The sequence below is a fragment of the Aphidius gifuensis genome, linkage group LG3, assembly GCF_014905175.1.
Source record: "Aphidius gifuensis isolate YNYX2018 linkage group LG3, ASM1490517v1, whole genome shotgun sequence".
Classification (NCBI taxonomy): domain Eukaryota; kingdom Metazoa; phylum Arthropoda; class Insecta; order Hymenoptera; family Braconidae; genus Aphidius; species Aphidius gifuensis.
The window spans coordinates 9,762,001-9,906,179 of record NC_057790.1 but is presented as its reverse complement, the minus strand read 5'-3'; the positions used below and the strand labels follow the sequence as shown (position 1 = coordinate 9,906,179).

The 144,179-nt window shown below is 30.1% G+C and overlaps 9 protein-coding genes and 1 long non-coding RNA gene across 19 annotated transcripts; 6 read left to right on the top strand and 4 right to left on the bottom strand.

The window, feature by feature from the left end:
• The first annotated feature begins 1,657 nt into the window (after positions 1-1,657).
• LOC122851912 (FGFR1 oncogene partner 2 homolog) lies at positions 1,658-2,782 on the top strand. The gene is made up of 3 exons (XM_044151421.1): positions 1,658-1,783; positions 1,845-2,231; positions 2,314-2,782. Exons 2-3 carry the CDS (start codon positions 1,845-1,847, stop codon positions 2,536-2,538), a joined length of 612 nt encoding a protein of 203 aa, XP_044007356.1. The 5' UTR covers positions 1,658-1,783; the 3' UTR covers positions 2,539-2,782.
• Positions 2,783-3,055: 273 nt separating this feature from the next.
• LOC122851911 (glucosamine-6-phosphate isomerase-like) lies at positions 3,056-8,265 on the bottom strand. Of its 5 annotated transcripts, none has more exons than XM_044151418.1 (6): positions 8,069-8,265; positions 4,285-4,427; positions 3,938-4,222; positions 3,449-3,807; positions 3,281-3,354; positions 3,056-3,187 (listed from the first exon to the last, which is right to left on the bottom strand). In XM_044151418.1, exons 2-5 carry the CDS (start codon positions 4,406-4,408, stop codon positions 3,283-3,285), a joined length of 840 nt encoding a protein of 279 aa, XP_044007353.1. In that variant the 5' UTR covers positions 4,409-4,427; positions 8,069-8,265; the 3' UTR covers positions 3,056-3,187; positions 3,281-3,282. The 5 variants fall into 5 exon arrangements, 4 of the variants coding, with proteins under 4 accessions (XP_044007353.1, XP_044007352.1, XP_044007355.1 ...); XM_044151417.1 differs by lacking the exon at positions 8,069-8,265 and adding an exon at positions 4,557-4,938; XM_044151420.1 differs by lacking the exon at positions 8,069-8,265 and adding an exon at positions 4,662-4,938.
• Positions 8,266-8,417: 152 nt separating this feature from the next.
• On the top strand, positions 8,418-16,203 carry LOC122851913. Of its 2 annotated transcripts, none has more exons than XR_006373757.1 (3): positions 8,418-8,838; positions 15,115-15,268; positions 15,346-16,203. It is a non-coding gene; the product is annotated as an uncharacterized LOC122851913 (long non-coding RNA). The 2 variants fall into 2 exon arrangements; XR_006373756.1 differs by having other exon boundaries at positions 15,115-15,264; positions 15,346-16,201.
• A 19,297-nt stretch (positions 16,204-35,500) lies between these two features.
• Positions 35,501-37,108, top strand: LOC122851906 (exosome complex component RRP43-like). Its single transcript, XM_044151413.1, has 6 exons — positions 35,501-35,725; positions 35,790-35,826; positions 35,903-36,335; positions 36,416-36,536; positions 36,614-36,717; positions 36,794-37,108. The coding sequence occupies exons 1-6, from the start codon at positions 35,709-35,711 to the stop codon at positions 36,898-36,900; spliced, it is 819 nt and encodes a 272-aa protein (XP_044007348.1). The 5' UTR covers positions 35,501-35,708; the 3' UTR covers positions 36,901-37,108.
• Positions 37,069-58,511, bottom strand: LOC122850864 (caltractin-like). The gene is made up of 3 exons (XM_044149921.1): positions 58,464-58,511; positions 58,028-58,198; positions 37,069-37,606 (listed from the first exon to the last, which is right to left on the bottom strand). The coding sequence occupies exons 1-3, from the start codon at positions 58,509-58,511 to the stop codon at positions 37,103-37,105; spliced, it is 723 nt and encodes a 240-aa protein (XP_044005856.1). The 3' UTR covers positions 37,069-37,102.
• On the top strand, positions 53,652-55,018 carry LOC122851907 (signal peptidase complex subunit 3). The gene is made up of 4 exons (XM_044151414.1): positions 53,652-54,121; positions 54,221-54,383; positions 54,476-54,579; positions 54,709-55,018. Exons 1-4 carry the CDS (start codon positions 53,979-53,981, stop codon positions 54,839-54,841), a joined length of 543 nt encoding a protein of 180 aa, XP_044007349.1. The 5' UTR covers positions 53,652-53,978; the 3' UTR covers positions 54,842-55,018.
• A 6,843-nt stretch (positions 58,512-65,354) lies between the features above and the next one.
• LOC122850863 (serine/arginine-rich splicing factor 4-like) lies at positions 65,355-68,602 on the bottom strand. The gene is made up of 7 exons (XM_044149920.1): positions 68,411-68,602; positions 67,484-67,651; positions 66,629-66,878; positions 66,425-66,522; positions 66,109-66,328; positions 65,788-65,924; positions 65,355-65,702 (listed from the first exon to the last, which is right to left on the bottom strand). Exons 1-7 carry the CDS (start codon positions 68,600-68,602, stop codon positions 65,355-65,357), a joined length of 1,413 nt encoding a protein of 470 aa, XP_044005855.1.
• A 6,255-nt stretch (positions 68,603-74,857) lies between these two features.
• LOC122851902 (transcription factor IIIB 90 kDa subunit-like) lies at positions 74,858-78,708 on the top strand. 2 transcript variants are annotated; one of them, XM_044151402.1, is made up of 2 exons: positions 74,858-75,112; positions 75,238-78,708. In XM_044151402.1, the coding sequence occupies exon 2, from the start codon at positions 75,458-75,460 to the stop codon at positions 77,354-77,356; it is 1,899 nt and encodes a 632-aa protein (XP_044007337.1). In that variant the 5' UTR covers positions 74,858-75,112; positions 75,238-75,457; the 3' UTR covers positions 77,357-78,708. The 2 variants fall into 2 exon arrangements, with proteins under 2 accessions (XP_044007337.1, XP_044007338.1); XM_044151403.1 differs by lacking the exon at positions 74,858-75,112 and having other exon boundaries at positions 75,619-75,728; positions 75,799-78,708.
• A 13,576-nt stretch (positions 78,709-92,284) lies between these two features.
• On the top strand, positions 92,285-97,660 carry LOC122851901 (regulator of telomere elongation helicase 1 homolog). 4 transcript variants are annotated; one of them, XM_044151399.1, is made up of 4 exons: positions 92,285-92,886; positions 93,025-93,266; positions 93,328-93,763; positions 93,848-97,660. In XM_044151399.1, the coding sequence occupies exons 2-4, from the start codon at positions 93,134-93,136 to the stop codon at positions 96,237-96,239; spliced, it is 2,961 nt and encodes a 986-aa protein (XP_044007334.1). In that variant the 5' UTR covers positions 92,285-92,886; positions 93,025-93,133; the 3' UTR covers positions 96,240-97,660. The 4 variants fall into 4 exon arrangements, with proteins under 4 accessions (XP_044007334.1, XP_044007336.1, XP_044007335.1 ...); XM_044151401.1 differs by having other exon boundaries at positions 92,285-93,266; positions 93,848-95,664; positions 95,752-96,990; XM_044151400.1 differs by having other exon boundaries at positions 93,182-93,266; positions 93,848-96,989.
• A 20,565-nt stretch (positions 97,661-118,225) lies between these two features.
• LOC122850862 lies at positions 118,226-131,887 on the bottom strand. The gene is made up of 2 exons (XM_044149919.1): positions 130,937-131,887; positions 118,226-118,438 (listed from the first exon to the last, which is right to left on the bottom strand). The coding sequence occupies exons 1-2, from the start codon at positions 131,885-131,887 to the stop codon at positions 118,226-118,228; spliced, it is 1,164 nt and encodes a 387-aa protein (XP_044005854.1).
• Positions 131,888-144,179: the final 12,292 nt, after the last annotated feature.

Below are 144,179 nucleotides of genomic sequence, written 5' to 3'. Positions count from 1 at the left end.
ACATATACAAAAGCTTTACAAGCGCCGCCGGTGGAGGAAAAAAGCCCTAAATTGTAATGCTCTGTGAATTGGACTGCTGTGGGCTGTGAATTGGACTGCTGTGAACAGTGTTGCCAGATTAGTGGTTTTCCCACTAAATTTAGTGGTTTTTTTCAGATTTAGTGGGCAGTTTTTGTTTAGTGGCTTTTTTAGTGGGAAATTTTTTTTTTTGTTGGTTTTTTAGTGGGTAGATTTCATTGGTTAGATTTTTAAGTTGTTTGATTCTAAACTTCTGATTGGTTCAGATGGTGTCAAAGAACAATACAAAGAAGAAGAAGAAGGTCAAGACTTTATTTAAAGCATAAAAATATTATTTTTAATATTGTTTACGATTATATACATATTTATAAAATGAATATTAATATTTTATTTATAAGAAAAAAGGTCAAGACTATTTATTTATAAAATCTATAAAATTACTAACAATATTTGAAAATATATAGATGTATAAAACGCAGTATATCTGTAAAATAATAATGAAATTTAAGAAAAAGTTACAATTCATTTCCTTTTTTTTTTTTTTTTGCTTTTTCGAGTAAATTTTGAAGTTTTTAAAAGTTTAGTGGGTAAGTAGCTCAATCTAGTGGTTTTTCATAACATTTTTAGTGGAAAGATGGCTACCGAGTCTGGCAACACTGGCTGTGAATACCAGTGATGGGTAAATGGTCGATTTTTGAGGTTTCATACACTTACAGTAAGATACTGTAAGATACTGTAAGAAAGTGTAAGATACCTCTGACGCCATTTTGAACATTCTTATTGACTGTCGACTCGACAATTAGTTCTTATTGCTCGATATATATTGGTACATGTAATTTATTTGTTATATAAATATATATAATATCAAGGAAAACCAGTTTTAAGGAATTAATGTTGCTTGAAACATGATTTTTTGGCAACATTAATTTCTTAGCTCCATCCTTTCCTTAGCTACTGCTTTTCCTCGGACATTTTCTATTTATTAAATAAATAATATACATGTCATTTTATTTTTAAAAGATGGAAATGTCCAAGAAAAAGCAGTAGCTAAGGGAAAGATGTAGCTAAGGAATTAATGTTGCTTAAAAAAGAATTTGGCAACTGTAATTCTTAGTCTATTTTCCTTAGCTACTATTTTTCCTTGGGATTTTTATTTATTTAAAAAATAAAATGCATGTAATTTCATTTATTAAATAAATTAAAATGTCTAAGGAAAAGCAGTAGCTAAGAAAAAGATGTAGCTAAGAAATTAATGTTGCCAAAAAATTATATTTTAAGGAATTAATGTTGCTTTAATTTTAAATAACTAATTTTTTAAATAAATAAAAATCTAAGGAATTACAGTTGCCAGAGAAATTCTTTTTTAAGCAACATTAATTCCTTAGCTACATCTTTTTCTTAGCTACTGCTTGTTTTTGGAATTTTTATTTATTTAATAAATGAATTACATGTATTTATCGCATAAAAAAAATTGTAGCACGAAGGTTCCACTTTTATTCGTAGAAGGCGCTGGGAACGCAATGTAAGATACCTCGATGTATGAAACCGATGATGTAAGATACAGTATCTTACATGGTATCTTACACATGTAAGATACCAAGGTATCTTACCTACCCAACACTGGTGAATACGGGTCGGGTGCTGCATACCAATTGACAGTGTGACGTCAGAGATTACCCTCTTCATTAAACTCCAATCTCCATGTCAAATTGTAGTTTTACACTAAAACTGCTTGATTGCAGGAAAGGACCCTCCTAAAAAAAAAGTAAGTTGCCTAACCTAATAATTGAAATAATAATTCATAATAAATTATGTGTGATTAACAGATGTCTCTAACATTTCACCAAATAATTTGTGACGCAAAAAAACTTGTTGGTAAAATATCTGATCACGAAAACGCTGCTGATCATTTGATAACAGAAATTCAATCAGTATGTAGTCAAATTGATAACATGAAAGAATATCAAGAAGAAATCGATGTTTTAAATACCGAGGCTAAGCAGAGACCCCACACACAGCTGATTGCTGGCATTCAACAAGAAACACGACACTTACGAGAAATACAAGCCGAAAATAAAGAACTTAAAAATGCCTTGGAGGATCATCAAATTGCTTTAGAACTAATAATGTCAAAATACAGAATACAAACTTCAACGTTGATCAAGGACTGTAAAACGGATTTTTCGTCGCTTTACAATTTAAAATTAGCGAATGTTAGTACTATATTATCTATTTTTTTTTGATTAAATCTCTTCATAGTCTGTTTTGGTTGCTAAATTTTTATTTTTTCTGTAGATTATTACGAGTCAAGCGGAAAAAATTGACGAAATGGCTGCAGTTATGAGGGTAGCAGCAACGCTTGATGAAGAAAGTGATTTGAAATACAAAGAAAATCACTCAAGATTGCAAAAAGAAAATGATGATCTTCGGAAAATACTCAATCTTGCAAATAAATATGGTTCTTTAAGTCCAGCTGAAGCACTACAAGAAAACAAAATTGTACAAACTGAGCCAGAGTGATTCCTATTTTATAATAATGTCATTGTTAATTTTAACAACTGACTAATATTTAATATTTTACGGCAATCCTATGATTTTCGTGTCCACAAAATTTTATCGCTGATATAAGAAAGGCTTTTTTAAGATAATTTTTTTCTCGAGGAATATTATGATCTAAATAAAAATAGAATATCATAAATAGTTTTCGAGATATCGACTGTTGAATAAAAAATGTATCTCAAAACGACCTTTCGAAATCAGTCATAAAATTTTGACGCCATGGAAATCGTAGTCTTGTCTATTTTACTATCGGCATCGTATTATAATAATACTATTGATAATATTTTTTTACTATTAAAACGAAATTAAATTAAATTTTTTTTATGAAAACACATGTTTATTTTTCACCAACAGATATTGTGAATTTTTCGTCAATAAACGTACCAAAGTTCGCATAAAAAAAAATTATATTACGCAAAAGTAGTTAACATCTTAGTATTCATATGAAAATATCTTCAAAAAATTGCACTGAGTTTTCAACTGTTAAAAAGATGAAGTCAGCCTGTAAATAAGTCGTTTTTAATGAAGAAGATGAAAATTGTAAAATAGTTGAAGTTGATAAAATTTATTTCATGTAAAATCTTTCGAGATTGATGGAGATGAACAGTCTCTATAAAAATAAAATAAAACAAAAAAGAACCAGTTAATCAATAATTAGTTGATAAAGCGATATTCATGGTTTAATATTTAAATTGTAACTTACTATTATTCAATTACACTACGACGTGATATTGAGTGATCATCTTCGATGAGTTTCATGTGCACCTCACTAAGTGCCTGATAATATATATTTAAAAGTAATTAACTAAAAAATTGAAACCAATACTTAATTGATAAGATGATTCTTGAAACTAATATTTGATTGTCTCACCTTGAAATATTTAACAGTTTTAACACGTAACTCGAGTGTTGCATCTTCATCACAAATAAATAAAGTTTTTGGATGCTGTTGAAATGCAGAGACAGTCCACATATGGTTGATGCCTTCTTCAACAGCTTTATAGAGAGCAAATGCTTTGTGTGATCCAGTTATCAATATCATAACTTCTTTGGCATCCATAACAGTACCCACACCAACGGTCAATGCCTGTTTAGGTACTTTATCGATGTCATTGTTGAAGAATCTTGCGTTTGCTTCAAGTGTATCCTGAGCTAGGGTTTTAACACGAGTTCTAGAGGCAAGTGATGAACCGGGCTCATTAAATGCAATATGTCCATCTGGACCGATCCCTAGGATAAACAAAGGTTAGGAAAAAAAAAAATCTTTTTGACGTTTTTGAAAAAAATGATCAATCTTCGATCCTACTGAAAGGAATTAAAACATATCTACACCTTTTGGAGAGCATCGAAATTGTCATACCTCCAACAAATAGCTCAATTCCATCAGCTTCACTGATTTTTTTTTCATATTCTTCACATTCTTTGTTGAGGTCAGGTGCGTTTCCATCCAAGATATGAACATTCTGAGGATCAATGTCAATGTGCTTAAAAAAATTATTATACATGTAGTAATGGTATGATTCTGGATGATCCCTCGGAAGATCTACGTATTCATCCATGTTGAATGTTTTGACGTACTTGAAAGATACCTTTCCAGCGTTATAATACTCAATTAGTTTTTTGTACATTCCGAGAGGTGTTCCTCCTGCAATAAATGAATAAATATATATTAATTCTTATGTATTTATTTTAAAAGTTAAGAGTTACCAGTTGGAAGACCAAGAACGAAAAATTTATTTTCGTTGGGTTTGAAGTCCAGGATTTTTTTCATCACGTATTTAGCTGACCACTCAGATACGTAATCTACTTTATCGCAAATTACTAAACGCATTTTGAGATATTATGTGCAACTAAAAAAAAAAAATAGAAATATTTTTTTATATTATCTGTAGAACAAGTGTTGATTTTTTTTGTAAGACTGAAAGTTTTTTAGAGTTATTAATGTTCAAAATGATAGAGCACTGAGCTTGTATTAAAACCTTGGTAATAATGATAAAAAATAATAACGATGACCCACAAGTTATCAAATTTAATTTTTTTTTTTTTTTTATCAAGTATATACTATAGAGTTTAATAAATTGTACTGTGAAGTAATCAGTTGAATTGTTGTGGTAATCGTATATTTTTTTTTTCGGAGGTCAATTCATTTGAATTGTGAACAACGCCCATGATATTTTCGTTTTTAGTTATTGAATGACAAAAAAATGATACAATGGATAAACTAATATAAGATATCTATGAACAGAAATGATAGATTTTTCAAAAATATTTATAACAATGAAAAATTTATTGGAAATTTAAAAAATTCCAGAATAAAATTTTTTGTAGATGTTTTTGTAAATATGGCTACAAGGGAGCGTTCGATACTTCGGTATGTGGTGGTCAAGGTCTGCAGTCCAAGGGTGCGTTCCGTGGCTATCCAGTCCGTACGAACTTCAAAATGGCGGAGTTTGGAAATATTTTGATCCTTTGTTGTGGTAGACCTGATTTTTTTCATTTGAAAATAATCTGATCAAATTTGACGTTAGCCAATTTATTCGACGGATTTGAAATAATTAAATAGAAACTCTGTCAACTTAAACCTGAAAAAAATAGTAATACTTAATATTTTAAGTTTTTATAAATCTCTGGCCTTCTCTTTGGCTATAGTGATGTATCATAGTAACTTTTAACATTATTAGAATTTTCATTTTTTTCGTCGCCATTTTGAAGTTCGTACGGACTGGATAGCCACGGAACGCACCCCAATTCACGGGGCAAATTTTTTACAATTTAGGGCTTTTTTTTGCCGCTGATGGCGCTTGTAAAAATTTTTTTTATATAGATTTTACCACTGAAATATAATAAAACTGGAAGCCGAACTTAGCGTCGCCGAGAGATGTAATGAACCTTTCGTGAATTCGTGATACTTTATAATATTCACAATAGGTTCAATTACCAAAATGTTAAAACTTGTTGCCGGCTCAGTTCTGGTAGGTGGTTCAGGGTTCTCCAATTAATAAAATAATGCAAATCAATTAAAATTACAGTGTTTATTAGTGACAAACAATTACTCAAAATCTTCGTTGACGAAAAATAACTCGTCCAGCACGTTAAATTAGACAACTTTACAATTTCAATTATTCAATTATATTATTCAATTATCTCAATTACCCAATTTAATTATCAAATTATAATATTCAATTATCCAATTACAACATTCAATTATATCAAATTTTACTTGACTTTACTCGTAGTTTCGTGGTTTCTTGATATCGTGAATCTCCGCGATGTACGCGCCCAAGATCCCGTGGTTTCGTGGTTTTGTGAGTCGCCGCGGTGTACGCGCCCTGGATCTCACTTCTGGTCTAGCTAACTCTTTTTCCTTAATTACTCATACCCCGTTCCCAGTGGTAATCGCAATTAATTGTAGGCAGTCCGTTGCCGGTACTGCCGCTAAGTAGTCCGTTGCCGGTACTACCACCTGGTCTAATTGTAGTCCGTTGCTAGTACTACCACATTCTCTCTCATACACACACTTCAGAACAATATCGTGGGGGTAAGCGGGCTTACCACTGGGCATACCACGATTTGCCGCTCTGGGGGTCTCTGTACATGCCACCGTTTCCAGTTGGCAAAGAGCTAAAACCAGAGCATTTAATCTGTGCAAAAAATAGCCAACTTTTCCTTGCTACACGCTCCCGGTTAAGCAAAGCGTGTATACTGGGCGGCTGTGAAAAAGCCAAACGGTGCGTAGCCCTCTGGCGTCAGTCACCCGAACTCGTCATTTACAAATTTATTATTTTTTTTTACATTGTGACATCGTCACAGAGAGAGATTCAATGGATGGGCTTTTGTCCTTGTCGGTACAGTCACGTCAACTAAAGTTGGTTGAGACTGTACTGCACCCGTATTCACGGGGCAAAATTGTTCTCATTAGGGCTTTGTTTTTCCGCTGATGGCGCTTGACAAAATTTTTTTTATATAAATTTTACATAGAAAAGCTCCACAAACGCCACCATCGGAAAAAAAACGCCCTAATGAGAACATCCTCCTCTGAATACGGGTGCTGAAATATAATGTAACTTTTATATCGTGTAGTACTAGTTTGTTTTGACGTTGACTGTACAAGATTTAATGTGCGCATGCGTGAGTGAGAGGGAAAGCCATCCAATATATTGCTATCTCTAGCGACACTCCGTGCATTGGCTAGGCATAGGAGTTCACCTTCCAGTTTTATTATATTTCACTGTGCTTATATAGATTTTACATATAAAAGCTCCACAAGCGCCACCGGTGGATGAAACAAGCCCTAAATTGTAATGCCCTGTGAATACGGGTGCAGTTTTATTATATTTCAGTGGATTTTACATACAAAAGCTTCACAAGCGCTGTGAGTGGTGAAAAAAAGCCCTAAATTGTAATGCCCTGTGAATTGGACTGCTGTAGATTAATAGACGGCTGCACCCGTATTCACGGGGCAAAATTGTTCTCATTAGGGCTTTTTTTTCCGCTGATGGCGCTTGACAAAATTTTTTTTATATAGATTTCATATAGAAAGGCTTCACAAACGCCACCATCGGAAAAAAAACGCCCTAATGAGAACATCCTCTGAATACGGGTGCTGGGATTAGGTCGTCGCATGACTCAGTGCGCATGTGCGGTCAGCCATGTTTGATGCTATTCCCCACTCCTAATGTTCACCACACAATGTAAACAAACAGTGTATGGCATGTCAAAAAAATTTCAACATCAAAATTTAAGGTTGTATGTAAATGGATTTCCCTGAATTTAATTTTCGATTTTTTTTTTTTAATGTTTAAATGAAATAATTATCTATTTGGTGGAATTTTTTCGTAATTTTCCTCTTCGCGAAAATCCAGATAATTAGTGTCAAAGTTGGCAACTTTAACACGCAAGCATAGGGAGTATAGGTACGTTTGCGCTTGTATTTTTAAAACTCTTAATTTAAATTTTGATTTTTTTCCACAGATTTGTACTTTGTAGAATTCCAAAAGTTATGAAAAAAAAATTATTCATTTCCTCAACACCGTTTCAAAGATATTGGCTAATTACTTTTGAAATTTACGGGTTTCAGCCGGCTGAATTACATTGAAAATTTGGGGTACGTTCCAATACCACCGTTCGGTTTAAGGTACGGTCTCCAAGGAGCGTCTGCGTCGACTGTCCGACTGTCGCGTTCAGAGACGCTCGTCCCGAGAATACAAGTTTTATGTTATTGGTCTCCAAGGCGCGTTCGCGCTCGGAGCGCTGCAATCAGAAGTCGTGTCTGAACGCTCGACTGACCAAAGTCGGGTCAGGCTTCTGTAGACGCTGGGCAGTCACGCACATATATATAAGTTCTTTAACTGTATGTGTTTAGCTGGTAAAGTGTTAGTGCAGTATACTAATGTTTTTATGTTTATCATAGTTTTTTTTTAATTTAATTTAAAAAATAGTCAAACTGATGTATATTAAGGCAGAAAAATCGATGAAATTTTTTATCACTTACCATTTATTAATATTTAGAAATATCTCTCATTTTTTATTGTATGCAAATTGCTAACAGGTTTTCATTTCATTTTAATTTTTCTGTCATTTTCTCCTACAATATTCTTAAGTAACTTTATCAGCTATTATCAAAATTAATTTTTCTCTATTATCTATGATATTTATATTTTTATTTAAAACAAAAGTATATTCATCATACAGCTGCTCGACTGTTTGGAAGTTGTGAGCGCGCCTTGGAGACCACTTGGCTATGAGCGTTCCAAAGCGCTTCATCAGAACGCCCGAACGCGACAGTCGGACAGCCGGCGCAGACGCTCCTTGGAGACCGTACCTTTAATTCTTCTAGCTCTATCCTTCTCTCTATCTCTTCTGGCTCAATCTTCCATCTTTTCTTCTATCCTTCTCTTAGAAGAAATCTACGGTTTTGGAACTTCCCCCTGCATGTTTATCGCTGGAGTAGTATTAGTGTCTGTAAATATAAGCCGGCAACACTCACACTACTTATGACGCATCAGTAAAGTGAAAAGATTTTAGGCATGAGAGGGCGCTATAATTTTTTTTTTTTAATATGAGTTTATAAGCACCCTTGTGGACCCAAAAAGTCGCCCGATCATGCGATTTACATACAACCTTAATCATTTATTTATTGAATAAATATTGTACGTCAACGTTGTGCGATCGGTTGCTTCCCCCAGAGATTCAGATCATCGTCGAAAATGATCTACTGGTGCTGGTGTGAGCCAAATAAAACCAAGCTCAACGTTATGTGAGGTAAGATTATTTCTTCACATCCCTGGCGGAAATGGTGAGAGCTAAGCCAGAAGAAAACGATATCGCTTTTGTCGCCAAAGCCAGAGCAAAACCAGAGCAAAGCCAGAGATAATAAAAACAGAATATTAACGATATTAAACGTAAATTTGGGCTTTATATGGATATATTCTTTAAATTAAATTATTATTGAACTTATTTTTAGCAATAATATTGATGTAAAGAGATAAATATAAGTATAACAAGTAATGTAAAAGTTGACAGATTTTGACGTTTTGAGGTTGACTTGAATCGGCTAAACACAAAAATCCCTAGCGTAAAGCAATAGTAAATCCAGACCTTTTCCAAAGTAAAGCCAGACTTGTAAAAAAGACATTTATTAATAACGATAGCACAAACTATTAATAAACAATATTAAATTAATGAATTTTAATGACTTTTAGAGACTTTTTTATTGTTAGTGCTATTGTTATAAATAAATGTCTTTTTTACAAGTCTGGCTTTCCTCTGGCTTTTGTATTTCCAGAGATTGATTAGTTTTTTTTTTTTTTTCACGCGAAAAATTAATTATAATAATAAAAAAGTCTCTAAATATCATTAAAATTTATTAATTTGATATTGTTCATTAATAGTTAGTGCTATTGTTATAAATAAATGTCTTTTTTACAAGTCTGGCTTTACTCTGGCTTTGCTCTGGCTTTTGTCTGGTTTTACTCTGGCTTTACTCTGGCTTTCCTCTGGCTTTTGTATTGCTAGAGATTGATGTGTTTTTTTTTTTTTTCAAGCGAAAAATTAATTATAATAATAAAAAAGTCTCTAAAAATCATTAAAATTTATTAATTTAATATTGTTTATTGGGGATATTACGATATCCGAGACACCCCTTTTTTTTGTTGGTTTCTTATAGGAAATTTTCTCAGGATTACGGGAAAAATACGGAAAAAATTCCTACGAATGCGCAAAATGGTTAAAAATTGAGTTTAATATTAAAAATACGGCTATTTATCGATTATGTAAATATACTTTGTAAAATAATAATTATTTCTAGAATCTAGTAACGGCATTTGATAAAACTCGTCGAGTTGAAGAAAAAAGTCCGAATAAAAATTTCGATATCTCGAAAAGTTTTCAAGCCCCGATAATTTAAAAATTTCGATATATCGATTTTCTTGATTTTTTTAAATTTCAATAATGGAATTCGATAGAACTCGTCGAGGAGAAAAAAAAAGCCTATATAAAAACTTCGATATCTCGAATAGTTTTCGAGCCAGCGATATTTTTAAATAAAAAAATTTTAAAGATAAAAAAAACTTTTAATTACTGATTGTCACTTATTGTTAAGGTTGATTCTGGAAATCTGAAATCGCAACAGATTTTTTTTTTTTTATCTTACGTTTAAATGAAATAATTATCTACACTGTCAATTTTTTTCGATTTTTTTTTGTTCGGTTTTTTTGAGATATTTACTGTCAAAGTTGACAACTTTAACACGCAAGGTATAGGCGGTACATCATATTTTTATTAATAACTTTTTCAAAACGCAACAGAAAACGTTAAATTTCTATCTGGCTTGTAAAGAAAAGACAAATTTTTTGATATAAATTTTTAGTATTTCGTCTTCTGCGTTTAAAAAATAAATAACTTTGAAATTCAAAAACTTCGCGAGAAGCGCAGCACACAGACATGAACACAAGCATGGCTTCAGTGTACGATGTAATCTTTGCTCGCTAGTGTGTAGCCACGACACACATACTACTAAAGAATTTGTTTTTTTCATCAGTGGCGCCACAAAAAATTTTAGGACACGGGAATAAAAAATAGCGTTATTGATATACGGGCCCTTCGTGGCATAAATATTGGTTCGGTGATGCGACTGGGAATCAACCTTAAGCACGAATATGTGTTTTTTTGAAAAAAATAATGAAAATTTGAAGACACGCTATATTTTTTACTTAGCTAAATATTTTACTTAGCTATATTTTTCACTTAGTCACAATTATAGCCAAACACACAATATCTACATAATTTTACGTAGCTATATTTTTTACTTAGCTAAATGTTTTACGTAGCTAAAAATTTTACTTAGCTATATTTTTTACTTAGCTAAATATTTTACTTAGCTATATCTTTTCCTTAGCCACATCTTTTCCTTAGCTACATCTTTTCCTTAGCTATATTCTTTACTCAGTCACAATTATAGCCAAACACACAATATCTACATAATTTTACTTAGCTATATTTTTTACTCAGCTATATTTTTTATTTAGCTATATTTTTTACTTAGCTACATCTTTTCCTTAGCTACATCTTTTCCTTAGCTACATCTTTTCCTTAGCTACATCTTTTCCTTAGCTACATCTTTTCCTTAGCTATATTTTTTACTCAGCTATATTTTTTATTTAGCTATATTTTTTACTTAGCTACATCTTTTCCTTAGCTACATCTTTTCCTTAGCTACATCTTTTCCTTAGCTACATCTTTTCCTCAGCTAAATATTTAACTTAGCTATATTTTTTACTTAGCTACACCTTTCCTTAGTCTTAATTATAGATAAACAAACAATACCTATATATTTTTACAAGCCAAAACATTTTACTTAGTCAATAATCCAAAAACTATTCGAGATATCGAAATTTTCATATGGGCTTTTTTTTTTCCTCGACGAGTTCTATTGAATTCTATTATTGAAATTTAAAAAAAATCAAAAAACCCGATATATCGAATTTTTTAAATTATCGCGGCTCGAAAACTTTTCGAGATATCGAAATTTTTATTGAGACTTTTTTCTTCGACTTGACGAGTTCTATTAAACGCCGTTACTAGATTCTAGAAATAATTGTTATTTTAATAACTCAACGATATATAACCGATAAATAGCCGTTTTTTGATATTTCAACTCGATTTTTAACCACTTTGCGCATTCGTAGGAATTTTTTCCGTATTTTTCCCGTAATCCTGAGAAAATTTCCTATAAGAAACCAACAAAAAAAAGGGGTGTCTCGGATATCGTAATCTTGCCTGTTTATTAATAGTTAGTGCTATTGTTATAAATAAATGTCTTTTTTACAAGTCTGGCTTTACTCTGGAAAAGGTCTGGATCTACTATTGCTTCACTCTAGGGATTTTTGTGTTTACCCGGGAAAAACGGTTTGTATACAACCATATACAACCATATACAACCATATACAACCATATACAACCATATACAATCATATACAAACATATACAATCGTATATAGATGTATATGGAAAGTTAATTATTTTAGTGACTTTGTATACAACCATATACAGTTGTATATAAGTTTATACAACTATATAAACTTGTATATGAGGTATGAACTGTTTGTATACAACCATATACAACCATATACAACTATATACAACTATATACAACTATATACAACCATATACAACTATATACAACTATATACAACCATATACAACCATATACAACTATATACAACTATATACAACCATATACAACTATATACAATCATATACAACTATGTACAACTATATACAATCATATACAACCATATACAACCATATACAACTATATACAACCATATACAACTATATACAACCATATACAACTATATACAATCATATACAACTATGTACAACTATATACAACCATATACAACCATACAACTTGGTAGCTTAGTTTATTAATCTTGTATACAATCATATATGGTTATATACAAACATATATGGACATTAGACTGTGTCGATAAAAAAAAAATTTTTTTTTTTTTCAAAGTTACCCCCTATATCGCTTCTTTGGGAGCTCAAAAGTACCCAAAAAAAATTTGAGCTCGAAAAAAAATTTTTTGGAACTTGCTAACCGCATATTTAGTTTTCCCATTTGAATAACATAGGAAAATAACAGCATGTTCAATCAAATCTTATTTACTTGTCAAATTTTATAGCTACGAGGTTGTAAGTATATTTTTCTGAAAGATTATGAAAAAATACATAAAATTAAGTTGAGATTAAGTGAAAATTCACAAAAAAAAAAAAATTATACAATGAAATTCATAAAAATCAAGCTTTTTTTACTTTTGTTTTCTCATTGAGATGAATAACTCACTCATTTTTCAACTTAAAATTATCAAATATGGCTTATTTTATAGGTTTTTAAGAGATCTTTTTGTTTGTCACTAGCTATAAATACGATTTTTATACTGTAATAATTTTTAAGTTTATAATTAAAAAAAAAATCTGTAGAATTGATGAAAAAAAACGAAATCCATCTGAATAGTGAATGATTAATTCAAATTACATCCAGGGGGGCATTCATTTCATCAAAATCTGCTGAAGTAGATTAGTGTGTGTAAATACACTCATACTTTTAAAGACGCGGCAGTAAAGTATAAAAATTTTAAACATTAGGGGGCGCTTATTATTTTTTTTAACTATGGTTATAAGGGTGCCCTTTTGCACCCAAAGAGTCGTCCTACTTTGGGATTTACATTCAGCCTTAAAGGAATGCCCCCCTGGATGTAATTTGAATTAATCATTCACTATTCAGATGGATTTCGTTTTTTTTCATCAATTCTACAGATTTTTTTTTTAATTATAAACTTAAAAATTATTACAGTATAAAAATCGTATTTATAGCTAGTGACAAACAAAAAGATCTCTTAAAAACCTATAAAATAAGCCATATTTGATAATTTTAAGTTGAAAAATGAGTGAGTTATTCATCTCAATGAGAAACAAAAGTAAAAAGCTTGATTTTATGAATTTCATTGTATAATTTTTTTGTGAATTTTCTTAATCTCAACTTAATTTTATGTATTTTTCATAATCTTTCAGAAAAAATACTTACAACCTAAGCTATAAATTTGACAAGTAAGAGATTGAACATGCTGTTATGTTATTCAAAATGGGAAAACTAAATATGCGGTTAGCAAGTTCCAAAAAATTTTCGAGCTGGTACTTTTGAGCTCCCAAAGAAGCGATATAGGGGGTAACTTTGAAAAAAAAAAAAAATTTTTTTTTATCGACACAGTCTAATGGACATATACAACTGCATATATTTATATATGTTTATATATAAATTTATAAAATCATATACAACTATACAACTTGGTAGCTTACTTTATTTATCTTGTATACAATTATATATGGTTATATACAAACATATATGGACATTTTAAAAATTATATACAATTTTACAACTCAGTAGCACATTGAAGACTGACCAACCTATGACTTGCCATTCATCGATTTTTATTCGGGTCACTAAGACTGATTTTTTTTCATTCTTTCCATGTATATAAAAATATATTAAGAACCGCTATTATGTATTTAATATTGGAAGGGTGTTTTTTTAATTATATGTAACAGCTACTTATTTTTTTTACGAAACGAAAATTTCAGGGATAAAAAATTTTTTTCATAAATTATGACAATACATTCCGGGGTATACGAAACAAATGAAATGCATATATCGGCCGAGTGTTAGTTGATCCTTGGATTGCTATGATTATAATGAATATTTAAGTAGAACAAATTTTCCTAATTTTCAATTGTAGCTGCCGTGGTTAGGTAAGTAAAGCTCTGGAGTTTCAACTAGAAGATACCGTGTTCAAGTCCCGGTAAAGACAAGTATTTATGGTGTAATTTTTTCGGTCAAATAAATCATCAAATATATAAACAAAAAAATTAAATTGTTTAAATAATTATAAATTTTTTTTTTTTATGATATTAATAAATTTTTGGAAGTCACGGTATATAAACTTGTATACAATTATCTATGTTTGTATACAACTATCTATGTTTGTATACAACCATTCTTGAATTTGATCTATAAATTCCATATATGGTTATATACAACTGTATACAACTTTATAAATTTGTATACAGAAAATGGCGATATACAACTGTATGAGTTTGTATACAATCATATATGGTTGTATATGATTGTATATGGTTGTATACAAACCGTTTTTCCCGGGTAGCCGATTCAAGTCAACCTCAAAATGTCAAAATCTGTCAACTTTTACATTACTTGTTTTCCTTATATTCATCTCTCTACATCAATATTATTGCTAAATATAAGTCAAATAATAATTTAATTTAAATAATATATCTATATAAAGCCCAAATTCACGTTTGATATCGTTAATATTTTGTATTTATTATCTCTGGCTTTGCTCTGGTTTTGCTCTGGCTTTGGCGACAAAAGCGATCACGCCAGTTCTGCCAGGGATGATTTTCTTTTTCCTGATCAAAATTATTAGTTTACTAGTTAAAAAATATTGATATTTACAGATATATTTATAAAGATCCAACATAATGAATCTCAATATGAACAACATCGTCAGGATGGCTCAAAAAAAATTAAAACCAAATGCAGTACCACTTTTGTTTGGTGATGTTTTGATAGATTTTTTAAGTAAAATTCACCAAAATACAAGTGCCGTGAGTAAGAATAAACATTGAATTTTAACTTATATTAAAGTTGTCTTGATAAAAAAATATTAATAGTTATTTTTTTTTTAGAACATGATGTTAATTAGAGTTCATGTGAATCACTAAAGCAGTTGTCAACAACAAACTTAGGTGAATCTTTTTCCAGACCATTGCTTGATGTAATCATAGATAAATAAAAAGAGTTTATTCAAGTTACCAAAGTCTAATAATACCAAATGTTTACCAAGTGATGAGCAGCAGATTGAATTGCCACTAGTAAACTTGGATAAGGATCATATAGTATCAATTCTTGCTGATGAATTACAAGCAGAAATAATAAAAAAAAAATAATGAAGGAGTTATCAAATTTAATTTCATGCTTCAAAATCAACATTGTCTTTATCACCACGAAATTTCGAGTTTAAACTAGAAAGTAGAAAGCTTAAAAAAAATAAATATTAGTTTAGACTGCGAATTACGAGTTGAATAAGAAAAAAGGATACTGTCAGAAAGACAACGAGAAAAAATTAAAAAAAAAGTTTAACAAGCTTCTTAATGTATTCGGAAAATTGTCCATTTTTAAAAAACCTTTTGATTGAGTTATTTTATTCACTTATTTATAGTATGCGACAGGCAAAAGCCTACTAAAGCCAGAAAAATATATTTTGTTGTCAGATAAAAAATTGTATTCGACTATTTTATTTTTATATTGAAAAAGAAAAAATTATATTATTCGAGTAACTTTTGTTTCACTTTATTACAACTATTTATATTAAACTGTCTGATAACTTTGTCAATTTTTCAGAATATTTAATCAATTATTAATTGAAAAAAATTAAGTGTTAACTTCTTGTTGTATACTGTTTCTGTAATAGACCAGATGTAAGCTATAAAGATGGTTTAAATAATGCGCGCCTAAAAGTCGGCCATGTTTGATCCTTGTGCGACGACCTTGGGTGCATTCCTTTAATAAAAAATTTTTTTTCGTTTTGCGATTTCGCCCTGTAATACCGGCCAAAATTTTATAGGAAAAAGCTGTTTCTTGTAGTGGCAGTACTGGCACATGACATTATTTTTTTTGGCTTCCAATTATTAGATGGATAACTGTTCAATGTTTATATCAAACTGAAATATAGATAGAAAATTGACTTGTTGTGATTGTTTGTTATTGTCACATATAGGTCGTACCACACATTATCGTAAACTGTAAAGCCTGGAATATTGCATAGAGAAATTTATCACTTTTGTCGTTATTTCTGTTTCTAGTTTTTAGTCGGTATGACAGGGCGAAATTGCAAAACGAAAAAAAATTGTTTATTAAAGGAATGCACCCATTATCCCAGCCGTCTATTAATCTACAGACCTTGAAAGCAACTATAGAAAAGCTCCACAAACGCCACCATCGGAAAAAAAACGCCCTAATGAGAACATCCTCTGAATACGGGTCCGGCAATGTTAACCGCGATGGTATTGTCAACATTTGCATGGTTTTGTACAACTATCTGCTAACAGCGCCATTATATTTCTTTTGGACGAAAAGTGTCAGAATGAATTTCGGAATTTTACGTTGTGACATTTATTGAATTTGAAATTCATTTATATATTGTAACTGATTTTTCCACCGATAAAGTAGAAGCCTCAGTTACTATGGGATCAACGAGGATTTCTCACCATCCTCCTCTCTTACCGCCAGGAGGGAGCCAACTGGTATATAACGGCAACAAACGGACCGTGGAGTAGTTTCGGGAGCAATGGCCGCCGACGGCCATTTCGGTAGCGACTAGTTCAGTAAGAAATGGTCAAGAAGACTAGAAAGAGGTCTTTCTAGTCTTTTTGGAAATGGTAGAGGGGCGCGGTCCACCATATTAGTTCCAAGACGTCACTCTGGCACCATTACTAAAATGTATATGAATTTTAATATTGGCCGGGAGCGTAATAACCTCACCCCGCGGCGGCGGTTATTACCGTGATCATTAACTTTGGTCTAACTCACTCGCACAACCTAAGTCAATACGAGAACGAGGATATTCGTACCTCACAGGCTTTACCAAATATCTTCCTATTGCCTACTCACTCTAGTGCACCAAGTAGTCGAACATAAAGTCCATCCGCAGCCACGCTGGTCTTACGCCGGACCACTCTATGCATTTGGCTACTCGATTATAGGTTACCCTGACAGTAAGTAACCACACTAGAGCGAGAGAGCGAGTGATATACAACGTCCTACCTATACAGCGTGGCGACATCGTAAATCACCCCCGGGAGCATGCACCACGCATCGGGAGCTTGGTTGGACTCATCAGTGACATCAACTAGTTCCAACCTAGGACCCAGTCGACGTCATCGTCTAAGTCGGCTAACTCCACCAAGGAGTCATGCCAGCTTCACCAATGATATCAACTAGCTCCTCCATAGAAGCATGTCGACATCACCAAGTCACCAGCCAACTCCACCAAGGACTAAGGAGTCAGCTAGCTTCATCGGAAGCCAACCACGGACTGTCACCAGTCCCGGTGCCATCAGCCAGCTCCGAGAGCCGGCCGACGACTGACAGTGAGATGCAAGCGATCACCAGTTTTATGGGCTCTCTATCCCCACTCCCGTTTGACCCACTCCATACGACCATCTGTGCGCACACCTCGATGCGACTCTCCGGTGGGAGTGTCGAAGTAGGGGATACGAATCTGTCGTAGCCAGGGTAGGAATCCGGATTATCCACTCGAGGTGGATGTCTACCAAGTCAACACTGACATTCAGGCGAAAATGGATCTCACTACCGAGGCCACTCACAAACCGGTGGTATTAATTAGCGTCTTAGTCGATAAAACCCCTCAGACCAGACCTCTAATTATTTTTGGGAGCGCGAGATCTGCCAAATCTCGTTACAATATATAATACGTAATATATATAAAATAAATTGAAAAACGGTTCATGCGAGATTATTGTGGAATAAGTGTCAGAACAATAAAAGTGACCGAATCTACATAACCTTAAATTTTTTTCGTTTTATTATGTTTATTTTGAATTTTTGGGTAGTTTTTATATTGTTTAACTGTTAGAATAATTTATTGAATTCAGATTGAGTACGGTAATATTGTTTGTTAACTTTTCAATTCGTAATATTAGATATTTTAAAAATGAGTCGTACATGTGCTGTTAATGAATGTGAGTGCAAGAGGAGTTGCCCACACAAATATCGTTCCCTCACGTGGTTTCCTTCTTTTAGATTGCTTTGTCACGCTCACTCAGTCCTCTTTACCAGAGTGTGGGGGCTCCTGTATATACTATATCGTAATTCTATGGAGGTGTAGACCTCCCTGCGTAATTCCAAGAACTAGAGCCCCGACCACTACGATATATAGAGAGTTTCTCCTGTAATAACAGTCCATATATTTTATAGATACCAATTTTAACAATGGGTCGTTCTAAATCTGAAGTTTGAAAACATTTGAATGTCGTTGCAAATCCCCCTGGTGAAAATAATTTTGTCAAATTTTGTTAAATAATCATGAGAAATTTTGTCAAATTGTGAGAGGAAATTGGGACTCCTCAATTTACGACAATTACGGACAAACTAATTTTGTCAAAATTTGGCAAAACTTGACAAATTTTGTCAAATTAAAGGGAATTTCGTCAAATAATTTTGTTAATTTTGTCAAAATTTAACAAATTTTGTTAAAATTATTTGAATTAAAAAAAAAAAAAAAACCAAGTTATGATGTCTGCATAATTATATTATGTACGCAATTTCCGACAGTTATATATCATTTTCATAAGTTTAACACATCGTATACACATAGTATTAAAAATGCCATTATTTTAACTATTTTTTAATTGATTTATTCTTCTAGGTACATTGATTTTATACAATTTCCCTTAATACCACTTAAGATATATTTATTGTTGCACAGATAATTTCATGAATTTAATTTGCTAATTTTACTATTTATTATTAACTATTTATACAGTATTGAGATTCAACGAATCAATTTTTGACAGTATTCAACAAATAAAGTATTTAAAATCATATTACAATCCAATAATTGAGGGTCCGGATTCTATAACACGCTGAGCGCTCGGAGGCCTATATAACGTAACGTTGTTCAGGTTAAATTGACGAAAATTTTAAAATGATTTAAAAAAAAAAAAAAAAATACCTTCATGTGAAGAATCAAAAATGACATATTTTCTTTCAAATAAATTATATTCAATAACAATTATTTAATGAATTAAAAAATAATGTTTAATATTTTTTTTTTCGAAAAAAACGTTATTTTTCCAGGTCTAACTCGTCATAACTTTGTTAATAATTAATGAATCGACTTGAAACTTGGCATATAATTTTGTTATAGCCTAGCGATAATAAAAATAACTTAAAAAAATAATATTTACTTGTATTGTTTTTTTTTATTAATTTATTGAAAAATGCCAGTCGGAAAATACGTTTTTCAAACTTCAAGATAAGAAAGTGTCGAGAAAATTTTAGAATTGAAAAACTTGTCAGTGGCACGTTGTTCATCTATACACGGAGAAAAATTTTCACCAAATTTTACTATGCTGCCACATTACCAAAGAACTATCTTTTGAGTATTGAAATATTTAATATCATTTAAACGAAAAAAAACGATAGTAGTCTTGAAAAATTAAAATGTAGCATAGCAATTTCTCATGTTTTTTTTTTGGCTATTTCCCGATGAAAAAATTGCAACGCATAAAGAAATTTTTACAGAAACCAAATTTAAAATTTAAAATAATCCAGCCTCAAAATTACAATGTAGCATAGCAAAAAATATTTTTTTTTTTTTTGCTTTGTATATTTATAAAACTTACTCTGTTGTTGTGGACAAAATTAAAATGATCCTCTGAAAATTTACAATGTAGCATAGTAATTTTAATAACTTTCTTGGAATTCCTGTAGGTGTCACTAACAAATACAAAGCAACATATTTAAAATTACGATGGGGCATAGCAAAATTGATGACGGACTCAGAAATATCAACTGCCCCCAATTTTTTGTCAACTGCGCAGGCGTGACTTTGCTTATTTATCGATTGTTGATGTAAAACAAATAAATTTTTATTTTCACGTAAGTTATCGTGGCGCAACGGATGCCGTGTAGGGTTTGTAATCGAAAGGTACAGAGTTCAAGTCCTGAGCCTGGCCGATTTGTTAAGTCTACGTATTTATTGTAAACAAAAAAAAACAAAGAAAAATATTTATTTATAATATTTTTTTTGAGCGTTTATAAACAAAGCAAATTTTGCGTTTGACCATTTTAAAAATTACTATGTTACACCGTGGAAGGTCGCATGGCCAGTATAGGTGGCGTTCTTCAATAAAAATTGCTATGTTCCATCTCGATTTTTAATATGATGCTCTTATGGTACCAGCTTACTGTAACACAACGCAAAAATTGCTATGCTATTCTATTAAAAAAAAATGTAAATTTTTTTCCGTGTATATCAAGAAGTTTTTCTCAAATTTTTAAATTTTTTTAGCAATAATTAACTAAGTTATTAATTAATTAACAAATTGTGAGCTGCCGCTGCCACAATTTATATGTTTGCATGCGCAAGAAATTAGTATTTACAGTGACTGGAGAGTGCGCATACGTTCGCTACGGATCTACAATCGCAGCGGCAGCTCACAATTTGTTAATTAATTAATAACTTGGCTAATTATTGCTAAAAAAATTTGAAAATTTGAGAAAGACTTCTTGATATATAGATGAACAATGTTGCCACTGACAAGTTTTTCAATTCTAAAATTTTCTCGACACTTTTTTATCTTGAAGTTTGAAAAACGTATTTTCCGACCGGCATTACTCAATAAATTAATAAAAAAAAACAATACAAGTAAATATAATTTTTTTAAGTTATTTTTATTATCGCTAAGCTATAACAAAACTATATGCCAAGTTTCAAGTCGTTTCATTAATTATTAACAAAGTTATGACGAGTTAGACCTGGAATATATAAAAAAACTTGTAAAAAGTAAAACAAAAAAATTTTTTTTTGTTTATAATTTTTAAATTAATTGTTAATGATAATTGCATGTAAAAAACATAATGAAACAATATAATGAAGCATTTAAAAATTATACAATCGTAAAAATAGCTTTTTACAAGTTTTTTTTTATTTTCTATTTTATTTTTATAAAAAAAATACAAATTCATCATTAATAAAATCCATTATAATGTTTAAACAATTTAAAACAATAAAAAATGATTAAATTAGGCACCTCTTAATTCGGTGTCAAAAGCCTGTCGAAAGGCGGTCGAAATGCTGTCGAAATGCGATCGAAACGGTGTCGAGACAGAGTCAACTGGCATATAGTGATATAAAATTTAAAAAAAATTATTTTGGCGATTGTTTAATCTTTAAATGCATAATTATACTGTTTTATATTATTTTTTACATGCAATTGTTATTAACAATTAATTTGAAAACTATGAACAAAAAAAAAATTTTTTTTTATAAATATTTACAAGTTTTTTTCTATTTTTTATTTTTTTTTTATAAAAAGAATGCAAATTTAGCATTAATACAGTCCTTCATAATGTTTAAACAATTAAAAACAATAAAAAATGAATAAATTAGACACCTCTCAATTCGGTGTCGAAAGCCTGTCGAAAGCCGGTCGAAATGCTGTCGAAACGAGATCAAAACGGTGTCGAGACAGAGTCAATAGATATATAGCGTGAAAAAATTGAAAAAAAGCTAATTTTACGATTGTATAATTTTTAAATGCATAATTATACTGTTTTATATTATTTTTTACATGCAATTGTTATTAACAATTAATTTAAAAATTATAAACAAAAAAAAAATTTTTTTTTATAAATTTTCACAAGTTTTTTTTTATTTTCTATTTTTTGTTTATAAAAAAAATGCAAATTTATCATTAATACAGTCCTTCATAATGTTTAAACAATTGGAAACAATAAAAAAAGAATAAATTAGACATCTCTCAATTCGGTGTCGAAAGCCTGTCGAAAGGCGGTCGAAATGCTGTCGAAACGGTGTCGAGACAGAGTCAATAGATATATAGCGTGAAAAAATTGAAAAAAAGCTAATTTTACGATTGTATAATTTTTAAATGCATAATTATACTGTTTTATATTAATTTTTACATGCAATTAGTATTAACAATTAATTTAAAAATTATAAACAAAAAAAAAAAATTTTTTTTTATAAATTTCCACAAGGTTTTTTTTATTTTCTATTTTTTTTTTATAAAAAAAATTCAAATTTATCATTAATACAGTCCATTATAATGTTTAAACGATATAAAGCAATGAAAAATGAAAAAATTAGGCAGCTCTCAATTCGGTGTCGAAAGCCCGTCGAAAGGCCGTCAAAATGCTCTCGAAACGCGATCGAAACGGTGTCGAGACAGAGTCAACTGGCATATAGTAATATAAAATTTAAAAAAAATTATTTTGGCGATTGTTTAATCTTTAAGTGCATAATTATACTGTTTTATATTATTTTTTACATACAATTGTTATTAACAATTAATTTAAAAATTATAAACAAAAAAAAAATTTTTTTTTATAAATTATTGCAAGTTTTTTTTCATATTCTATTTTATTTTTATAAAAAAAATGCAAATTTATCATTAATACAGTCCTTCATAATGTTTAAACAATTAAAAACAATAACAAATGAATAAATTAGACACCTCTCAATTCGGTGTCGAAAGCCTGTCGAAAGTCGGTCGAAATGCTGTCGAAACGCGATCAAAACGGTGTCGAGACAGAGTCAATAGATATATAGCGTGAAAAAATTGAAAAAAAGCTATTTTTACGATTGTATGATTTTTAAATGCATAATTATACTGTTTTATATTATTTTTTACATGCAATTGTTATTAACAATTAATTTAAAAATTATAAACAAAAAAAAAATTTTTTTTTATAAATTTTCACAAGGTTTTTTTTATTTTCTATTTTTTTTTTATAAAAAAAATGCAAATTTATCATTAATAAAGTCCATTATAATGTTTAAACAATTAAAAACAATAAAAAATGAATAAATTAGACACCTCTCAATTAGGTGTCGAAAGCCTGTCGAAATGCTGTCGAAACGCGATCAAAACGGTGTCGAGACAGAGTCAATAGATATATAGCGTGAAAAAATTGAAAAAAAGCTATTTTTACGATTGTATGATTTTTAAATGCATAATTATACTGTTTTATATTATTTTTTACATGCAATTGTTATTAACAATTAATTTAAAAATTATAAACAAAATAAATTAGACACCTCTCAATTCGGTGTCGAACGCCTGTCGAAATGCTGTCGAAACGCGATCGAAACGGTGTCGAGACAGAGTCAACTGGCATATAGTGATATAAAATTTAAAAAAAAATTATTTTTGCGATTGTTTAATCTTTAAATGCTTAATTTTACTGTTTTATTTTGTTTTTTACATGCAATTGTTATTAATAATTAATTTAAAAATTATAAACAAAAAAAAAATTTTTTGATTTAATTTTTACAAGTTTTTTTATATATTCTATTAATTTTTTTATGAAAAAAATGCAAATTTATCATTAATAAATAATACAGTCCTTCAAGATGTTTAAACAATTAAAAACAATAAAAAATGAATAAATTAGACACCTCTCAATTCGGTGTCGAAAGCCTGTCGATTCAGTGACAAAATATCTCGGTAATTATGACCGAATCAATTACCGATGAATGGTCTGAGGCTCGACAGCGTTTTGACTCCAGTAGATATTCGAATCATGTCAACCTAACCTCTCTACCGTATGTAATTTAAACTCTTGTTTAATATCAAATACATATACTAGTCAAGGTTTTCTTCAGTTTAAGTTGTTGTCATTATAATCTTATATTTATTTTATATTTTTCCAATTCATTTTGATTATCCGGCGCTCGTGAATTACGTTTTATATATGCTGTCGAATGGCTGTCAAATCGCTGTCGACTGAGTGCTACATTGGAGAGTCGAGCCATCCGCTAGGGGTAAGCTACCAAGTTGTATAGTTGTATATGATTTTACAAAATTCATATATAAACATATATAAATATATACAGTTGTATATGTCCATATATGTTTGTATATAACCATATATGATTGTATACAAGATTAATAAACTAAGCTACCAAGTTGTATGGTTGTATATGATTGTATATAGTTGTATGCGTAGTTGTATATGATTGAATATATTTGTATATGGTTGTATATAGTTGTATATGGTTGTATATAAATAATTGTATAAACTTATATACAACTGTATATGGTTGTATACAAACTTACTAAAATAATCAACTTTTCATATACATCTATATACTATTGTATATGTTTGTATTTGATTGTATATGGTTGTATATGGTTGTATACAAACCGTCTTTCCCCGGGAAGTCTCTGATCTTGGACCTATCATGGAGCTTTGAGTTTTGCGCATGCGCGTCGATGCCTCGCCCCTGTTTGGTTTTAAACCGGCTTATTACCGTCAAAAAAATAAGTAACCAGCTAATTAGCAGCTCTAGTTTGAATCGCCGCCATCTTGATATACCGAACCGAACGGAGAATTTGAAACGTTTTCCTGAGATTAGGGTGTATTTCCCTGTCACTCAAACATGCGCGCATTAAATCTCGTACAGTCAACGTTAAAACAAACTAGTATTACACGGTATAAAAGTTACATTACATCTCAAAAGTCTCAAATACTTTTTGCTGACGTGACTGTGCCGACAAGGACAAAAGCCCATCCATTGAGTTTCTCTCTCGGCGACACGATGTTCACCTTCCAGTTACATAAGGTGCTTCCTTTTGTGTATTTATTTTTTTTCATTTCAATGCGCATGATCATGCTCATGCGCATATTATGCAACCATGAGGAAAGAGCAGTGGCGTAGAACGAATAATTCTTGAAAAATAAGAATTGGCATATAGCTGATCCACCCCTTCATGTGCTACGCTGTTGCAAATTAACTTTTTGCCGACTGCGCATTCGACTGCGCATGCACGGAAATAAATATGAAAAAAAATAAATACACAAAAGAAAGCTCCTATTATGGCAGCGTTCTTTGGCCAGTTTTTTCTTATACGCATTCTGACCGCGCAGTTGCCCAGAGGTCGAAGAATCAAGTAAAATTTTTGAATTATGTACATGTGTGAAAACCCACACTAACAAACAACCTAAGAACGCACGTGATATTCAGTCACTGCGCGTATGCGTGGTCAGAATGCGCGAAATAAAACTGCCTAGGGTACGTTCCAAAAATCACTCGGAAGCCCGGAAGTGCAAGATTGTGATCATAGAAAATTTTTGATATTTTGTTGTGGTAGACATGATTTTTTTTCATGAATTTTACAGGCACTCATCAATAAAATATTATTGTTTAATTATTAATAATAATTATAGAAATACTTTTGACAACTGTAATGAGTAACAAAAACAAATGGCATATGCAAAATGACTGTTTTTGAAATTTACAATATTTACCGTAACCTTTAGTAATTTTTCAGTTTATTTTATCCCTATATTTTTCCGTCTACTGCGCCGCTTCTGGGCTTCCGAGTGATTTTTGGAACGTACCCCCCAAGAACGTTGGGGTACGTTCCAAAACCTCCGTTCCGCTCGGTATATCAAGATGCGGATTTCAGTGGTTTTTTTTGCCATTTTTTTTTTTGCAATAATAAGTTAATCACCCCTACTTATTATTGATTGGAATAAAAAAAATTTAACTAATATTATTCTCCTTCTTTTACTGAAAAAAAAATTAACTGACAAAAGTATATAGGGGTATCTAAGGGTGCGTTCCACAGAGGACCGTGGTCCTTTTTGGCTATAATCAGAGTGAATCCATAAAAATTAAAAATCTTCCTAAGGATCCCCATATATTTAATACTACTATATTGCCCATAGGGTATGATTTTGTTCGGATTCATTACGGTGCAGCACCCGTATTCACAAGGCAAATTTTATACAATTTAGAGCTTTTTTTTGCCACTGATGGCGCTTATAAAATTTTTTTTATATATATTTTACATATAAAAGCTCCACAAGCGCCTCCAGCAGATGAAAAAAGCCCTAAATTGTAATGCCCTGTGAATACAGGTGCAGACAATCTCTCTGTCGCAGTCATACTTTTGCGCATGTCCGAATTATTATTCGAGTGGAAGGTAGGAAAAATTCGGCAACGCACACAGATTCATTGTGTATACGTGTGAACCGAACGGATTATTTGGACATGCGCAAAAAATTTTTGTCGAGGAGTATGACTGCGAAAAGAGATTGTCGGCACCGTAATAAATCCGAACAGCCCACTAGGCGATGCGCAATATAGTAGTATTAAATATATGGAAATCCCTAAAAAATAACCAGTCTCATGTATACCCTTTTTTGCACCTTTCTATGTATGTATTGTTATTGTTGTTGTGATGCTTACTGAATTTTGTACTGAATGAAATTATTAAAACAATAAATTTGTTAATAACAGTTAACAAAATGGAAAGAAAAATTTCACTTCAAACACATGATCTATTGACTGATATAGATGGTAACGTTCTTGTTAAAAATGAACAGCAAAATCAGCCAGTTTAAGATCCTGGAAGATAACAAAAATATAAGTGCTGTCCTAACCTTACATTTGAGTTATGATATGTTTTGAAGCATTATAACTTTGAAAAAAAATACAATTTACAGGCTAAATAATTGAGATAACAACAATATACACCTACCGTTCCAGTTGACAATTTTTTTTTATGCCAAATTATTTTTTTCTTTGTAATATGTTAATTATATTTTTCGGTGTTTACGTTTGTTTATGTTTGTTTACGTTTTTAATACATAGCAGTGCTGACACTACAACGAAATTAAATTCACCATGATAAACCATGCTTATTTTTGGTGGACCGCGGTCCTCTATGGAACACACCCTAAAATTTTCGTATATGAGGGTCCGGATCGTAGAACACGCTTAGCGCTCGAAACCCAAGAAAACGCGAATTAGAATGGGTAAAAAATCAAACACGAAAAATTGAAAAAAAAAAAATACAATCATATAAAGAATTAAAAAATACATATTTTCCTTCAAATAATTTTTTTTTATAATAATTAGTTAACGCGTTAAAAAATAAAAACAAAAATTTTTTTTTTGAAAAAAATACTTTATTTTTAAATATATAACTTGTGATAACTTTCTTAAAAATAAATAAATCAACTTGAAAATTTGATGAAATGTATTTGATTTAATAATATTTTCAATTAAGTTTTGACCATTTTAATGTTGTATATGCTGTTGTTGATGTATTAATAGTTGGAACAACATGTTAACACCGGATACAATGACACTCGACATTGATTTAATTGTTGCATCTGGTTAATGTTTTGTTAACATACTCCAATGGCACTCTTATTGAAAATATTTGATAAATAAATAAAATATACTTGACATTATTGCATCTGTGACAAAGAGGCAAGGTATTTTTCTATTATTTTGTTTACAGTGTACTCAATAGTGTTCATAACTATTAAATTGCATATTAAATTAACTTAGCCACTATTTTGAATATATCGATTTATTGAATGTATCGAACGTATAACGTGTATGTGTGAGAACTAATGAAAATGGATGTGTCGACAGCGTCAGCCAATAGAATGACGAATAGACATTGCCACGTGAAGTTAACTGAAAGTGTCTTGTTCTTTTTTATAAATTTTTTATAAAGAATTTGTATTCGTTATGAGGTCTGTAACGTGACATTTTTGCATGTTACCTTCTCGGACTAATTATCAAGTATTTTATTTGGTTTATTCATTAATTTATCTCGAAACACAAAACTAACTAAACTCAATATGCAAAATTACCAATTATCGTTATTTTATTATTAAAATCATGAGTTTTCAGTTCGCCCTAAATCTCGAAAAAGGCATGAACTAAAATCATGAGTTTTCAATTCGCCCTAAAACTCGAAAAAGGCATGAATTGAAATCATGAGCTTTTCAATTCGCCCTAAAACTCGAAAAAGGCATAACACATTCATACCAGAAATACGAAATAGAAAGAATAAATAAATCCATCGACCGGAACATAACCAAAATAACAAAATAACGCACCAACAATCAGCCAAGAGGGACGCTAGAATCACTCAGTGTGCTGGTTGTGGTAGAAGGGCTGAGTGGAGTCACAAGAAAAAATATTTAATACACAAATTAAATAAGCAACAAAACACATTATTATTTTTTATACTCAAAAACCAAAACGTAATATTTATTTAACTCAAAACTTAAACGTAAATCCAAAATACATAACGTGATCTCAATAATCCACAACGTAATACAAAACTTACTCGCGCCCTTGAATTTAATTAATTAAATAAACAAAAAGGGAACGCGAATCTAATAAATTAACTGAACTAAATAATCTGAAAGAAAATGTATTGTGAAAAGCTTCACAAACGCCACCATCGGAAAAAAAACGCCCTAATGAGAACATCATCTGAATACGGCACCCGTATTCACAGGGCAAATTTTATACAATTTAGGGCTTCTTTTTGCCACTGATGGCGCTTGTTAAATTTTTTTTATATAGAATTCACATACAAAGGCTCACAAGCGCCGCCAGTGGAGGAAAAAAGCCCTAAATTGTAATGCCCTGTGAATACGGGTGCCGGTGCCGCACCCGTATTCAGAGGATGTTCTCATGAGGGCGTTTTTTTTCCGATGGTAGCGTTTGTGAAGCTTTTCTATGTGAAATCTATATAAAAAAAATTTTGTCAAGCGCCATCAGCGGAAAAAAAAAGCCCTAATGAGAACAATTTTGCCCCGTGAATACGGGTGCTGTGGATTGGACTGACGGCAAAAAAAAGTGGTCTTTGAAAGGGTGCGTTCCTATAATAAAAAATTTTTTTTCGCTCTGCAATTTCGCCCTGTAATACCGACTAAAAACTAGAAACAGAAACAACGACAAAAGTGATATAATTCTCTATGTAATTCTCCAGACTTTGAACATTTACGATAATATCCTGCAGTCCAATTCACAGGGCAAATTTTTTACAATTTAGGGCTTTTTTTCACCACCCACGGCGCTTGTAAAGCTTTTGTATGTAAAATCTATATAAAAAAAATTTTTACAAGCGCCATCAGCGGCAAAAAAAAGCCCTAAATTGTAAAAAATTTGCCCTGTGAATTGGACTGCTGTACAACCTATGTGACAATAACAAGCAATGACAACAAGTAAATTCTCTTTTTATTTCAGTTTGACATAAATATTGAACAGTCATTTAGGTAATTCTTCCAATAATTGAAAGCCAAAAAAAATAATGTCATGTGCTAGTACTGTCACTACGAGAAACAGCTTTTTCCTATAAAATTTTGGTCGGCATTACAGGGCGAAATTGCAGAGCAAAAAAAAATTTTTATTAAAGGAATGCACCCAAGATCTTCAAAGATCATCAGTGATAGTCACTGATGCGGACAAAAGCGACATCTTCAACGATCTTCCATAGACGATCTTTGAAGACAAGAAGACTAGAAATACAAGAGGACGAACTTGCCTCAAAAAACCGTATCGCTATATGGTCGCCGCATAATTGAGGGGCGCTAGTAGTACCCGGGTAACGTGCGCGACTTGTATCGCTTTTTTTTTACAATGCGCACAATACAAACATACTCTGACAAACACTAATAGAGCATTATACACATGATGTTTGTCAGAGTATGTTTGTATTGTGCGCATTGTAAAAAAAACAGGGCATTACAATTTAGGGCTTTTTTCCTCCACTGGCGGCGCTTGTGGAGCTTTTGTATATGAAATCTATAAAAAAAAAAATTTTACAAGCGCCATCACCGGCAAAAAAAAGCCCTAAATTGTAAAAAATTTGCCCTGTGAATTGGACTGCGGTTATATACAACTGTATATGGTTAAATACAAACTCACTCAAATAATCAACTTTCCATATACTATTGTATATGTTTGTATTTGATCGTATATAGTTGTATATGATTGTATATGGTTGTATATGGTTGTATATAGTTGTATATCGTTGTATATAGTCGTATATGGTTGTATATAGTTGTATATGGTTGTATACAAACAGTTTATATCTCATATACAAGTTTATATAATTGTATAAACGTATATACAAATTTATATGATTGTATCATGGAGTTTAATACATCTCCATGGATTGTAAAAACTTATATACAACTGTATATGGTTGATATGGTTGTATTGGGAAACGCACTGTGGGCGTGGCCAATCGCTGTAAGCAGTTGGCAAAAAAAGAAACTAATTACATTCAGTCAAGTATATCCCATTAGCATAGAATTTTAGTGTTTGTTAAGAAAATGTTATTAAAATAACTATTGAATATATACTGTCATGGGCACGAAAAACGAATTCCTCACGAAATTTCCTTGAAGAAAATTGTATTATATATGCGGAAAATATTACGAGTATTGGTGTAAAATTTGATTCAAATGATGAGTATCATGTGTTCGCCGCTGCCCACTTGTATACAAACATCTCATCCCAAAAGAACCATGTCATGATATCGAAGGTCGATTTAAAAAAATTAATGGTGAAATATTATCAGTAACATGTTCATGCAAAGCTGGTCTAGAAGAAAAATGCAAACATATCCTTGCTTTTCTTATTTACTGTTCTTTGTAAGTTTTATTTTTATAAATATGTATTTCGTTCACACGAATGACAGGTTAAAGTGACAGGTTCACAACAACAATTTCTGTTTTCATCATAAGCAGTTGGTGAATTACATGATAGGACAGCATTTTTTTAAAAAAATGTGCATTGGTTCTGATGCATCGAGAGCTAATTATTTAAAACAAACAAAAACTTGTTACTTGTGATGTTGAAGTATTTAGAGTTTTGTTTACATATAGATAGGTATACTTACTCTTCGTATAATCCTAATAACTAAAATAAAGAGAGCATTCCATTGGTTTTTTATTTACTGTTTTGATTTTTAATGCACGTTTCCAATTATCACACCGATTTATTTTGTTAAAATCACCGAAATAATTTTTTACTTTGACAGGTTGTTGTTTGTCTAACGTCGGAAATGCATAGAAACTCAGATCTCGACTATTTCTCCTGGAATTACTGTTGCACCCAGAAACGTAAAGTCTTGTTTTTTTTTTTTTAATCAATTTTGGGGAAAATTTTCTACCAGACATTTTAAACTATTTGTAAAAATATTATTTGTATATTAATTTAGCATATATACTGTGTATACTACATGCGAATGACTGGATGAGATAGTTTCTCGAAATTTACCACCAGACGTCGTGGTGAATTGTGCGTTTCCCAATTCAAAGACACTAAAACAATCTAGGGAGCGTTCGATAGCTGGCCGAGAGCCTCGGCCTGGGCCAATGGAAAGACAACTTGATAAATCAAAAACTCACTATGAGAAAATCCCATGTAAATATTTGAAATTTCAATGTAGCAGTGCTGGCACTACGAACATATAAAATAAACCATAATAAAAAATTGGCCGGATTTTTGGCCTCGGCCAGCTATCGAACGCTGCCCAACTTTCCATATACATCTATATACGATTGTATATGGTTGTATATGGTTGTATACAAACCGTTTTTCCCGGGCAGCTAGACACATGAGTACCCTAATATACGTAAAACCAAGAGCTGATCACGAAACGTGTGCGTCTTACCACGTCCCACAGCCAAGAGAGTTACAGGCGAGCTACTGAATGTTTGGATCTGAGTTTTTTCTCTTCAAGGGCTCAAACTCACGACAAGCAACATTTCGCTTGTAAACATGGCCGACATAATTCTGAGCGATCTGAGCATGCGCAAATCTGTGAGATAAGTCACAAGTTCAACAGTGTCGAACTTGTGATTTAAATCACGGAGGCACTGTGTTTATATCGTTTATATGCAGTGTAAATAGTCAGCAGTCAGTAGTGCTACAAAAATAAAAACCAAATAATTATAAAAACATTTGGGCATGACACCACATTACACAAAAAAATATATAAACAAAACCTTGAGCAAAAGTGTTCAATTAAAAAAGAATTTAAAAAACACTCCAAAATTTAATCAAAACATCAATATTGAGATTTTAATAAGGTTATATTTATTTATTTTTTGAACCGTGACAATAGCACAGCTCATACTGAAATCACGGATTCGCGCATGCTCAGTAGGTCCGTAGGAACAGCGGCCATGTTTACAAGCGAAATGTTGCTTGTCGTGAGTTTGAGCCCCAAGTCTATGAGTGTTAAAAATGATTACCACGTTATTGATATTATGATCGTAAATTTTTTTTTTATATGAGAATATGTAGGTTTTCTCGCCAAACGTATATATTATTATGACTAAATTTATAAAACTTTATTGTAAATGTAAATGTAAATGAGTAATTTAAAAAATAAAAAATGATTCAAAAATTATCTTAATCATTATAATATCTGGTGGAGAATTATCGATTAAATTCAAAGTTATTCATTGAAAAAAATTTGAAATATAAAATTAATTTAATAGTTTTATTAAAAAAAGTTATAATTTGTTAATGACTTATCGTCATGGGATGTTAGAGCTGCTTGTGCAGTTTGTGTCTGTTTGCTGTAGACAACTGGTTCCTTCAGTAGAATATTTGTATGTGCAACTGAGACAACAGTCAATTCACGAAGTGTTTTTTTCTTCAAACTATCAAGAAAAATCAATAAATATTAAATTTCAAATTATTACAATTTAAATAATAATTTTTACCTTTGAAATAAATTTATACTTGTTGGTTGCATACTAGCATCAGGATAGCTATTCTCGACATAATTATCCCCTCAGTTATCCCCGGCGACAGGGATAACTATTTAGTGGAAATTCACCTTAATTTATGGCTTTATTTGTATCTTTTTCAATGGTTTCCATCAAACGACTATATCGCTTTTAAGCGTTTTCATGTTATCCCCGGTACAGGGGATAATTATGTCGAGAATAGCTATCCAGAAGTGCTATTCTTGGTCCCGTATTGCAGGAGTTATTGCGGGTCCCGACAAGAAATGTTAGTCGCGATAGAAAAACATGAAGGCGCTTGTTGTTGCTTTCATGAAAATTTTACCTTAATTTTGCATTTGCATACGACTATGGCAGCTTCACATGAAAGCAACAACAAGTGCCTTCATATTTTTTTATCGCGACTAACATTTCTTGTCGCAAATCGTTATTGCGGGACCCGCAATAACCCCCGTAATACGGGACCAAGAATAACACCCCAGGTGTTGGATTATTTGATTGATCTGATGCCAAAGAATTCATACTTAAAAGACTAGATAATACATCTCTAAAAAAAATAATTAAATAGAAAATGATAAACAGGATAATTCATTGATAAATGAGTAATAATTTTTTTTAATTATTACCACCCTGGTGAAAATATTTCTCCGCGATTTCTCCTGAATTTCTCCGCGATTACTCCGAATTTCTCCGCATTTACGAATCGGAATGATTATGACAATTACCTTGTTAATTAGTTAAATAATTTACAAATTAATTTTTTTATAAACCCTGGTAGAAATAATCTCTCCGGATTTTCTCCGGATTGTCTCCTGACTTTCTCCGGATTTCTTCGGATTTTCTACGCAATTGAGACTTCCGGAGATATTATTCCGGAGTTTTTTCGGGTTTTCTCCGGATTTTCTCAGAAAAAATTTCTTTTTTATTTTTCGTATGTAAACTCTTATTTCTACTTTTTCTTATTAATTTTTCCATTTTTTTGTGTTTGTTTTTTTAAGTCAAATTCCGGAAAAAATCCGGAGATATTATAGAAATAGTCTGGAGATTACTCCGTACATATCTCCGGAAGTCTCAATTACGTAGAAAATCCGGAGAAATCCGGAGTAAGTCCGGAGGAATCCGGAGAGATCCGGAGAAAATCCGGAGAAATCCAGAGAAATCCGGAGAAAATCCGGAGAGATTATTTCTACCAGGGAAAATATAGCAATGACATATTTTATAATGGATATTATATTTTAATGAATAAAAATACCGAACGTTACTTGTGATTACTCCCGATCAACCCGTCTTTATTTTTAAGTTACCACTGTGCGCCTGTTTTTTTAATTTTTGAAAATTAATTTGAAATTAATTTTTTTCGTTGCTAAAAATTTTATTCTTAGGGCAAGTTTTTCATATGTGTTTTCAGATACAATACACATATGCGTGTCATATCATATTATGTGTCACTCAAATCAAATATATATGTTTGAAAATTATGGCTTATAATATTTAAATAAATAAATAAATAATAAATAAATTTATTGTATAATTTTGATTTTTATTCTGGTTTTAATATTTGATATTTAATATTATTTCTATACGTTATTAATATAAAAAATAATTAACTGTAATAAAATATGGATCAAATTCAAGACGACCTTGGAGTAGATTATGAGTAGTATGCATATGTGTATTGCATCTAAAAACACGTATGAAAAACTCGCCCTCAAATTTATAACAAAGCCCATAATAATTTTACACTACTCTCATTACCTCGTGATTATTCTCATTTCTCTTTTTTTTGTTGCTTATTAATTTTATATTGCGAAAAATTATAATTCTAAAATAACCTAATAATTTTCATTTCATTCAATCAAATATTGAAACTTTTTACTATTTTTTTTCAGCAAAAAAAAAGAAAAAGATATAAAACCATGTTTTGTTTTAGCTAAAAATTTTATACACATTAAACACTTTCATACATCATAAATTTCAAACATTCATATGTTTATATAACTTATTGATCCATTTAATTTTGTAGAATTTTTTTCGATGTTTAAATATTAAATTAATTCATGTAATAAATATATGAAATATTTTTATAACAAAATATTTTAAATTATTTTCAAACTTTGAATATGTGATAAAAAAAGCTTTGTGCAATATCAAATTTTATTTGAAAGCTAACTTTTTTTTCGACTATTTATAGTTTTCAAAGCGATTTTCACGTGTGTAAGTTTAGTATTAGCATTTTAAAATTTCGAATATTTTACTTTTTTTGGTGAGTGACATTATCAAATATATAAATGTGTGAAATGTGTTTTTCTGAAATATATATGGTTTTAATAATTCATACTACAGAAATTAAGCTTTTTTACAAAATAATTATCGTGTAATCTATAATTCTATGAATAATTCAAACAGGTAATATTGAATTACTATATATATAGTGTTCATATGGAAACAACGCTAGGGACTTTCTATTTCTTTGAATTCTACACTGCAGATAGTTTCAAGTTGGCTTCCGTGGCCTCAACAGGCCTCAAGCCCAATTTGCCCTTGTGTGTGCTTCAATATTCGCGCATGTGCATGAGGTTTCCCATGCCGGTTTCACTCTACATATATTTCAGTGCTGAGGCCTTGTACATAACTTCTAATTTTGAGATTAAATTTGTGGTTTTGTCGTCAAAAAAAAAAACAATATACATACATCATGGCATCTTTATACAAGTAAGAATTTTTTTTAATCCACAAAGAGTATCATCGTTTACTTGTATATTTTTATGTCTTTCAGAACTATTTATCCTGTTAAGTATCTACGAGACTACCTGGTAAGCTAAAAAAAAATAAAGATATTCTATCTAATTTTATAAATAGTTATTGTCACTGTAAAAAATTAACTTACAGTCCGAAAATATTAGACCTGACGGTCGTGAGTTCTTGTCATTCCGTCCAGTCAGTGTCAATGTATCATCAGTAACACAAGCTGACAGCTCTGCGATATTTAAACTTGGCAATACTACAGTGGTATGTGGGATAAAAGCGGAATTATGTTGTCCAAAATCTGATGCACCAGATTGCGGATCCTTTATTCCCAATGTTGGATTAACAGCACTTTGTTCATCAAAATATCGACCAGGACCACCAAGTGATCAAGCACAAGCCATGAGCAAAATGATTGATGATATACTAACTAATTCTGGGATTGTCGATCTCAAAGATTTGTGCATATCTAAAGATAAACTATCCTGGGCACTTTATTGTGATTTGGAATGTATTGATGCTGATGGGTCTGTTTTCGATGCATGCGTTGGAGCACTTATGGCAGCTTTATCTACACGTATGAACACAATTTCCGAACCGAGGTAATTAAAAACTTGTAAAATGTAAGTAATGTTAATTTTTGTTCTTTATTTTCAGTGACTCTGCCAGAAATTGTTTTTAATCCCGATTCTAAAACAACCCTTGTACATCCAACGAATAGAATTTCACTTCCAATAAGAGGAATTCTGGGTTCAGCAACTTTTGCCATATTCAATGAGTAAATCATTTTTCAAAATCAAACAACTATTCATAATTAACGTTTACTTCAATTACTTTTTTTTTTCTTCTTTTTAGTAATCTTTTAATTGCCGATCCATCTGACGAAGAAGAAACTCTTGCTCTAGCCAGGTTTAGCATTGTCATGAGTGAAAACGAACTTTGTTGTGTACATAAACCAGGTATGAAACAAAAATCAATCAACATTTTCGTTTTATTATTACTTCAAGTTTGTCTTATAAAAAAAACATATTTCAGGTGGCGTAACTATTGCACCAGATGTTCTTCAAAAGACATTGATAAAAGCTCGGAACCGGATTGATAAAATAAGAACATTAATAAAAACGGCGATATCAAAAACATAATTCATTTATATGAAAAAAAATAAAGTAACTTCAGCTTTATTTTCATTACAGTTGACGGTTTTTTTTAAACACTAATTAAAAGTACAAATTATAACATTAAACATTCGATGATCATAATTTGACAAGATGAGTTTGATTATTTGTTGACATGAATAACGAAGGAAATAATTAAATCAATAAAGACAAAATTTATTTGCTCAAATCAATACATACAAGTTTTCTTCATAACATGTAGAAAATCATCGGGACATATTTTTCCATCTCCACTTCTATCAACCTCTTCAATCATCTCCTGGAGTTCCTCGTCAGTCAAATTCTCTCCAAGCTCATCGGAAACCCGTTTTAAATTTTTGAAAGTTATTTTACCCGTGTTATCATCGTCAAACAGATGAAAAGCTTTCAAGACTTCTTCTGCTGTGTGCTTTTCTTCTATTTTGGTCAACATCAACTTGAGAAATTTCTCGAAGGGTACATGTCCTTGACCATCAGGATCAATAACAGTGATTATTCTTTCAATTTCTTCTTTTGTTTGCTCCTGGCCGAGAGAACGTAGTACAATTTTCAAATCTTTCGTATCAATTTTACCAGAACCATCAGAATCAAACAAATCGAATGCTTCTTTAATACCTGATTTTTGTTCATCACTTAAGTCAATTTTTTGCTTAGGATTTGTACGTCCGCCAGTTCGTTTCTTCAATAAGGAAGCCTGTAAATGGTGTATTTTAAAAATCATTTAATTTCAAGTTTACCGTGAATAATAAAAATTATGAGTTCCTCTGTTAGCACCGAATTATCAAGTTTTGGTATAAATCTCACTCCAAATCAAAGCCAAGAAAATAAGGTGTATAAGTCACGTATATTCCATAGATACTAAAAAATGGGTATGATTGTGTTGACTCTCCCAAAAAATCGTTACCAAATAATAAATCTAATCAGTCTTATATTTATTTATAATTTTATAGTTCGTCTAGAATTAAAACACATTTTTACCATGAATAATATCCCTGACAACCACTGCGTACCACTAGGAATTTGTAAAGTGGAATTTACGGATTTACCAAAGTTAGTTTAAGGAGAAGGGGATACGGTATCAAATGTTTTTTTAAGGAAGAGTAGGGGAAGTCTTATTCCCTTGGGTGCATTCCTTTAATAAAAATTTTTTTTTCGCTCTGCAATTTCGCCGTGTAAAGGCATTACGTAATATTTGGTATAGTAGGTATTTTTGTTGACGCTCATGACCGCGCATTTTCGCAAAGCTGAAAAAGCACGTAAGTTTTAATTGTTTGTAAGTGTGAGTAACGCACACATGTATACTTTAAAAATTTTACTTGATTCTACGACTTTTGCGCAAATGCGCGGTCATGATGCGTCAACAAAAAATTGACGAAAGAACGCACCTATTGTTTTTCGCAAGAAGACTAGAAATACAGGAGGACTTACTCCCTATCTCGCTCGTAGGGAAATTTGTTATCGCCGTTAGAGGCGCCGATGGATGCAGGTGCGATTTGTATCAAATCGCATAATGTACACTAAACATACTCTGACAAACATCATGTGTATAATGCTCTATTAGTGTTTGTCAGAGTATGTTTGTATTGTGCGCATTGTAAAAAAAAAGCGATACAAGTCGCGCACGTTACCGTGGTACTACTAGCGCCCCTCAATTATGCGGCGATCACATAGCGGAACGGTTTTTTAAGGCAAGTTCGTCCTCCTGTATTTTTAGTCTTCTTGGTTTTTCGACCAAGTTCTATGCCATAGCCAGTGTTGGGTAGGTATGATACCGGTGTATCATACAGCAGTATCATACACTGTATCATACAGTATCATACATCTCCATTATCATACGCCATGTATCATACATTAAAAGCGCCTCTACATTTTACTTTTTAAACTATTTTACTGACGCCATTTTGCCTAATCCACCATTGTACACATATTTTGCGCCCAAAAGCAATATGTCGAAATAATATGTAATTTCATGAATTTATTAATATTTATTGGACACAATCAACGACTAATGATTGTATATATTTTATTTGAATAATCTCAAAAATTATTATAAAAAAATGAGATAATACACCATCACATGATATGTGGGGTAGGAGGGTTTTGACAGGTTCTAAGGAACATCATGGAATGCCCACAGAGAGGCACTTTCGGCGTCTCGCGAACCTAAATTGTTCACAATTGTTGTTGATATTTTAATGCTGATTTGTACTATTTTACGTATTTCAATTTGATATCAAAATACGCCACAAGTTTGTTATCTAAATTTATACAATTAATTGATTGTATGTAATAATTTTTGCTAAAAGAAGGATGTAACTAAATAAATTATTTCGTAGTCTAAATAAATTGCTCAACTATTCACCACAAATATTTTAATTTATTATAGAAAATGTTGCCAAGAAATTAATCTAGACAACATATAAATTTATTTGGCCACATCTTTCCCTTAGATACATTTTCTAATAGCTATTTAATTGATTAATCATGGAAAATATTTTCTAAGAAAAGGATAGAACCAAATAAATAAATTAACAGTCTAAATTAATTCTTCAATTATTTGCCACCAATATTTTGATTTATCATATAAAATATTGCCGAGAAATTAATCTAGACTCTCAATTTATTTATTTGGTTACATTATTTCCTCAGCTATTTTTGGCATAATTCATTAATAAAATAGCTATTGGCAAATTTTGCTAAGAAAAGGATTTAGCCAAATAATTTAATTTGTAGTCTATATCATATTTTCTATGATAAATAAAAATATTGGTGGCAACCCTAGCGAAAATGCCGATAGTCGGATTGTGCACTAATCTCATACAAAAACGACACAAAACCGACACACGACTATAAGAATTTCTAAGTCACAAAAATAAATGATAGGAAGCATTCAAAATACAAAATAAAAATATACTGTCGTACGTACGACAGACGTCTGTCGGAATTGTGTCGGATTTACAATTCTCACAGTCGTGTGTCGGAATTGTGTGAGAATTGCAAATTCTCACAGACGATTCCAATTATTTATTTTGTCAAAATTTATTTAAAAAAAAAAAACTAATATGCCTAAAATAATTAAAATATTATAACTTTAATATTGAACAAAAATTTTTATTAATAAAATGCTTTTTTTTTATATTAAATACAAAATAAAAATATACTGTCGTACGTCTGTCGGATTTACAATTCTCACAGTCGTGTGTCGGAATTGTGTCGGAATTGTGTGAGAATTGTAAAATCTCACAGTCGTGTACAGATGATTCTGACAGCTAACCTCGCTTTTAATACATAAACAGAATTAAGTTTTTTCAATAAAAAAATTATTTAAAAAAAATTCTAATGTGTCTTAAATTATAAAAATATTATTTAGAAATTTTTAGACATAATATTTTATTTTTTAAATGCTTCTTACTATTTATTTTTGTGACTTAGAAATTCTTATAGTCGTGTGTCGGTTTTGTGTCGTTTTTGTATGAGATCAGTGCACAAACCGACTGTCGGATTGGTGTCAGATCGGTGTCGCCATTTTCGCTAGGGAAGTGATTAAGGAATTAATTTAAATAGACTGTTAATTTATTAAGCATATGTATTATATTCAATACATGTGTGCATGTGTGCGTGGTTCGTGGGTAGAGTGGGTATAAGCAGAGTGACGCCAACAGCGTGTTCAGGTCCGCCATGTCGTGCTTTTTGTATAGAGTTGGTATAGGCACAGTGACGTCATTTCTGGGCACCTTTTTGCCTTTGGCGTCACTCTGCTTATACCACTGAAATATAATAAAACTGGAAGGTGAACTCCTATGCCTAGCCAATGCACGGAGTGTCGCTAGAGATAGCAATATATTGGATGGCTTTCCCTCTCACTCACGCATGCGCACATTAAATCTTGTACAGTCAACGTCAAAACAAACTAGTACTACACGATATAAAAGTTACATTATATTTCAGCACCCGTATTCAGAGGAGGATGTTCTCATTAGGGCGTTTTTTTTCCGATGGTGGCGTTTGTGGAGCTTTTCTATGTGAAATTTATATAAAAAAAATTTTGTCAAGCGCCATCAGCGGAAAAAAAAAGCCCTAATGAGAACAATTTTGCCCCGTGAATACGGGTGCAGTACAGTCTCAACCAACTTTAGTTGACGTGACTGTACCGACAAGGACAAAAGCCCATCCATTGAATCTCTCTCTCGGCGACGCTAAGTTCGGCTTCCAGTTTTATTATATTTCAGTGGCTTATACCCACTCTATTCGTGGGTCGACAACAGCGCTGATACGGCGTTTTTATAAAGCCTGCTCCCGTGTAAAAGTTTACGACTTTTTTAGTCCCATCCAGCCTATCCCCCACAGGCCCCACTACAGGGAGTTGACTCTCCTGGTCTCTAGTCTTCTTGACTATGTTGAAAAAATGCTGCATGCATATAATGATTGACTGGGTGCATTCCTTTAATAAAAATTTTTTTTTCGTTTTGCAATTTCGCCCTGTAATACCGACTAAAAACTAGAAACAGAAACAATGACAAATAAGTGATAAATTTCTCTATGCAATATTCCAGGCTTTACAGTTTACGATAATGTGTTGTACGACCTATGTGACAATAACAAACAATCACAACGAGTCAATTTCGTATTTATTTGTTTGATATAAACATTGAACAGTTATCCATCTAATAATTGGAAGCCAAAAAAAATAATGTCATGTGCCAGTACTGCCACTACAAGAAACAGCTTTTTCCTATAAAATTTTGCGTTCTTCCGCTTGCGGGAGCCTGCTGCACCCGTATTCAGAAGATGTTCTCATTAGGGCTTTTTTTCCGATGGCGGCGCTTCAAAAACTTTTTGTCAGAGTTCTGTCGAGCTGGGCGACGAAAAAAATGAAAATCCTAATAATGTTAAAAGTTACTATGATACATCACTATAGCCAGAGAGAAGGCCAGAGATTTATAAAAATTTTAAATATTAAGTATTTTTTTCAGGTTCAAGTTGACAGAGTTTCTATTTAGTTATTTCAAATCTGTCAAATAAATTGGCTAATCTCAAATTTGATCAGATTGTTTTCAAATGAAAAAAATCAGGTCTACCACAACAAAGGATCAAAATGTTTCCAAACTCCGCCATTTTGAAGTTCGTACGGACTGGATAGCCACGGAACGCACCCAAGCTCTACAAACGCCACCATCAGAAAAAAACGCCCTAAAGAGAACATTCTCTGCAACCGTATTCAGAGGATGTTCTCATTAGGGCTTTTTTTCCGATGGCTTTTTTAATTAAAAATATTATTTGATAATTCTACGTATTTATAGATGTTGCAAAACAATTAGAAATTGAACTTTTACTTTTTCACAAAAAACAATAGGATAAAATAAAAGAAATTTTTACATGTTTAGTTGAACAAACTAGAAATTTGGATAAAAAGAACAATATAAATATTGCACTGGATGCAATACAATGTTTGGTACATACTTGTACGTACATTTGACTCAGTTTTTAATGAGCAAATTATAGAAGATAATAAATAAAAAAAAAAAGAAAAATAAGTTAAAAAAAATATGTAACAAAGCTTAAGGTTGTTTTTAAATCGCATGACCGGGCGACGTTTTGGGTTCACAAGGGTACTTACAAACGTATGTTAAATAAAAAACTTATAGCGCCCCCTCATGCCTAAAATCTTTTCACTTTACTGATGCGTCATAAGTAGTGTGAGTGTTGCCGGCTTATATTTACAGACACTAATACTACTCTAGCAATAAACATTCAGGGGGAAGTTCCAAAACCGTACATTTCTTGTAAGAGAAGGATAGAAGAAGAGATGGAAGATTGAGCCAGAAGAGATAGAGAGAAGGATAGAGCTAGAAGAATGAAACCAAACGGCGGTATTGGAACGTACCCCAAATTTTCAATGTAATTCAGCCAGCTGAAACCAGTAAATTTAAAAAGTAATTAGCCAATATCTTTTAAACGGCACTGAGGAAATGGATAATTTTTTTTTTATTGATTTCGTATTTGTAAAGTGTACAAATCTGTATAAAAAAATCAAAATTTAAATTAAGAGTTTTAAAAGTACAAGCGCAAACGTACCTATACTCCCTATGCTTGCGTGTTAAAATTGTCAACTTTGACACTAATTATCTGGATTTTGACGCAGAGGAAAATTACGAAAAAATTCCACCAAATAGATAATTATTTCATTTAAGGTATAACTTGCCAAAATTTTTGGGGGCGTGTCCTAAATATACTGCCTATGCTTTTACATGGATAGTTTTTGCGTTGCCAACCCCAAATAACTAAAAAAATGGATCTTTCTCGGTCGTTTGTGGCTTATTAATAATACTTTTTACTAGAGAATCTTATCATTTCGTCTATTTTATTGCATAATAAATCATATTCTTGTAGTTTAAACAATTTTAATTAGTTTTTATTTTCTCGTAATGACCCCGGCAATAGTGCTTTTTTTGTCAGTTTGCAACACTGATCTTGACGCCATCTTAATATCTATTTCATGAATGTATGTGTGTGTATGCTGTGTAAAAGCTAACCATGGATGCTAAATTTTGCTAAATTTGTTGTTTAAATTTTCCCGCTTCAATGCGCTGTTGCCAGAGCCTCAATACTTGTTCTCATAAAATTGCTAAAAATCGTGTTTTTAGCTTATATTTTTATTAATTACGTGAGATTTAGTCTTATAAGCCCATTTCATCCTGATATCAAAAAATTCCTTATTTTTTCTTTGATTATCTATTAGTTTTTGGGATAGGTGAGACCAAAACAAGTATTGTTTTGTTAAGTTCGTAGATATTTTCTAACACCTCCTCCCATAAGAGCCCATGTTTAACCTCTCTAAATTATGTCAACTTTGAATAATTATTAAAAAAAAAAAAGTATTATAACATAAAAACTGAATCGACAAAAAGATGCATTATTATTTCATTTATCTAAATTATTAATTTCATGAGCCTCAGACTATTTTTCATTTTGGCAAGTTATACCTTAAACATTAAAAAAAAAAAATCAAAAATTAAATTACGGGAATTTCATTTGAAAACAACCTTAATATGTATTTTATTTTTTATTTTTTATATAATTAATCATTTGTTTATGTATTTTTATTATTTTAATCTTCTATTAAATTTTAATCTTCTATCTTTTAATTTTTTGATTTTAATCTTCTATCCTTAATTTGTATTTTAATTTATGATTTAAATAAAGTCGCGCCACTTTAGCCAATATGGCAATCGGGGGTCAGCCACTGAAATATAATAAAACTGGAAGCCGAACTTAGCGTCGCCGAGAGAGAGATTCAATGGATGGGCTTTTGTCCTTGTCGGTACAGTCACGTCAACTAAAGTTGGTTGAGACTGTACTGAAATATAATGTAACTTTTATATCGTGTAGTACTAGTTTGTTTTGACGTTGACTGTACAAGATTTAATGTGCGCATGCGTGAGTGAGAGGGAAAGCCATCCAATATATTGCTATCTCTAGCGACACTCCGTGCATTGGCTAGGCATAGGAGTTCACCTTCCAGTTTTATTATATTTTAGTGGGGGTCAGCACTTCTTATCGGCTTAAAAAAACGTATGCGCATGGACCTACCTGTATATTCCTACTATAGGGATCTGACCTATTCGCCATGGCATCTGGTGGCGCAAAGTGAACTATTTCCAGACCATTGAAAAATTTTATATGGTATAGTTTGTTGACGATAGCATACTATAGTAAAATGGTCTGGAATGCGCCATATTGCCTCACAGATAAGCTTTTACACAATAAATGTGTGCGTGAGCGACCAAACCCCACCCATAGGTCAGATCCCTATGGACGCACCCGCAGTCCAATTCACAGGGCAAATTTTTTACAATTTAGGGCTAATTTTTGCCGCTGATGGCGCTTGTAAAATTTTTTTTATATAGATTTTATAATCAAAGGCTTCACAAGCGCCGCCAGTGGAGGAAAAAAGCCCTAAATTGTAATGCCCTGTGAATTGGACTGCCCAATTCAGTGCCGTACTGCCGTGGCCCCCGTGGCGAGGGACGTGACTTATCGTCCATACCGGTCTCCATGACCGTCCGTTGTCGAAAGAAAGTTACGCAATAATTTATGAAGGTATTATATGAGAGAATTAATTTTTCTGGACAAATGGTTCAAATACAAATTCTAATTTCTTCACTACAAATAAGCTAGGATGTTTCCCTATCTACTCAATATTTTAGTTTGAATTTTGGTCAATAAATTAAAAAGTTAGGCAATATTTTATTAAGGTATTATATGAGAGAAATAATTTTTCCGGACAAATGGTTCAACTACAAATTCTAATTTCTTTACTACAAATTAGCTAGGATGTTTCCCTATCTATTTAATATTTTAGTTTGAATTTTGGTCAATAAATAAGAAAGTTACGCAATAATTTATTAAGGTATTATATGAGAGAAATAATTTTTCCGGACAAATGGTTCAACTACAAATTCCAATTTCTCCACTACAAATTAGCTAGGATGTTTTTCTATCTATCCAATATTTTAGTTTGTTTTTTGGTCAATAAATAAAAAAGTTATTTAGTATTCAATATTTTGGAGTAAAAAAAAAGCAGACTGTTAAGATCGAGTATTTGGCTGGCAAAATCTGACAGAATCTGGAAGAATCTGACAGAATCTGGAAGAATCTGACAGAATCTGGCAGACTGTTGAAAGCCGAATATTTGGCTGGCAGAAACTGCCAGAATCTGCCAGATTTTTTCATTTTTTGTCGAATCTTGCAGAATCTATAAGAATCTAACAGAATCTGCCAGATTTTTTTCACCAGCTGGGAAGTAAAATAATGTACATATTGATTGTGTGGTTACAATCATGGTAGAAGTACTACAGGTATGGCAGTAGTCCATGCTTTTTTCGTCGCGTTCTGCGCAGCCTTATTTTTTCAACCAATCAACAACGCGCCATCGAGCTGTTTTGCTTTTCTTTCTAACACGCAATCTCTATTATAAGAGCCTCTCTCTCTAACATACTGTTTTGACAACTATTTTTTATATTGTTGTAAATACTAATAAATATATGTGGAGCATGTTTATAAAAAATCAGAAAAATAAAAAAACCAAGACAGTTTAACAAATAAATTATAATATTTTCATTATTGTTGTTTTTTTTATGCCACAAACAATGGAGGTTGTGTTGTATTTATTATACTTGGATTTATTTATTTAAGGAGGTTATGCACAAATTCATTGCGGGTGTTGCGGGGCGCTTCTGATGTCACAGACAAAACTGAAATCTGGCTACACTGTAAAAAAATAAAGTGAAAAGCGCCTGCGCCCCGTATACAATATTATATGGGATTGCGGGTATGTGTGTGTGTTTGAACATGCCATACGTTGTCACATCTAATTTTTGTAAAGTTTATAATTAATTTCTCATTAATTGACCGATCAACATATGAAAATTTTTCGCGCAATCAATAAAACTCGGTTTCTAGTATATGTGTGATTTTTTTCAAGACTTTTTCATCATTTTTTCTATCCGAAAAAAATGGTTGAAATCTCCATAAGAGCCAATGTTAAATATTATTTTCAATAATTAATTACAAAAAATTTAACCGATTAACATAAGAAAAAAATTATACCGTTGTATTCAGAATGAAAAGATCTACTTGTGTACGAAATTTCAGAACATTCTCATTATATTTTTTAAAAAAAGAGTAATTTCTGCATAACCTCCTTAATATAAATAATTAATTTTTATTTTTGATGTATGTGAATCATTATAAAATATACCAAATCTAGTTGAATAAATATGATAACTTTTGAAAAATTTAAAAAAAACTTGAAAATTTTCTTAACAAATTTGTATCGCGCGCGCATAAAGTCTTCCATTTTTGTGGCGAGAAGGTGACCTTTTGATTGGTCGATTCACAGCGGCCAAACCAGGCTGCGCACTGCCATACCTGTAGTATTTCTACCATGGTTACAATTACAGCTAAGTGAAAAATCTAGCTAAGTAAAATAATCCAGATATCTGAATTTTTTTTTTTTAAGGGACTTAGTTTTTTTTGTAAAATTTAATTTTTTTTTCTAAGTCCATTGTTTTCAACATGGCAAAACTAGACGAAACTAGTCAAAAAATAAAAATGACAACGGACGGTCATGGAGACCAGTATTGACGATAAGCCACGTCCCTCACCGCGGGGGCGACGGCACTGAATTCGGATATCCCCGTTGAGAGGCTGTCAACAGCTTTCAAGATTATGTCCATGCATAATCTTATATACTTTCAACCCCTAGCGGATGGCTCGACTCTCCAATGTAGCATCCAGCCGACAGCGATTTGACAGCCATTCGACAGCATATATGAAACGTAATTCACGAGCACCGGAAACTCAAAATGAATTGGAAAAATATAAAATAAATATAAGATTATAATGACAACAACTTAAACTGAATGAAACCTTGACTAGTACATGTATTTAATATTAAATAAAAGTTTGAATTATACAAGGTAGAGAGGTTAGATTGACATGATTTGCATATCTACTGGATAGCTATTCTCGACATAATTATCCCCTCAGTTATCCCCGGCGACAGGGATAACTATTTTGTGGAAATTCACCTTAATTTATGGCTTTATTTGTATCTTTTTCAATGGTTTCCATCAAACGACTATATCGCTTTTGAGCGTTTTCATGTTATCCCCGGTACAGGGGATAATTATGTCGAGAATAGCTATCCGGGTAGGGACATTGAGTGCTTACGTGCAATCGTACGAACGCACACAGAAAACACCAAAGTTTGCGTACTTGCAATCGTACGATTGCACGTACGCACGCAAGAAAAAAATAAAAATCGGCGCGCGCATGCTTTATTTGCCATATTATATTTAATATTGTTATTATTATTAATAAACAAATCAAAACAAATGGTTTGTGTATGGTGTGTCATATTCAGTGATAATTGTTTATCGAATTGTTTCGTTTAAATTAATGAGACGGTGACAACAATTTGGATGGTCTACAATATTTATACTTAATAATCCACTGTTGACGGAAATTATTATAATAAATGTATGTGCTTGGGATATTGTTGATGTGAGAGGCTGTTAACAGCTGTCAAGATTATGTCCATGCATAATCTTATATAATTTCAACATCTGAAGTTCTGAACTTTTTTAGGTAGACAGTTCAACACAAAACTATTTAAAAATGAGTGACACCGTAAGTCAATATTTCTTTAAATACTATTGTTTAAATCTATCATTTATTCATTATTTAATATACATTATTTTATCATCTGTTTTTTTCAGTAAAGAACGATGAAAGCTATTTGTGGCCACAACAAATACAAATTGACATTATCTTCAAAGAAGTCAACAGCCTTCTAAAATTGAGTGATCTTCTAAATGTAATTTTAAATGCAACTGGTCTTTCATATTAAGAAGAAGATGTTACTTATAAGTTATAAGTAACATGAAACGTCACTTTTTTATTTTTAAAAAGTAAAAAAAAAAAAATTCATAATAAAAGTTGTATTTTTAGATAATTTTGATAAAAGTTGATAATAAAAAATTTATTTTCATTTACAATAATATTATATAATTGCATTATACATTTACATTATCTTTCAACTACTTGTCTGAAGTGGACACCCGTATACAATGATGATAATTATAATTATTTCTAATATTTTCAGCACAATTATTCCTCTGTTAAGAACGCTAGATTGAATTCATTGATTTAATCTTTTTCTGTGATAATATTCAGCTATAGTTTATTCTTGTATTCAACCACATTATCATGATCAACCTTGCAAATTCCAATTACATCAGCACCACCATCATCGGTTCCCATAATTAATATTATATTATCATAGATAGGGCAGATATTAGCTGCAGCATTGATTAAAAAGTTAAATGAGATTTTTTAAATTAAGAAATTAATATTTTTATTTATAAAAATTTAAATTCATATCAATATTGGAGTAGGTTTGGATCAATATTTATTATTATTTATTGGCGGAACATAATAATAATAAATAATCTGGCGGATTAAGCATGCGCGCGCTGATTTTTAATATTTTTTCTTGCGTGCGTACTTGCGATCGTACGATTGCAAGTACGCAAACTTCGGTTTGTCTGCTTGCGTTCGTACGATTGCACGTAAGCACTCAATGTCCCTACCCGGCTTCCGTAGAAAGCTGTCGAGCCTCAAACCATTCATCGGTAATTGACTCGGTCATTATTACCAAGATATTTTGTCACTAAATCGACAGGCTTTCGACACCAAATTGAGAGTTGTCTGGGTGCATTCCTTTAATAAAAAATTGTTTTTCGTTTTGCAATTTCGCCCTGTAATACCGGCCAAAATTTTATAGGAAAAAGCTGTTTCTTGTAGTGGCAGTGCTGGCACATGACATTATTTTTTTTGGCTTCCAATTATTAGATGGATAATTGTTCAATGTTTATATCAAACTGAAATAAATAGAAAATTGACTTGTTGTGATTGTTCGTTATTGTCACATAGGTCGTACCACACATTATCGTAAACTGTAAAGCCTGGAATATTGCATAGAGAAATTTATCACTTATTTGTCGTTGTTTCTGTTTCTAGTTTTTAGTCGGTATTACAGGGCGAAATCGCAAAACGAAAAAAAATTTTTTATTAAAGGAATGCACCCCAGAGCTCCTACTCGAATAATAATTCGGACATGCGCAAAAGATTTTTGTCGAGCAGTATGACTGCGACAGAGAGATTGTCTGCACCGCAATGAATCCGCACAGCCCACTTATGGGAAAGCAGTGATGGGTAAATAGTCGATTTTTGAGGTTTCTTACACTTACAGTAAGATACTGTAAGAAACTGTAAGATACCTGAGACGACATTTTTGAACATTCTTACCGACTGTCGACTCGACAATTAGCTGTCATTGCTCGATATATGTTGGTACATGTATTTTATTTGTTAAATAAATATATAAGATATCAAGGAGAAGCAGTGACTAAGAAAATATATAGCTCAGAAATTAATGTTGCTAAACAATTATGTTTTAAGGAATTAATGTTGCTTGAAACAGAATTTTTTTGGCAACTGTAATTCCTTAGCGACATCTTTTCCTTAGCTACTGCTTTTCCTTGGACAGTTTTATTTATCAAATAAATAATATGCATGTAATTTTATTTGAAATAAATAAAAATGTTCAAGGAAACGCAGTAGCTAAGGAAAAGATGTAGCTATGGAATTAAGGTTGTCAAAGAATTATATTTTAGGCAACATTATTTCCTTGAAACATAATTCTTTGGCAACCTTAATTCCTTAGCTACATCTTTTCCTTAGCTACTGCTTTTCCTTGGACATTTGTATTTTAAAAAAATAAATTTACATGTATTTTATTCATAAAATAAATAAAAATGTCCAAGGAAAAGCAGTAGCTAAGGAAAAAATGTAGCTAAGGAATTGAGGTTGCCAAAGAATTATGTTTAAAAAAAATAATGTGGTTTAAAATATAATTCTTTAGCAACCTTAATTCCTTAGCTACATCTTTTCCTTAGCTACTGCTTTTCCTTGAACATTTTTATTTATCAAATAAATAATATACATGTAATTTTATTTGAAATAAATAAAAATGTTCAAGGAAAAGCAGTAGCTAAGGAAAAGATGTAGCTAAGGAATTAAGGTTGCCAAAGAATTATATTTTAAACCACATTATTTTTTTTAAACATAATTCTTTGGCAACCTCAATTTCTTAGCTACATTTTTTCCTTAGCTACTGCTTTTCCTTGGACATTTTTATTTATTTTATGAATAAAATACATGTAAATTTATTTTTTAAAAATACAAATGTCCAAGGAAAAGCAGTAGCTAAGGAAAAGATGCGTGGCTAAGGAATTACAGTTGCTCAAAAAATAATTCCTTATACCCACTGCAGCAACTGTAATTCTTTAGCTCCATCTTTTCCTTAGCTACTGCTTGTTCTTGGGATTTTTATTTATTTAATAAATAAATGACATGTATTTATCGAATAAAAAAAAAATTGTGGCATGAAGGTTCTACTAAAAAATCATAGGAGGCGCTGGGAACGCAGTGTAAGATACCTCGATGTATGAAACCACAGTATCTTACGATACCAAGGTATCTTACCTACCCAACACTGTGGGAAAGCATAGGCGATGCGCAATATAGTAGTATTAAATATATGGTACTGCACAACTCTGCAGTCCAATTCACAGGGCATTACAATTTAGGGCTTTTTTTCACCACTCACAGCGCATGTGAAGCTTTTGTATGTAAAATCCATGGAGGTGAATAAGGAGTGTAAGCTTTGCTTTTTTACTGTGTCACTGAGCCTAAATTTCGGAGTAAGTCAGTTCAAAAAACTACCAGCTGCAGCGCTGACATCGACCTTTGACCAAAAAGAGAAATAGAACAAAATATTCTTATTTACTCTAGCCTGTACAATTATGTTTAAATATCTTCTTGGACCAGTCAGGTGCATGCAGTAAACAAAAGATTACACCAGATTACACGTGATACTGTCGTTCGAGTCCGATACCAGCGCCCTCATTTACTCTGAAATGTCGGCTTCAGTAAAAAAGCAAAGCTTAATTACACTCCTTATTCACCTCCATGGTAAAATCTATAGGGATCTGACCTATGGGCGGGGTTTGGTCGCTCACGTACACATTTATTGTGTAAAAGCTTATCTGTGAGGCAATATGGCGCATTCCAGACCGTTTTACTATAGTATGCTATCGTCAACAAACTATACCATAAAAAATTTTTTCATGTAGTTTCAATGGGTGCATTCCTTTAATAAAAAATTTTTTTTCGTTTTGCAATTTCGCCCTGTAATACCGGCCAAAATTTTATAGGAAAAAGCTGTTTCTTGTAGTGGCAGTACTGGCACATGACATTATTTTTTTTGGCTTCCAATTATTAGATGGATAACTGTTCAATGTTTATATGAAACTGAAATAAATAGAAAATTGACTTGTTGTGATTGTTTATTATTTCACATAGCTCGTACCACACATTATCGTAAACTGTAAAGTGCTGTGAAGCCTGGAATATTGCATAGAGAAATTTATCACTTTTGTCGTTGTTTCTGTTTCTAGTTTTTAGTCGGTATTACAGGGCGAAATTGCAAAACGAAAAAAAAATTTTTATTAAAGGAATGCACCAAGGTCTGTAGATTAATAGACGGCTGGGATAAGGTCGTCGCATGACTCAGTGCGCATGCGCGGTCAGCCATGTTTGATGCTATTCCCCACTCCTAATGTTCACCACACAATGTAAACAAACAGTGTATGGCATGTCAAAAAAATTTCAACATCAAAATTTAATCATTTATTTATTGAATAAATATTGTACGTCAACGTTGTGCGATCGGTTGCTTTCCCCAGAGATTCAGATCATCGTCGAAAATGATCTACTGGTGCTCAACGTTATGTGAGGTAAGATTATTTCTTCACATGATTTTCTTTTTCCTGATCAAAATTATTAGTTTACTAGTTAAAAAATATTGATATTTACAGATATATTTATAAAGATCCAACATAATGAATCTCAATATGAACAACATCGTCAGGATGGCTCAAAAAAAATTAAAACCAAATGCAGTACCAACTTTGTTTGGTGATGTTTTGATAGTTTTTTTAAGTAAAATTCACCAAAATACAAGTGACGTGAGTAAGAATAAACATTGAATTTTAACTTATATTAAAGTTGTCTTGATAAAAAAATATTAATAGTTATTTTTTTTTTAGAACATGATGTTAATTAGAGTTCATGTGAATCACTAAAGCAGTTGTCAACAACAAACTTAGGTGAATCTTTTTCCAGACCATTGCTTGATGTAATCATAGATAAATATACCACTGACAACAAAAAGAGTTTATTCAAGTTACCAAAGTCTAATAATACCAATAAATGTTTACCAAGTGATGAGCAGCAGATTGAATTGCCACTAGTAAACTTGGATAAGGATCATATAGTATCAATTCTTGCTGATGAATTACAAGCAGAAATAATAAAAAAATATAATGAAGGAGTTATCAAATTTAATTTCATGCTTCAAAATCAACATTGTCTTTATCACCACGAAATTTCGAGTTTAAACTAGGAAGTAGAAAGCTTAAAAAAAATAAATATTAGTTTAGACTGCGAATTACGAGTTGAATAAGAAAAATGGATACTGTCAGAAAGACAACGAGAAAAAATTAAAAACAAGTTTAACAAGCTTCTTAATGTATTCGGAAAATTGTCCATTTTTAAAAAACCTTTTAATTGAGTTATTTTATTCACTTATTTATAGTATGCGACAGGCAAAAGCCTACTGAAGCCAGAAAAATATATTTTGTTGTCAGATAAAAAATTGTATTCGACTATTTTATTTTTATATTGAAAAAGAAAAAATTGTATTATTCGAGTAAATTTTGTTTCACTTTTTTACAACTATTTATATTAAACTGTCTGATAACTTTGTCAATTTTTCAGAATATTTAATTAATTATTAATTGAAAAAAATTAAGTGTTAACTTCTTGTTGTATACTGTTTCTGTAATAGACCAGATGTAAGCTATAAAGATGGTTTAAATAATGCGCGCCTAAAAGTCGGCCATGTTTGACGCTTGTGCGACGACCTTATCCCAGCCGTCTATTAATCTACAGACCTTGGAATGCACCCATTGGTCTGGAAATAGTTCACTGTGCGCCACCAGATGCTATGGTGAATAGGTCAGATCCCTATATAAAAAAAATTTTAACAAGCGCCATCAGCGGCAAAAAAAAGCTCTAAATTGTAAAAAATTTGCCCCGTGAATTGGACTGCTGGAAATACTTGACCGGTAAAAACGTACCACGTTTCTGCTGACGTTGAGCAAGAAATGTTCCACGAGTTACATTAAACTTTTTAAGCACAACACAGCACAATAGTAAAAAATGACAGTTGTATGACAGTCCATTTTTACTTTAACTAAAGTCAACTCGAATTAATTTGCAGTTTTCTGTTTATAATAACAAGAAGAGTATTCACAAAATCGGAAATCGAAGAATTTTATGAGTTACATTCCAAAGAGTGGAATAAAGTATATAAAATGCATACAGTTTTAACAAGAGGAAATGCTATTTTGGCATACACTGTTAGCGTCGCAGGGTTTTTGACGTTTTTTTGTTTTCTGACGACGGTTTTTTTGGACTACGGAACAAATACAACTCTAAACACAGTCAAGGTTGTTGTGTAAGTAATAGTCAATACTATTTGACAATCTTATTATTCAAGAAAAAATATTGATAGTTGATTCTTTTGACATTATAATTGATACATATTTTGTTTCAGGAAAAATGTACCAGATTATAGTGCATCTAGAGAAAAAAACGACCTGGGTTTCTTGACTTTTGATCTTCAAACTGACCTCACTCCATTATTCAACTGGAATGTCAAACAATTATTTTTGTATTTGACTGCTGAATATAAAACTTCTTATAATGAAATTAACCAGGTAATATTAATAATTTATTAATACTAAAATAAGCGATTATATATATATGTCTCCAAAATATAGTAGAAAGTTAATATTGAATTTTTCCCCAGGTTGTGCTGTGGGACAAGATTGTTCTACGAGGCGATAATGCTGTTCTTGATTTTAAAAATATGAACACTAAATATTATTTCTGGGATGATGGAAATGGCCTGAAGTAATGAATTTTGATATAGTTATGATAGTATACATTTGACTTTTTTTTTTATCAACAAAATTCGGATTTCAAATTTATTTATTCATTATTTTTTAAGGCTTTTGTATTGAACTGTATTTTATTCTTCAGGGGCAACAAAAATGTCACACTCAGACTATCTTGGAACATTGTACCTAATGCTGGTCTCCTCCGCAGTGTTAGTGCAACTGGCTCACATACGTTCGCATTTCCATCAGATTATACGACTTCAAGAGTCCGATAATACTTTGACAAAAAAATTTTAATTAAACAGAAATGTAAAATTTTATCTTCAACATCAATTTTCGAAATAGATAAACATTTATAAAAAATAAAAAAGTGGTTACTTATAAATTCATAATAAAAACAGGTGTTTGTATATAAAAAATGATAAATAAAGCACATATTATGAACAATTCTATATTAGAATCTGTTGAATTGTTAACTACTATACTGTCAGTTGTTGATATTCTCTAGAGTTATTTTAAATATAATGAAAATTACGTGTTTCCAACAAATACTCCTACTGATTACTAGATAAAACGAATTCATAAAAGTTAGTTTCTAGGTTTTTTTTCATTGACACCCTGGTGGACATAATCTGGCAGATTCTACCTAATAAATTAATGAATTGATTTTTTGAGATTAATGCGATGATTATGTTACATAAAGTTGATGTCGAATTATTGCTGCGGTATTATTTATTATAAGAGAGCTTATCAAGAGACTCGGTAGTCTCGCTTTAATTTTACCCCAGCGCGAGACCTTACCGTATAAGTATTTTAAGTCAGCGGTCTGTGATGTTAGAAAAAAATAAATGAAAATAGTTCATTATATATATCGATGCTTCTCGGAAAATCCGGAGATAATTCGGAGAGATTATCTCTACCAGGGTACGTACCCTGGTGAAAATAATATGGCGGATTATGTCATAATATGCCATAAAATGACAGGAATATTATGCCATATTATGGCATATTATGACATAATCTGACATCTTCTGTCATTATTACTTTTCAGAATTTGTCGGAAAATGCCGGAATTTCTAAGGTTATTTGGACTTCCCACGCCTTTACAAGATATTTTTTAAGGATATGCTATTATGTCGATATTACGTATTATTATTGGCGACATAATGCGCCATTTTTTAACGTCAATTTATGGCATTTTATGTCATAATATGACATAATTTACCATCTTTTTATGGCATTCTATGGCATATTATGGCATATTATGACATAATCCGCCAACTTTTTATAGCAATTTATGGCACATTATGTCATAATATGGCATAATCCGCCGCAACTTTTTATGGCATTTTATGGCACCTGGCGAATTTCTGATATTCATTAAACATAACTATTTACGTATTATTCATTTTTACTTCTTTCAAACAATTACGGGAAACATTGATTATTTAAATTTTTGTATTATTATATCGTCATATTTTTTGGATATGAATATGATGGATCCATATCGTTATCGTATATATAAGAACTAGTTGTGAGATGACCACATGCGAGAAACTTCAAAAAGCAATGTACAAGAAGAAATAGGGTTACCATGCGTCCTGATTTAGCAGGACATGTCCTGATTATGAATGGCTTATCCTGATACGGTCCTGATTTGTTAAATGTCCTGATTTTTGAGACTCGTTTACAATTTAAAAAATTTTTTTTTATTATAATGTTTTTTTAATAAAAATAGTATAGAATTTATCATTTACGCTATCTATGATGGACTCTTGAATACTTCTAATTTTTGAAATTAAAATAGCGTGCAGTACATGTACCTCGTCATATAGAGTATAGGGGGCCCGATGCAAAATTTCTATAGCCTAGGGTGCGTTCCGTAGAGGACCGCGGTCTACCAAAAATAGGTGTGGTTTATCATGGTGAATTTAATTTCGTTGTAGTGTCAGCACTGCTATGCGTATTAGAAAACGTAAACAAACATAAGCAAACGTAAACACCGAAAAATATGATTAACGTATTATAAAGAAAAAAATAATTTGGCATCGAAAAAAAATTGGCAATTAAATTATTCCGGTGTATATTGTTGTTATCTCAATTATTTACCCTGTAAATTGTATTTCTTTTCAAAGTTAATGCTTCAAAACCTATCAAAATAACTCAAATGTAAGGTTAGGAAAAAGTAAAGTTGATGGCGGAAAAATTACTCCGGCATGAAATTTATGGCGGAGAAATTATTCCGGCATGAGGTTGATGGCGGAAAAATTACTCCGGCATGAAATTGATGGCGGAGAAATTATTCCGGCATGAGGTTGATGGCGGAGAAATTATTCCGGCATGAAGTTGATGGCGGAAAAATTACTCCGGCATGAAATTTATGGCGGAGAAATTATTCCGGCATGAGGTTGATGGCGGAGAAATTATTCCGGCATGAAGTTGATGGCGGAAAAATTACTCCGGCATGGAATTGATGGCGGAGAAATTATTCCGGCATGAGACTCATGCCGTAGAAATTGTTCCGGCATGGGATTAATGCCAGCAAAATTATTCCGGCATGGGATTGATGGCGGAGGAATTATTTCGGCATGGGATTGATGGCGGAGGAATTATCCCGGCATAGGATTCGTGCCGGAGAAATTATTCTGGCATGGGATCAGTGAAGGAGAAATTATTTCGGCATTAGTCAGTGAAGGAGAAAAAACTCCGGCATAAAACTAGTGGCGGATTCATTTTTCCGACATTAACTTCATGCCGACAAAATTATTCCGGCATGAGATTGACGGCGGAAAAATTACTCCGCCATGAGATTGATGGCAGAGTAAATACTCCGGCATGGAAGTAATGTCGGAAAAATTAGTCCGCCACTAGTTTTATGCCGAAGCATTTTCTTCAGCATTCATCTTATGCCAGAATAATTACTCCGGCATAACATTAATGCCGGAGTAATTAATTCGGCATGAGATTACTAAAAAACAATGTAGAAATGTTATATGTTCATCAATTTTATCAAATATATTTATTTAAACTAACCATCACATTTAATGACTCAGAAAAACTAAAATTATATTTTCGGAATGTGGTACGTTTATAATTAACTGCTTTTCCAAGATCTATAAATTTATCATCAATCATATAATGTACACGCCATGATAAATCAGCAGCACATTGACGTAATTTTGGCATAACACGTTGTTCAACATCTTCTCGTTGTAATAATGTTGCAATATACTAACACATGCATCAACAGCTAATAAACGAACAGAATCTTGTTCATCTCGTGCAAGTATAACAAACATTAGAATTGAATCAGATTTTAAATACTCAATTTCAACAACTTTCGCAAATTCTCCCAATTTCGATGATGCTGAACGTCGCCCCATTAGTGTATCATCTTAAGATGTCAATTGACATAAATTACAAAAATGATTTCTTAATTCAGCTATTGTTGCTGTACTTACACGTGGATAAGATACACTTATTAAACCACATGTCGATGTTCTTGACGTAAACCAATCACCAGATGCCAAACGTTGTACCAATGGAACAAAATGTATCAACTCACAACGAGTATGTTCAGCACAAAGTGCCAAGGCAATCGTTGAAAGTTTTTTGATTGAATTTAATCGCAGCTATAAAATAAAAATATATTCATTAATTGTAATAAAATAAAATGTTCATCATATTTACATTTTAAACAAATTTTAAGTCAACTGATATGATGAAATTAATATAAAAAAAAACCGCTCCAGTTATAACCTCATTGTTACAAACACTTGCTGACTAAGATCGAGTTATTTTTTTTTTTTCAAACATAAAAAACTTTGGTAATATTTGAAAAATAATAATTATTGTACTTACTTGTAAATTTTCATTTTATAAGTCATCGATCAGAACTGCAATTGGATAAAGACTGTCGTCCGTTGGTGAGTCGGCTGCTGCCATTTTGCTGAACCACAAATTTATCCAAGCAGAATTCATTTATTCTGAGTGTTTTAATATTAGCCCTGGGCACAATATGGCTATTTTTATTATTTTATTTGTTTATTGATATGATTTTCCATTGCCTTATATACTAGGGCACAACACTACAACTTTTTTCTTTTAACAAGATAATGAATAAAAACAATCTACGTTGCTTCCACTGCTATGCTACAGTGGCGCACACATGTATATACTATATGAGTAGCGATGGTGAGCAGTAGAGGTGGTATTTCTGGCAGCCGTCCGGCGACTCGGCGAGGATTAGATTATAAATGTGTGAGCGAACTTGACAATTTTTTTTTTTTATAAAGCATGTGTATGTGCGGGGTTAGATGTGGTTCTCCATGAACCAAAAGAACACAAAAGAATAGATTGTCATATTATAAAAATGTTCAACCGATGAAAAATACTTCTAGTTTGTCTGCTCAAAAATAGTATTTATTAATAACAATTGTAATATTTTCTCCGCCATCAATCCCATGCCGGAAAAATTTATCCGCCATCAATCTCATGCCGGAGTAATTTCCCCACCATCGATACCATGCCGGAGTAATTTTCCCACCACCAATCTCATGCCGGAGTAATTTCTCCGCCATCAACCTCATGCCGGAATAATTTCTCCGCCATCAATTTCATGCCGGAGTAATTTTTCCGCCATCAACCTCATGCCGGAGTAGTTTCTCCGGAAATGGGCCAAAAACGGAGTAATGCCGGAGAAAGCCGGAAAAAGCCGGAGTAACGGCGGAGAAATATTTCTACCAGGGTTGGCATCAAAAAAAAAATTGTCAATTAAAATAGTAGGTGTATATTGTTGTTATCTCAATTATTTAGCCTGTAAATTGTATTTCTTTTCAAAGTTAATGCTTCAAAACCTATCATAACTCAAATGTAAGGTTAGGACAGCACTTATATTTTTGTTATCTTTCAAGATCTTAAACTGGCTGATGTTGCTGTTCATTTTCAACAAAAACAACAATTACTACCTACATCAGTCAATAGATAATGTGTTTGAAGTGGAATTTTTCTTTTCATTTTGTTAACTGTTATTAACAAATTTATTGTTTTAATAATTTTATTCAGTACAAAATTCAGTAAGCACCACATCCACAACATTAACAATACATACATAGAAAGGTGTAAAAAAAAGTATACATGAGACTGGTTATTTTTTAGGGATTCCTAGGGAGATTTTTAATTTTTATGGATCCACTCTGATTATGGCCAAAAAGAACCGCGGTCCCCCTACGGAACGCACCCTAGGCAACCTTTCTTTTATTTTTGTAAATTATTTTTGTAAATTTTGTGCTTTGCCATTAATTTATTCAGCGAAATTAATTCTTTAAAATTATAGGTAAACCACATCCTCTCCCTAGCTATTTTTCATATAGCTTTGAATTTGTTTAAATAAATAAAAGCTATTGACAAATGGCTAAGGAAAAAATGTGGCTCACCAATTAATTTCTTTAGCTAAATTAATTCTTTAGAATTAATTGGTGAGCAACATCCTTTCCCCAGCCATTTTTTCTATAGCTTTTAACTTGTTGAAATAATTTTTAATTTAACAACTTAAAAGCCGTAAGGAAAATGCCTAAAGAAAGAATTTCGCTTATTACCAATTAATTTTTAATTAATTAATTTAGACAAAGAAATTGACTACGGTAAAAATTTTCTTATCGTTCGTGTAATTGTGATAGATAATTATTGAATGATTAAAAAAAAAACGAATAAATAAATAGCATATAATCACAATAAATGAATTGTTATGATTATCTACTTGAAACATAAATTTATGGGTGGAGAGGGTGAAATTTTGGAGCGGGAGAAAAATGTCCTGATTAGGTTTCCTAGAGATATGGTAACCCTATTATTGTTATAAACAATTGTTAATAACTCATTAATTTGGGCTCGGAACGATTTTTATCAAGAGAGTGTGGGCTCTCGGTATTCGAAAAACTAACAATTTGAGACTAAATTGAAGTTTTTAAGTTCAATTTTTCAAGAGTTATACGAAATCTAAAAAAACGTTAAATTAGTTTTTTCGTTAATTAACAAATATCTAACAATCGTAAAAAAATTGTTATTTCTCAATTAAATAGATTTTTTAATTTCAAGTATTCTGGCAAAAAATCGCATCCATGATTTGTTTTTAGTTTTCTTAATAATTCGTCTTAAAAATTTATCAACAATCTTCTTTTGTTAATAATAAATTAATAAAAAATTGCGCAAACTTCTATCATATCCTTGGTTATAGTATTTTTTCTAAGGTTTAATTTGGTGCTAGTACGAACTTTCTATCTACTTTACTTTAGGAGATATAACATATAAAAAAATTTTCAACTCAATCCGTGAGGGTCAGGCAGATGACCAGCTGAAGTGACTCGGAATGCCCCATATATATAATTAGATCTATTGAGATCTAATTATATCTAACTAGATCTCTTTAGATCTAAGTAGATATAATCAGATCTAAGTATAGATATAATCAGATCTAATTATATCGAAAATGTTGCGGGATCGAATTATATACAAGCATATATAATTAGATCTAATTAGACCTGACTAGATCTCATTAAATCTAAGTAGATATGATCAGATCTAAGTAGATATAATTAAATCTAATTATATCGAAAATGCTGCGGGATCGAATTATATATAAGCATATATAATTATATCTAATTAGATCTGACTAGATCTCATTAGATCTAAGTAGATATAATCAGATCTAATCATATCAAAATTCAGAAAGATCTAATTATATCTCGATATATACTTATATATGTCGGAATTTCATAGTAAGCTGCTGTTATTCTTTTGCATTTTTTTTCATGTAACAAAAATTTCAAGAAAAAAAAAATTTTTTTTTTAATCATAAAAATACATTCCGGGGTGTATAAAACTAATACAAATGAAATTTATGTTTAATTGTTTATATTTATAAATATTATTTTATGCATATAAAATTTGCCGATCATCAGCCGAGTGTCGGTTGATTCTCGGACGTACATGATAAATATTCAAGTGAAACAAATTTTCGTTGTTTTTAATTATTGCTGCTATGGTTGAGTATAGGTATAAGGCTCTGGACTTTCATCAAGAAGATACCGTGTTCAAGTCCAGGTGATGGTAAAAATTTGTGGTCTAAAGCTTTCGGTCCAATAGATCATTGATTATATAAACAAAAAAATAAAATTGTTTAAACAATTTGAAATTTTTTTTTTTTTAAATCAATAAATTTTTGGAATCTCAGTAGATCTACTTAGATCTCAGTATATCTAATTGGATCTAAGTATATCTAATTAGATCTAGTTATATACGAGTAGATCGTGCCACTTTGCGGACCTAATTATATCTAAAGCAGTTAAATCTAATTTGATCTACGTAGATCTAATTTGATATACCCTGGTGAAAATAATTTGGCGGATTATGTCATAATATGGCATAATATGACATAATCTGACATAATATGACAAAATATGCCATATTCCGACAAAATTCATTTGCCAGAAAATGCCCTAGCGAAAATGGCGACACCGATCCGACACCAATCCGACAGTCGGTTTGTGCACTGATCTCATACAAAAACGACACAAAACCGACACACGACTATAAGAATTTCTAAGTCACAAAAAAAAATAGTAAAAAGCATTTAAAAAATAAAATATTATGTCTAAATATTTCTAAATAATATTTTTTTATTTAAACACATTAAATTTTTTTAAATAATTTTTATTGAAAAACTTAATTCTGTTTATGTATTATAAGCGAGGTTAGCTGTCAGAATCATCTGTACACGACTGTGAGATTTTACAATTCTCACACAATTCCGACACAATTCCGACACACGACTGTGAGAATTGTAAATCCGACACAATTCCGACACAAATCCGACAGACATACGACAGTATATTTTTATTTTGTATTTAATATAAAAAAAGAGCATATTTTATTAATAAAAATTTTTTTTCAATATTAAAGTTATAATATTTTAATAATTTTAGGCATATTAGTTTTTTTTTTTTTTTTTTAATAAATTTTTAAAAAAAAAATAATTTGAAAAATATGGGAAAACAAATACATGGTTTCATTAAAAATTAAATTCGAGTTAAAAAAATACCAAATACGTGGGAAACTGATTAAATGTATTAGTTTTGAAAAAAAAAAAAAAAATGATAATTTTTTAATAAAATAATTTTAAAAAAATCTAATATGCCTATAATTATTAAAAGATTATAATTTTATTATCAAACAAAAATTTTTGCAAATCGCAAATTCTCACAGACGATTCCAATTATTTTTTTTGTCAAAATTTATTCAAAAAAAAAAAATCTAATATGCCTAAAATTATTAAAATATTATAACTTCAATATTGAACAAAAATTTTTATTAATAAAATGCTCTTTTTTTATATTAAATACAAAATAAAAATATACTGTCGTATGTCTGTCGGATTTGTGTCGGAATTGTGTCGGATTTACAATTCTCACAGTCGTGTGTCGGAATTGTGTCGGAATTGTGTGAGAATTGTAAAATCTTACAGTCGTGTACAGATGATTCTGACAGCTAACCTCGCTTATAATACATAAACAGAATTAAGTTTTTTCAATAAAAAAATTATTTTAAAAAAATTTTAATGTGTCTTAAATTATAAGAATATTATTTAGAAATTTTTAGACATAATATTTTATTTTTTAAATGCTTTTTACTATTTTTTTTTGTGACTTAGAAATTCTTATAGTCGTGTGTCGGTTTTGTGTCGTTTTTGTATGAGATCAGTGCACAATCCGACTATCTGCATTTTCGCTAGGGTGGCATATTATGGCATCCAAAAATCATGTGAGAATATGTCCGAATATGTCATAATATGGCATATTCTGACATATTCCGACAAAATTAATTTGCCAGAAAATGGCATATTCTGGCATCCAAAAATCATGTAAGAATATGCCATATTCTGACATATTCCGACAAAATTCATTTGCCAGAAAATGGCATATTATGGCATCCAAAAATCATGTGAGAATATGTCAGAGTATAATGTCATAATATGCCATATTCTGACATATTCCGACAAAAATTCATTTGTCAGAAAATAGCATCCAAAAATTATGTAAGAATATGTCAGAATATGTCATAATATGGCATATTCTGACATATTCCGACAAAATTCATATGCCAGAAAATGTCATATTCTGGCATCCAAAAATCATATAAGAATATGTCAGAATATGGCATATTCTGACATCTAAAAAGTTTGTAATGGCAAAATCATTTTGATAATAGTTTTTTTAGTAAATAATATTTTATTCTCGGTCACGTCGTTGTTTTAATTATGTGACTTTGTTATTAAATTATTACGCAAGAAATTTTTCGAGTGATACCATTTTTTTTACATTTCTTCTTAGGGTCCCACCTCGAAATGTCTTACAAAATCTTATAAAAAAAAAATCATGTACTAGATTTCTTTGAGGTTCACTAAGTGTAAGTGCTTCTTTTTTTGTCTCATTAAATATCATAGAACTTTTATTTGAGGAGTTTCTAAGATTTTATATTTTTCTATGAGATGTAAAAAAAAAATACTTTTCCTATGTTATTTTATGGTGTGTATTTTTTTTTTTCTGTGTTCTATGAAATTTTATGAGGCACAAAGTAAGGATTCTGATTTTTATAACATTTTATAAGACGGTTGTATTTAGTGGGATTCTATAATTCGTATAAATCAATGAGAAGGATTAGGGTTTTAATCTTTTGTCAAGATATGAAGTATTACAAATGATTTTAAAATTCTATAACATCAAATAAGATCGATTTTTTAAGAATTCATTTGAACTCATATTTTCCCAACCACACTTTAGAAGATTCTATCATGTTTTTCTTCTTTTTTCGTTTTTTATCAAAAAAAATAATTTGATTATAGCAAATAAATTAACAAGATTATACAAAAAATAGTTTTGAAGTTTACAGATGAGTTTTTTTTATTAATTTTGATTGACATATACATTGTCGAGTATTACGAATATAGAAATTTTATAAAAATGAAATCATACCCTACAAACAAAACGTATTATTTTTTTTCCTGATTCTACAAATTATCACTAAGAAAATACTTAGTACAACATATTACACATTAAAAACTTGATGAGAACTCTTTTAATTTAAAATTTTTTTGTTATGAAAACAACTTCTTAATATCTAGTTATCTAATTTTTTTCTCATGAAAATGGTTTGATTTTCTCTCTCATTTAACTATGATTATTGATTATAAAATGCCCAATCAACAAAAATTATGTAGTTTTTATCTTATTTATATTAATTTTTTAATCTAAAATAAAATGGCAACATTTATCACATTTTTGTTACATTGAGGTGCACAAACATATCTCAATACAAGAAAAATAAAATAAAAATGAGCACAAAAAAAAATACTAATAATAAAAATATTTGAGAAGATAAAAAAAAATTGTAAGCTATAAAAAAACATTATTCTGAACTAACGTAAAAAAATTGTACCCAAGTAAAAATATTTTCAGAGAAGATATTTAAAAACGTACGAATTATATTGAAAATAATATTAATTGATGATAATTGAACTTTTAACATTATTTACGTGCGTACTTATGCATTATAAATTTTCACTTGTGTGAGAGGGACAATTATTAATTGAGTAAATACCAGTCGACAAAATATATTTGTTTTATTTACTTGCTTATTGAAATAAAGACCTGTATGATACGAAAACAAGCATATAATTCATTAATTGACAGATTATTTTATTTTTTACGACTTGGGCACAATTAGAGCAGTCAATCATTTTTGACTATGACAACGACCAGGGCTACGACTATCATTACGACTGCGACTTTCACTACGACTAAGATCACGACCACGACTATGACTACGACTATGGGTACGACTATGACTACGACTGAAGCTGAAACGGTGATTGCGGCCGTGACTGCGATTACGACTATGACTACGACTACGACTGCGGCTGAGGCTGTGACTGCGGCTGTGACTGCGGCTGTGACTGCGGCTGTGACTGCGCCTATCACTGTGACAAACGTCGTTTTTTGTAGCCAACGTTGTTTTCTTCTTTAGACAGTTGTTTTTTCTTTTCCTCATCATGTCGTTTCTTTTCTTTCGTCCATTAGCAAGCTAAAATGTTATTACATTCATTACTATAATTATTTTATTAATATTATTTTTAGAAAGTAATTATTATTATAATATAGTTTATTACCTTCTTTGGTCTTAAAGGCTTTCTTGAGTCTGTTATTTTGCTGCCCACATATTCTTTTAGGACTTCTTCGGCTTCTATTCTGCATTGAGCCAGAGTCATCTCATCATTATGCATTTGTTTAAACCAAGTAAGGCTATCTGAAAATTTCAATTTATAATATGATGAAAACAAAAATTTGATAATTATTGCAATAATAAAAATTTAATAGAAAAACTATTAAATTAAATCAACTTATTCTATTTTTACAACAACAGTTATTGAAAAAGAACAATTATAAAAAAAGAAATAAATATTTTTAATGAGAAATATGATAAAGGCTACCTTGCAGAGCTAACATTTTTACAGGATTCAATGCAGGTCGTTTTTCCGGAACTTTTTCGCGATTTGAGGTTAGACCTAAAGCACTGGAGTTTATGATTTCGTCCGGAGTGAAAATTGCGGACATCAAACCTTTTATGAATTTACTTTCTGAAGTTCCTGCACGATTTCTGACATTGCACCAGCTGCCATTGTCTATCCATATATCTTGCCCAATATGTATCTGTTTATAAAATAAAAAATAGAGGAGTTACGATTGTTGGCGTTCACTTATATTAAAATATGATGAATCATTTGAATAAATATAAAATTATTGTACCTCTTTATTGTTGGAGTCTGGAATTCGTCTTACAAAACTAACCGATGGTAAGCCGGATCCGTCAAAGAATGGTTGTGGCTTTGTTTTGTTTTCTTCGGCTAGACATATGAAGAAATATTGATGAAATTTATGAATTTTTTTTTTTAGCTGTCATTGCAATAAAAATGAAAGCTTGACTTAACAGTAAAATAATATGAAAATTACCTATATTCTGAAATTTCAATAGAATTTCCAGTATCTTCAGCGATTCAGCATTTAAATTCTTCTCAATAATTTCTTTCATCTTTATAACCTCTTTTTCGATTGCTTTGACAGTATTTTCAAGTTTTTCCAATTTCTTTTGAAATTGAGCTTGAACCTCTTTATCCTCTTCTCTTGATCGACTGCTTTTATTCTCATTTTTTTTTCTTCGATCGGAGTTCATGTTTGCTGGAACGTGCATTGAACTACGATCCTAAAAGAATTTTTTAAAAATAAAATTTCGTTAATGGAAGTCATTAATACAATCGAGCATAATAAACCGAGTTAGCAAAAACATTAAAAAAAATAAATTCAATATATTAATATGGTACCAAAGCTTGTGAATTTTTAAAGATTTTCCGTTAATTAATTATATATTTCCATCGGGAATAAATTCATCAGAATTTCGTAAAAAATGATTTTTATGAAAAAATTTTGTAAAAAATTGCTGAATCAATCAAGTAAATTTTATAAAAATTATATAAAAATTTTGTCTAATCCTTTTATAAATTTATTCAACAAATTTTTAAAAACATGATTTTAAAATTTTCAACATTTTGTAAAAATAAAAAAAAAAAAATTCTTTAACCAAGATTCGAACCCAGTACTCACAGAACAACATAATATTTTCAAAGACCTCGATAAAAATGCATGTAAGAATGCTTTATTTTGAATTTATTCACTTCACTGTTTCAAGCATAGTTTATTTGTTAATTTCAATTGTTTACCAAGAATTTATTCCTCCCTTAACTACTTTTCTATTTCGTTAATTTATGTTATACTATAATAACAAAAATCTATTTGATTTTTCATGTATACCTTATTTCGTGATTCTGATTTATTACGATCACTCGATCTATGAGATTTTATCCTTTCACTACTTTTGTTGTAATCAGCATAGAAATTTCTTCTATGTACATTTCGAGGTATAGAATCTGACTTTTCATGAACCGGTGATCTATCAGAACATTCTTCTGATTCTGTTGCCTGTGTACACAAGAAATTTGAAGGTAAAAAACTCGTTATTGAAGTTTAAGAAAAACCTCTCATACAAAAATATTTTACAAAAATTATGTAAAGTTAGTTTTATAAAAACAGACTAGCTTATAACAAGTCCTTTGCAAAAACTATTTTGATTTTTTTAAAAGTTTCAAAAAAATTTATATACCATTCTTATGAAAATTAGTCGTTTGTATTTGTATACTACAAGAATTTTTAAATTGCTTCTATAAAAATGTGTCGAAAATTTACGAAATTTCAAAGCTAATTTCATCTTTATATATTTGAATTTTACTTTTACTGTTCATTTAGGTGCACGCGCACGTTTTCTTCTTTTCCATTGAATGAAAAGAAAATATAGAATAGATGTTCCACTTTAGAGAAATTCGTTTATTACATATGTGTACCAGAAACTCATAGAATAACAACAAAAAAAAATCTTTCATGAAACATTTACACTGAGAAAAACTTCTTCTATTTTTTAGAAGAAAACTTCTTGGCAATATATTGTTTAAAAAAAGATAAAAACAGTTTATTATAACAATAATTGGTTTGGTTAACTAAAAAACCAAAGTGTCTTGAGCGGGAATCGAACTGGAGTCTGACCGAATAGACAGCTAATGCGTTACCGATGTGCTATTGATAATGATAGTTGATTAATAATTCATAAAACATTACATTAAAAGCAAAAGATCTTAAACGATAAATAGTGACACTAAAAAATGTTTCTTTTTTTTTAATCCATACCTTAGTGCCTGGTGGTGATGAATTGAAGTAAGATGAATCTCGGACTGCAACGTTTCTACGTTTATGACTGATGTATTCATCGTCACTGTGCTTAGAAGATCCTCTTTTTCTCGAATTATGTTTATTATTTTCGGCTTTGGATTTTTCTTTGAGTGGGTCTCCAGGCTTTGAACACTCAGAGAATTCGAGCATAGGAACATTGTTATCATATTGTTTATCTTTTCTTGACACCTATGTTTCCATGAAAAATTATATAAAATTGATTTCGTATAATAATATTATAAACATAGGCTGGGTTGCTCAAAAGTTCTAACGAAAATTATATAAAAATCTATAGATAAGTCTTATAAAATTTATATAGTTTTTATTTTAATTTTAAAGCGAGGGGGAAGTCACTTGTGTAATCTGGTATACATCGGAAGAAGAATTTTTAATAATCTCTTGTAATCGTTCAGAAATGATTACGGAAAGATCGTGTAATCGATGTAATCTAAAAGACTCTTGTAATCTTTTATAATCATCAATAATCTCGTGTAATCTTTTTGAAATCTTTGAATTTTAAGTGTAATTAGATCTAATTATATATGCTTGTATATAATTCGATCCCGCAGCATTTTCGATATAATTAGATCTGATTATATCTATACTTAGATCTGATTATATCTACTTAGATCTAAAGAGATCTAGTTAGATATAATTAGATCTCAATAGATCTAATTATATATATGGGGCATTCCGAGTCACTTCAGCTGGTCATCTGCCTGACCCTCACGGATTGAGTTGAAAATTTTTTTATATGTTATATCTCCTAAAGTAAAGTAGATAGAAAGTTCGTACTAGCACCAAATTAAACCTTAGAAAAAATACTATAACCAAGGATATGATAGAAGTTTGCGCAATTTTTTATTAATTTATTATTAACAAAAGAAGATTGTTGATAAATTTTTAAGACGAATTATTAAGAAAACTAAAAACAAATCATGGATGCGATTTTTTGCCAGAATACTTGAAATTAAAAAATCTATTTAATTGAGAAATAACAATTTTTTTACGATTGTTAGATATTTGTTAATTAACGAAAAAACTAATTTAACGTTTTTTTAGATTTCGTATAACTCTTGAAAAATTGAACTTAAAAACTTCAATTTAGTCTCAAATTGTTAGTTTTTCGAATACCGAGAGCCCACACTCTCTTGATAAAAATCGTTCCGAGCCCAAATTAATGAGTTATTAACAATTGTTTATAACAATAATAGGGTTACCATATCTCTAGGAAACCTAATCAGGACATTTTTCTCCCGCTCCAAAATTTCACCCTCTCCACCCATAAATTTATGTTTCAAGTAGATAATCATAACAATTCATTTATTGTGATTATATGCTATTTATTTATTCGTTTTTTTTTTAATCATTCAATAATTATCTATCACAATTACACGAACGATAAGAAAATTTTTACCGTAGTCAATTTCTTTGTCTAAATTAATTAATTAAAAATTAATTGGTAATAAGCGAAATTCTTTCTTTAGGCATTTTCCTTACGGCTTTTAAGTTGTTAAATTAAAAATTATTTCAACAAGTTAAAAGCTATAGAAAAAATGGCTGGGGAAAGGATGTTGCTCACCAATTAATTCTAAAGAATTAATTTAGCTAAAGAAATTAATTGGTGAGCCACATTTTTTCCTTAGCCATTTGTCAATAGCTTTTTATTTATTTAAACAAATTCAAAGCTATATGAAAAATAGCTAGGGAGAGGATGTGGTTTACCTATTAATTTTTAAAGAATTAATTTCGCTGAATAAATTAATGGCAAGCCACAAAATTTACAAAAAATAATTTACAAAAATAAAAGAAGGGTTGCCTAGGGTGCGTTCCGTAGGGGGACCGCGGTTCTTTTTGGCCATAATCAGAGTGGATCCATAAAAATTAAAAATCTCCCTAGGAATCCCTAAAAAATAACCAGTCTCATGTATACTTTTTTTTACACCTTTCTATGTATGTATTGTTAATGTTGTGGATGTGGTGCTTACTGAATTTTGTACTGAATAAAATTATTAAAACAATAAATTTGTTAATAACAGTTAACAAAATGAAAAGAAAAATTCCACTTCAAACACATTATCTATTGACTGATGTAGGTAGTAATTGTTGTTTTTGTTGAAAATGAACAGCAACATCAGCCAGTTTAAGATCTTGAAAGATAACAAAAATATAAGTGCTGTCCTAACCTTACATTTGAGTTATGATAGGTTTTGAAGCATTAACTTTGAAAAGAAATACAATTTACAGGCTAAATAATTGAGATAACAACAATATACACCTACTATTTTAATTGACAATTTTTTTTTTGATGCCAAATTATTTTTTTCTTTATAATACGTTAATCATATTTTTCGGTGTTTACGTTTGCTTATGTTTGTTTACGTTTTCTAATACGCATAGCAGTGCTGACACTACAACGAAATTAAATTCACCATGATAAACCACACCTATTTTTGGTAGACCGCGGTCCTCTACGGAACGCACCCTAGGCTATAGAAATTTTGCATCGGGCCCCCTATACTCTATATGACGAGGTACATGTACTGCACGCTATTTTAATTTCAAAAATTAGAAGTATTCAAGAGTCCATCATAGATAGCGTAAATGATAAATTCTATACTATTTTTATTAAAAAAACATTATAATAAAAAAAAATTTTTTAAATTGTAAACGAGTCTCAAAAATCAGGACATTTAACAAATCAGGACCGTATCAGGATAAGCCATTCATAATCAGGACATGTCCTGCTAAATCAGGACGCATGGTAACCCTAAACAATAAGTACTATGCACTATCTTATAATGGAAAAATAACCATTAAGGATTGATTTTAACGGTTTGTTTGTAAACAGTGTGGCTCTCAGAAATTTGAATAAGAATTTTTTGAGTTTTATAAAATTTTTCTACGTTGATTTGTTCAAAAGTTATTCAATGCCTAAACAATTATTGTTAATTCGGTTTTTTGTTTCGAGTAAATGCGGAGAAATCCGGAGAAAATCCGGAGAGATTATTTCTACCAGGGTAGATCTACGCAATTTTTTCCTGGGTCGTAAAAACTGGAATAAAAATATGGAAAATACCGGGTATCGGTTAAGCGGTGTCTCCAGGCTATAGGAATCTCATGCAAGTTCTTGCAGCAAGATCTGGTACGAAAAAATGGAACATGTCCCATTGGCTGCGATAGTTTTGCAAGGCTTTTAAAGGCTGATTTCCCCCAAAATTCTAGTAATTATCTAGTGATGATAGATCTTGCTGCAAGATCTTGCAAGCATTTCTATAGCGTGGAGACACCGCTTTGAAAACTTTTCAGTTTTTAGCCAAAAAAGAAAGGAGCATGCGCACAAAAAGCTGCGCGTACTTCATACTGCGTATGTATTATTTATTAATTTTCAACAATAAAAATATTAATTTATTATAAATAATATTAACCTCGAATATTATTTATTTAATGTCAAAAAAATATGGATAATTAAATTATGTTAACAAAAATAATAAGAATAAAAAAAATATCTTGTTAAAAACCTAAATTTTTCTAAAAACTGTTGCTCACTCATATATTCAATAGGATCAGACATATTGCGAATATTATTGTTTAACCTCATATTAATTCATCTTAATCTCCCTGTAATATTCATTTTGTCCTTCTCTATTTCTATTTTTGTCTGCAACAGTAACAACAATCAACTTGAAAATTTGACAGCTTTATTTGTTTACATTCTTAATAGGGTTATGGTGCTCCAAATCATCAAAACATGTCGTATTTACCAAGAAGACTAGAAATACAGGAGGACGAACTTGCCTCAAAAAACCGTATCGCTATACGGTCGCCGCATAATTGAGGAGCGCTAGTAGTAACACGGTAACGTGCGCGACTTGTATCGCTTTTGTTTTACAATGCGCACAATACAAACATACTCTAACAAACATCATGTGCATGGTAGAAATATACAGGTATGTCCATGCCTCGGACGAAAATAAAAATTTACTGCGCAGACCATTGGCGGCCATCTTGTTTGCATGTGTGTAAATCTATGTGTCTGTCATATTATTATTATTGTACTGTTAATTATTTATCTATGTATGGCATGCTTAAAAGTTACATTAATCATTGTTAATCATAAATAAAAACTTTAAAAATATTATTTGATAATTCTACGTATTTATAGATGTTGCAAAACAATTAGAAATTGAACTTTTACTTTTTCACAAAAAACAATTAGATAAAATAAAAGAAATTTTTACATGTTTAGTTAACAAACTAGAAATTTGGATAAAAAAAACAATATAAATATTGCACTGGATGCAATACAATGTTTGGTACATACTTGTACGTACATTTGACTCAGTTTTTAATGAGCAAATTATAGAAGATAATAAATAAAAAAAAAAGAAAAATAAGTTAAAAAAAATATGTAACAAGGCTTAATATGTATTTTATTTTTTATTTTTTGTATAATTAATCATTTGTTTATGTATTTTTATTATTTTAATCTTCTATTAAATTTTAATATTCTATCTTTTAATTTTTTGATTTTAATCTTCTATCTTTAATATGTATTTTAATTTATGATTTAAATAAAGTCGCGCCACTTTAGCCAATATGGCAACCGGTGGTCAGCACTTCTTATTGGCTTAAAAAAACGTATGCGCATGGACCTACCTGTATATTTCTACCATGATCATGTGTATAATGCTCTATTAGTGTTTGTCAGAGTATGTTTGTATTGTGCGCATTGTAAAAAAAAAGCGATACAAGTCGCGCACGTTACCGTGTTACTACTAGCGCCCCTCAATTTTGCGGCGACCATATAGCGATACGGTTTTTATATACAGGCGAGATAGGGAGTAAGTCCTCCTGTATTTCTAGTCTTCTTGGTATTTACATTTACCCATTGTAAATTACATGTAAATTACATTGTAAATTACAATGGGTTTCATACCTACCCAACACTGTGTGTGGGACTTACTCAACACACTTAAGGTACATTCTCAGCTACCTTCCGAATATAAGAATTTCTTGAAATTTATACAGTATGTAATTGAAATATTGATAAATCATTTCGTAAAATAATATATTATGTTACAGACTTATTTTTTTTATAATAATTAATTAAAGTTGGCTACTTTTAGAGAGGTTAAACATGGGCTCTTATGGGAGGAGATGTTTGAAATTTTTTTGATCATAACTAAATTACATTTCTAAATATAAGATTTTATTGAAAAACTGATAGATAATAGTAAAAATAATAAGGAATTTTTTAATACCTGGTTTATATGGGGTTAGAGAACTGATTTCGTTATTTTAATTAAAAATATGTGGTAAAAAGTTGTTTTTTTACTGATTTTCTAATGAAGAGCCATAATATTGAAAAAGCGGGAAAATTTAAACTTGCATAAAAGAAATTTGATTACAAAATAATGGAGCATCATAAATGCAAACATTAATGAAAATATTATTAAAAATGTTTTTATTAACTATATAAAATTGAGATTGATAATAAATATTAATATTAATTGGATATAAATAAAAAACTTCATACTGATACAAATCAGTGATGCATACTAACAAAAAAAAATTTTTGTGTGCAATATTGAAATGAATAAATATTATAGAATAATTGTTTTTATCAATATATAATTGGTTTTTATTGGAATATATTGCATAAGATTAATTAATAATGGAAAAAATAAATTGTTAACACAAAAAAAATGATCACGAAAAGTTCAAACTTTTGGTTTTTTGGGGTTGGTAGGACAAAATCTCCAATGTAAAAAGCATAGGATTTTATTTAGGACACGCCCACAAAATCTAGCTGAGAATAGCTGTGTTCGATGGTCGTCTCGGCTCAGTTCCGTCTCACTTACAGCTCACTTATGGCGCTAGCGACGTACGGTTGTTTGAAGAACTACAAAGGCACAAAATCTCAATACAGGTGCCTATCTATATCATCACTGTATCAATGCCCCAATAAATATTGTTGATTGACGAAATGACGATTGTTGTTGTTGTTCGTTGTCGTTTCAAAATTTATTGTTATTTATTAAAACTTTAATTTTGTAATAACAAAATGAGTTCATAATATTATTTTGATTGTTTTCATCTATTTCCTATGTATGAAAGATAAAAAATTATTGTTCAATAGCACAGATAATAATTCCATCTCCAAAATTTGTATTTTCATTTTTATTCCTTTCATTCACTATTTGCTCTCACCTGAATTATATTTTCTATATTCATTTTGATTATATATTTATCAACTCATTGTAATAGATTATTATGATGACACTGTTTGCATAAAGTAAATAAACAATATTTATTGAAGCATTGATACAGTGATGATATAGATAAGCACCTGTATTGAGATTTTGTGCCTTTGTAGTTCTTCAAACAACCGTACGTCGCTAGCGCCATAAGTGAGCCGTAAGTGAGACGGAACTGAGCCGAGACGACCATCGAACACAGCTAATGTATGCATGCTTAAGGCTACAAATATTGACAATTGTTAACAATATAAATATTACTGACTGATATAATAGTGATTGACAAATATTATTTTTTTAATGTCACTCAAAATATATTAAAGTACAATGAACACCAAAATCCAACCATAGTGTCAACTGAAAAATCCATAAATAAAAAGACATCATCTCCATGTGAAAGGTAAGTTGATCATGACACCATGACAACTGTAATTTTTATTCTCCAATATTTTCCAATATTTTTGTCAAAACAACAACGTTATCAAAGATAAATTCACAATAATAACATAACAATTGAAATTATAGTTTTCAGTCGATGCTTGATGTGCATCATAGACAGTGAAAGAGAGACGTTGTTATTAAAAAAACAAAAAGTGAGGTTAAATCATACCCGCATCTAATATACTAGTCAAGATTCACGAAGACTAGAAATACTAATGGTCGTTTGTCTTAATGAATACACTATTGTGTATATTGTACTAACTACGATTAAATCAACTATAGAATAACTAATAATAGTATAAAAATGTCTGGAAAAAAGTGCACACAATGTGGATCAACTGATATTGATGAAGATTTATCGCGAGGCAATGTTTACTGTAAAAATTGTGGTACAGTACTTGAAGACCAGCAGCTAACGAGTTCGACAACTTTCGAAGATAACGCATCTGGTGGAACCACTGTCGTTGGACATTTTGTTTCAAGTGGCAGTACAGGTGGTTCAACAAACTTTGGTGGTAATGGCTATTCGAATGGACGTGCCTCACGTGAAATAACAGTGTCAACTGCCGAAAGGGGTATAAAACTTTTGTGCAATCAATTGGGTATAACAGATTACATTAGTGATATGGCTGTCACTTTTTACAGACAAGCACTTAGCAGAAATATGACACGTGGACGTGATAAAAATCTTAATTATGCTGCATGCATTTACATAGCGTGCAGAATAGAAAGAATTGAATATTTACTTATCGACATAAGTGAAGTTTTACAAATTGATGTTTATGAATTGGGTAAAACATATCTTCATTTTACAAAAGAACTTTGTATTTCTGTTCCTACATTTGATCCGTGTCTGTACGTTGCGAGGTATGGCCGTGAACTCGATTTTGGTAACAAAACAAAAGATGTTATAAACACTGCTTCAAGACTTGTCAAAAGAATGAAAAAAGACAACATTCATACTGGCAGAAGACCATCTGGTCTTTGTGGGGCTGCTCTATTGATTGCAGCCAGACTTCACGATTTCAATCGGACACCAACTGATATCATCAAAATTGTTCAAGTACATGAATCAACACTTCGAAAAAGGTTAATTGAATTTGGTGATACACCATCTAGTGCCTTGACACTTGATGAATTTTTTGACATTGAACTTGAAGCAGAACAAGATCCACCAGCTTTTAAAGCTGCCAGAAAAAAAGATCGTGAACGACTGGAACAATTAGAACATTTTGATTTAAATGATTTTGATGATTTGCAACGTGAAATTGAACAGCAGCTTAATGAACATACAATGTCTAAAAGCCAAAAAAGAAAGAGAAAAAATACCGAATCAATTGAAGAAGTTGATACCAATCGTTTTATTGAAGAAAGTACGATGAATACTATCAATAGCTATGTTAGTAATAAATCGAGCAGCCTTAATGATCTATCTAATAATAACGAGCCGGTAGGTCTTGGTCCAGATGTATCAGCCATGGGACTTGCTTCATCTTTATATGATACATCAGATAAGAAAACAACTATCGATCCGTTTGAGAGCACAAGTGGTGAGCTGGACATTACTGGTCTTGATGATGATGAACTGGATAGTTATATACTTTCTGAAAAAGCTACTGACACAAAAGCAAGTGCATGGACTGTAATTAATGCTGATTATTTGGAGCAAATGAAGGAGAAAGAAGCTCAACGACTGAAAGATATAGAAGATGGTAAACCGGAAAAGAAAAAACGTAAAACTGGTAGTAGAAAAAAAAATCAGATACCAGCAAGTTCAGCTGGTGAGGCTATTGAAAAAATGTTGCGGGAAAAAAAAATATCAACGAAAATCAATTATGAAGTTTTAAAAAGTCTAAACACTAGTGTTGAAAATAAAGATTCGCAAGATAAATTAGATGAAGTTGTGGCAACTTCAGAGATAGTCAGGCCAAGTAATGTTTGTTCGATAAGAATATCAAATAAACCAGCACCAACAATACCGTCAACGTCAAGATCACCTAAAAAAGATGTTAAAATTGAGACAAAAATCGAGACAAAATTATCACCGAAGAATCAAATCAGTTTTAATGATGACGAGGAAGGTGGAGAAATTGATGATTACGATGAGGATAATGATGAAGAAGCTGAACCTGACGAAGATGACATTAATCGGATTTGTAGAAATAGTGTTGATGAAAGCTATGATTATGATGATTATTATTAGAAAAGTTCAAATATTCTTATATAATTATAACCGTTGGTCCATTACTTCGCTTTTTTTAAAAACTAATTCATGGTATAATATACGAGTTCTGTGAATTCTTAGATAAATACGTAATTTATAAAGTTTGATTTGATCCACAAAGAGCCGAACAATTACAATGACATAGGTATATATTTTTTTTTATTATTATAAATACCATTTGTTTTTTTAAATATATAGTTCATTTTCTGTATTTATTGGTACTATTAATAAATCATTATTTAAATTCAGTATTAAATAATGATTGTACAAAGCAAATATTATTCCGTCGAAATAAGTTTCAATTAAAAATTGACTTTAGCGAAAATTACATCAATAAGACAGCTCTTTTGTGCAACGATTGTAGTACACAAAAATCACACAAAACGGATATACTGATGACAGAATAGGTGAGTGATAATAATTTTTTATATAAAAAGCATTAAGGTACATTCTCAGCTACCTTCCGAATATAAGAATTTCTTGAAATTTATACAGTATGTAATTGAAATATTGATAAATCATTTCGTGAAATAATATATTATGTTACAGACTTATTTTTTTTATAATAATTAATTAAAGTTGGCTACTTTTAGAGAGGTTAAACATGGGCTCTTATGGGAGGGGATGTTTGAAATTTTTTTGATCATAACTAAATTACATTTCTAAATATAAGATTTTATTGAAAAACTGATAGATAATAGTAAAAATAATAAGGAATTTTTTAATACCTGGTTTATATGGGGTTAGAGAACTGATTTCGTTATTTTAATTAAAAATATGTGGTAAAAAGTTGTTTTTTTACTGATTTTCTAATGAAGAGCCATAATATTGAAAAAGCGGGAAAATTTAAACTTGCATAAAAGAAATTTGATTACAAAATAATGGAGCATCATAAATGCAAACATTAATGAAAATATTATTAAAAATGTTTTTATTAACTATATAAAATTGAGATTGATAATAAATATTAATATTAATTGGATATAAATAAAAAACTTCATACTGATACAAATCAGTGATGCATACTAACAAAAAAAAATTTTTGTGTGCAATATTGAAATGAATAAATATTATAGAATAATTGTTTTTATCAATATATAATTGGTTTTTATTGGAATATATTGCATAAGATTAATTAATAATGGAAAAAATAAATTGTTAACACAAAAAAAATGATCACGAAAAGTTCAAACTTTTAGTTTTTTGGGGTTGGTAGGACAAAATCTTCAATGTAAAAAGCATAGGATTTTATTTAGGACACGCCCACAAAATCTAGCTGAGAATGTACCTTAAGGCTTGGGTGGTAGACACTTAGCCGAAAGGATGTGAAATAGCTGCACCCGTATTCACAGGGCATTACAATTTAGGGCTTTTTTCCTCCACTGGCAGCGCTTGTGAGCTTTTGTATGTGGAATCTATGTAAAAAAAATTTGACAAGCGCCATCAGTGGCCAAAAAAAGCCCTAAATTGTATAAAATTTTCCCTGTGAATACGGGTGCAGACCTTGTAAAATTTTTTTCAACACCTAATTTATTATCACAAGTTTTTTTATCGTTAATTTGTAGAGTTTGATTTGCTGGATTCAAATTTTTCTGCCTCGTTATTTGCCTGATAATAATTAATTAATTAAAATAATATGCAATAATATGTAATAAAAAGCTGACAATTAATAACCATGGAAGAGCGAGTGCACATGCGCGTACCTTATCAGCTGTCACGAGTATTAGTATCACTATTATGACATATTTCATATGTCACTTGAATTCTTAAAACAATCGATTAGTTTTCTATTCTAGATTAGATTGAATGATTCATTACGTGCAACAGAAGAGTCTTTTCATCGCATATTGTCGTAGGATAAATTATTTGAAATCATATTGACAAGAATGCAATTCTCGACAAGCAATGATAAAAAGCGTAGTTCAGTAACAACTGAAGTTATACACATGTTATTTATATAAAAACTGATAAAAACATAAAAACACAGAAAAGTATAAAATTTATGATTAAAGAAATGGAGCAATTATATTCAGAACTAGCAATAATGTTTAAACACAATATTTTTATAAATAGTTTAGATTCAATTCATGTATCATATTAATTCAAGTCAAACAAAATGAATGAAAATTATTAATCTGTTCTAGAGAATGAAGAAAAAATACAAAACGAAACAATAGGTGCTTTCTTTTGTGTATTTATTTTTTTTCCTGTTTATTTTCACGCATGCGCAATTGATTGCCCAGTCAGAAAAAAGTCAGTTTGCAACAGCGTAGGACATGAAGGGCTGGATCAGCCGTGTTTTAATTTTTATTTTTTAAGAATTATTTGTTCGACGTCACTGTTCTCTCATCAAGTTTGCATGGCAGGCGCATGTGCATGATCATGCGCATGAAAGTGAAAAAAAATAAATACACAAAAGAAAGTAGGTGCTGTCTTTTGGGTGTTTATTTTTTTCCTGTTTATTTGCGCACACGCGCGATTGAATGCGCAGTCCGCAAAAAGTCAGTTTGCAACAGCGTAGGACACGAGGGGCTGGATCAGCCATGTTTTAATTCTTATTTTTGAAAAATTATTTGTTCGACGCCACTGTTCTCTCAACAAGTTTGCATGACAGGAGCATGTGCATGATCATGCGCATGAAAGTGAAAAAAATAAATACACGAAAGAAAGCACCTAGCACCTAATATTGCAAGTACATATATAAAATATGTCATAATAATAATAACCGTGACAGATGATTAAGTATGCGCATGCGCACTCATTTTGCCTGGTTATTAATTTTCAGCTTTCTATTATTATTGTAGTTAATTAATTATCATCAGGCAAATAACGAGGTAATAAAATTCGGATCCAGCAAATCAAACTCTACAAATTAACGATAAAAAAACTTGCAATAATTAATTAGAAATTTTTTTCCGGCTAACTTCCACACTCGCTTTCAATAATTAATAACAATTAAACAATTATCAGGCAAATTTTTTTATTTCCATAGCAAATTCAAGCAAATTGCCAGGTATTGAAAAATATTTTCCAAGGTCAGATATTTCACACACTCGCGGCCAACTGTCCTGCACCCGTATTCAGAGGATGTTCTCATTCGGGCGTTTTTTTTCCGATGGTGGCGTTTGTGAAGCTTTTCTATATGAAATCTATATAAAAAAAATTTTGTCAAGCGCCATCAGCGGAAAAAAAAAGCCCTAAATTGTAAAAAATTTGCCCTGTGAATTGGACTGCAGTGTCCACCACTTAAAGGCATGTGGCCACTAGCATAGTTTTTCGACTAAATTCTATGCCATAGCACTTGTGTCACTGTATCTCACTGTACTTATTGAAAATGGTTACTGAGGACTATGTTGAAATGCACGCAGCATTTTCAGCAAGAAGCCGTTACCTCATTACTTTTTTGATGCTGTGCCAACATTGTAAACAACAAGAGCGTTATTAATAAATTCGTTTGTTTATATTTTGAAATATCAAATTGTCAACAAATAAGAAAGGTTATATTTTTATTTATTTTTTATGTGTTTCTAAGCAAGTTGGTACAGCTGAAACAATTTCAAAAAATGATTAAAACGCCGCCCTATAGCCGTCATATGTGAACTATGTGAACTATTTCTGCCATATCGCTATGGCATATAACTTGGTCGAAAAACTATTCTAGTGGCCACAAGCCTTAAGGCAAAGCAAATTTTATACAATTCAGAGCTTTTTTTTGCCGTTGATGGTGCTTGTAAAATTTTTTTATATAGATTTCATACACAAAAGCTTCACAAGCGCTGCCAGTGGAAGAAAAGAGCCTTAAATTGTAATGCCCCGTGAATACGGGTGCTGTTCAGTTAAGGCATGTGGCCGCTAGCATAATTTTTCGACCAAGTTCTATGCCATAGCACTATGGAAGAAAAAGTTCACATATAACGGCTATAGGGCGGCGTTTTAATCGTTTTTTGAAATTGTTTCAGCTGTACTAACTTGCTTAGAAACACATAAAAAATAAATAAAAATATAACCTTTCTTATTTGTTGACAATTTGATATTTCAAAATATAAACAAACGATTTTATTAATAACGCTAACCATTGTTGTTGTATTTTTTCAATGTTGGCTGTATCCAAAAAAAACTAGTGTGAAGTGAGCGGCTCTATGCTGAAAATGCTGCGTGCAGCATTTTTTCAACATAGTCCTTAGCTGCCATTTTCTAGTAAATTTTTAGTGAGATATAGTGACACAAGTGCATAGAACTTGGTCGAAAAACTATGCTAGTGGCCACAAGCCTGTAGAAAAATAGAATATTTTTTACAAAAATTGAAAGATAATATTCTGATCATTTTAGACTCAGCAGAATATATTTTTAAATTAATTGTTGCTTCGAAACATCTGAATTTTTTTGGTATTTTGTATTTCTGCAGTAAAACTTTTCAAAAGTTTTATTTCTAAAAGTCCGCACCCGCATTCACAGGGCATTACAATTTAGGGCTTTTTTCATCCACCGGTGGCGCCTGTGGAGCTTTTATATGTAAAATCTATATAAAAAAAATTTTATAAGTGCCATCAGTGGCAAAAAAAAGCCCTAAATTGTACAAAATTTGCCCTGTGAATACGGGTGCCTCTTGTAAAAGTTTTTTTAAGCGGTGTCTCTACGCTATGAAAATCTCATGCAAGATCTTGCACAAAAAAATGGAACATGTCCCATTGGCTGCGATAGGGTGCGAACTCACGACAAGCTAAAATTTCCGCTTGTAAACATGGCGGTCAATGGCGGCTACAAAAATAACCAAATTCACTAAATTTATTGCGAATCCGTGATTTTAGAACAAGCTTGGCGGTGTCAAGCTTGTTCTGCAGTCACGGAGAGACACCATGGATTTGCAGTAAATTTAGTAAATTTAGTGATAATTTAGTGAATTTAGTTATAATTTGGTTATTTTTGCAGCCGCCATTGGCCGCCATGTTTACAAGCGGAAATTTTAGCTTGTCGTGAGTTCGAGCCCATAGTCTTGGGGTTTTAAAGGCTGATTTCCATCAAAATTCTAGTAATTATCTTGCAAGCATTTTTATAGCGTGGAGACACCGCTTTATATAGATTTCACATGCAAAAGCTGCATGCAAAATGCTATGGGAAAAATGTCTAAGGGAAGGAAGTTGCTTACCCGTTATTTTTTTTGGCTATATTCATTCTGTAGAAATTAACAGGTAAGCATTATCTATTTCTTAGTCATTCAGTCAGTAGTCATTTAATTTATTATAATAAATTCCAAGCATAAAAAATTCATTTCATATAAAAAATATTCTATATCAATTCGAAAAATGCCGATAAATGAAATGTAGGTAAAATAGTTTACGAAAAAAGTCGGTCTTGTAGAAAGTATATCAAGTATATCTCGTCGCGTTTTATCTTTCTTTCTGTCTCCTTTTCTATCTCTTTCTACGACAAAAATTGGTCTTCTGCGCTGACTTCTCGGGCGTCTAGTAATAAATGGGTACGTTCCAAAAATCACTCGGAAGCCTGGAAGTGCAAGATTGTGATCATAGAAAATTTTTGATATTTTGTTGTGGTAGACATGATTTTTTTTCACGAATTTTACAGGCACTTATCAATAAAATATTATTGTTTAATTATTAATAATAATTATAGAAATGCTTTTTACAACTGTAATGAGTAACAAAAACAAATAGCATATGCAATATGACTTTTTTTGAAGTTTACAATATTTACCGAAACCTCTAGTGACTGTTCAGTTTATTTTACTTATTTTTCCGTCTACTGCGCCGCTTCCGGGCTTCCGAGTGATTTTTGGAACGTACCCAATATAAGCCGCCTCCGATTCCTATGTAATGCTGGGGCCCTGCAAAAGCTTCACAAGCGCTGCTAGTGGAGAAAAAAGCCCTAAATTGTAATGCTCTGTGAATTGGACTGCTGAGGCGGCTTATTTTGCAGTCTGGTTCTTCCCCATTCCCCAGACAAGGGGTGCGTTTCGTGGCTACCTGACGGTCTAGTCTTTTTGGTGGCTACCCAGTCTGTACGAACTTTAAAATAACGGAGTTTGGAAATCTTTTGATCATTTGTTGTGGTAGACCTGATTTTTTTCGTTTAAAAACGATAGTTGCTTTCTTTTACAAAAATCTTCTACTGGAGCTCCAGATAAACGCCATCTGTTGGATCAGAAAGCGTCATCTGTCGGCGAATGAACAAGTATGATTTTAAAAATAGAAAATGGCTGAGCATTGGCGTCAACTCTGTTATTTATTTGTTATTGTTGTCGGTCGACCAGATAACCGGGATAACAGAGTTATATATAATTTTTCCGACATCAATCTCATGCCGGAATATTTGCGTCGGCATAAAGTTAATATCGGAAAAATTAATCAGCCACTAGTTTTTTCTCCTTCACTAATCCCATGCTGGAATAATTCCTCCGGCACTACTTTCATGCCGGAGTTTTTCCTTCTTCACTGATTTCATGCCAGAATAGTTTCTCCGCCATCAATTTCATGGCGGAGTAATTTCTCCGGAAAAGGGCTAAAAACGGAGAAATGCCGGAGTAATAATTCCACCAGGTAATCATATCGAAAATGCGACAAGATCTAACTATATATAAGCATATATAATTAGATCTAACTAGATCTAAGTAGATATAATTAGATCTAAGTAAATATAATCAGATCTAATCATATCGAAAAGGCGGCAAGATCTAATTATATCTCGATATATACTTATATGTGTCGAAATTTCATAGAAAGCTGATGTTATTCTTTTGCATTTTGTTCCATATATTGAAAATTACGAGAAAAAAAAAATTTTTTTTAGGGAATTTTTATTTCCTATTGTTTTCGCTTTTCTTTTGGACCCCCCCCCCCCCTTAAAAATTTTCTAAGTCCTTTAATCTCAATACAATAAATATGGAGAATATCAGTAAATATAAAGGAAAATATAGAAGAATCACTGAATATACAGAAAGAAACGATAAATATAGGAAAATATCAGTAAATATAGAGGAATAATCACTGAATATAGAGAAAAATACGATAATTATAGGAAAATATAGAAAAATATAGGAAAATATCAAGGAAAAATTACTGAATATAAAGAAAAGTACGATAAATATAGAAAATAACAGTAAATATGGAGGAAAAATCACTGAATATAAAGAAAAATACGATAATCATGGAAAAATATCAGTAAATATAAAAGCACCCCCCACTAAAAAATTTTCTAAATCCCTTAATCTCAATAAGATAAATATGGAAAATCTCATTAAATATAATGGAAAATATAGAAAAATCACTAAATATAAAAATAAAAACGATAAATATGGAAAAATCTCAGTAAATATAAAGAAAAAATCCCTGAAAATAAAGAAAAATACGATAATTATAGGAAAATATCAGGAAAATATCAAGGAAAAATTACTGAATATGAAAAAAAGTACGATCAATACAGAAAATATCATTTATTAGAAATAAATATAATTTACATAAAAAATTAAATTAAAAATTCAATACAGAGATACAATTCGGGCACGAATCATACATAAAAGTGAAATAAAGAAATGGAAAAACGAACGAGGAACTGGTAAAAAATTTACGATGGATATATGTGATGAAAGTGACAAAAAAAGATGTATTTTTTTTGAAAAAGCTGCGAATAAATATCGAAGATTGATTGAGGTACCGTTATCAATAATATGTATATAAAACAAAAAGGTTTCAAAAAAAAAATTATTTACATGATAAATTATTAAACATTCAAGTTAAACAAAATATATACGATCACTGGAGGATTAGTGAGAAAAGTTAATGAACAATACTCATCAATAAATAATAAAGAAATAATGATACCGGTAGAAGCTAATACAAAATTCGAAGACGATGAAAAAAATGAAAATATACTAAAAATTAATGTCGAGTTTAAGAGATTTCGTCGATTTTTTAAAACGAAGAGTGAGACAACATTTTTCCTCTGTTTTTTGTCTTTTTCGCACTCATAGAAATATTGTGTTGCCAAAAGTTATCCGCAAGAGGTCTCTAGTGATTTTTCAATAATTTCTCATAAAAATCAATTTTTTCATACTTTAATTATTAATTGTAAAAAACTAAGCTCCGAACCTTTTTTATTTTTTTTTCCATACGTTTTGTTTTGTTTCATTTTATAACCCGATCGTTTTTTTTTTCACGATGTCATATTGTCGATTAGAGATATTGGTATTCTAATGGACTTTTTTTTGACAAAAATCGCAGTCTCCATAAGAGCTCATGTTAAAATTTGTCAACTTTGAAAATTAATAAAAAAATAACGAGCTTCCAAACAATTGCCAAAAAACCGCATAAAATGTATTAGTATTTCAAGAATCTACTGTAGAAATTTCAAAGCATTCTCATATTCGGAAGAAAATCGACGAAATCCCTTAAAAAAATACAAGAAATAATACATCTACCAATTAATTCATTTGCAGGTAAAATTATTTTAGCAAAAAAAAAATATAATATGACTTCAACAACAACTAAAACGTTAAATCCGGATTCAACCGATGGAAAAAAGTAAATAAAATAAATAAAATCGAATTCGACCATTTCATAAATAAATATTTGACATTGACAGTATAAAATGATGGTACAACAAAATGAGTAAAAACAGAGAATTTGAAAAGTTAGAAGAAAGCGATTCCGGACATGAAGATGACCCATTCGAAGGAATGCAAGCAAAATGAATGAATAGTATATTATATAACTAGTACGTGAAGTTGGTGATGCTTGCACGATTTTGCCGAAGGCGAGTCGAAAACGACCTGGTGACGAGTATGACACTTTCAAAGTCGTGGAGGATCACCTTCTTCACGTACGAGTTATATACAATACTTTTTGACACGAGGTTTGTAATATAGACGCCATTTTGCGCCAATATAGTGCGTAAAAGTACTTCTTTACGCACTATAATTGGTGCGTAATGGCGTCTTTTACAAACAAAGTGTTAAAAAATTAAATAAATTTTAGTTGTAACAGTAATCATTGTAACGATGGAGAATAAAATAAATTTGAAATCACGAATTTCAATATATAAAAAAAGAAATTAAAATTCCCCCCGCAGTTGCTTCAGCAACTGTCTCATCTGTTTTTTAATTTAAAAATACTTTCCGGGGTCTATAAAACTAATACAATTATACAAATAAAATTTATGTTTTATTTTTTTTTTTTATGAATATTATTTCTTGCATATATAATTTGCCGATCATCAGCCAACAAGATAATACCGTGTTCAAGTCCAGGTGATAGTAAGTATTTGTGGTATTAATATTTCGGTCCAATAGATCATTAATTATATAAATAAAAAAATTAAATAGTTTAAACAATTTGAAAAATATTTTTTTTATTAAATCAATAAATTTTTGGAATCTCAGCACGTCTAATTAGATCTCAGTATATCTAATTAGATCTAGTTATATACGAGTAGATCGTGCCACTTTGCGGATCTCATTATATCTAAAGCAGTTAGATCTAATTTGATATACGTAGATCTACGCGATTTTTTCCTGGGAGTAGCTAAGGAATTAGCCGTGAGAAAGTCATAGTGACCTTCATTTGTCCTATTTTCCATGGTCATTTTGTTTCGTTTTTTTTTCGTTTTTTTTTTGTTTTTTAAATTGTTTGTTTGTTTGAATTTAACTTTTGTTCGTATTAAATGTACCCTGGATCACGTCGGGGTCACCAATTTGTGGGGTTAAACACAAATAATTTCACCAGAATATAATTTAATACTAGAAAGTTAAATTTATTTTTTTATTTTTACAAAATAATGTTGCTCGTTATATGAGCGAAGCAAGACTGAATATTTTTATTTTAAATTTTCTTTTTTTTTTTTATTTTATTTTAATTTTCTTTTCTTTTGTGAAAATTAAAATATTGATTTATTTTTATTTTGAAATATTTTATTTAGAATTTTATATTTATTATGTTGAGTAAATGTAAACAAAAAAGATTTTATACAAAGAAAAAGGTAGATAATAAATTTTGTGATAGAAAAAATATTATAGAAAAATAATGAAAAAAATAAATTGAGAGAAAAAATTAAATTTTAAATTTTAAATTTTAAATAAATGCTTTATGACACTGTAAGTGCCTTGTGCAATTTGAGTGTGTTTTACATATTTAAAAAAATAGATTATTTTTTTTTTGCGCATGCGTCGCTATCATGGACCGCCATAAAAAAATTTTTACAAGCGCCATCAGCGGCAAAAAAAAGCCCTAAATTGTAAAAAATTTGCCCTGTGAATTGGACTGCTTGGGTGCGTTCCGTAGGGGTACCGCGGTCCTTTTTGGCCATAATCAGAGTGAATCCATAAAAATTAAAAATCTCCCTAGGAATCCCTAAAAAATAACCAGTCTCATGTATACTTTTTTTTACACCTTTCTATGTATGTATTGTTAATGTTGTGGATGTGGTGCTTACTGAATTTTGTACTGAATAAAATTATTAAAACAATAAATTTGTTAATAACAGTTAACAAAATGAAAAGAAAAATTCCACTTCAAACACATTATCTATTGACTGATGTAGGTAGTAATTGTTGTTTTTGTTGAAAATGAACAGCAACATCAGCCAGTTTAAGATCTTGAAAAATAACAAAAATATAAGTGCTGTCCTAACCTTACATTTGAGTTATGATAGGTTTTGAAGCATTAACTTTGAAAAGAAATACAATTTACAGGCTAAATAATTGAGATAACAGCAATATACACCTACTATTATAATTGACAATTTTTTTTTTGATGCCAAATTATTTTTTTCTCTATAATACGTTAATCATATTTTTCGGTGTTTACGTTTGCTTATGTTTGTTTACGTTTTCTAATACATAGCAGTGCTGACACTACAACGAAATTAAATTCACCATGATAAACCACGCCTATTTTTGGTAGACCGCGCCACCGCGGTCCTCTACGGAACCCACCCCTGATATCTTCGTTCCATGGAGTTTAACACCTCCATGCTTCGTTCATGGTTTACACTTTACATGCATGGGGTGCGTTCCGTGGCTATCAGTGTTGGGTAGGTATGATACCGGTGTATCATACAGCAGTATCATACACTGTATCATACAATATGATACATCTCCATTATCATACGCCATGTATCATACATTAAAAGCGCCTCTACATTTTACTTTTTAAACTATTTTACTGACGCCATTTTGCCTAATCCACCATTGTACACATATTTTGCGCCCAAAAGCAATATGTCAACATAATATGTAATTTCATGAATGTATTAATATTTATTGAACACAATCAACGACTAATGATTGTATATATTTTATTTAAATAATCTCAAAAATTATTATAAAAAAATGAGATAATACACCATCACATGATATGTGGGGTAGGAGGGTTTTGACAGGTTCTAAGGAACATCATGGAATGCCAGGCAATGCCAGGAAAAAGTTCCATTAGCTTGCAAAAAAAAAAAAAATAAATACAGTTATTACGAGATTATAATCACACAGATAATTTAACATTACTCAATATCACAAATATATTTTCCCTGTTGTTTTCTATGAGGAACGTATTATATTGATCTGGGAAACCTATTTGCCAAGTTGACATCTTTTTCCATATTGGCATACTTTAATATATTTAAGACGAACTCGAACTCATTAGCTGATTTTTTGAAAGTAGTCATAATATTAACTGTTCAATTATTTTCTCATATAATGTTTTAATTCTCATAAAATTTTTCATACACGTTAATGAATTTATTTATTATTTATCGTTGTCGAAAAAACAGTTTGACAGCTGTGTACAGTGGTGTGAGTGATTTTAATATTTAGATCATTTACTTCATTTTATAAAAAAAGAGGGCACTTTCAACTATCATACACTAGAGTGGGTATAAGCAGAGTGAAGCCACCGAGGTCCCATTAGTCCGACATTTTGTGCTCGCCGTATGGAGCGAGTATAAGAGGTTTTCGTCACTTCCGAGCTCACCGTATGGAGTGGGTATAAGAGGGTTCCGTCACTTCCGAGATAAAAATCATCTATGGCTTCACTCTGCTTATACCCACTCTATCATACACTTTATGTAGTATCATACGTATGATACGTATCATACGTATGATTGTATGATACCCCGAAAATCGTCGAATTACCCAACACTGGTGGCTATCCAGTCCGTACGAACTTCAAAATGGCGACGAAAAAAATGAAAATCCCATGGAGGTGTATAAGGAGGGTAATCTCTCGAATTTCACTGAAGCTCACAGAATGGAGCAAGTCAGTACGTTTTTCTGCCAGTGATGACGCTAGTGGGACGAGTGCCCAAAGTCACATGTTGTTTTTGTTTATATTTTTTTTTTTTTTTTGTGTAGCTTAGTTAGAGTATTCCTTCATTATGTAAAAAAATAATACAACTACATAATACATTATTTATTTAACAAGTAAAATTAAAGCAATTTATTTTAATTTACAGTGTCTAAGAAAAAGATAAAGCTAAGGAATTAATGTTGCTTACCATATAATTTCTTTATAATCACATCAATTCTTTAGCTTCATCTTTTTTTTAGCTACTGTTTTCATTTGGTATTTTTTTTATGATAATGACTATTAATTACTTTAATGTTAAATAAATAATTTTTTATTAAAAAGATCATTCCAAATAAATTTTATTTCAATTAGGTACATGTGATGCAAATGTTGACATAAAAAATAATAATATAGTCCAATTGAAGTATTGAAAAAAAAAAAAACAAAAATGTTCATGATGACATTAATGGATATGAACCAGGAAAACCAAGTCTTTTGGAGAAATTAGTTGGTAAAGAAAAAAGACAAAAAAATCACCAGAGGATTTGTATTTGTATGGTGATGGAAAAACCATGTTGATGGATCTCTTTTAGGATTGTTGTGAGATAATTTATATCATAATTATTTTAATAATAATATAAATAAATAATTAATAAATATCATTGTTTACAGATTGAGAAAAAAGAACGTGTACATTTTTATTTATTTATGCTAGATGTACATAGTAAAATTCATCAAGTTAAAAAAACAATAAAACGTGTTAATAGTAGTACAAAACTTTAACCATTTGATCCAATACCACCAGTTGCTGATATGATTATTGAAAAATCATGGCTTTTATATTTTGATAGATTTCAGATGATGTTGCTGATGCAACGATATTAAAACCATTATTTACTGAATTATTTGAACGTGTAATGATTGCAATCATTAACATGTTGTTACAACAAGTAATACAGCTCCTGATGATTTACACGAAAGTCGATTACAAAGAGAAAATTTTATTCCATTTATACAAGTGTTAAAAAATTATTGTTTAGTTGTATCACTTGATTCAGGAATTAATTAAAGATTAAAAATTGGACAAGGTAAAAATCGCTGTTATATTATCAAAATACAAGACCCAGATGATTTGGTTGGAAAATGGAAAATGCTACTATTAGACCAAAAGTTAAGGAATTGATGTGACCAAAGAAATTATGTGGTAAGCATCATTAATTTCTTAGCTCCATTTTTTCCTTGGCCGCTGCTTGCCCTTGGTATTTTTTTTATTAAGATATATTGCTATAATTTTATTTGTTTACTAAATAATAAATACCAAAGACAAGCAGTGGCCAAGGAAAAAATAGAGTTATAAAATTAATGCTGCTTATCCAATAATTTTTTTGGCTGCATTAATTCCTTTGCTCGATTTTTTCTTGGGCCACTGTTTGTCCTTGGAATTTTACTCATTTATCTAACAAATAAAATTAAATTAAAACATTATAATAAATTAAAATACCAAGAACAAGCAGTGGCCAAAGAACAAATGTAGCTATAAGAAATTGATGTGGCTTATACCACATAATTCCTTTTGCTGCAATAATTTCTTAGCTTCATCTTTTCTTTAGCCTCCTGCTTGTGCTTGGTATTTTTTTTTATTAAAATACCAGCAATATCAGTTACCTATGATTATCAAATATTAAATTTAATGTTTTTAATTCATCATGATTTTTTATAAATTTAATTTTGTCTTGTCTGAAATCTATTAAAACATAAAAGCCATGATTTTTCAATAATCATATCAGCAACTGGTGGTAATGGATCAAATAGTTGAAGTTTTGTACTACTATTAACACGTTTTATTGTTTTTTTAACTTGATGAATTTTACTATGTACATCTAGCATAAATAAAAAAAAAGTACATGTTCTTTTTTCTCAATCTGTAAACAATGATATTTATTAATTATTTATTTATATTATTATTAAAATAATTATGATATAAATTATCTCACAACAATCCTAAAAGAGATCCATCAACATGGTTTTTCCATCACCAACAGCACGATACAAATACAAACCCTTTGGTGTTTTTTTTGACTTTTTTTCTTTATTCATTTATTTATTTATTTAGCATATAACTAATTTATCTAAAAAACTTGGTTTTCCTGGTTTTTATGCATTAATGTCATCATAAACATTTTGTAAATTTTGTACAACACACCTTTGATATTCATCCTCAATAAGTTGTCTATTTTTTATATTTTTTTTCAATACTTCAATTGGACTATATTATTATTTTTTATGTCAACATTTGCATCACATGTACCTAATTGAAATAAAATTTATTTGGAATGATCTTTTTAATAAAAAATTATTTATTTAACATTAAAGTAATTCATTATCATAAAAAAAATACCAAATGAAAACAGTAGCTAAAAAAAAGATGAAGCTAAAGAATTGATGTGATTATAAAGAAATTATATGGTAAGCAACATTAATTCCTTAGCTTTATCTTTTTCTTAGACACTGTAAATTAAAATAAATTGCTTTAATTTGTTGAATTGCTTTAACTTGTTAAATAAATAATGTATTATGTAGTTGTATTATTTTTTTACATAATGAAGGAATACTCTAACTAAGCTACACAAAAAAAAAAAAAAATATAAACAAAAACAACATGTGACTTTGGGCACTCGTCCCACTAGCGTCATCACTGGCAGAAAAACGTACTGACTTGCTCCATTCTGTGAGCTTCAGTGAAATTCGAGAGATTACCCTCCTTATACACCTCCATGCCACGGATGACGGAACGCACCCATGGAGTTTAACCTCCAGTTTAACCTCCATGTTTACATGACAACTGTCGCTTCACTTTGCTCTTTGGCCGGTTTCACCATAATCAATTTTGCAATTATTCATCGAAAATAATTAATTAAAATTATTTATACAATTTATTAAACTTCAATATCGATTGACTAAACTTAATTGAGTATTTTCCTATCGAATAGATTCATAAATTTAATTTTTCCATAATACTGCCAACTATACGGTCACTTTTAATTAGCATTTATCAAATTAACTATTGTTTACTAAACTCTTATTTTTATCGACTAAACTTGACCAAACTCTAATCTATCCAGTGGGCAACAAATTGAGTCATTACCAAATTTTTGCTAACTACAAGTATATTGATTATTGACCCATAATTATGTCAGCAAATCATTTTATTACTTTAAGGTACATATGAGAGAATGCCTGCATTACCATGTCAACTAACTATTTATTCTGACCATATATTACAGTAGTAGTTGACAGTATAGTACACGTATTTAATATATGATTCTGATTTCTGACCGATATCATTTCCAAATTTAGCTGACAATCACTTTACCATCACAAGCACATGTGAATAAAGTCTCATACATTTTTAATCATTAATAACCACAATAAGATAATATACAATCAAATTAAATACAAACAAAAAATGCCTGATGTAGTTATCAATGGCATCACTGTCACATTTCCATTTCAGCCATATAAGGTCCAAGAGGACTACATGTTTAAAGTGATTGAATGTCTTCAAAATAAAAAGCATGGAGTTCTAGAGTCACCCACAGGTAAAACTAACAAATTAACTAAATCATTAAAGTTATTATTAATTTTAAATGAATATTTTAGGAACCGGAAAAACGCTCAGTTTGTTGTGTTCAACTCTTAGTTGGCTCGGTGTCAAAAAAGCCCAATTACAAGCTCAATCTATTTCTGGTGCAATTAATAAATCCGATTTTGGTGGTGAATTTTGTCAAAAACTCAATGATAATTTGAATAATGCAGCTGGTATTTCATTATCGCTAGAGCAGAATAATCTAAATTTTGGTTGGACAATGCCAAAAATTATATATGCATCAAGAACGCATTCACAGCTGTCACAAGCTATGCAAGAGTTGAAACGAACAGCTTACAGCCATGTCAAAGTTTCTGTTATTGGATCAAGAGATCAGATGTGTATTCATCCAGAAATATCAAAAGAAAAAAATTCTGCCAATAAAATACACATGTGTCAAATCAAAGTAAGAGGTAGAACATGCATATATTTCAATAATGTCGAATCGAGGTAAAAACAAAATTATTATTAATTGATCACGAGAATATTGATTTTACAAAAATAATATCGTTTGATAATCGTTGTTTTTTTTAGAAAAGATGATCCATTATTCAAAACTGAAATATGTGACATCGAAGATTTAGTAAAAATAGGAAAAAAATCAAAATGTTGTCCGTATTTTTTGGCAAAAGAACTTAAACAATCAGCAGACATAACGTTTATGCCGTATAATTATCTTCTCGATCCAAAGACAAGAAAATCTCAGAGTATTGACATTCAAAATCACGTTATTTTACTTGACGAAGCACATAACGTCGAGAAAACCTGTGAAGAAGCAGCGTCACTTCAAATAAGCAGTACAGATATAGCTGTTTGTATTGACGGAATAACAGCTGTTATGCAAGACTTTGCTGAAGAAAAATCTGATGATATTGATTTCAATAATTCACCAAAGGATTTTACACCCGAAGATTTGTGCACGATAAAATCGACACTCTTGACATTTGAAAAAAGAGTTGATGAAATATCACTTAAGATGGGTGAGGAAGGTGTCACATTTCCTGGCAGTTATGTATTCAAACTATTTGAGAGCGATGAATTATCAAACGGTAAAGATAGACTTTTTATTGATAAAATTGATAAAATTGTAATATATCTTACAACGACAAATGCTCATTCATTTTTGCGTCGTGGCAATGCATTACAAAAATTTTCGGACTTTTTAAAAATAGTGTTCAACGGAGGTAGTACAGCAAGTAATGTTAAACATCGAGCCAGAGTAGATAAATCATATAAAGTATACGTGCAACATGAGGAAAAAAAGAAAACTAGTAAAAATGACGGATGGGAGTCAAAAAAAAATGTTTTCAAAGTAGATGGTAAATTGATAAATTACTGGTGTTTCTCACCTGGTTTTGGAATGAAACAGATCGTTGAACTTGGTGTACATTCAGTTATTTTAACAAGTGGTACATTGTCCCCATTGAAACCATTCATATCTGAGCTAGGAATACCAATTGATGTTCAGCTTGAAAATCCCCACATTGTAACCAGTTCACAGGTTTGTGCTGGTGTTCTCAGTCAGGGTCCAGACAATCATCCTCTAAATTCCTCGTTTAACACAAGAAATGATCCAAAGTACATCTCATCTTTAGGTAGAACTATTTATAATTTTAGCTGTCTTATACCCGATGGTCTTCTAATATTTTTTCCATCGTATCCAATTATGAATAAATGCCGAGATGATTGGCAAACAATGGGCCTCTGGACGACAATATCAGAAAAAAAACCAATATTTGTTGAGCCCCAATCAAAAGAAGGATTTATAAATGTCATGAATGAATTTTATAAAAAAATACAAGATCCGAATTTACGTGGTGCAATATTTATGGCTGTTTGCCGTGGTAAGGTATCTGAAGGTTTAGATTTTGCGAATGCAAATGGACGAGCTGTGATAATAACTGGTTTACCATTTCCGCCATTGAAGGATCCAAGAGTTATTTTGAAACAAAAGTATCTAGATGAGATAAGGATTAATGATAAAAATGGTTTGTCTGGACAACAGTGGTATCAGTTAGAAGCATCACGAGCAGTTAATCAGGCTATTGGACGTATCATCAGACACAAGGATGATTATGGTGCAATAATTCTCTGTGATCTTAGATTTAGCAATGCCAGTTTCAGAAATCAGCTATCAGTTTGGCTACAGCCCCTTCTTAGAAATTTTTCAAACTACGGAATGGTCACCAAAGAGTTAAGATTATTTTTTAAAAACGCTGAGGCTAGTCTTCCACAAACGATAAATAAGATTTATTGTGATTTATCATTGCCATCAGTTGCTGCTAATTTTGATTCAAATACAAGAAATCTTGGAACGAGTTCTTTGAGTAATCAGAGTTATAGAAATCAAGGTAATGATATATGTGACTTTGAGAGCTATAAGAGTACTGATCTTGGGGGGGAATTAAAAGTTTATAAAAAAAAATCTGACTTTTCAGAAGTTTCAAAAATAAAACCGAAATCCTTTATTAATTTTGGTGTTTGTAAGACACAGGGTAGCTGGAGTACCTCGGATGCTGGTAACAAAAAAGAAAGTTTAAATGAACCAGCAGCGAAAAAAAGAAAACTAAAAGTTCAAGCTGTTGATATAAATTTTAGTACTGATTCATTAAGTGCTGGGAGTTCGCGAGGAGGAGAGAATCAAATTGGTGTCAAAGATCAATTTGAGACTGGGTTAAAAAAAGAATTGGGAAAAACCTATTTAAAAAAAGTAAAGAAAGCTTTAAATGAAAGTGATTATAAATTATTTGCTGTTATGATTCAGAATTATACAAAAAATGCAGATTTCGATCAACTCTTAGAAACGTTGAAGAAAATATTTCCAGCCGAGGATAATCTGCAAGATCTTTTTATTGGATTCAGTACATTTTTGAAAAAACAGCATGTTGCTGCTTTTGATATTCATGTTAATTGTATGAAAAATTGATTTTTTTTTTTTTTTTAAATAGTCCATAATTTGTTAAACATTGTTCATAACCAGTTTTATAATTTCGTAGGATAAAATAAAGTGATTTTTGTAATATAAATTGAATATTGTTAGAGTCAAGGATATAACATCGGAACAAAAATTCTTAATTTTTATATACAAAAGAAACTCATATCATTTATTCCCTTTTTATTTAACAAAATATGTGAAATAAAAATACGAATAAAAAAAATTAGGTTGTTTTTTCAAAATTACAAAATCAAATTTACAAACTATCGTAAGATATAACCACCTAGTTTTTTTTATTCATATTTTTATTCCACATATTTTGTTTATTAATAAAAAGGGAAAAACTGAGTTACGTTTGTACAGTTGAGCTTGCCAATGTTAATTTCGGGGTTAAGACCAACACATATAAACATGAAGGCTCGTTCCTTTGCGTTCGGTTTTTTTCAAATCTCACGCCCGCAGTCTAATTCACAGGGCATTACAATTTAGGGCTTTTTTCCTCCACTGGCGGCGCTTGTAGAGCTTTTGTATGTGAAATCTATATAAAAAAAATTTTACAAGCGCCATCACCGGCAAAAAAAGCCCTAAATTGTAAAAAATTTGCCCTGTAAATCGGACTGCCGCTTCATGCTTCATGTTTACATGTGTTTGTATGTGTTTGTCTTGGGGACGTTCCAAAAATCACTCGGCAACCCGGACCGGCGCAGTAGATGAAAAAATATAGTGATAAAATAAACTTAAAAGTAACAAGAGGTTACTGTAGATATTGTAAGCAACAAAAACAGCCATATTGCATATGCCATTTACTTTTGTTACTTATTACAGTTGTGAAAAGTATTTTTATAATTATTATTAATAATTAAACAATAATAATTTATTGTTTTGCGGCTGGAAAAATACATGAACAAAAAATCATGTCTACCACAACAAAATATCAAAAATTTTCTATGATCACAATCTTGACCTTCCGGGTTTCCGAATGATTTTTGGAACGTCCCCCTTAACCCCGAAGTTAACATTGGCAAGCTCAACTGTAAATAAAAATTAAGAATTTCTGTTTTGATGTTATTTCACTTTTTTTGTTTAATTCATCGCAATATGTAAAAAAAATATTCTGTGGAAAATCGTAAGTTTTCAATTTTTAAAATAATAAAATTATAAAAAATGTAAAAAATTATTTAAAAGAAACGAATACGCGCTGAACTATCCCGTATACACAGCTGCTAATACGCATGCGCGTTTATACATGGATGAGGTGCTAGGTGCTTTCTTTTGTATTTATTTTTTTTACTTGGGTGCGCATGATCATGCACACGCGCATGTCATGCAAACTTGTGGAGAAAACAATAGCATCGAATAAGTAATTCTCGAAAAAAAAGAATTAAAGCATAACGTATCCAGCTCCTCATGTCCTACGCTGTTGAAAACTGACTTTATGCTGACTGCGCATTTATCTGCGCATGCGCGAAAATATACAGGAAAAAAATAAATACACAAAAGAAAGCACCTATTTTATTTCGGCAGTCCAATTCACAGGGCATTACAATTTAGGGCTTTTTTCCTCCACTGGCGGCGCTTTTGGAGCTTTTGTATGTGAAATCTATATGAAAAAAATTTTACAAGCGCCATCACCGGCAAAAAAAGCCCTAAATTGTAAAAAATTTGCCCTGTGAATTGGACTGCCGGTGTTTATTTTTTTCCTATTTACTATTGCGCATGCGTAGTTGAATGAGTAGTCAGCAAAAAGTCAGTTTGCAACAGCGTAGTACATAGGTGCTTTCTTTTGCGTATTTATTTTTTTTCACTTTCATGCGCATGATCATGCACATGCGCCTGTCATGCAAACTTGTTGAGAGAACAGTGGCGTCGAGCAAATAATTTTTCAAAAATAAGAATTAAAACATGGCTGATCCAGCCCCTTATGTCCTACGCTGTTGCAAACTGACTTTTTGCTGACTGCGCACTTCATTGCGCATGCGCGAAAATAAACAGGAAAAAAAATAAACACCCAAAAGAAAGCACCTCATAAGAGGCTGGATCAGCTATGTTTTGATTCTGATTTTTCAAGAATTATTTGTTCGACGTCCCTGTTCTCCCCTCATGTTTGCATGACATGCGCACTAAAGTAAAAAAAAATACATACACAAAAGAAAGCACTTTATAAAGGTCAGTTCAGAAACTCATTTTTTCGGATCTTTGAGATGGTAGCGATTCAGCCCAGAAATTTAGATAGACACTAATGTCCACCATCTTGAAGATCCGAAAATAAAATGAGAGTTTCTGAACGGACCCCAGCACCTATTGGCGAATGTAGTTTTTAACGGATAATGGGGTACCTTGAAGTTAGCCGACAACTGCGGGATATGGTTTTGAAAAAATTCACAGCGCTTGAGCATGATATGGCTTTAAATAAAAATGTTTGGGCTAAAATAGTTTTTTTTTAATATTAATAAATCAAAATTGATGTCTCAAATTAGTCGACAATGTTTATATATTATTATTTCTAATCAATAACGATTAAAATTGAAGGGAAATCGTTTGGGCATTCACAAAAGTTTATTTTCATTGTTTGGGCTTCATTATTTATCCTCAAAATAATTAAAATCGAATTTCAATTTTATCTGATTAATTAATGTTCAGAAAGCTGCGCCCACATCATCCCAACAATTAGGTGCTGTCTTTTGATAGGTGCTTTTTTTCTGGTGTTTTTTTTTTTCCAATTTATTTTGGCACGTGCGCATTGAATGCACACTCAGCAAAAAGTCAGTTTGCAACAGCGTAGTACATGAGGGGCTGGATAAGTTATGTTTTAATTCTTATTTCATAAGAATTACTTCCCTAGCGGATGCGTCGACACCTATTCGATTGGGATTTGACTCTCCAATGTAGCATTCAGTCGACAGCGATTTCACAGCCATTCGACAGCATATATGAAACGTAATTCACGAGCACCGGACACTCAAAACGAGTTCAAAACTGACCCTTATTCTTCCAACAAGGAGACTAGAAACCAGAAGAGTCAACTCCCTGTAGTGGGGGATAGGCCAAATGGGACAAAATATGTCCTGCAGTCCAATTCACAGGGCAAATTTTGTACAATTTAGGGCTTTTTTTTGCCGCTGATGGCGCTTTTAAAAATTTTTTTATATAGATTTCACATACAAAAGCTCTACAAGCGCCGCCAGTGGAGAAAAAAAGCCCTAAATTGTAATGCCCTGTGATTGGACTGCTGTACCTCGAGCTTCTCAAATTTACCATTTTGGCGCCGATTGTTCTCAGCCGTACTTATGCGCTAACTATTTTCAATGAATATTGTTATAGAGCAGGTTTATCTATGCGATCATCTTAAAGCAATGTCATAGGAATAAATCATGGGTTTATCAAAAAATTTGTTTCTAGTCTTCTTGTCTTCCAATAGTTGAAAGCCACTACAAAACCACCCAGTACTGCCACTACAAAAAACAGCTTTTCCCTATAGAATTTTAGTCGGTGTTACACATATATGTAATACTCCTATATTGCTAGCAAGGCTCGATTATTTCTCCAGCGGCAACGATGCAGACTCTATCGTCTTCCTTGGGTACGTTTCAAAAGTCACTCGGAAGCCCGGAAGTTCAAGATTGTGATCATAGAAAATTTTTGATATTTTGTTGTGGTAGACATGGTTTTTTTTCATGAATCACAAATCAATAAAATATTATTGTTTAGTTATTAATAATAATTATAAAGATACTGTTACGTACCAAGTTAATTATTTTATATCGAACTATGAAATAATAAAAGAAAAAAGATGAGACAGTTGCTGAAGCAACTGTGCCTGCCCTGCGGGGGAAATTTTAATTTCTTTTTTTATATATTAAAATTCGTGACTACAAATTTATTTCATTCTCCATCGTTACAATGATGACTGTTACAACTAAAATTTATTTTATTTTTTGACACTTTGTTTGTAAAAGACGCCATTACGCACCAATTATAGTGCGTAAAGAAATACTTTTACGCACGATTTTTTAACAAGAAATCGTGCGTAAAAGTATCTTCTTACGCACTATATTGGGGCAAAATGGCGTCTATATTACAAACCTCGTATCAAAAAGTATTGTATATAACTCGTACGTGAAAAAGGTGATCCTCCACGACTAGTTATATAATATACCATTCATTCATTTTGCTTGTTCCTTCTAATAGGTCATCTCCATGTCCGGAATCGCTTTCTTCTAACTTTTTAAATTCTCTGTTTTTACTCATTTTGTTGTACCATGATTTTAGACTGTCAATGTCAAATATTTATTTATAAAAACAACCCTAGCGAAAATGACGATACCAATCAGACAGCAATCCGACAGTCGGTTTGTGCACTGATCTCATACAAAAACGACACAAAACCGACACACGAATATAAGAATTTCTGAGTCACAAAAATCAATAGTAAGAAGCATTGAAAAAATAAAATATTATGTCTAAAAATTTCTAAATAATATTTTTATAATTTGAGACACATTAGAATTTTTTTTAAATAATTTTTTTTATTGAAAAAATTCGATTCTGTTGATGTATTAAAAGTGAGGTTAGCTGTCAGAATCATCTGTACACGACTGTGAGATTTTACAATTCTCACACAATTCCGACACAATTCCGACAGACGACTGTGAGAATTGTAAATCCGACACAATTCCGACACAAATCCGACAGACGTACGACAGTATATTTTTATTTTGTATTTAATATAAAAAAAAAGCATTTTATTAATAAAAATTTTTATTCAATAATAAAGTTATAATATTGTAATGATTTTAGGCATATTAGATTTTTTTTTTAAAATAAATTTTGACAAAAAAAATAATTAGAATCGTGTTACGTACCAAGTTGAAAAATTAAAATTTAACTATGAAATAACAAGAAAAAGAAAGAATATGTAAAATCAAAATTAAATAACCAAATAATCATAGAATAATTAAAATAAATCAACTTGGTATTTCACGTTAAAATTAAAAATCCTCTTATTTTGTTATTCCCTACAGGGTAACGGGTTAGGAGGGAATGTGTATGATTGTAGATGTACCTTGATGTAAGAATAATCCGAAACAATTGTTGAGAGCGTGTCAATCTGGATGGTCGCCTGTTGATGTTTGTAGTCTCGAATAATCCAAACGGTAAAATAAACTCGAAGCACAGAAAACAACACCCCGGAGAAATGTCACAGTCAATATATTTTTAATATTAGGAACAGTCAATTTATAAACGGAAAAATAACAATTGAAACACAAAGATTATTTAATTTAAATTCACTTTAAAATTTTATTTATTAGGAAATTAAAAGTTCAATTGATTGTAATATTTAAGTAATAAAATATAAAATTTAGAATTAATTTAGATATTGTCCAAACAAAAGTTGTCGCAAGAGTGACGCTCCTTAATATTAAAAATAAAATTATTCCCATAAAATTTAATTATTAAGTAGGGATGAAAAGTGGTACCATAGTTGAACCAATCGGATTTAAGGGTTCCCATGGTAGTCAGCATATTCAATTTGTTTAAACATTTAATAAATAATAGTTTAGCAACTTCAACGGATGTGGCGTCTCGCGTTGCAGAGGTGACTTTGAAAACTGCTTACCAAAATTTGTATAAAAAAAAAAGAAAAAAATAAATTGTTTGTAAAAATGCAAAATTTGAATTTAATTCCGTGTGAAAATATAAAAAAAAAATAAAAAGAAAAATTTTATTGCTTGTTCGGCATCTATTGAATTTATTAAATTATTATTTATTATTGTTTATTAATTGGAAATATACCAAGACGTATGCTGTTCCCCAAAATTTCAATTCTCACACCGCAAAACGACAGCAGCGAAGACGACTGTGAGAATTGTAAATCCGACACAATTCCGACACAAATCCGACAGACGTACCACAGTATATTTTTATTTTGTATTTAATATAAAAAAAAGCATTTTATTAATAAAAATAGTCAAAGATGCCTTAAATACGACTTTTTTAAAGGATGTCTTAACTACATTTTTATTTTGATTTTAAATTGAATTATTTATTGGTAAATCAGCTGCCCACACGGAATTAATTAACCACCGACGCGTGCATAAAAAATCCCTTACAAATTTCTAAGCTAAAAATTTTTTTATTATTTTATTTTTGTTTGTTTTTTGTATTTTTTTTTTTATAAGTTTTTTTTGTAAAATTTCATATCAATTTTTTATTATTTTTTTATATTTTATTTACTTTTTTATTTGTAATTTTTAATTAATATTATTGATTAAAATATTGTATTTCATTTAATTATTGAATATTCCCCTTTTTATAATATTGAAATTTGTAATTAGAAGTTAAAAGTAAAATTTGATTTTTTTGTTTTTGTTTTTACGAATTTTTATATTATTTTTTTTGATTATTTTTTGTTTCTTAAAAAATTTTGTATTTCATAAAATTTCATAATTTTTTTTGTAAAATTCTACTATTCTTTTTAGTGAAATTTAATATTTTTTTTTTTTTTTTTTTTTTTTGCAGTAAATTTATGTTATTTTGTAGTAAAATGTAATGTTGAAATTAGATTTAATTTTAATATTGTTATCATTTTTCAAAAAAGTAAAAAAAATTTATTTAATTTCCCCAAAAAAAAATCTAAGTTCAAAAATCAATTAATTTTTCCATAATAAAAAATTTATATTATTTAAAATAAACAATTAAAAAATGTAAAAGATTTAAAAAAAAATTATAAAATATAACTTATTTTATTCCTCTTCTTCGATGTACTCCACGGTGTCCTTGAATTGTAATCTGTTACCTCTGCTTGCATTGTCTCTCCTCTCCGGCTTCCATCGTCGCAGCTTGCTTGATGAACTCCCCTCAATTTCTTTTCTGATGCATGTTGATGACTTGATATTGTTTTCTTCTTTCACTGCTCTCTCTTTTTAATTTTCTGACAGCTACCATTGACTTTAATGCAATATTGCGGCGTTGCCATTTATAACACAATAAAATCTTCCGGTCCCCATGAACTGCACTTTATTTATTTATTTTAGGATTAAGGAAGATAAGGATCAGGATTGTTACCCTTAAAATTTTTTTATTTATTTATTTATTTATTTATTTTTTTTTTTAATTTTATTTAAAAAAAAATCAATATGAAATTTAAATTTATACAAATAGTATTCGATTTTAATTCATTTTATTTTCATCATTATTAAAGCAATTTTGTTATTTATTAAAAAAAAACTAATTTATCTTTATATTTTTGATTTTAGTATTTCCCCAAAATATTTTTTGTTGATATGAAATGTATTTATTTTAATGTATTATTTGTGTATTTGTTTTTGTGTAAAAAAAAAAAATATTAATTCATTTCTATATGTATAAAATTTATTTTCAATTTTTTTAGGAATATTTTTCCCGATTATTAGTAATTTTTTTGTTTATAAATTTTTTGTTAATTGTTCTTTTTATTTTATTTATATATTTTTTTTTATCTATATTTTTTTCGTGTATTAATTATTAGCAATTTTTCCTTCAACAAATTTATACCAGGTTTATAATATTTTAGATTCGATTTTAATCTCGCCCTATCCGGTCTACGATCCCCCTTAAATTTTTCTACAATATTAATTTCTAATTTACCTTTGTCAATAACTTTATTTTTAAACTTCATTATATCTGACTTTAATTTTTCATCATATGTTTTCATTAGGTCATCTTGGGACTCATTCGCTTTAATATCTAATTTCTTCAGACTCATATTATTTTTTATTTTATTCTTTTTATTATTTTCATTAATTTTATTTAAATCAATTTCATTTAACACGTCATCGGTTTTTCCATACGGTTTAATTATTTTTGTTACACTCTCAATATTATTATTACTATCTTTGCAATTTATTTTTTTATCATTAACTCCAAAATTATTTTTATCATTATTCAAACTTTTTTTATCAACGTAATCATTATTAACATTTTTCTCGATTTTATTCGCGTGTACGCATATATTTTTGACAGTAACTTCGTCATTTATTTCATTATTACTTAGACAACTAGTTTCATTATTTTTCGACACAAAATCGTCATTAAAATTATCATCAATAAAATCTTTGTCAATATCAGACTTATTATTATATTCATCATTTAAATCATCATCATTTTTATTATCACTTAAATTATTAAACAAAAATATTTCGTCATTATCGCGGAAAATCTTTGTTTGATTACGTTCATTATTAGTTTCTTCAATAAATTTAATTTTTTCGTTAACTTCTTTTGCAATAGTAATATTTATATTTCGCGTGGCAATATTTAAATCTTTATTTTCATTTATTTCAATTTTATTATTATTATTCGATGAGTCTTCCGATATAGATATTTCATCCATAAAATTTACTCTTTTTATTTCATTAACATTATCATTTTTATTTCCATTATTATCAAGTTTAGTATTAAATTTTACTTTTTCTGGTCGCACGATAGGTTCATAATAATTATCAACAGTATCTCTCGACGTTGATGGAATTGGATTAATTATATTATTATTATTTTCAAATTTATTTAATTTATTTTCAGTTTCAGTAATAGAATTATATATTTCATTTATGTCTGATTTTAAAATTAATTTGACTGTATTATTTGATCTGATTGAGGTATTGGCTATTTTTGTTTTCCTCCCTCTAGGTCCACCGGCCCATCCCCGTTTTTTTGAGCTTAGCGTTCAAGACATTTTCTCTGAGCATTTTGTAATTTAAAACAATGATTCATATCATGATTTGGTCTTCGGCAAAAACCACAAACTAAATTATTATTCGTTCTATTATAATCTTTTTCATCTTGATTAATATCATATGACATAAAGCCATTATCATTATAAACATTTTTATTTAAATTTTTATTATTAATTGAATCATTTATTGGCGCATAAGAATTATTAAAATTATAAAAATCATAATTATCATTGTAGGAATTTTGTGAATAATCATTTGTTGAATTTTCATATGAATTATAGTATGAATTATTAATATTATTATTATTGTTCTCGACTGGATTCGAACCAAAGATCTCGGGTAAATTTACATTTGAATTTTTTTGCGTATTTAAATTAATATTTTGACTTGAAACGATGGGTTCGATTTGTCCATAATTACTAAAATTGTTATTAAAATTATTATTATTATTTTTTGAAAAATTATTATGGTATCTTTGATTTGAAAAATTACACGAAAAATTATTATTTGATTCAACGACTACTTCCGACGGGTTCTCGATTTTATTTGTTTGCACGGTTTTAATTTCTTTTAATTTTCTAAGCTTTAAACTGTCAATATATTCATTATAAATTTTTTTAGTAATATTCCACACTTTCAAAAAATCTGTAGTGTCTATATTTTTACATTCAACTCTCAAACATACCTCAGGCAATAACCCTTTAATAAATTGACGTATAGTTTTTTCCTCAATTTTAGATTTACTCATTGTTCCAAAACCATCATTATTACCCTCATTACAATCAATTAAATCATTATATAATTTTAGTACTCTACTTCCATATTCATCAACATTTTCGTTACCATTCATCAATACAATAGATAATTCATTCCAAAGTGACTCAAAACTTTTTCCCGTGTATGTAACTGTACGGAGCAATCTTTCTAGCTCGTCAAGAGATGAAAATTCTGTGTTAGCAATTAGACTGATTTTAGGATCTGTAATTTTATTTTTAATAGAAAGCATAAAAGCTTGTGTCCATTGTGGGTCCAAAAGTTTCAAGGCTGACCGACAACTATTAATAAATCCTCGAATAGAATTTGTTTTTCCGTCATAATTAGGAATTACATCAAGAGCGTCTCGTAAGGAACATTTACCGACTATATTTGTTTCAACTGGCTCTGATATTTTTACTGTTTGATTGTTATGATTTATTACAGAATGTATTGGTCCATTTAATTGTGAATTTGGGCGTTCAATTTTTAAATTAGAATTTACACGATTATTATTAATAAAATCTGGAATAAAATTGTCTCCACTTTTTTGATTAAAATTTTCCGTAAATGAAATAAGACAGTCATTTTTAATTTGCAATTCTTTTTTCAAGGTCTCGTTCTCACGTTGCAGCTGATTAATTGTCTCACTCAAAACATTCTCTCTCTCACTTGACATATAAAAATTAAATGTTTCACGGTCATTCTCTAATCTCTCTATTTGCTGACGACACTCATTCTTTTCCTCATTCAAAGTACTGTTTCTATCTTTTAAAATTTTATTTTCCTGAATTAATTCAATCACTCTCTTTTTTTCCACACACCATTTCTTTGTTAAATTTAAATTTTCCTTATATAAAATATCATTATTAGAAATTAAACGATCAGACGCGACTTTCAATTTACCAGTAATATTCACCATTTGATCTCCACATTCTACATGTTGTTTTAATTTTTCAATAGTTTCTTTAGTATTTGAATATTCGATCCCATCAATATTTTTTTCTAAATCGACCTCCCCAAGGGTAGGAATAATTTGGACAAAATCATTTGCACATATTTGTAATTCAGTAATTAACGTTTTTATATTTTCCGCATCTACTTTTCTCCCCAGCATTGCTTCAGCGTGTAGGTCTATTTCTTCGTAAATATGAGAGAAAGGCGATCCCGCCCCCGACCGATATGATGACATTTTCGCTAAGAATTATTTCCGACGGACAAAAGAAATGATAGAAAAAAAAATTTCAATTCAATAAAATATTTAAAAAAAATTAATGCATATAAAATTTGACGCAATTTAATATAAAATTCAAGTTTGTTTGTTCATGTAAAAAGTAAAAATATAAAAGAGACATATTTATATTGATAAAAAAAAATAGTGACTCCTGCGACGAAGTAAAAAAATTTAATAAAATTTATAGACATATATATGAATATTTTTATTTTCTTTATGTAAAAAAAAAATTATGTAAGTGTATAGTGTACCCCAAAATATTTTATACCAAAAAAAAAAAAAATTGAATCCGCACTGAGTTTAAAAATCTACGTTACACATTACTAAAATCCCACTTCTGACACCAATTTTGTTACGTACCAAGTTGAAAAATTAAAATTTAACTATGAAATAACAAGAAAAAGAAAGAATATGTAAAATCAAAATTAAATAACCAAATAATCATAGAATAATTAAAATAAATCAACTTGGTATTTCACGTTAAAATTAAAAATCCTCTTATTTTGTTATTCCCTACAGGGTAACGGGTTAGGAGGGAATGTGTATGATTGTAGATGTACCTTGATGTAAGAATAATCCGAAACAATTGTTGAGAGCGTGTCAATCTGGATGGTCGCCTGTTGATGTTTGTAGTCTCGAATAATCCAAACGGTAAAATAAACTCGAAGCACAGAAAACAACACCCCGGAGAAATGTCACAGTCAATATATTTTTAATATTAGGAACAGTCAATTTATAAACGGAAAAATAACAATTGAAACACAAAGATTATTTAATTTAAATTCACTTTAAAATTTTATTTATTAGGAAATTAAAAGTTCAATTGATTGTAATATTTAAGTAATAAAATATAAAATTTAGAATTAATTTAGATATTGTCCAAACAAAAGTTGTCGCAAGAGTGACGCTCCTTAATATTAAAAATAAAATTATTCCCATAAAATTTAATTATTAAGTAGGGATGAAAAGTGGTACCATAGTTGAACCAATCGGATTTAAGGGTTCCCATGGTAGTCAGCATATTCAATTTGTTTAAACATTTAATAAATAATAGTTTAGCAACTTCAACGGATGTGGCGTCTCGCGTTGCAGAGGTGACTTTGAAAACTGCTTACCAAAATTTGTATAAAAAAAAAAGAAAAAAATAAATTGTTTGTAAAAATGCAAAATTTGAATTTAATTCCGTGTGAAAATATAAAAAAAAAATAAAAAGAAAAATTTTATTGCTTGTTCGGCATCTATTGAATTTATTAAATTATTATTTATTATTGTTTATTAATTGGAAATATACCAAGACGTAACAATCGTCTGTGAGAATTTACAATTCTCACACAATTCCGACACAATTCCGACAGACGACTGTGAGAATTGTAAATCCGACACAATTCCGACACAAATCCGACAGACGTACCACAGTATATTTTTATTTTGTATTTAATATAAAAAAAAGCATTTTATTAATAAAAATAGTCAAAGATGCCTTAAATACGACTTTTTTAAAGGATGTCTTAACTACAAAAGAAATAGAATTTGCAGAAAGTTCTGAAATAACAAGTCCAGCATTTAAAATAGTAAGTGGTGAGAAAATTCGAGTTACAAAAATACCAAATACATGGGAAACTGATTGAATGTATTGGTTTTAAAAAAAAATTATTAAAAAAAAAACCGTTCTTAACCTCATAAAAAAACCAAAAAATGACAATTTACTAATAAAATAATTTTAAAAAAAATCTAATATGCCTATAATTATTAAAAGATTATAATTTTATTATTAATGTTCTCACAGTCGTCTGTCGGAATTGTGTCGGAATTGTGTGTGAATTGTAAATTCTCACAGACGATTCTAATTATTTTTTTTGTCAAAATTTATTTAAAAAAAAAAATCTAATATGCCTAAAATCATTACAATAATATTATAACTTTAATATTGAATAAAAATTTTTATTAATAAAATGCTTTTTTTTTATATTAAATACAAAATAAAAATATACTGTCGTACGTCTGTCGGATTTGTGTCGGAATTGTGTCGGATTTACAATTCTCACAGTCGTCTGTCGGAATTGTGTCGGAATTGTGTGAGAATTGTAAAATCTCACAGTTGTGTACAGATGATTCTGACAGCTAACCTCACTTTAATACATAAACAGAATTGAGTTTTTTCAATAAAAAAATTATTTTAAAAAAATTCTAATGTGTCTTAAATTATAAAAATATTATTTAGAAATTTTTAGATATAATATTTTATTTTTTAAATGCTTTTTACTATTTATCCTTGTGACTTAGAAATTCTTATAGTCGTGTGTCGGTTTTGTGTCGTTTTTGTATGAGATCAGTGCACAAACCGACTATCGGCATTTTCGCTAGGGAAAACATAAATTTACAATTAATGTCGCCAAAAAGCCTCAATTTTTAAATACCTGTCTATTTATCATACCTTTAATAATCAAAAGACGTGAAATATCCAAAAAAATGTCAAAATTTTGAAGTATAAAGTTGAATAATTTGCTGGATAAAAAAAAAACTAAAAAAAAAATTAGGCGCTACAGTTTTTATTATTATATTCTTATTATACCATGTATCGAAAAAGCGCCTAATTTTTTTTTTAGTTTTTTTTTTATCCAGCAAATTATTCAACTTTATACTTCAAAATTTTGACATTTTTTCACGTCTTTTGATTATTAAAGGTATGATAAATAGACAGGTATTTAAAAATTGAGGCTTTTTGGCGACATTAATTGTAAATTTATGTTTTGTTTTTATTTCACTTATTTTGTTTAAATTAATAATAAATTATATTTGTAATTCGTCTACTTTAAATTGACCGTGAATACCATAATAAATAATAAATAATAATCGAATACTAATTTTCTGGAATATAAAAATTTAAACGTGTATGTATACTATATATGTACGCTTTAAATAAAAGGAAAAAGAAACAAATTCTGCTATACCATCAATGATAAATAACTAATACATGCGGCTGCATACACACACATATGTGCATGTAAAAAAAAATTCAGGAGTAGGGATAGGCACGGGGTATGCGCAACGTATCCGAAGAAATTAGACATTTCAGCTTGAAAATTTATTTTTTAGTAAGATTTAATACCTGGCTTTTACTGACTCTTATATCTTTTTTATTATTTGTTGGAAAAAATCGAGAGTAGGCTCATTGGAAAGAGAGGCATCGATATATATAATGAAACTGTTTTTATTTTTTTTTTTTAACAAATAATTAGAACGACATTTGATAAATTAAAAACGACGACGTCACGGACCACTGACTTAAAATACTTATACCCGGTAAAGAGTCTCGCTTTTTAAAAATTGAGGCGAGACTCTACCGAGTCTCTTGATAAAATGGTCGAATTCGATTTTATTTATTAGATTTACTTTTTTCCCTCGGTTAAATCAGCAGTTAACGTTTTAGTTGTTATTGAAGTCATATTATATTTTTTTTTTTGCCAAAATAATTTTACCTGCAAATGAATTAATTGGTAGATGTATGATTTTTTGTATTTTTTTAAACTCGAAATTAATTTTTGGTATATTTCTATTTTCCTCATCGTCTTCGAATTTTATATTAGCTTCTACTGGTATCATTATTTCTTTATTATTTATTAATGAGTATTGTTCATTAACTTTTCTCACTGATTCTCCAGTGATCGTATATATTTTGTTTAACTTGAATGTTTAATAATTTATCATGTAAATAATTTTTTTTTTGAAACCTTTTTGTTTTATATACATATTATTGATAACGGTACCTCAATAAATCTTCGATATTTATTCGCAGCTTTTTCAAAAAAAATACATCTTATTTTGTCACTTTCATCCCATATATCCATCGTAAATTTTTTACCAGTTCCTCATTCGTTTATCCATTCCTTTATTTCACTTTTATGTATAATTCGTGCCTGAATTATATCACTGTATTGAATTTTGAATTTAATTTTTTATGTTCATTCTATTTATTTCTAATAAATGATATTTTCTATATTGATCGTACTTTTTTTCATATTCAGTAATTTTTCTTTGATATTTTCCTGATATTTTCCTATAATTATCGTATTTTTCTTTATTTTCAGTGATTTTTTCTTTATATTTACTGAGGTTTTTCCATATTTATCGTTTTTATCTTTATATTCAGTGATTTTTCTATATTTTCCATTATATTTACTGATATTTTCCATATTCATCTTATTGAGATTAAGGGATTTAAAAAATTTTTTAGTGGGGGTTGCCTTCAAATTTACTGATATTTTTTCATGATGATCGTATTTTTCTTTATATTCCGTACTTTTCTTTACATTCAATAATTTTTCCTTGATATTTTCCTATAATTTTCTATATTTTTCTTTATATTCACCGATATCTTCCTGATATTTTCCATATTTATTGTATTGAGATTAAGGGACTTAGAAAATTTTTTAGGGGGGGGGGGGGGGTCTACCATGGTTGGGGGGGTCCAGAAGAAAAGCGAAAACAATAGGAAATTAAAATTTCCTAAAAAAGAAATAATGTTTAATCAAAATTTAATAATATAATAATTTGAGAATAATATAAAGTAATCAACTCGGTATTCAACGTTTTATTTAAAAATCCTCTTATTTTGTTATTTAGTACAGAGGAAATGGTTAGAAGGGAATAACTAAATCGTCGTCGATTGCGATGTTGCCGGAATTGATCAGTCGATATTTGAAATTGGGCCCTGTGGAAAAATAGGAATATCAAATCTAATAAGGCCCAAAAAGTGAAAAAAAATATTATGATCGTTTTTGGGAAAATACACGGAGAAAAATTTTCACTCAATATTACTATGGTGCCACATTACCATAGAACCATATTATGATTATTAAAAAATTTACTGTCATTTCAACGAAAAAAAACAATTGTAGTCTTGAAAAATTAAAATGTACCATAGCGATTTTGTCATGTTTTTTTTTTGCTATTCCCCGATGAAAAAATTACAACGCATAAAGAAATTTTTACAGAAACCAAATTTAAAATTTAAAATAATCCAGTCTAAAAATTACATTGCACCATAGCAAAAAATATTTTTTTTTTTTTTGCTTTGTTTATTTTTAAAATTTTACTTTGTTGTTATGGACAAAATTAAAATGATCCTCTGAAAATTTACAATGTACCATAGTAATTTTAATAACTTTCTTGGATTTCCTGTAGGTGTCACTAACAAATACAAAGCAACATATTTAAAATTACAATGGGCCATAGCAAAATTGATGAAGGACTCAGAAATGTCAACTGCCCCACTTTTTAGTCGACTGCGCAGGCGTGACTTTGCTTATTTTCAAATTATGTAAAGCAAATAATATTTCCCTTACAGATACGTTGTTGTGGCGCAGCGGATAACTCGTAGGATTTGTATCCCGATGTTATGCGGTTCAAATCCTAGGCTTGAAATGTTTTTTTACAATATTTTTTTACGAGCGTTTATAAACATAATAAATTTTGCGTTTGCCCATCGCAAGAATTACTATGGTACATCGCGAAAGGTCGTACGGCCAGTAAGTGGCGTTTTTCAATGAAAATTGCTATGGCTTGTCTCAAAATTTAATATGATGCTCTTATGGTTCCAGCTTACTGTAACACAACGCAAAAAGTGCTATGGTATTATATTAAAAAAAAATGTAAATTTTTCTCCGTGTAAAAAAACACAAATTTGTGTTATCATCAACTAATTCGGTTCAGCGGTTTAAAAAATATCGCAAAGAAACAAAACGTTACACTACATATCGTTATATAAAAAAAAAAATAAACGACCGAAATATTTTTAAAAAATATCGCGAAGTCTACAGATGTAGCGTCGTCGATTAAAACATTGCTGGAAGTGATCGGTCAATATTTGAATTTGGGCCCTGTGGAAAAATGGAAATAATAAATCTAATAAGGCCAAAAAATTAAAAATGAATATTATGTTTGCTTTTGAGAAAAAAAACCTAAATTTGTTTTAACGCATCGACTAATTTGGTTCATCGGTTCAGAAATCATCCCCAAAAAACTATTTGTGACACTACATATCGTTGAATAAAAAAAAAAAAAAAGGACCGGAAAATTTGAAAAAAATATCGTAGAGTCTACAGATAAAGCGTCGTCGATTAAAACGTCTCCGGAATTGATCGGTCAATATTTGAAATTGGGCCCTGTTAAAAATGGGAATATTAAATCTAATAAGGCCCAGAAAGTAGAAAAAAATATCATGATTATTTTGGAAAAAAAAAACCTAAATTTGTTTTAACATCGACTAACTCGGTTCAGCGGTTAATAAAAAATGGCAAAAAACAAAACGTGACACTACATATCGTTGAATAAAAAAAAAAATAAACGACCGAAAAATTTGAAAAAAATATCGTAGAGTCTACAGATGAAGCGTCGTCGATTAAAACATCTCCGGAATTGATCGGTCAATATTTGAAATTGGGTCCTGTTAAAAATGGGAATATTAAATCTAATAAGACCGTAAAATTGAAAATAAATATGACGATTGTTTTTGGGCAAAAAAATTGAACAAAATGAGCATCTTAAAAGCCAATTCGATTCAGAACTTCACATTTTATCTTGAAATAACAAAAAGTCACAGAAGAGCGAAAACATAAGTGTCCTACGGAACACTAAAAAGTATAAAAAAATTCCATTGATTAAACGAAAATTATTTATTTAATAATTATGTTCAATAATTGAATACCAATACGTAACAATACTTTTCACAACTCTTATCAGTAATAAAAGCAAATGACATATGCAATATGGCTGTTTTTCATCTTTTTTTAGCCGAGTATTTGTATACATATCAGAATCAAATTCCATAAACAAGCAATCGCAAAAGCCATCATGGATAAAAAAAAAAATTTATGTATAATACAAATAATTATATAGTTTTGAAAACTTCTGATAACTGTCCAATATTCGATCCTGATGGTTTGATTCATTTATTTAATAAAAGAAGTGAGTGATGGTCATTAGAACCTTTCAAATAATTTATGCTTTTGATTATTGTTCATCAATTTATAATCAGTAGTTTTATTTATTTTTTCAGCTAATGAAGTTACAAGTGTTGCATTAGATAATCATATAGTTCAATCATTCAATCTTGTTGTTTCCACCCTAGCGGAACTTCTCAACCGAACGGTTCGGTTAAATTCCGGTTTTTTCCACGGTTGGGTAGTGATGCCGCGATACGATACGATACGATATGAGGCCTCGTATCGTATCGTATCGGATTTTTTAAGGGCCATATCGTCTCGTATCGTATCGTCAAGTGGTCATATCGTCTCCATATCGTATCGTATCGTCATATCGACGATATTGTATAAAAAAATTCAGTTTTTGTTGTACTTTCTCGAAATTTTATATATTTTTTTTCTTAGTACAGAACCGCCTGTATACCCAAGTGGAAAAAAAAATATATTTATTGGAAATATAAAATAAATTTATTTTATATCTTCTAAATCTTTTCTAAATTTTTTCTAAATTCAATTTTAGTAAGTCCAAAACTGTAAGTTTCAGATAATCAGATTTAATTTATATTTCCATTAAATATATTTTTTCTACTTGGTTATTTTTTTTATGACTTTTACCATGTGTATACTTCGGCATCTGGATTTTTAAAAATGTTTTTAATGATGATCAATATATTTTTGAGGAAATACAAAGTTTTCAAAGAGTAGAATTGAGAAACTTCGGTGGAGTCTCAGGGTCAAGGCGTGCAAATTGGTTTTCCGGCAGGAAGGCCCATTAAAGTATTTTCAAACAATGCTGTCTTATCTTTTTTTCATATATTTTTGTATACTGTAGTTGTGAATACCCTGCTGTTTAAACACGGTTTCTGTTTTTTTTTTTTCCTTGAAAAATTATTTTGTCAACAAATAAAACTCTAAAATGTTGCTGATACAGATGATTTTTATTTTTCTTCTAACGGTTTTTTGGAGGTCATTTTCTTGAATAAACTCTCCCGTCAATGTCTCATTTTTTTTTTCTTTAACCTTTCGACATGAGTTATTGGGTTGTTTTACATTCAAGACCTCTTAATATTAATTTTTAAACTATTCTAGATTTATAAATTTTTTTAAAATTCTAGGCGAAGTGTTGTTTTTTTAATGAAATGGTGTTTTTTTTTCTTTAAAAAAAGTGAAAAAAAATCCTCCGTTTAGTTCTTTGAATTTATTTTATTTTATAATTTAAATTTATAATTTTTAATAAAATTTTTTAAATATTATGAAAAAATTAATGTCATATCGTCGATATGGACGATATATCGGATATATCGTCTTGACCATATCGTATCGTATCGAGTTTGACGATACGATATGAAACCCCATATCGTATCGGATATCGTCACCTCCATATCGTATCGTATCGTCATATCGTCATATCGCGGCATCACTACTTTTGTCGTTGTTTCTGTTTCTAGCTACTTTTCGGTAATACAGGGCAAAATTGCAGAGCGAAAAAAAATTTTTTATTAAAGGAATGCACCCAATAGCAAAAAGAGTTATGGATTACAAAGGCTCTATAAATTTTTTCTATTTTTAAGACAAAAAGTTCTTAATAATAGAAGTTTTCTTCTTGCAAAAAAATGGATTTGGATTAAGAAAAAGTTGATTTGGATTGAGACAAAGACTTCTTAATCCAAATCATAAAAAACTTCTTGAATCATGAAAAAAACGTCTTGGTTCAAAACAAATTGTTCATGTTTTTAGAAGTATACTTCTTGGATTATGAACAAAAATGTCTCGGTTCAAGGCAAATTATTCATGTTTTTAGAAGTATACTTCTTGGATTATGAACAAAATGTTTTCAAGCAAATTGTTCATGTTTTGAAGTATGTTTGAATTATGTTCATGTTTTTATATGTTTGTTAGAATTGTGCAACACTGGCAATTGTTCATGTTTTTGTGCGTAGTGTCTGGCAAGCAAATTGTTCATGTTTTGAGTATGCTTCTTGAATTATGAAAAAGTACTCTGTTCAAGTTATTGTTTCTATTTATGAATATAGATTCTTGATAAGTTACTGAAACCAAAACCTTTTTTTTTTAATTACAAATCTTTAAATTTTTTTGCTCTTTTTCGCTGCCGCGTTATATTTTTCTTAATGGGACTCGAATTCCATATCTAAATTACCTGTGGCTCCTTAACCACGGGCGCGATATGAAAACAGGAAGTTATTTGTTTTACTTTAGTGACAAGATATTTATTTTTTTTAAATTCATTACATGAACAAATATCAATGAAACTACTATATATATATTTTTATCAACAAACTTCAATAAAACAATAAATTACCAAATTACTATAACACCATTCTTTTGTTGATAAAAATATATATATAGTAGTTTCATTGATATTTGTTCATGTAATGAATTTAAAAAAAATAAATATCTTGTCACTAAAGTAAAACAAATAACTTTCCGTTTTCATATCGCGCCCGTGGTTAAGCGAGCTAAGGCACAGGTTTAGATTTAGATAGGTTTTTACGGTCATAGGTTCGAGTCCCGCGTTAGGTAGAAAAAAAAAAAAAAAATAGGAAAAAAAATTAGCTTACCGCGTAAGACACCAAAAGAAGAAAAAAAAAAAGCAGAAAAAAATTGTAGGAAATATAATTACAAAATCAAAAGTTTGTAATTAAAAAAAATTTTTTTTTTTCTTTTGGTTTCAATTTTTAATCTTATCAAGAATCTATATTCATAAATAGAAACAATATTGTCTTGAACCGAGACACTTTTGTTCATAATTCAAGAAGCATACTTCTAAAAACATGAACAATTTGCCTTGGACCGAGACACTTTTGTTCATAATCCAAGAAGTATACTTCTAAAAACATGAACAATTTGCCTTGAACCGAGACACTTTTGTTCATAATCCAAGAAGCATACTTCTAAAAACATGAACAATTTGCCTTGAACCGAGACACTTTTGTTCATAATCCAAGAAGTATACTTCTAAAAACATGAACAATTTGCCTTGAACCGAGACATTTTTGTTCATAATCCAAGAAGTATACTTCTAAAAACATGAACAATTTGTTTTGATCCAAGACGTTTTTTTCATGATTCAAGAAGTTTTTTATGATTTGGATTAAGAAGTCTTTGTCTCAATCCAAATCAACTTTTTCTTAATCCAAATCCATTTTTTTGCAAGAAGAAAACTTCTATCCGACAGAAGTTTTTTTTTTCCGTATACATTATACTAAACATATAAGCTATGATTATTGAGAAATGACATCGAATCACGCTATAATAATGTAGTAGAAACATTGTTAATTTTTTCCTTAATTTATGTAGATCAATTTTATATGTTTAGTATAATGTAGAGCTTTTGTAATCCAAAATTCTTTTTGCCATTGACTTGCTAATAATCTGCTATTGAGTAAGCGCCCATGTCATTAACAAGTCGCTATCAAACTGTTGTTGAGTGTTCCGCTAGGGCCGAAAACAAACGGTTGAAAGTTGCGCAAATCCAACCCAAGCATAACATTGATCTAAAAATTTTACAGAGTTCAAATTTGGTCGAGTAATCTATTCGGTTTGAACTTAGTTGGGCTAACCGAATTCAAGTCAGTCGACTGCAAAAGGCGATGCGCATGGTCGTTCATAAATAGCGTTGTTGTTGATGCTTGATTATATAAAATTTTACATATTATGAAGATAGTTTGATTTATTGTCATTGCGTATAATTGAAAATATTTATTGAAATAGATAATATATCCTATTATAAAAAAATGAAAGCAAACGTTTTTATTCGTTCACTGATTGGTTAACGTGACGTCCAATGAAATAAATACGTCTGAAGAGTAGAAGTAAAGGTATTATTTTATTGGACGCTCAACGCCTTATTCCACATACACGCCTGGCGTCTACGGTCAAAGTCCCGTTTTCTCTCTCTTGCTCTCTCTTTTCTCTTGTGGTTGTCACTCTGTATCCTTCATTTTACACAGGAATACGAGTATTTTGGAATTGCTACGGATTTCTCGTATTTTTCCGCATTTTTTCTAAGTGAGCCAATTCCGGAATATTCCGGAGAAATATTTCCACCAGGGGGTGCATTACATTATACGAAAAATTGCGAATTTGAACAGTTTCAACATGATAAACTTGGAATGTAAGTTTGAATTGTTTTTTTGATTAAATACTTTTATTTAATTTTTGAATAATTTATATATATATACAATTAAATTTTTATTAAATTAATTAAAAATTTATTATTTATTTATTAATGTTTGTTTCATTAACAAATGGTACTGGTGGTAGCGCTTATAATTAAAGTGCAACTGGTGGTGATGCTGCTAAATCAAATGGTACTGGTTGTGATAAATCAAATAATACTGGTAAATCAATTTGTACTGTTGACAGGGCTGATAAATTAAGTGATGCTGGTAAATTGAACGGTACTGGTAGTGATACTAGGAAATCAAATAATGCTGGTAAATTAGGTAGTACTGGTAACACAGGTGGTTTCAGTGGAACTGCCCACTAAAAATAAGCTTTGTATTTTTATTTTAGATGTTTAAAATGTTTTTAATATGACGTTGTTTTCAAACTTATGAGAGATTAGTGCGTAATCTTAAAAATCTCTTTTTTTTTTTTTTATTTGAAAAAAAATTTATTCATAACTCTCAATTATTCATTTTTTTTTTTTCGTTAAAAAAAAATCTAATGACAACTCTTAATAGTTCATTATTTTTTTTATTTTTCGTTTTGAAAAATATTTTTGACTGTCGAGTAGTTAGCAATATTCATTATTAATATATTATTGATAATTTCAGAACTTAAAAAGTTACTGCATATTTTAAACGCATTTAGAATAATATATTATTATTTAAAAAAAAACTTTGACTGTAAATAATTTGAAATGTATCAATTCAATAAGTATTGAAGGTGAAAAATGTATTACTTTTATATCTTTGTATCGAAAAAGTAAGAATATTTTCGTATTAAGAAATTCAAGGAAAAAAAAAATACATTATGATTTGACATGCTTGATACATTACATAATAATAATAATAATAATAATAATATAAAAATGAAAGAATTCATCTGTGTGCAGTGTAAAGTTTATTGAATTCAATTATTTCAACTCTTTTCTTAACCGTTGTTAGTGTTCCGTAGAACTTATATGTGTTTCGTAGGACGCTTATGTTTTCGTTTTTCATGTGACTTTTTTTTGGTTTGTGATGAATTTTTCTTGGTTTGTAAAATACGTCCCTAGTTAGCACACCAATATCCCAGGTAGAAAAATATGTGTCGCGTCCGACTTAATAAAGTCGGAGGAAAGTCGGGATTTCAGTCGGGCCGACGTCGGATATTCTGTTAAATTCCCTTAAAGTAAAAAATTTAGAATATCAATTGCATTTTACAAAAGAAACTAAATTGTTGATAGATAGACTATTTATGTTTGTAATTTGTTTTTAATCATTCTAATAATAAATCTTTTTTAATAGATTGAGCATAATTTTTTGTTTTACTCGAATTAATATTAAAATGACAGCTTGAGGTTATAGTCGAGATTTTAGACGACATTTATGAGAAAACGGTTCTCATCCAATTACTGTATATCGAAAATACTAAGCCTGCTGTTTTACCGGCAGGCTAGCGACGAGTAATTTTGAATATGCAACTTTAACAATCATGTTCATGTTTGGATCGGTTTGGATTAAAAACAACAAGTTTAATAAATAAAACAATCGTCTTGAATATTGTATTAGAATATAATTACCGATTGTTTTAACATCTGTATATTGTATTGTTGACTCAGGTATATTACTATTATGATTATTATCATTATCATGTAGGAAATAAGGTAGCTAACCATACTGCTTTTCCTTGAATATTTTTATTCATTTAATAAATAAAGTACATGTAAATTTATTTAACAAAAATAAAAATGTCCAAGGAAAAGCAGTAGCTAAGGAAAAGATGTAGCTAAGGAATTGAGGTTGCCAATAAATTGTTTTTTAAGGAAATAATCTTTTCCTTAGCTACTACTTTTCCTTGGACATTTTTATTTTTTGAAAATAAAATTACATGAAATTTAATTTTTAAGAATAGAAATGTGCAAGAAAAAGTAGTAGCTAAGGAAAAGATGTAGCTAAAAAATTACAGTTGCCAAGACAATTATATTTTAAGCAACATTATTTCCTTGAAACATACTTATAATTAATTTTGCTACATCTTTTCCTTAGCTACTACTTTTTTTTGGACATTTGTATTTTTAAAAAATAAATTTACATGTATTTTATTTATAAAATAAATAAAAAATGTCCAAGGAAAAGCAGTAGCTAAGGAAAAGATGTAGCTAAGGAATTAATGTGACTCATGAATTATTTCCTTGAAACATAATTCTTTGGCAACCTCCATTCCTTATCTACATCTTTTCCTTAGCTACTACTTTTCCTTGGACATTTTTATTTTTTGAAAATAAAATTACATGAAATTTAATTTTTAAGAATAGAAATGTGCAAGAAAAAGTAGTAGCTAAGGAAAAGATGTAGCTAAAAAATTACAGTTGCCAAGACAATTATATTTTAAGCAACATTATTTCCTTGAAACATAATTTTTTGGCAACCTTAATTCCTTAGCTACATCTTTTCCTTAGCTACTACTTTTTTTTGGACATTTGTATTTTTAAAAAATAAATTTACATGTATTTTGATTATAAAATAAATAAAAAATGTCCAAGGAAAAGCACTAGCTAAGGAAAAGATGTAGCTAAGGAATTAATGTGGCTAAGGGATTAATGTTGCCAAAAAATTATGTTTCAAGGAAATAATTCCTGAGTCACATTAATTCCTTAGCTACTGCTTTTCCTTGGACATTTTTTATTTATTTTATTAATAAAATACATGTCAATTTTTTTTCTAAAAATACAAATGTCAAACGAAAAGCAGTAGCTAAGGAATTAATATGACTAAGGAATTCTTTCCTTAAAACATAATTCTTTGGCAACCTCAATTCCTTAGCTACATCTTTTCCTTAGCTATTGCTTATTCTTGGACATTTGTATTTTTAAAAAATAAATTTACATGTATTTTATTTATGAAATAAATTAAAAATGTCCAAGGAAAAGCAGTAGCTAAGGAAAAGATGTAGCTAAGGAATTAATGTGGCTAAGGGATTAATGTTGCCAAAAAATTATGTTTCAAGGAAATAATTCCAAGCACGAGCCTTGGCGAGTGTTTCCTCTCCAAATTCGTTGAGAGCACACTCTCTGAGTGGGCACTTGTAACGAAATATACTATTTGAGTTGCATTTACTGAAATGAATTGTCAGGTTTGGTACGTATTAACGTATACAATTCGATAAAGCGCGCCCATAGCGCGCGTACGGTCTCGTTATTGAATAAAAAAAAAATATTCTATCGGAAAAATTTTATAAAACATTCCGTTTCGGATATTTCATAAAAATCATTCAAAATTCGATAGAAAAATATTTCTATAGAACAGCGTATTATTATGATTATGATATATACAAATCATTTCTTTTATAAAAATAATCCTATAAACCGAATCTTATAATAAATTAATAAATTCATTCTATAAAAATCAACCACAAACTTTATAGAATTTATTCTATAAAAAAAGCGCCAAATTTATATAAGAATTTGTATAAAAATTTTTATAAAAACGTTTTATAGAAATGTTTATAAAACTTTTTGCTACGTGAACTTTGAGTGATGACAATGATAACAACAATGACAGAGCTAGTGTTCCAACTGAAAATATTGAAAATCATGGAGGAGACGAGTACATTGATGAAGAGTACCTGGATAAACAAGATTATTCTGATAATATGGAGGTTTTTACAGATGTCAATAATCAACCATTAACTTTGAGTGAACATTGTCACGAGATGAGGCCTAAAGCTAAGTGGAATAATTCTGCTAATTTAGCAACTTGTTCAAATGCTGTACTTATCACTTGACGTTGTGCAGGTGTAGGCCAAGAAATTATTTGAAGTGCAATACAAGTTAATGCAAACAGTGACAGGCCTATAGAAATATTTCCAAGTATAAGAACGTTGAATAGTGTACTTGGACATTTGAAATAGGTACACTATGATTTTTCATATCCTATAACATTCAGGTGTTGCTCAAAGCCATATTGTTGTTAGTAATTGTTTACGAGCAGGCATGGGTTGTGTTCCTACTCCATCGTTAAGTATTGTTATTCATGGCTCAATTCGATGTTCAAGTGTTACAAAAGCTTCTATAGTATCTAGCAATAAGACCCAGCAGCGTCATCATGTCATCAATCTTTTTATCCTCTTCACTGTTTGTCAAAGAATCACTCTTGAATACAGCTTGATAAACAGGCTGTACAAGATGGGCTATCATCAATACAGCTTCAACATTCTGAAAGTAAAATGATGAATTATTTATAATTTTTTAATAAAAAAGAATGAATGAATATTTTTTGATGTTGACAATGAATATGCAAAATTTTTCATGAATATAATCAATAAATACAGAGTTACCATTATGATTGTTAAATAGTTATGAATACACTTTGTTATTTTTTTGGGAATTTCAATTTCCTATTGTTTTTGCTTTTCATCTGGACCCCCCCTCCCGAAAATTTTCCTTAATTCCCTAAATTAATCTCAAAACCATAAATATGAGAAAATATTAGAAAAATATCAGTAAATATCAAGGAAAAAATCACTGATTATGAAAAAAAATAACAAAATTTTTCAATACTGATGATAATATTTTATAGATATCATCGCAATCATGATAGCAATAAATGGAGTGAAATTTATATATGCAAAGACAGGACGGTTATTAAAAAAAAAAAACAATCTCATTAGCAGACGACAGTGATTACGAAGTAAAATAAAATTTAACTGAAAAAAAAATTTAATAAAACTAAGTAAAGATACTAAATTTACTACCCAGGCGGAACACACAAGAGCAATTCATTAGCTATTATAAAATGACTTTGGCGCTTTTACAAGAACGAATCAATAGCTATTACAGAGCAAATTAAAATTAATATTACAGAACCCCTAATTATAATATGAACCATCAAGTACGATAATGAAATATTAAAATATTATATTTTATTGACAGTTTAAACACATTACTTTTACGTGAATTATCTTTTATTATTAATAATTTATATGATTTAAAAACAAAAGGTTGAAAGGTTAGGGACCGAGCTGTCACACAAACACAATTTACAAGACCACCGATAGCGGTTATTTATGAAAACTTACCACTATTATCAAAAGCAAATCAATAGCAAACCAAGAGCGAATCAAGCCACGTACAAAAAAATCCTATAAGTCACACTTATAGGAAAGACCTATAAAATGAACTTATAGAACGTTTGTATAAGTTTTTTGCCGCTTTCTTATACAAATTTTATAATAATAATGAAAAATGCCAAAAAATATTTCTTATAAGTGTATCTTATAAGAACATTAAGGTATGCCTAGAAAAAAAAATAAAAAGATTATTTGTTGTAATCAAATAAATTTTGATTGATAAATAACAGAAAATTACGAAATTTTTTTAGCATTTTCAAAATATTATTATATTTATTTATCAGTGTTTGAAACGACAATATACTTTTAAAAGTTTTTTAGAAATTATTATTATTATTTTTAGAAAAAAGGTAAGTATTATTGATATCAATCAATTAATATTAATATTTGTGTAAAACTATTCAGCGATTAGTTTATTTTATAAATGACTCTCCTGTTCAATCTTTTTTGTGAAATATTATTAATTTTAAGTATCTCAGATGTTTGATTATTTGATTTTATATAACACATATTGATTGTTGTGATATAAAATTTTATGTTTCTACGTAAAATCAGTTTAATCAATATGAATTAAACAAAAATTTGCCATTGAATATAACTTTTTTCCTAAATTTTCATAAATGATTAACTATTCTTATTTTTTTATAATTATTAATTTTCTATAAACTAGATTTTTAATTTTTTTTTTTTTGTAAATTTCATTTTTTACAACACTGATACATTTTAAACATGAACTTTTTGATTACCATTGGAAATTAATTGTTACAATAAGAATTTTATACTTATATAAAATTTAGATGAAAAGAAATTTTAATATCGAATTTGATTTATCTTTTTGGTAATTATAAATATAATATATCAAATTTATCAAATAGAAAAATTGATGTTCATTGAATAAAATTTGTTGACCATTATCAAATTATGTCAATTACCTGAGAAATTATTTATCTATTGTTATTATTGACATTTTATTTCTTCTACCTGATATTAATTTCATAAATATTATTATGGATGACTAACTTTTATCATTTTCCAATAAGCATTATTTTTTGATAAACTAAATTTTAAAACATTTTTTTTAAAATTGTATTTTCGTCAAAAACTAAAATTTTCAATTTATCATAAAAATTAATTGTTATAATGAGAATTTTATGTTGTTATAATTTATGTTTAATCTTTAGATAAATTGAAATTTTACTATCGAATATGATTTATCATATTCAAAAATTGATATTAATAAAATAAAATTTCTCAGCTATAATCAAATTATATTATCAATTACCTGATAAATTTAAATCTACTTAATTATTCATCTCTCGTTATCATCCAAATTTTATTTCTTTTACCTGAACTTAAGTCTATAAATAAGCTCACTTATTCAAATAAAATTTAATTTATCATGTTATAAGTGTTTGTTGTGGATAATGCTTCCAAAAGCAACGACTGTAGTGTGGCACGCCTTCGTGGTAGAATGCCATCAGTCACTTGTTAGGTGCTTTCTTTTGTGTATTTATTTTTTTTCACTTTCATGCGCATGATCATGCACATGCTCCTGTCATGCAAACTTGTTGAGAGAACAGTGGCGTCGAACAAATAATTTTTCGAAAATAAGAATTAAAACATGGCTGATCCAGCCCCTCGTGTCCTACGCTGTTGCAAACTGACTTTTTGCGGACTGCGCATTCAATTGCGCATGCGCGCAAATAAACAGGAAAAAAAATAAATACACAATATAAAATAATACAAAAGATGTGTGTTATTGTACGCACAGGGAAGTGAAACTTCTTTAGTAATTCTAATAAATAGTAATTGAAAGATCTCTCGTTGCATTAATATATTTTTGACTAGTTGTCTTTTTTGCTCTCATTCCGAGTGAACTATTATGTTCATTCAGTCATTAACAATTATGATAGAAATTTTTAAATTTATTGATTAGTTATAATATTGAGGTTCTATATGTAAATGAAATTCTAAATTAAAAACTTACACTGAGAAGAAAAATGTCTGCATTTAAGAGAAAAGTTGTTTAAATATAGCAAAATTTTGCTTGAAAGTTTTAGGCTTTGATTTAAAAAAAAAAATGTATTAATTTGAGCATAATATTTTTTAATTAAAGCAATTTATTTGCTTTAATTTGAGAGTTTTTTTTTTATTCAAGAGAAAAGAGAATTAATTTAAGAAAACTTTGCTAAAAAGGAAGCAAAAATATCCCTTAAATCAAGCGAATAAGTGGTCTAGTTAAGACAAAAGTTGCTAAAATTAAATGACATTTGATTTTATTTAATGGGTAAATTGTTTAATATAAGGATAATATTGATTGAATTAATAGAAAATTGTTTTTATACAAATGATAAATGAATTAATTTAAAAAAATTATGAATCAATTTAAAACAAAAAGCGATCTAGTTGAGACACAAGTTGCTAAAATTAAGCAACATTCGATTTAATTCAATCGGTAAGTCGTTTAACTAGAGGAAATTATCGATTAATTTAAAAAATTATGAATCAATTTAAAGCAGAAAGGCGATCTAATCAAGACAGAAGTTGCTAAAATTGAGCGACATTTCATTTAATTTAATGGTTAAGTCGTTTAATTTAAGGATAATATTGATTAAGTTAATAGAAAATTGTTTTTATACAAAAGAAAAATGAATTAATTCAAAAAAATTATGAATCAATTTAAAACAAAAAGCGATCTAGTTAAGACACAAGGTGCTAAAATTAAGCAACATTTGATTTAATTCAATGGGTAAGTCGTTCAACTAGAGGAAATTATCGATTAATTTAAAAAAATTATAAATCAATTTAAAGCAGAAAAGCGATCTAATCTGAACTATTATGTTCATTCAGTCATTAACAATTATGATAGAAATTTTTAAATTTATTGATTAGTTATAATTAAATATAATATTAAGGTTCTATGTAAATGAAATTCTAATTAAAAAATTTAACACAGAATATAATTTTATATGAATATTTATTTATTGAACAACTAGTCAGCCGAACACTTCTATTACTATTTTATGTATACTTTTTCTTTTTTAATCGCTTTTATTTTTCATTTTTTTCTGTCCAGAATGTATACTTTTTATTTTATATATATATATTCATGAAATACTGAGTTTTTCCAGTTGCTTTTATTTTCAGGATTTTTGTCGGGATGATATCTTTTAATATTTTCCCGATATATAAACTTTAGATGACTTAAGCTTTCAATATTATTGAATATTGAGTCAATTTCAGCCTCGTAATCTCACATGTTACAGCCTGAAAAATATAAATAAAATTAATACAAATTATAATGGAAATGAATTTGATTTTAATTTAGTAGCTATCTCCTCAATATTTGAATAAAAAAAAAAAAACAAAAACAAAACGAACCATTTGATGTTAAAAAAATTTAATGTCAAATATTGATCGATTTTTTCAACATCTTTTTTATGAGCGAAGTAACCACAAACACATGATGGTGCATCATCGCTGCCGCCACCACCACCACCGTATATTTGTTCTATTATGATTGCTGTTGTTTATATATGATCAATATTGTTGTTGTTATTTTGATTTCCACTTGGTACATCATTTATTTATTTATTATTGACTCCTGTTGTTGTTGTTTCATTGAATGATTCAATATTTAATCATCTGTTCCATTTTTTTGTCCTTAACAAATTCATTCAAGATCTTGAATTTAGTTCGATTATGGCAAGCACGATCATAACAAGCACAAGCACTTGAATAACCACTATCTTGTGTATTATTTGATTATTGAACAGATTTATTTCAAATACTCATTATTTGATTTGAAATATTATTACAACTACCAGTACAAGTCTCATGAAAATTACCAGACATTGGTATAGCACCTGGTCCTATTTTAAATTTTACTGATTTAGGATTACCAGTACATTTATCAGATGTTTTTGATAATATTTCAGTGTCATTAATTATCTCTTCAAATCCTATGAAATCTAGAATACCATCTTTACTATCTGTTGGATATATTGCCCGTTAAGGGATTTATATCGAGTAAAGAGTTGAGGGTAGTTAATTTAAATAATTAACACAATGATATTTTTTGTTTTTTACTGTTTAATTTTAATAATTATCATGTAAATTATTATTTAAATTTTATGTTATTATTTAATTTATTAATGAAATTAATTTAATTTTATTTATTTAAACTTGAAATTATTTAAGTTGATTTTTATAATAGCAAGTGACAAGAGAGAGCTCCGTAGTCTACGGGTTTGCAAATGCAACTGAACTTAGAAAAAAGGTCCAGGACGCTAACCAGCTTCTGGGCCTTAGTAATGAAAAATCTAGAAAATTCTAGAAGGCCAAACGACGCTTGTATAACCAAGCGTCGCTTGGACCCGACAAAACTTCCAAAATGTTTTTACAGATAATTTATTTAGTTCCTCGAAAGACTGGGCGGTCTTCGAGGTCAGCGGCCTAATCCTCATTGTCCTCGAACTGCAACATTTTTCTAATGGCAAACGTTGTCAGTTTGAGGGATTAGTCGGCATCGGCTCGTGCCGTCAGAGGATTAGACCCGCTGGCTCAATGTGTTGTATGTTTTACTTTTTATTTTATTTTACATTTTCGTTTATTTTTTCTCAAATGAAATTTATTCTATTCTTTCTCTCTCTCTTCTCACTTACCTCTCTTTCCGACGGAACATACTCCCCCCGTTGAGAGAGTACACGATCAACTCAAATATTGCATTTAAAATTAAACTTATTTAACAGTTGATACATGATGATAAAAAATATTTTTATGTTTGATAATTTGATATAATAATTATCAGTATAAGTGCGATGTGCTTGTGCACCCATGGCATCGTCTTTTTGAGTGTACCCGATTCCGTAAAAGGCTCAGGGAAACCATGGTAAAACCTGGCCAGTACACTATCTTATATTCCTAATATATTAATTACAAACATATTATAATAAATCGAATTATGACAATCGATAGTTTAAAAATTGAAAATATAATCAAATTAAAATTTAGAAAATTGGTTATTTAGAAAAATTGAAAAGATAATTATTCTGATTATTAATTAAACTTCAGAAAATCGAAAATCTAATTGATTAAATTATTGACCTATGACGTTAGTTTAAAATATCATGATTCTAGATTGAAATAATTACATAGTAATATGATCAATTAAATTTAGCATATTATACAGAAAATATCCTAATTATTATTATTATCATTATATATATATATTTTTTTTTTTTTTTTTTAATTTTAATTTAATATGTACTGGTTCCAATTCCTCCTGTAACAGATTACATAATAAAAAGACACAAATATTGATAATTATTGGTTCGGAACTGGTGTGACGTCATTGAATGGCAGCGGGCACAGCAATGTGACTGATCTGGTGTAGGTCCCATTGGCCGTCTTCACGACTGCGGTTCTGACTACTTGGTCAGCTCCGGGATATACCTCGATCACTCGTCCAAGTGGCCAACTAGTACACGGAGCATTTTTCTCCACCAGGAGGACCATTTCGCCAACTTTAATGTTAGCGGTGTCCTTAGCCCATTTATGACGTTTCTGTAACTCGTGTAAATATTCAATATGCCAACGAGCCCAGAAATGTTGTTTCATCTTGGTAATATGTTCCCAAAATGATAATCTATTGGTGGGTGTATCAGTGTAATCTTGTTCCGGCAAGTTTCGAATAGGTTCACCGATTAGAATATGTGCAGGTGTAAGGACATTAAGGTCATTTGGATCAGAGGACATCTGTGTGAGAGGTCTTGAATTTAAAATACCTTCAACCTCAGTGGTGAAGGTGGTGAATACTTCATATGTGAAAAGTGATTCACCTACTACCCGTTTGAGATGATGTTTAAATAATTTTACTGTGGATTCCCACAGTCCCCCTTGAGGTGATAATGGTGGAATAAAATTCCATGATATTCTTGGTATATGTGACGCTGCAAAGTTATTTACCAGATGTTGATGCTCATCAGAATTTAGTAAATTATATAATTCTTTTAATTGATTTTTCGCACCGATAAAATTGGTACCGTTATCTGAATAAATTTTAACAGGGGTACCGCGTCTTGCAATGAATCGCCGCAACGCTCCTAAAAAACCTTCAGTTGTTAGGTCACTAACTACTTCTAAGTGTACTGCCTTTACGGACATACACACAAAGACGCATACATATATTTTTATTTTAGTTGTATTACGGAATTTTTTCTCTTTTATGAAAAATGGACCGCAATAGTCAATACCGACATTTTTAAATACATTTCGGGCATTGACTCGATCTTCAGGCAGGTCAGCCATTTTGAATTTTTCCGCTTCAGCTATAAAGCGGAAACAAGTCATGCACTTACGTATGACTTGGCGTACTTGATTTCTTCCATCAAGTACCCAAAATCGTTGACGCATGGCATTTAAGGTAGTTTGTATACCTGAGTGTAATTGTCTAAAATGAATGTCTTTTATAATTAAGTCAGTGAAATAATTTTTAGACGGTAATAAAATAGGATGTTTTTGATTATAGGAAATTTTAGCTCGTTTTAAACGCCCACCTACGCGTAGTAGGCCTTTCTCGTCGAGAAATGGACATAGATTATTAAATCGTGTATTTTTACTTTGAATTTGCGAGCTAAAAATTTTAATTTCCGTCTCAAAATATACACCTTGAATCCAGATTAAAAGCTCATGCTCAGCTTGAGCAATCTCTTGACTTGATAAAAATTTATTTTGAAGTATTTCAGATGATTTGTCATCTGTTTTAGAACAGCGTATTTTTAAGGCGAGGATAAACCTTCGTACATACGCATATGTTCTTAATAATTTTTGATAAGTCGAGCAATTTTTTATTAAGGTATTGATTATGGAAAAATGTTGCTCAGAAATAATTAAGCAAACATTTTTCTTGTATTCTAAATTAGTTTTATCGAGAATTTCAATGGGCTCAGGCCATTGGGCTTCAACTTCTTGAAGCCAAGAAGGACCAAAACTCCATTGTTTGTTGGCAACTAATGCTTGAGGCAGCTGACCTCGTGATAGAGCGTCAGCTGGATTGTCCTCAGATTTTACGTGTCGCCAACAAGCCTTTTCAGACAATTCTTGAATATTAGCTACTCGATTGGCAACGTAAACATTTAATAGGTTAGGCGAAGTTTTCAACCAGTGTAAAACAACAGTAGAGTCACACCAAAAAATTATTTTTGATGGTATAAAATTGAAAGAGCTTGAAGCTTCTTTATATAGTTGAGTCAATACTTGAGCTCCACAAAGCTCAAGGCGAGGTATGGTTATTTGTTTTATAGGAGCGACTCTAGATTTGGCGCATAACAATCTACAATGTATAGACTGGTCTGCTAAAGTCGTTCTTATAAAAAGGCATGCACCATAACCTATGTTACTGGCATCGCAAAAACCATGTACTTGAACGTCACAACCAATGTCGGTTAAAATATGACGATCAAAGGAAATGTTATTTAGATATTTTAATTCGTCAACAAAAATCTGCCAAGACGTATATATATGAATGGGGACGGATTCATCCCAATCAACCTTAGCCTGCCATATTTCTTGCATAATCTTTTTTGCGTGCAAGACGACTGGCCCGACTAGTCCCAAGGGATCATATATTCTTGCAATTTCGGACAGAATATTTCTTTTAGTAATTTTTTCTGGCATTACAATAGATTTTACTGAGTATTTAATTACATCAAATTTTGCTTCCCATGAAATACCGAGAGTTTTCAAGGTACAATTTTTATCGAGTAAAAAATTAGAATTAACATTGACATTAGATAAATCTGCTATCAATTTTGGTTCATTAGAAGCCCATTGGCGAATATTGAATTGACCACGTTTTAATAATTTAACAATTTCATCACGAAGCTGACGCGTTTCTGATATATTACTTGCACCTGTTAAAAGATCATCAACATACAAGTCGTTTTTTAGAATATGCGCAGCACGTGGGAAATGATTTGCTTCATCATCAGCTAATTGATGAATAGTGCGGATAGCCAAAAATGGAGAAGAAGTTATGCCAAAGGTTACTGTATTTAATTCAAAAGTTCTAATTTGATCGCCCACACGCCAAAGTATTCTTTGGTATGCTCGATCGTCTTTATGTAATAGAATTTGACGATACATTTTTTCAATGTCAGCTGTGAGGACATATTTATGTGAACGAAATTTAAGTAATTGAGTGAAAATGGTATTTTGAATAGTAGGACCTGTCATTAAAATATCATTAAGTGATTTATTATTATTTGATTTAGCAGATGCATCAAAGACTACTCGAACCTTAGTAGTCGAGCTGGATTTTTTAATCACAGCATGATGCGGTAAATAATATCTATGATCAGAATCATCTGATACAAGTGACATATGACCGAGATCAAGATATTCTTGCATTACCTTATGATATTCTAATTTTAATTCTGAATTAGATATAAATTTATTTTCTAATGCGTGAAAGCGCCGATAGGCTGCTGCTCTAGAGTCACCCAGCGTACGATCGCCTTTAATAAATGGTAACCTAGCAATATATCGACCACTAGGTTCACGTTTAATATTATTAATAAAATGATTTTCGCATAGAATATCATGTTTTGCTTTTGGTTTTTCAAAACTGATTTCTTCTAACTTCCAAAAGTCGGTCATTTGTTTTTCGAGACGGGTTAAGTTACAAGATAAAGGAAAGGGTTGATCAGGCGTCATGGTGTTACCTGCCACGATCCAGCCAAGAAGAGTTTTTTGTATACAGACTTGAAAATGTTCGTCCGCTAATTTTACTTGCCCAACTGACATCAATGATAAAGTAGGCTCCGCTCCTATCAACATATCAATCGGTTGTGGCATGTAAAACTTAGGGTCAGCGAGTTTGATGTTTTTCGGAATTTCTAAATTCTCGGCATAAAATAATTCCGGCGGTGATAACCCAGTTATTTCCGGTATCGTATAAAATGTCAAAGTTTGAGAATAATTATTAGAATGAGCAAAAAATGTTAATTGTAAACTATTTTTTGTGAGAGTAGTGGTAGCATTGATACCATTAATAGGAATAGAACAATTTTTCATTATCAAATTAAGCTGTGACGCAAGTTTTTGAGTGATAAAATTAGCTGTTGAGCAAGTGTCTAAAAGAGTTCGACATTTTATAAAATTTCCTGACCTGTCTTTGACTCTCACTAAAGCGCTAGTCAGCAGAGGAACAGCTGGCCTTAGTGATCGACTCAACAGACAGGTGTCCTGCTCAACGGGAGTTTCTAAATTTAGTCACTCCTTATTTTTATCTTTATTGTGAGGTCTAGTCTCTGTTCTTGATGAGACAGGCTCACGTTCATGCAGATAGATGCTATGTTTTTTATTACAGATTCCGCAATTTTTAAAAAAACACTCTCCTCTATGATATCGGAGACAAACTTCGCATAGATTGGCCTTTTTTACGATCTCGCGTCTTTCAGGGATGGACATCTTTTTAAATTTATCGCATTTATAAAGAAGATGCTGCTGGTCATTACAAACAACGCAATTACTCGAGGTATTGATTGTACGTGTTGATTGTGGAACGTTTTTATTCGATGTATTGATTGCAAGTGTTGAGTGTGGAACGCTATTATTCGGTTTTTTCACGAATTTATTATTGAAGCGTTTCCTTTTTTGTGGTGGTTGTGTATTTTTGGTTGTATCGATAACCTCAATTTCTTTTCTTTTAAATTGTGACAAACAAATTGCTTCGTTTGTCAAAAAATTAATAAAAGACTCAAGACTTGGAAAAGCGTCTCTTTCTAGCGTATTAATCCATTTTTTAGCTGTGGATCTATGCAGCTTGCTCTCTAATATGACGACAAGCATTTCCTGCCCGACCTCTACACTTAGAGTCTCAAGGCAAGTGATGTGAAGTCTTAATTGATCAATAAGAGAATTTAAACCTTCCGCCGATTCTCGTTCTTGAGTCGGTAAATTGAGGATGGAAGATAAATGACGTGAAATTATTATTCTTTTAACTTCAAAGGCTTGTTCTAGAGTAGTCCAAGCCTTTTCAAAACTTGAATCGGCTATCGGGTAATTAGCAATTTTCTTTTTGGCCTCACCGATTATGGCTTCATCGAGGAGACGAAATTTATCGATATTATCGAGTTCGGTATGAGCTTTAATCAACGCTTGAAACGAATTTTTAAATGACAACCAATTTTCATACTTTCCGTTAAAAGTTGGAACTGTTGTTTGTGGAAGCTTTAATTTTCTTTTGGGCTGAATGGGTTCGGCTGGAGGAGGCGTTGGGGCGACCGGTTGCATGATTTTTTCTACTTTAGACGCTAATAAAAAATATCTATCTAAAAGATCTTCGAATTCGTCTTCATGATTGTTATCCGGTTCGGCTACAATCAATTCATTGTGTAACGATTCAAATTCTTTATATAATTCTGTGATTCGATTCATACGCAAACGCATATTTGTTTGGTCGACTGAATCGGTATCTATCAAATTCCGGAGCATCGTTATCTGGGCTTTGAGCGTCGTCCTTTTTTGGACTATGGTCCTTGTGGAAACCATGATTATTTTTTAATTAAACAATAAGACAATTAGCAATCGATAAATCAATGTACTCACTAAGCTTGATCGCTTAAATTTTAATTTTTAATTATTGTTAATAAATCTTTCAGCAAATAAAATATATAAACGTGTCTAAATGTGTTTAATTGGATTTTTTTTAAAAAATATTAAATTCAATATTTTCTAATAAAATATAATTGTAATGAGATTAATTTTAGAATTTATAAAATTTGATTTTAAATCCTTTATTCGAATTTAATTAATTTTATTAATAAAGGAATAATTTTATTCCTTCAAATTTATTTATATATTTCACCATTAATTCAAAAACTTGCTATTTTAATTGATATATTGTAATCTCAAATTTGATAAAAAATTAATTATTATAAATAATTAATTAATTGATTGAATATTTAATTTAGTAAATTTTATAAATTTATTAAGGCTGATTGCATTGAAGTTCGACGCTCAACTGTCAATTGTTTGGTTTATCGATTAATTTTAAGTCAATCGTGATTTGTTGTTATGTTTACTTAAATGTTTAAATAATTAACTATACAATTCGTCAATTGTATTTTTAATTATTAATGGTATTTTGCAATTACGTAATTGTCTTTGTGTGGTTTTATTGTTTATAAAATTATTCAATTAATTGTTTAATATTAAATTTAATTTATTTAATTTATTATTCAATCAATTGATTGAATGGTTTATTCAATGGCTTGAATAATATTTATTTTATTTATATAGCGCTTGGTTAATTGTTTAAGTTTATAAATTATTGCTAATTTATGATTTTATTTATTACTTTATTATTTAAACTATTAATTGAATAATTTTGATTATTGTTATTAATAACAATGGTAATTTATTGTGACTGCAATTATCAGAGATAATTTTCGGTCTATAATCATACAAATGATTATGGTATTTTAAGTTATATTATTTATAACAATGTTAATTTATTATGACTGCAATTATCAGAGATAATTTTCAGTCTATAATCATCGAAATGATTATGATATTTTAAGTTATATTATTTATAACAATGTTAATTTATTATGACTGCAATTATCAGAGATAATTTTCAGTCTATAATCATCGAAATGATTATGATATTTTAAGTTATATTATTTATAACAATGTTAATTTATTATGACTGCAATTATCAGAGATAATTTTCAGTCTATAATCATCGAAATGATTATGATATTTTAATTTATGTTATTTATATTATTTAAATTTTCATCATCTCAAACGAATATATATATTATTTAAATGATTTTGTTTTTATGGTAATGCACAATTCTAATCAGTAAAAAAACAATTCAGTGACTTGCCGTTTGATGAGTCCTTGGACCTGGATGGCTGTAGTTCGGCGTCCGCACGTAGTTGAGTTTTCGCTCGGTTTGTGTTGAGCGCCTTTGTTGCTCGTATATATGTGTGTACGTATATGTGTATATATATATATGTATATATATTTAAATTTGAATATAATTGTTCAATTGGTTTCTAATAAACTATATTATTATATAACTTTATATAGATATTAGAGTTATTGTTAATTTTTTATTTTATATAAACACCGCACTGTCACTTTGTAATAAGTTTATAATTAATATATTACATATATTTAATTGTTAACTTGATATTATTTGCACAAAAATGAAATGCTGTCACTTTAAATTTTAATATTGCTTAAATACAATTATTCAAATTGTTTGTGTATAATAAATATATTTGTATATATTTTTATTATAAGTGTGTTAGTTACACAAATATAAGCACTTGTCACTTGGTTAAATTTAATTAATTCACTTAATTTTTTATTTTTATTTATCGTTTTTGATAAAATATATTATTTTATTTTAATTTATTTTATCTAAATGTCCCTGGTTTCGGCACCAAAAAATGTTGGATATATTGCCCGTTAAGGGATTTATATCGAGTAAAGAGTTGAGGGTAGTTAATTTAAATAATTAACACAATGATATTTTTTGTTTTTTACTGTTTAATTTTAATAATTATCATGTAAATTATTATTTAAATTTTATGTTATTATTTAATTTATTAATGAAATTAATTTAATTTTATTTATTTAAACTTGAAATTATTTAAGTTGATTTTTATAATAGCAAGTGACAAGAGAGAGCTCCGTAGTCTACGGGTTTGCAAATGCAACTGAACTTAGAAAAAAGGTCCAGGACGCTAACCAGCTTCTGGGCCTTAGTAATGAAAAATCTAGAAAATTCTAGAAGGCCAAACGACGCTTGTATAACCAAGCGTCGCTTGGACCCGACAAAACTTCCAAAATGTTTTTACAGATAATTTATTTAGTTCCTCGAAAGACTGGGCGGTCTTCGAGGTCAGCGGCCTAATCCTCATTGTCCTCGAACTGCAACATTTTTCTAATGGCAAACGTTGTCAGTTTGAGGGATTAGTCGGCATCGGCTCGTGCCGTCAGAGGATTAGACCCGCTGGCTCAATGTGTTGTATGTTTTACTTTTTATTTTATTTTACATTTTCGTTTATTTTTTCTCAAATGAAATTTATTCTATTCTTTCTCTCTCTCTTCTCACTTACCTCTCTTTCCGACGGAACACTATCTTTACGTTCACGTGGTACCACATTTCATCCACATATTATTTATTGTTGTTTGGTATTGTGATTATGATGTTGTTGTCATATTATATCAAGCACTTGAATAACCATTATTTTGTGTATTATTTGTTTATTTAACAGATTAATTTTAAATACTTATTATTTGATCAAAAATAATATAATAAATTATATTTTGTATATAATAAAAGTTTTAACCTTAATATTCACTTTTGTCTCTTGAATCTTTCATGAAACTAAAATTTTGAAACAAGTTTTAAACAAATTTTTTCGTATCGTTGTCAAGGGAATAAATAAATAAAACAAAATAAAAAATAATTTAAAATTACTTACCTTCATACCATTACTTTCGTTGCATCCATCTTTTGTTTTTTTTTTTTTACTGCCCATTCTAAAGAAGTTTCACTTCAAAAATATCAACAAATTAAAATATTACAAATATAATATAAATTCAATAAAGAAATCAACATTCTTATATATCAAAATATAGATTATAGAATAGGGTTCTGACCTATTCACCATGGCATCTGGTGGCCGATTAGTAAACTATTTCTGGATCTGGGAATCATGATAATAATATAATACGTACAGGACATACCAACACACACAAATAGTGAGGTGGTAGTGAGTCGTAGCCAAGTGTCAAAATACGTGTATACAGATTTAATATTATAAATATTAATAAATAAATTGATTATTAAAAAATGATTGTCGAGGCTAGTATATTTTTAGAGCGTATAAAAAAAAAAAAAAATACATAGGTATATATATGTTCAGGAGAGAATTTCATCAGTCGCGCTAAAAATAATTTTAATTTAGAATTTCATATTTTTTGAGAGCTCAATAAGTGTCTAATCAAAAACAAAAACTTGAAAACAGTAGATCGTCTTTTAGTGTGGAAAAATTTATCAAGAATGATCAATAATAACATGATAAAAATATAACACTTAAATAATACTGTATTTGTTATTCAAATGACGCGCCAAAAAGGATCCGGAATGCGCCATATTGGCTCACGGACACGGTTAGTGTGTGTGCGTGCTACTAAACCCCGCCCATAGGTCAGATCCCTATAGATTAAAAAATCGAGCGGAAAAAATTACCGTAAACGGCTGTGATAATTCTTTCGGCTATCATCTAGTGCTGATAAACAATTCTAAAAAAAAATTTAAAAATTGCAATTGAGGGTCTGGATACAATAACATGCTATTTGGTAGATTAAAAAAAATAATTAAAAAATATGAGTAACAATTTTTTTTAATCTGACTGCTGAGATAGCCCAGCTAAAATTACATATATACACTAATTTTCAAAGTCTAGACCAAAAAAAAATCATGAAAATTAATAAATAAACCTATTGTTATATTATAATTTTTTTTTTGGTTAAAATGCCCTGGTGAAAATATTACTCCGGCATTATTCCAGCATTTCTCCGTTTTTGGCCTATTTCCGGAGAAATTACTCCGGCATTAATGTCATGCCGGAGTAATTACACGTAGCAAAAAGTTTTATAAACATTTCTATAAAACGTTTTAATAAAAATTTTTATACAAATTTTTATACAAATTCTTATATAGATTTGGCGCTTTTTTTATAGAATAAATTCTATAAAATTTGTGATTGATTTTTATAGAATGAATTTATTAATTTTTTATAGGATTTGGTTTATAGGATTATTTTTATAAAAAAAAATGATTTGTATATATCATAATCATAATAATACGCTGTTCTATATAAAAATATTCTTCTATAGAATTTTGAATGATTTTTATAAAATATCCGAAACGGAATGTTTTATAAAATTTTTCCTATAGAATAGTTTTTATAGAAATATATTATAAAAACTCTATAGAATAGTCCTGTATAGATTTTATTATATATGTATAACATTGTATATAATTGATTTATTTCATTTATTTATTGCTGTAACGAGTCTTTTTATTTATTGTACAATAATATTCATTTTTTAAACAAAGATATAAACCAAGCCAATTAAACATGATGACACTTAATCCATTGACAAACAGTTACAGTCACTTCTGAATCATCAGGGTCTATCTCATTATTAAACTCGACTAGAACACTTTTTTTTTTTTTAATTAACAATAAATATATATAATAACAATAAATCAAACTATCTTCATAATATGTCAAATTTTATATGTATAATCAAGCATCAACGACCACGCCATTTATGAACGACTATGCGCATCACCTTCTGGCAGTTGACTGAGCCGACTGAGTTTCCGTTGGCTTGCCACACCCGTATTCACGTGACTATATGGTCTAACGGAAACTCAGTCGACTGCCAGAAAGCAAAGCGCATAGTCGTTCATAAATGGCGTGGTCGTTGATGCTTGATTATTCAAAGTTTTACATATTATGAAGATATAGTTCTTTTATTATTGTATATGATGATTGAAAATATTTATTGAAATATATAATATATAATTAAAAACAAAAAAGTGTTCTAGTCAAGTTTAATAATGAGATAGACCCTGATGATTCAGAAGTGACTGTAACTGTTTGTCAATGGATTAAGTGTCATCATTTATTAAACGGTTTATATCTTTTTAAAAATGAATATTATTGTACAATAAATAAAAAGACTGTTACAGCAATAAATAAATGAAATAAATCAATTATATACAATGTTATACATATATAATACTATACAGGACTATTCTATAGAGTTTTATAATATATTTCTATAAAAACATTCTAGGAAAAAACATTCCGTTTCGAATTTTCATTCATTCAAAATAGAAAAAATATTTTATATAGAACAGCGTATTATTATGATTATGAATCATTTTTTTATAAACCAAATCATAAAAAACAAATTCATTCTATAAAATCAATCACAAATTTTATAGAATTTATTCTATAAAAAGCGCCAAATCTATATAAATTTGTATAAAAATTTGTTTAAAAATAAAATAAAAACTTTTCTATATACGTGTATTCTGGCATAAGATGAATGCTGAAGAAAATGCTTCGGCAAAAAACTAGTGGCGGACTAATTTTTCCGACATTAATCTCATGGCGGAGTAATTTTTGCGCCATCAATCTCATGCCGAAATAATTTCGTCGGCATGAAGTTAATGTCGGAAAAATGAATCCACCACTAGTTTTATGCCGGAGTTTTTTCTCCTTCACTGATCCAATGCCGAAATAATTTCTCCTTCACTGATCTCATGCCGGAATAATTTCTCCGGCACGAATCCTATGACGGGATAATTCCCCCGCCATCAATCTCATGCCGGAATAATTTTGCTGGCACTGATCCCATGCCGGAACAATTTCTACGGCATGAATCTCATGCCGGAATAATTTCATTTTAATAATAAAAAAGTCTCTAAAATTCATCAATTTATTTTTATTTATTTATAATTATTGCTATTGTTATAAATAAATGTCTTTTTTACAAGTCTGGCTTTCCTCTGGCTTTTGTATTGCCACAGATTGATGGTTTTTTTTTTTTTTTTTTTTACGCGAAAATTAATTTTAACTATAAAAAAGTCTCTAAAATTCATTGAGATTCATTAATTCATTTTTATTTATTATTAATTATTGCTATTGTTATGAATAAATGTCTTTTTTACAAGTCTGGCTTTGCTCTGGCTTTCTTCTGGCTTTCCTCTGGCTTTTGTATTGCCACAGATTGATGTGTTTTTTTTTTTTTCACCGCGAAAAATTCATTTTAATAATAAAAAAGTCCAAAATTCATTAATTTATTTTTAATTATTAATAATTATTGCTATCCTTTTTAAAAAAATTACTTCATTTTAGCTAACTTCACACTGAAAGGTTTTTCTTTTGTTATTGTGAATGTGTTATTATTTTCTTTGTTTATTGTGAAATTAGCTGGAATGGAGTGATTTTTTTATTTTGTTTTTTTTTTTTTTTAATTTGTTATTTTCTATTTTCTTAATTGGTCAATTCAAATTTATTTCTTGATGATCTTTATTTAGTGTTTTATATAAAGCTTTTAAGAATTAGTTTTTTACATTTTTTTAACGTGATAGGATAATATTATATATATATATATACATATATATTTTAGATTGAGTTTTGTAGATAGTTAAAATGGTCGTAAAGGGTAAGAAAAAAAGTTGAAACTATGGATTCCATGATTTTATCGATTTCGCTTTCGTTTCGAGTGTAGTGGAAAAAACCTTTTCGTGGCTACCATTTTTAAATTTTATTAAAAAACCACATAAAAATAGTTCAGACATATTGAAACAAAATGATTAATTTTATTTGTTTTTCAAGTAAATAAGCACTCCATGAGTTGACGATGCCCTGCAATACAAGTAAAATTTATCTATTCATTTTAAATAGCCTCATACGTATTGCTTTATTGAAAAATACAAAAACCCCATAAAATTGAAGCAATACGTATGAGCCTTAGAATATCCGAAGCAGTACGTATGGAGCTAATAAAAATTAACGCAATACGTATGGGGCTGCTAAAAGTAAAGCAATACGTATGAGGCTTAGAAAACTTAAAGCAATACTTATGGGGCTGAAAAAAAGTAAAGCAATACGTTTGAGGCTTAGAAAATCCAAAGCAATACGTAGGAGGCTAAAAGAAACCTAAAGCAATATGTTTTAGCGACTGGTAGGTGTGGAATAGGATTCTGTGTAGGAGTGAGAGAGAGCGACACGACACACTTGTTGTTTATAAGTTTAATAATTTGGGGGGGAGGTGTATAGTTGGCCTCAATTACTCAGTTTTAATTAAATCTCTGACAAAACTTGTAAGTGTGTGGTTACCCTCACCTTACTTTACATTTAAAATTTAAACAATTTCTTTTTGAAAATATTATTTCGAAATAAAGATACAAATTTTATTATTATTTAAAGTAAAATAAAACAATTTATTTAATAATTAGACTATTTAAGAAGATAATTTATCAAAACACAATATATATAAATTAATGGTTGTGAGGTGGCATAGCCACATCACCAACACAACTTTACAAGTATAGTTCGGACGCACCGTTTGGCTTGGTGGCCGGACTAGAAGCGTAGAGAGCAGAGTCTCAAGCAACAAGAAGAGAGTGTTTTCCACTGAAATATAATAAAACTGGAAGCCGAACTTCGTGTCGCCGAGAGAGAAACTCAATGGTTGGCCTGTTGTCCTTGTCGGTACAGTCACGTCAACTATAATTGGTTGAGACTACTGAAATATAATGTAACTTTTATACCGTATAGTACTAGTTTGTTTTGACGTTGACTGTACAAGATTTAATGTGCGCATGCGTGAGTGAGAGGGAATGCCAAACAATATATTGCTATCTCTGGCGACACTCCGTGCATTGGCTAAGCATAGGAGTTCACCTTCCAGTTTTATCATATTTCAGTGGTGTTTTCTCGTACCCACACATATATATTGTAACCGATTTTCTGACCTGCACGGCGAGAACTATCGGCCAAGGTTAACAACGAGGATTTCTCACCATCCTCCTCAAAATCACCAGGGGGAGCCATGTTGGTTATCTCGGAAGCCAACAACCGTGGGAGTCACGAGAACTAATTCGGGAGCCTAACTCAGTCTTAGAAATGGTAGAGGGGCGCGGTCCACCTGATTGGATTATGAAATACGTAACCAAACCTGAGGGAACTATCGTGAACCAAGCATAGTGTATTACATACGCCTATATTACACTGCGACTATACTATAGTAAAATACTTACGTCACAAGTATCGTAAGTGTGGGAGCAAATAGTCTACATGTGAGATATGTATTTTGTATAGGGAACCATACAGCGATCCAACCGTGACCAGGTCTTACACATACGTTGCCATTGCAATAATAATATATCTCAATATTATTATTATTGTTATTATTTACAGCGATCCATTCGTGAACTCATACATACACGTTTATGTGCGATGATGGTCTAACCATCTAGGGATGTGCGATATCAGACGATATATCGGAGGACCCGATATTTTTACCCGATATCAACGATATATTTATTCGATATGGATAAGCGTCAAATATCGGATATTCGATATCACTTTCGGAATATCGTCACGAAAATATCGGTTGATATACCGACTGAAAAACTACTTACCAACAAATTTTAATGGCGGCTTGAATGACCACAGCCAATCAAAGATCAAAGAATATTCAAACGTATTAATTTAATTAGCTATGAATTTATGAGTTTGGACTTATGAGTTTTAAATAGACAGTTGACAATTGATAATTAATAATTATTAATAACAAAATCATTGGAAACTATAATCAGTAGTAAAAAAATTGAGGAATTGTGTATTCATTATTGCATAGTCATGGTTCAATAAAATGTTGATTAATAATTACACATTTTCATTATTATATTTTCTGAGTATTGTATAATAAAATATTATTAATAAATAGAAAATCTAATTATTCTTTTCTGGTCTTATAATTAATAAAAAAAATTACATTGTTAAAAATTTTATTATAATTTTTCCATAATTTGTTATTAATACGCCAATTTATCTGCAATGATTAAATGAATAAATGAATAATTCAATAATAAGTAATAGCAATATCCGAGTTATTTCATGAAAAACCAAGTATACGTATCAATTTATTAATTAACTTACGATTTAATTTCAATAGTTCCTATAATTATTAGTAATCAATTTTGAATTTAAAAATGGACGGACCATTTTTTTGTTAACAGTTGGTAAAATCAATTTACCTCGATATTATCGAATATCCGATATTACTTCGCCAAAATATCGGTTCGATAACGATATCGTATTTTGATATCGCGATATCCGATAATATCGATATTGGCGATATCGCACATCCCTATAACCATCACATACACATTATGTAGCGAGAATATAATAATTATTATTATTATAGTAAGAGAACCATATAGCGTGATCATTAGTATTAGTCCGTCATTGGAAATTCAAGCAGAGTTTCACCAAGACTTAACGTTTGATACCTAGGGAACCTTTACGAGAGATCCAAACGATGTCGAGAGAACCAGTAGTGAACCAAGAGAGCCAGTCAAGAGAAGGTAGTGATCAGTTCGAGAGCCAGACAAGTTGTGTCGTCTAACGACGACGTTCAGTGCTTAGCTGCTGTAAGCTCTAACCCACCACTCAGTAGCACTCTCCTACCTATCGCCCCCGGACATGCGCAGCACGCTTTTCTAGCCCGCAGTTCGATAGGTTTACGATCGGGCTTCGTACGCAGCCTTCGGTGAGTTCGTCTCTTCGACGGAGCCACGGAGGAGTGGAGCCATCGCCGCGATAAGGTGTCAAGACATCTTATAAACATCGAATAGGTGCCCCATTGATGTCATGTATAATAGTCTTGACCCTACACAGAGCCTCGCACTAGTGATCCTCTATTCATTAATAACCAACTCCCATTGGTTATTAATACGCAAACGTTAACAAATAAATAATCCATATCTATTCTGATAATTATTTATTTCGAGAACCCACGAAATAATAAATTTCGAGAACCCACGAAATAATAAATTTCGTTACAATATACAGATAAAACACCTCATTGACAGGTCAATGTGGTGGGAGACATCAAATATGTGCATGCTAATTCTATTTCGCTACAGTACCCCCCTATTATGTTTATTTTTTGACATACGATTAAAAAAATAGACACCCGAGGAACGAAATTTATATATATCTTTATATACCTTTATATATTCACATATAACTTTATAAAATTTTATAAAATTTTATATAATTTTATATAATTATATAAAAATTTGAAGAATTTTTAAACTCTCTATAT

Coding starts and splice junctions, on each gene's coding strand:
- LOC122851912 (XM_044151421.1), top strand. CDS start 1,845: ATGTCTCTAACATTTCACCAAATAATTTGTGACGCAAAAAAACTTGTT. Junction 2,232..2,313: donor ACAATTTAAAATTAGCGAAT/GTTAGTACTATA, acceptor TTTTTTCTGTAG/ATTATTACGAGTCAAGCGGA.
- LOC122851911 (XM_044151418.1), bottom strand. CDS start 4,408: ATGCGTTTAGTAATTTGCGATAAAGTAGATTACGTATCTGAGTGGTCA. Junction 3,808..3,937: donor AATTGAGCTATTTGTTGGAG/GTATGACAATTT, acceptor TGTTTATCCTAG/GGATCGGTCCAGATGGACAT. Junction 3,355..3,448: donor AAACTGTTAAATATTTCAAG/GTGAGACAATCA, acceptor ATATATTATCAG/GCACTTAGTGAGGTGCACAT.
- LOC122851906 (XM_044151413.1), top strand. Junction 36,336..36,415: donor TATGGCAGCTTTATCTACAC/GTATGAACACAA, acceptor CTTTATTTTCAG/TGACTCTGCCAGAAATTGTT. Junction 36,537..36,613: donor ACTTTTGCCATATTCAATGA/GTAAATCATTTT, acceptor TCTTCTTTTTAG/TAATCTTTTAATTGCCGATC.
- LOC122851907 (XM_044151414.1), top strand. CDS start 53,979: ATGCATACAGTTTTAACAAGAGGAAATGCTATTTTGGCATACACTGTT. Junction 54,122..54,220: donor AACACAGTCAAGGTTGTTGT/GTAAGTAATAGT, acceptor ATTTTGTTTCAG/GAAAAATGTACCAGATTATA. Junction 54,384..54,475: donor CTTATAATGAAATTAACCAG/GTAATATTAATA, acceptor ATTTTTCCCCAG/GTTGTGCTGTGGGACAAGAT.
- LOC122850864 (XM_044149921.1), bottom strand. CDS start 58,511: ATGGCAGCAGCCGACTCACCAACGGACGACAGTCTTTATCCAATTGCA. Junction 58,199..58,463: donor ACAGTCTTTATCCAATTGCA/GTTCTGATCGAT, acceptor TTTATTTTATAG/CTGCGATTAAATTCAATCAA. Junction 37,607..58,027: donor TAAGTGTATCTTATCCACGT/GTAAGTACAGCA, acceptor CACCATTTACAG/GCTTCCTTATTGAAGAAACG.
- LOC122850863 (XM_044149920.1), bottom strand. CDS start 68,602: ATGCTCGAATTCTCTGAGTGTTCAAAGCCTGGAGACCCACTCAAAGAA. Junction 67,652..68,410: donor CATCACCACCAGGCACTAAG/GTATGGATTAAA, acceptor TTGTGTACACAG/GCAACAGAATCAGAAGAATG. Junction 65,703..65,787: donor AGCCTTTAAGACCAAAGAAG/GTAATAAACTAT, acceptor ATAACATTTTAG/CTTGCTAATGGACGAAAGAA.
- LOC122851902 (XM_044151402.1), top strand. CDS start 75,458: ATGTCTGGAAAAAAGTGCACACAATGTGGATCAACTGATATTGATGAA.
- LOC122851901 (XM_044151399.1), top strand. CDS start 93,134: ATGCCTGATGTAGTTATCAATGGCATCACTGTCACATTTCCATTTCAG. Junction 93,267..93,327: donor AGTTCTAGAGTCACCCACAG/GTAAAACTAACA, acceptor TGAATATTTTAG/GAACCGGAAAAACGCTCAGT. Junction 93,764..93,847: donor TTCAATAATGTCGAATCGAG/GTAAAAACAAAA, acceptor TGTTTTTTTTAG/AAAAGATGATCCATTATTCA.
- LOC122850862 (XM_044149919.1), bottom strand. CDS start 131,887: ATGACCGACTTTTGGAAGTTAGAAGAAATCAGTTTTGAAAAACCAAAA. Junction 118,439..130,936: donor CATGGGAAGCAAAATTTGAT/GTAATTAAATAC, acceptor GCTTATTTTTAG/TGGGCAGTTCCACTGAAACC.